Source organism: Vulpes lagopus, chromosome 23 (assembly GCF_018345385.1).
Source record: "Vulpes lagopus strain Blue_001 chromosome 23, ASM1834538v1, whole genome shotgun sequence".
In the NCBI taxonomy this organism is placed as follows: Eukaryota; Metazoa; Chordata; class Mammalia; order Carnivora; family Canidae; genus Vulpes; species Vulpes lagopus.
The window spans coordinates 55575975-55718159 of NC_054846.1; the positions used below are offsets into that span (position 1 = coordinate 55575975).

The following is a 142185-nucleotide window of genomic DNA, read 5'->3' on the forward strand; positions in this document are numbered from 1 at the left end:
GACGTTCAGACCCAAAGCAGCAGGATACAGGACAGCGGCCGTCCTACGGGATGCTGGGAAACGACACTATGGCATGTGTGGAGTAGGGGCACCTGGGTGGCTCAGTCTGCCTTCAGCTCAGGTCAGGATCCCAGGGACCTGGGTCGGGGCCCCCTGCCTCGCAGGAGGGTCTTCTCCTTCTGGCCCCCCACCCCCTTGCCTGTGCTTCAAATAAATAAATAAATAATAATAAATAAATAAATATTAAAAAATGTATGGAATAAGTTACGGTGGGGGGGTTAGTGAATCAGAGAGGATGCAGAGCCACCTTGGGGGGTGTGGGAGCCCTGTGAGGCCCTGAGTGCTGCCCACAGGTTGCTGTGCTTTGTAGCCTGAGTTAGGCGAGAAAGATAGGGGGAGGGGGAGCCCAGGGCCCGACAGCGGCGCAGATGGGTGGGAGGCACAGGGTCACCACCGCACAGAAGCCAAAGCCAGCGAGTGTTTACTGGGCCGTGGCCGTTGCCAAAACACAGGCGCGCTAAGGAAGTGGGGTGACCTCTGAGAGAGCAGGTCTTTGACAGTCTTTGAAAGCAAGAGCAGGCTGAACTCCTTAGGTCCTCAGCCCCACCCCCGCCCCAGCTGGAGGCCAGGACAGACGCAGGAGCCCCCCCCCACCCCGCCCCCGCACCCCCTGCTGCTGCAGAAACAGCAATTTGAGCAGTTCCCCCCCCCCCCCCCCCCCCCCCCCCCCCCCCGCCACCCCGGGATCCAACAGGTGGAGGCCCCACCACAAAGCAGGTCATAACCCAGCAGGTACACACGGTGCAATCCGCGTGCGTCTACATGACACTTGCACATGATCTGTATGTGCTGCGCTGCTTTTATAGAATTATTCCAAAATCTTAAACGTGGATTATTTGTTATTAAACAAGTTCTTTTTTTTTTTTTTCCTAGAATAGTCCCCATTTACACAGACCTGCGGGCATCACTAGAGACAATATGCAGCCCAGAGAGGTTGAGTGAACCCAGGATAGAGCAGGACTGTCTCAGGGCCTCGGCAGCAGAAGCAGCATCAGCCCCCGGGGAGCGGGGAGCGGGGAGCAGGGGGGCTGAACCGGCCTGAGGCCTCCCCGCAAGGAGCAGACCCCAGGCAGGAGGAGCAACGAGCCCTCCCTGCACTTGTCTCTCCAAGCAGGTTTTTGGCCCAGTGCGGCTGGGAAGTGAGCACCCCCCACTCCACATGCGACTCCCAACCCGCAGGGAAAGCCAGTCCGGGAGGTTCTCAGAGAGAAGCTGGCAAAGGCGGGGGGACCAGCCGGCCGCGGCACTCTCAGAGGCACGGGCGCGAACCCCAGCCGCAAGTTGGGGGGTGGCTCTGGAGTGTGGGTCACACACGCAGCCCCCCACCTACACAAAAGCAGGGAGCGCCCCTGCAGCCCAAGCCTTCACAGCTGCTGGTTGGTTTGCTGCGACCTCAAAGCGTCTCCTGGAGGCTCTCCGTGCCCCTAAGGCGCCTGCTGAAGCCCAAACCCCGCCCGGTCGCCGGGTGCACTTACATACCACCTTCCATCCATGAGCCACGGCTCTGTTGGGAACACCGGCTCCCTAAGTCCCGGCGACACGCGTCAGTGTCCTCGCCTCCATCCCGGACTCAGACGCACTTGGACACGTGGGCAGTTAGGTGGCCCATCAACAGCTACAACCCAAGACAACATCCCCGCGAGCCCCCCCAGCCTCCCTGCCTCCCTGCCTCCCCTGGCCCCTGCGAGCCCCTCGCTGGCCTGGCCTGGCCTGGGTCGCGCGCACACACCGCGTCTCCCTGGTGCCGGAGGTGGCCTCCTGCTTCCTGCTCTGGCTTTGGCAGCTGGCCCAGGGCAGCGCGACTAGCCACAGGCGCCTCAGTCTGTGTGAGCGGGAGGCTTGGCTCTCTGGGCCCGGGGTGCGTGTCCAGCCGTCACTCTCCCGGGCGCCCCGTGGAGGGGCTGAGGACCCGTACCTTCACAGGTGACGGCACCGCGCCCCGGCCGCCCAGCTGCCGTGCGTGTCCTGGGATGAGCGCTGGGGTCCGAGCTGGGAAGCAGGGCGGGGGCGGCGGGGCGAGCCCCTCGGGTGCGGCCGGGCCTCGGGGAGCGGGCTGCAGACGTGCTCTGGGGCCTTTGGTCCCCGCCGGGCCGGCGGCAGCGAGGACACCCGAGCTCCTTACCAGGAGCCCCGGCACACGCGTCACGGCCACCAGCTCTTTCAGGCCCTCGGTGTTACCACTAATGACCTCACGCTCAGCCGAGCCAAGTGACCTAGAGGAGCCACAACATCCCGGGGCTACTTGCCCGCGTCACAGACTCTCATGGATTTAGTCACTTAAAGCAACAGAAGTCCACCCCGTCACAGATTCGGGGGGCGGAGGCCCACAGCCAGGACCCCCGGCGACCCGGGCTGTCCGGGGGGCTGTGCTGCCTGCGGAAGGTCCTGAGAGAATTTGTCCCTTGCATCTTCCAGCTGGTGGCAGCTGCTGCGCTTCTGGGCTTCAGGCCACCTGCTCAGCGTGGCCCCCCGAGCTCGCCGCCGGTCTCTGTGTCACACCACCTCCTGCGCGGGACGGCCAGGACATCACACGTGGCTCCCACTCGGTGACCCAGCATGACCTCGGCATCTCAAGGTCCTTCGAGTAGGCATTTCTGCGAAGTCCTCCTGCTGCTACCTGGCGCCACCCCCCGGGAGTGCAGGGAGCCGGGGGCACACGACCCGGGGCCCAGTCCAGCCCGTGAGGCCCCCCAGGAGGTAGAGCCCCCAGGTTTCCCTGCACAGGGTGAAGCGGGTTCCGGAGCCTCACAAGTAAGAGCGCAGGCTCGGGCCGACTAGCCAGGAGTCGAAGGCCAGTCCCACCACCTGCTCCCGCGGGACCACAAGCCACGCGCCAGACCGCAGGATGCAGGACACGCGGAGCGGGAGATTCATGAGTGGAGGCTTCGTGGGGTGTCAGAGCCAGGGGAGCAAGTGGGGTTCTTTCTGTTAAAGCTGGAGCTGGACCCGACTTGGCAGACAGAGGTCAGTGAGCAAGCACCAGGCTTCTAAGGACAAAGAAATACGAAAATGGGAAGAAAAGGAAATTCTACTGCAGAGCCGAGGGAAGTCAGTGCTGAGCAAAAGTGGTAGAACTTTCAAAACCATGAAGTCCTGCTGGAACTTGCCATGCCAAGGGTTTCTGCTCTTCGAAAGTGGACAGTGTGACCTTTCTCCAGGACAAGTGGGGACCTGGGTCCCCAAAAGGTGTATTTTTGTCAATAGATATTCCTGCCATGTTGTTATGAATAGGATTCATCTGGGAATTACACTCTGATGGGCCTCTTGAGGTTAAAGTGATTCCAATTTCAAGACCTATAGCAAAAAAATAAAAAATAAAGAACACAGTAAATCAAGAGTTTGGAGCACAGAGAATAAACTAAGAAAAAGAGGCATAAAATAGTAGGAAGAGAACCGTAGAGGGGGAACAAGAACACTTGAATCTGGGTGTTTGTTATTGGTATGCTTGAGAGATGACCTGCATGCTGGCTCGCCTCTTGGACTCTGAGCAAAATAAATGTGATTTGACTGTGTTCCACTTGTTTTAGCTGGGACAGGGCAACATGCACTATGCTTCCAAACGTTGTCGTATATTATGATGCGTTCGCTTGCTGTAGTCCCTCCAATTAGGCTTTTTAGTTCAATCTACTGAGATTCTTTGCAGATATGACACGGGTCTCTCCATTAGGGTAGAAACTGTGAAACAGGAATGTAATAGATTTTGCCATTTTTAGGAAAAAGAAAGGCCGTAAACGACTTAAATGTCAACCAGTAGGGGGAAGAAGCATAGCTTTACATCCACTGCCATAAAAAGACATACAGCCAAGTTAAAATTCACAGAACAACACATACAACTGGATCCTATCTGAATGACAAAGATAAATCCTCTGACAACCGGACAGACGGAGGTATGTGGATCCATTAACAATCGTGGAGGACGTACACCCAATTATTAACAGCAGTTAATTCCTGGGCAAAGAGCAGAATTAGGTTGGGGAAAAAGAAGGGAAAAGCCAATTTCCCTTTATAGTCTATGTGCTTTTGTGTTTGCATTTTTATAAGGAGCATGTTTTTGTACATTACTTGTTTACTCTTTTAAGCAATAAAAGACAAAGTATTTATTTTAATGGAAATATTTCATTAATATTCGGGGGTTTAGCTGGAAATATTACCTGTGGGGTAACAAATGGTAAATGTGTGGCTTCTTCTGATCTTTGTTAACGAACCTGACACGCTCTCAGCCTTGACTCTGTATTAAAGGAACGGAAGTGCACGAGGTGAGGGAGGCCAGAGGGAGAGCAGCCCTGCAGAGGACCAGGTAGGTGAGGATAAGGTAAGGGGAGGACCAGGTAGGGGAGGACCAGGTAGGGGAGGACCAGGTAGGGGAAGACCAGGTAAGGGAGGACCAGGAAGGGGAGGACCAGGTAGGGGGGGACCAGGTAAGGGAGGGTCAAGTAGGGGAGGAGAAGGTAAGGGAGTACCAGGTAGGGGAGGACCAGGTAGGGAAGAGGTAGGTGCAGGAAACTGAGGGAGAGGGTGACTGGGGGAGGCCCCGGGGCAGAGGAGGGCGCCGCAGCCTGAGGGGTCCCACCTGCCTTCCTCCACCCCCCCTACACTTCCCAGCCCCTCGCCTGCACCCAGCCAGGACAAGCAGCTGGCATTCAGCCTCAGGCGAGTGCAAACAAGTCCTCTTCTCCAGGGACGTCAGACAGTTCGTGGTGGGGCCTAAGGTTTTGGGTCCTCAGCTTGACGGCCTCCAGGAAAGTCCTCATCCTGGCGGGCGGTCGGGTGCCCTCAGACTCAAAATGAGTCCTGCCCTGCCCCCACCTGGCCTCACGCCCAGAGCCCCCAGTCAGACTTCTCACTGGGGTCTACAGAACCCAGCTCATGGACCTTCTTTCTGAAATACGACGAGACACACAAATGTCGTTGAGATATTAGCAGATCCAGAAACTTGAGAGGGACCAAGACAAACTCTGGTGGAATCAAACATAATCATGGAATAAAGGAAAACTTGGCTCAAAGAGATTTAACAAAGATTTTATAAAACCAGAAGAGGATGGAGCACCTGGGTGGCTCCGTGGTTGGGCGTCTGCCTTTGGCTCAGGTCATGATCCCCGGGTCCTGGGATCGAGTCCCACATCAGGCTCCCTTCTCCCTCCGCCTGTGTCTCTGCCTCTCTCTCTGTCTCTCATGAATAAAAAAGTAAAATCTTAGAAAAACAAAAACAGGTCCAAGTCCCTGCTCTGCTGTGTCAGGTATACTTGGACCCAAGCTCAAGCTTGCAAATAAACCCTCATGCACTTGCAAAAACAAAACAAAACAAAACAAAACAAAACAAAACAAAACAAAACAAAACAAAACAAAACAGAGAAGGTGTTGATTTGAAAAACAAATCAGAAAAATGATTAGAGATTTAAAATGCAACAGCTAAAATAAAATGTTCCAAATTAAAATCATAAGATAACATAAAGGAGATCTTCCAGAGAATTAAGATAAAGAGAGGAAATGTGAAAGAACAGATAAAATGCAGAAGTCCAATGTTAACCAAATGGAATCCCAGAAGGAAATAGAGAAAAGGTGGGAGTGAGAGGGGAGGGCTGAATGAAGCCCAGCCCCTTCCGCATCCTAGCGTTACCTGTTTCCCAGGGGGGCCTCTTGGATCACCATCAGTCCCATCAAGACTGGGGGATGGTATATTCAGGAAGGGGACTTGAGGGAAGCCAAAAATGACAAATGTCTACTACTTTCTTTTCTTTTTTTAAAAAAAAGATTTTATTTATTTGAGAAAGAGAGAGAGGTCAAGAGAGGACATGAGCAGGTTGGGTGGGGGGAAGGAGAGGGAGAAGCAGACTCCCCACTGAGCAGGAAGGCCGTCATGGGGCTTGATCCCAGGACTGCAGGATTATGACCTGAGCCGAAGGCAGATGCTTAACCGACTGAGCCACCGAGGCGGCCCTCTACTACTTTCTTAATGTGGCCCTAATAGCACCAAGGAAGCCAGGACATGGTCTTTGTTCATGTGGACACTTGGGCCCAAAGGATAACTCATTTGACTCATCCAGAGAAATGCTAAAATTAGGACAGGGTGAGCAGAGCCCTGAGATTATCACTAATGACATTCCTCCGGGCAAACATCAGTCCACCGTTTGGATCTGATTATTCAATTGCTTATAATCTCACTCACCTCCCCAGGCTTCAGCTCGTTTCTCCATCTTGTTTATAAGGATGTCATGACTTTTTGCAACACGTTGGTCTCCAGAGTGTAGCAGGCACCCCCAGGTGAGTGCCTGGCTAGTAAACACCCTGCCTTTTCTAGGAACGGGACTATGGGAATCCCAGCAGCCGTGTCTGTATTATGAGATTCTGGTGCCCAACCAACTAGTCATGACTGACTAACCCAACAGTAGATTTCTGATCAATTTAGAACAATCAGATTTTCTATTCTAGAAAGCTGAATATTGGTCCAGTAAGGGATTCTAGAGAGAGTCATTAGGCTCCAACCTACAAAGCAGGGCCACAAAATCCTATATATTGAAAAAGGGTAAAAAAAAAAAAATCAAGAAAGCCACAAATGAGTAAGTATAAGACAAAAGGCACAAAAATATATTTGTCAAGAACCAAGAATTATGATAGAGGCAAAGGTAGATTCACTGCAGACCTTCAGATCTCAACTGAAGAAGCTGAATCCATTAAAGACAGGTTTTAGGAAGCAGTCAAGACAGGGAGAGACGCGGGCATGGTAAGGACTCTTAGGGAAGGAGTAGCTCAGGTGGCATTTTGTTCAGGAAAACATAGGAAGGCCAATGTGGAGACCATAGTAATCAAGGTAAAAGCCAGCCAAAATACGAACAAAATATCGTGATCCAAAATTTGCATCTGAGGCCCCCTGGCTGGCTCAGTACAGTATGTGACTCCTGATCTTGAGATTGTAGGTTCGAGCCCCACGCTGGGTGTAGAGATTACTTAAAAATAAAATCTTAGGGATCCCTGGGTGGCGCAGCGGTTTGGCGCCTGCCTTTGGCCCGGGGCGCGATCCTGGAGACCCGGGATCGAGTCCCACATCAGGCTCCCAGTGCATGGAGCCTGCTTCTCCCTCCGCCTGTGTCTCTGCCTCTCTCTCTCTGTGACTATCATAAGTAAATAAAAATTAAAAAAAAAAATCTTAAAAAAAAAAAGATGGCATCTGAAAGACACGCTGCAACACACACTTGGAGAGGACCCCTGCATGATCAGGAAGGTGAGACGGGCACTTAGCTTTCTGTACTTTTATGTAATATTCCTGAAACAGTTTTTTTAAAAAGGTCTTTTACCTACTTAACTCCCCTATTTTCCAGGTGATGTCTATGTTGCTTTCCTGGCCACTCCCAGTAATATTAAGCTACTTGAAACGTATTTCCCTGTTTGTTCTCCACCTTACAAGCTGTTATACTTAAAAAAAAAAAATTTACTTATTTGACAGAGAGAGATTGAGCACAAGCCAGGGGAGCAGCAGGCAGTGGGAGGGGGAGAAGCAGGCTCCTGGCTCAGCAGGGAGCCCGATGTGGGGCTCGATCCCAGGCCCCGGAATCATGACCTGAGCCCAAGGCAGACAGACTCAATCAGCTGAGTGAGCCAGGAGCCCCTGAGCTGTCCTACTTCTGTTTTGGAACTGAGGTCGCGCAGGCCCAGCTCTACCCAGACTCTGCCATTTACAAATACATGACCCTTGGCAATTTTCTTAACTCTGTGAGCTTCGTTTTCCTGATGCAGAATTATTAAACACAAGCAAACATGGGGAGTTCACGGCATCGGGCCTGGGACATAGTAAGTACACCCTACACCATAGCTCTCGTCTACCATTTTCACTATTGTTTTTTTTTTTTTTTTTATTTTTTATTTTTTTATGATAGTCACACACAGAGAGAGAGGCAGAGACATAGGCAGAGGGAGAAGCAGACTCCATGCACCGGGAGCCCGACGTGGGATTCGATCCCGGGTCTCCAGGATCGCGCCCTGGGCCAAAGGCAGGCGCTAAATCGCTGCGCCACCCAGGGATCCCCACTATTGTTCTTTTTAATCACACTCACGTGTTGGCACTACCGTAAAGACACCAACAACGGGACTCGGATGTGTTCAACGGATTCTTTTGTTACAAACAGGAGTTGGACATTTTTATGACCTCAAAATCACACTTAAAACTTTTAGCTCTGAACTTCTTGAAGGACAGAAGTTACATTTGTCTCTAGCATCAAATATACGTGGCTCTCAACCCGCAAGAGGCAGACAGCAAACTTGTGTCAGAGCTCCTACTACTGGAGTGAAAGCAGATTTACTTAATGGTGACGGGTGAAAGTCCCCAAGAGAAATGTCCATTTGCAGGTCTCATTAGCGGCCTTATACCAGACAGTGAGGGCGGTTTTGTCTGTTGTATGTTTTATACCTCATCGAGAGAGAAAATTTTCCAACCCAAAGAAGAGTGAAGGTTAAAAGTCTATCACTGAAGCCTTAGGGAGTCTCATCCCCAAATCATGTCCATTAGTCCAATCAACCACCCTTTTCTGGAAGTTTGCCACATAGAAACAGCAGAAGCACCCTCTGAAAACAGCCCACCTACATGGGAAGCAACTTGGAATCACTGTTTCAACTATTACAAAGAAGTATCTTGGTTTATGTGTACAATGGAATATTCCTCAGCCATTAGAAATGACAAATACCCACCATTTGCTTCGACGTGGATGGAACTGGAGGGTATTATGCTGAGTGAAGTAAGTCAGTCAGAGAAGGACAAACGTTATATGGTCTCATTCATTTGGGGAATATAAAAAATAGTGAAAGGGAATAAAGGGGAAAGGAGAAAAAATAAGTGAGAAATATGAGACAGGGAGACAGAACATAAGAGACTCCTAACTCTGGGACACGAACTAGTGGGGGGGTGGAAGGGGAGGTGGGAGGGGGGTGGGGGTGACTGGGTGACGGGCACTGAGGGGGGCACTTGACGGGATGAGCAGTGGGTGTTATTCTGTACGTTGGCAAATTGAACACCAATAAAAAATAATTTTTTAAAAAATATCTTTCACATGTCACACAATTAGCATAGAAAAATGAAGCAGTGGGTGAGGAGTCTGCTTAAAATTTTCTCTCTCAAGGTGCCTGGGTGGCTCAGTTAGTTGAGCGTCCAAGTCTTGATCTCATCTCAGGTCTTGATCTCGAGGTCATGGGTTCAAGTCCTGCACTGGGCTCCACACTGGGCAGGGGGCCTACTTAAGAAAAAATCAGAACAAGAGAACTGGGTTATTGATTTTGTGAGGGTCCACCATTCTGAGCATTATTAGGCCTGTCTAGGAATTCAGCAAGGCACGGTGTGCTCCATGCCAAAGCTCTCACTGGAGATAACCCAGTTATAACCCAAGCTTCCTTGACCCCCCAGAATAAGAGCACAGATTGGGAAGTTTCTACATTAGATGGATTCTCTTGTATCCCTACTTAAAAAGGAAAACATCGATGCCAGATATAGTGAAGGTTGACCGATAAAAAGATAAATTCATGACTCTAAAGGTCCATTTTTGCTCCTCTACCCTCTTTTATGTAATAATTATAGATGTTTCTTGAACTACGCTGCACACTTTGCTTCCCCAAATAAATTCCACCTGTGAGGTCCAAGTCCCTGCTCCGCTGGTCGGGTATACTTGGACCACCCCCCCCCCCCAAAAAAAAAATTCCACCTGTGAATGGCTCCTCACTCCATGCCCAAGTTCTAATCTGCCCTTCAGGATGACCTGTCCTATTGATTTCGGACTTACCTGGCAAGCCTTCTCAGTCACGGAAGCCAAATCCTTGCATAAATTTCTTACTATATGTATCATTTGCTTCTGGTTCTCTTCCCCTGGCTCAATTATTCTGACCGATACAGACGCTGGTGCCAGAAGTGGTTCTAGAGAAACGGAATCTTAAAGATGAATTTTCCAAACTGATTCTCGGTTTTCTGGGATTGGTTCCCTGATCTCATTAAAGACAATATTGACTCTATTTCTAGCGGTAAAGAGGACACTAGTAGTCCATGACAAGACATGTGCAAAATATCATCATTTGATAGGAAATCATTAGGAAATCGAATACCTGGAGAAAGTGAGATTCTAGGTGACCACGTATCTGTTACATTAGACATTTCAGTGGAACTAAGGAGTCTAATGAGATTGGCTGCTTGTCCGAGCTGCGTGGAGAATGCCAAGAGGGCTTCTGATTCCCAGCTTCAGCATCACATTGACCTGAAAGGGAAATCTGCCCTGGGATGAGCCCTCCTCTCCTGTAGCCTAGTGGCTCTTACTGCAAGGGGCGGAACTACGATGCAAATGGGCTCTTGACCTAAAAGTGTTTTCCGTTAAGGGGAGAGCACCGATTGGGAATGGGATTCTGAAAATTGCAAGGGGGACGTGAAACCGGGGACACGGAATCTCTCAATTCCCCCAGGTCCTCTTGGCCGGTAGAATCAGCTCTTTGACTCTTGCCTGAGATTAGCCCTTCTTTTCCAGAACTAGTTGTCTTATGAGGCACTGTTGACTGTCCTCAGCATCTGCTCCTCTCCGTACTTCTGGGAGACTGTAACTCGAGGTCAGTCCCAGCAGGCTCCAAAGGGTGAGTCACACAGTGTAACCCATGCATCAAAAGATGCCCTAGTACACCGACAGGTCTGCATGATTTTTTCCTATTAATAGAGATGTAAAATATGGGTCATATGTGAGAACAGACCTTAAGGGTGTGAGATGATGGTAGAAAGAATACAAAGTTGGATCCAGCTGACTATATTGGTATGAGTCTACTAAGCAGAGATTCTGAATTCAAAGTTTTAACTTAAGGGGGTTAGAAAAGGATCTAATAGTTTGGCTGGTCAACTGTACCATGGATCCAAAGGTTTCAACTACACCAAATGAAGCTGAAACTTGCCTTGGCACACTGTAAAGAATGCCCTGGTGTATAGTATAAAGGAAAGTATCCAAAAGCTAAGAGATACTGTTTTCTTCCCTTCCTTATCCTCTTATCTCTAACATAAGATATACTAATAAATTAACTTTAGATCACAGAATTTTTTTTAAAGTATTATTTTAAAAAATATTTTATTTATTCATGAGAAACACACACACACACACACACACACACACACACACACACACACAGAGGCAGAGACACAGGCAGAGGGAGAAACTGGCTCCATGCAGGGAGCCCAACGTGGGACTCAATCCTGGGTCTCCAGGATCAGGCCCCGGGCCAAAGGTGGCACTAAACTGCTGAGCCACCGGGCTGCAGATCACAGAATTTAATGTTCTTGCATGCTCTCCTGGAGTAAGAGCAAACTTTGGGTTGTATAAAAGGCAATTGTATTGATGAGGGACAGGAGCAGGAAAACGTTTACCCTTAGCCCAGAAGGCTGACCTAAAGCCTGCATAGTTTTTTGATAAGAATCAAATACATGCTGGTTGCTACATTCTTTAAAGGGTATCATGATTGCCTCACCAATAGTTAATATCAAACTGAATGATGTGTGTGGTGTCTAAATGGGATGTCTGTCCTGATTGGACGGGGACCCCCAAATGTGGGGTGATGATTGGGGGGAAGCCAGTGGTGCAGGTGGTGAAAGAATTCACCTGAGATAGAACAAAGGAGATAGAAGTTTACTGAAGGCACCACAAGGGGGCAGCGTGCGGGAGAGGAGAGAGGAAAGGAGAGGAAGGGAGAGGAGGGGAGGGGAGGGGAGGGGAGGGGAGGGGAGGGGAGGGGAGGGGAGGAGAGGCAATGGAAGGCGAGAAGGGTCTGGTGAAGTATGGAATTCTCTCTTTTTGGGTAACTGTGCCTGATTGTAAGTAGCCCACTGGTCAGTGAGGGCCTACGGATATTTTGATATGGGTCACCTTACGGACCTGTCTGTATTCAGCCGGGGGGTCACTGTGGGCCCTCTGCACATTCCATCACTCAAGCCCGTTTGCCTAAACGCAGCCTCTACAATATGCACCCGATGAATCTTGCAAGAGTAGTTTTCTGAGCAGTAATTCAAGGAAATTGGAAGAAATTTTTATAATCTGATACTCCCTGCATGTCCCACTTCCCTTTGATTACTAAGTATATAACCACCAGCCTCACATAGCAAAAAGTGCAGCTATAGGTCATGTCCCCACGCTACTTAAAAAAACTTACTAAGCTGCACTATAAGCATCTCAAGAATTCTTTTTTTTTTTCCCAAGAATTCTTTCTTGACCGTGCACTAGAAGGCTCCACATCAGTATCATGTTAGGCAGAAGTAACTTTGTTATTGCCTTTATTTGAGATTAAGCATAGCTTGAGGTGTATAAGGGTAGCAAGCTAACAAGGGGGTAGACCATGCTCTGTGTGTCCATTGACTAAGCTACAATCCCTAGTTATTCAGATATGAATCTGGGTATTGCTATGAAGGTGTTTCATAGATGTGATAAAGACCATAATCAGGTTTCTGACCTATAAAGAGCTTGGAGATCATCACTTCCATCCTTACAAGAGCTGAAGAAACTGAAAAAGCAACGACTTTCTTGGGCTGGTTGGAGAATTGAGTTTGAGGGACAAATTGCCACCCTAAAAGCTGGAGAGATATGCAAATAAAGAGAATCATGTAATGATCTGTTTACGTTGAGCAGAAACCTCTGAAGCCATAAACAGAACACTTATATGATAATTCTGGATGCTGGAAGCTGTATGGGTGAGTGTGAAAGTGAGAAACTCCTGGGATTGAAGTCTTGGTGAGGAGGGAGAGGGACACGTTTTTATGTGTATTCATTCCAAAGACTCCTACCAGGTTCTCAAGGTTAAGAACCAAGAAAAAAAGATCATAGATCTGGCAGGAGGAGAGGAAAAAATAACCATCTTGAAATCCACCCAGATCATTCTCTATAACAAAACCTACTCTCTACAGGAAAAGCCTTTCCAGAGTCTTTTCTACCTAGAAGGAAGGACATTTATCTAACTCCTGCCCTCTCTAGCCTTCCTGTCTCACAGAAGAGAGTTAGGGGGCAAATAAAAGCCAAGAAACACTTGGGAAGGTGACAGCCCAGGAATATAGTCCTGCCACTAAAAGACTGAAATGTAATCAAAAGATTAAAGAATGTTTCCCCTTCCCCACACCTTCTCACCAGTACAACACGGTTACAGCTGAAAGAACAAGGTATAGGCTCTATTAAGGAGATGTTCTCTGGGAAATTAATGGCAGAGGTAAAACAGAGGAGTTTGGACAACAGAGGAGTTTGAAGCTTCTGGCACCCACAACTACAGTGAACAATAACCACAGCCCAACTCCTAACCTGATTAATATAAAGCCTCACATTAAAGACCTCTTACTGGGACACTGGGTGGCTCAGCGGTTGAGCATCTGCCTTTGGCTCAGGACGTGATCCCACGGTCCCAGGATCGAGTCCCACATTGGGCTCCCTGCAGGGGAGTATTTCAGTGAAATACTAAAAGCCTTCTCCCTAAGATAAGCAACTAGACAAGGAGCATCCAAATTGAAAAGAAGCAAAGCTATCTCTACTAACAATGACATGGTCCTATACATAGGAAATCCTAAAGAATCCACAAGGAAGCTACCATTGCTAACAGACAAATTCAGCAAAATTACAGGGTACAAAAATCAGTTATGTTTCTATACACTAGTAATAAATAATATGAAAAGGAAATTTAAAAAGTAATCCCATTTATAGTAGAATCTGAAAGAAAAATATCTGGGTTTAAATTTAACCAAGGAGATAGAAGACATACACTGAATAAAACATGGCTGAAAGGAATTAAAGAAAACCTAAATAAATGGGAAGACAACTTGTGTTCATGGATAGGGACACTAACTGTTGTTAAAATGTCAACACTACCCAAACCTCTCTACAAATTCAGCACAATCCTTATTCAAAATTCCAACAAAGTTGGAAAACTCATACTTCATACTCATACTGGTTTCAAAACTTACAAGGCTACAGTACCCAAAACAGGGTTGTACTGGCATAGACCTAAGACATGTAGATCAATGGAATAGAATTGAGAGCCCCAAAATAAACCCATACATCCTATTCAACCCATGTGCCAGGTTCATTCAGTGGGGGAAAGAATAGTCCCTTCAATAGATGGTGCCAGGACAACTAGATATCCACATGCAAAATAATGTTAGACTCCTACCTCATACTATATACAAAAACTAACTGAAAATGGATCAACAAGCTAAATATAAGAGCTAAAACCATAAAATACTTGGAAGAAAACATAGGGGTAAATCTTTATGACCTTAGATTTGGCAATGGATTTGTAGAGACACCAAGCACACAAACAGTAACAAAAAATAGATAATCTAAACATCAAAATTAAAAACGTTTGGACAAAGATCATATGATTTCACTTACACATGGAATCAAACAAAACAAATGAACAAACACTCTTGAATACAGAAAACTGGTGGTTGCCAGAGGACAGGTGGGTGAGTGAAAGGGCAAAACAGATAAAGAGGTAAAGACCTCCAGGTATAAAATACATAAGTCATGGAAATGAAAAGTAGGGAATACAGTCAATAATATTGTAATAATGTAGGGTAGGAGATGGTGACCACACTTATGGTGAACACTGAATAATATATGGAACCATCAAATCAGTATGTTGTACATCTGAACCCAACACAACATTGTATCTTATATTTCTAGAAAAAAAATAAATCTGTGCATCAAGGACATTATCAGGAAAGTAAAAAGACAAAAGAAAGAAAGTAAAAACAATCTACAGTCTGGGAGGAAATTTTTGCTAATCACCTGATATGCAGAAGATATAAAGAACTCCAACAAAAAGACAACTCAATTTGAAATGAGCAAAGGTATTGAACAGACATCTCTCCAAATCTATAAAAATGGTCAATATGCAAATGAAGATGTTCAACATCATCAGTCATTAGGCAACTGCATATCAAAACTACAAGATGAAAAAGAAAAACCCTACAAGATGAAAAAAACCCCACAAGATGCCACTACTAGGATAGCTGTAGTAATTACACAAAAACAAAAAACAAGCATTGGCAAGGATGTGGAGAAATTGTTGAATCATGTACATTGCTGGTGGGAATGGAAACTGGTGTAGCCAGTTACCATTGTGGAAAATGGTTTGGCTCTTCCTCAAAAGGCTAAATATAAAATTACCATAGGACCCAACAATTCCACTCCTTGGTATTTAACCAAAGGAAATAAAAGAGGGGCTCCAACATAAACTCATATGTTGATGTTCTGAAACTGCATTTTCACAATGGCCAGAAGATAAAACACAAGTACCTACCAACAAATGGATAAATGAAAATGTAGTATATATATAAAATGTAGTACTATTCAACCATAAAAAGGAATGAAGTTCTGATATATGATACAACTTGAAAAAAATGTGCCAAGTGAAATAAGTTGGAGACAAAAGGACAAATATGATTCCACTCATATAAAATACCTAGAATAAGCAAACCTGTAGAGACAGAAAGTAGATTACGGCTTACCAGGGGATAGGGGAGGAATGGTAAGTAACTGCCTAATAGCTACCAAACTTTTATTTGGGGTGATGAAAGTTTTATTTATTTTTTATTTTTTTATAAATTTATTTTTTATTGATGTTCAATTTGCCAACATATAGAATAACACCCAGTGCTCATCCCATCAAGTGCCCCCCTCAGTGTCCGTCACCCAGTCACCCCCACCCCCCACCCACCTCCCCTTCCACCACCCCTAGTTCGTGTGATGAAAGTTTTAGAAATAGTGGCAATGAATGCCACTGTGAATATATGCCCCTAAATTATACACTTAAAAATGGTTAAAATGGCAAATTTTGTTATGCATATTTTACCACAATTTATCATAACATACCAAAGGTGCAGTGTAACTGGGTGGATTGTAGGATAAATCAATTTTATCTCAAAAAATATTTAAAAATTATCAGGACCTGTGCATCCACTTGGAAAGTGTTTTTATTTCCCAGGTTGAAGACCACGGCCGTAGCACAGTCACCAAAGGAATGCAGGAACACTCAGGCTAGAGACGTAGTATCACATAGCTACCATTCTGCAAAGCACGTTGGAGGGCAACAATTCTGCCCATTGCTCAAAGATCACAACTACAGTAATGAGTATCCTAACCTACAAAATAAACACTCTAGAATGAAAAGCATGCATTAGTTATAGAATAGAGGTCCTCTATTTCTGACTGAAGAGTAGGCCAGAACAAGACTTTTCACCACAATAAAAAATTATCATTAATTCCTTGGTGAAGAAAAAATTGGAAAGTGGTTCCTGAATCTACTATATTATTTTTTAGCTGTATTTATCTGTGCATATGTAAACTCCATTTATCATTTATGGAGAGTATGATTAACTCAACAAAATATTATCTCCATAAAGTCCCAAAGTAAAGGACCTTATGAGACACAGGAAGAACTCTAAAACATATTGTAAGCAGTGGCATATGATCCTATTTAAATACAAAAACTGTGAGGTCCTAATTCCAAGGCAGACAGAGTTAAGTACACACCTGCCTCTCCCACTGAATGTAACTTTAAATCCTAGACAAAACGCATGGATTGGATCCTCAAAACTCTAAAATATAAATGGTAGTAGCAGACAAATTAGGAAAGCAGACCTATGTTCTAATTTCCACAGAACTGGCAACGACTTTATAATTCTTCAGTTACTACACAGCTTGGACCCAAAGGCAGCCAGAAACACAGAAGTATGTTCTGAAGGAGCCAAGAGAAACCCTCCCTTCCTGACTTAAGAGTGGGAAAGAGGGCTCCTGAAGATCAGAGAGTGGGTCACAGCTCCACCCCCCCCTTCTTCTTTTCTTACTTCTTCACCATTCCAGGTCCCAGATGATATACCACAGCAACCGTATCTGGTAAGGCACTTAAATCTCAGAGGATTCAGAGTGAATAGATCCCTTCTCTTTGACCAAAAGAGCTATGATCCCAAGAGTGTGGGCAAATCTCCATTGATTTTCTTCCTTCCGTCTCGTTACCTTCTCACCACAGATGCAGTCACAGGAAGTGTACAGCAGAAGGAAGAAACTAAAGTCTCAGCTCTTTAGATGAAGGACTGGGAAGGGAGTCTCCAAGGAGCCAGAAAGTGTCAAGGACTCTATAAAAAGTAGCAAGATGAAGAGTGTGATCCCACAGTTGTTTGAATTATTCAATTATACCTCTGAGCTGTACATACAATGGGTCTGACCCTATATAATATAGTACAAGTTCTGAGAAGTGAGCTACCGGGAAGAACCATTGTCCAGGTCTAATTTACCACTGAGTAGTACACATGCAGCAGTGATCCAAGTAGTACTGCAATCACTTAGAAACTGAACTGATACTGGAACCTTAGGTCATGGAAGCACATCAAAACATGCAGCCTGAACCTAACTTGGCTGACTATTATCCTTAGTTACCCAGAGATTCATACACAATATCTGAAAGGTCAAAGATGAAATCCAAAATTATTTAGCATACAAAGAACTAAGAAAATTTCAACTCCACAATCAACAAAAACCAATCATGACGTGACACAAATTTTAGAATAACCGGAGAAAGATGTTAAGGCAGCTATTATAACCAGACACTAAATGTGAACATTTCTGAAGCAAATGGAAAGATAGTTTCAGAAAAAGGAATATAAAGAAAGACCAAATGGCAATTTTAGGAATAAAAAATACAAAAATAAAAAATTCACTGGATGAACTCAGAATGGAGATAAAAGGGGTCAGTGAACTTGAGATAGGTCAATAGAAACCATCCAATATGAACAGAAGAGGGGTTAAAAAAATAACTGAGGAGAGGCCCTCCTCAGTGGGAGATAATACCAAACCGTCTAACATCATTGGAGTCTGAGTCAGAGAGGAGAAAGGAGGTGGAACAACAAAAATATCTGAATAGCTGAAAATTTTATGTAGTTGTGGAAAGATATGTACTTATACATTCAAGAACCTCAGAAAACCCCAAATGAAAAAGTCAAAGAAAGCTCACCCAAACATATCATAATCAAATTAATAAAAAGGACAAAGATTCCTGAAAGCAGCCAGAGAAAATGTTTCATAGGGATGAAAAAATTATTTGAATGGCTGCATATTTCTCATCAAAAGTCACGGAGGTCAGAAGGAAGTGGGAATTTTTAATGTGTTGTAAGAAAAGAAATGTCAACCTAGAATTTTATATCCTCTAAAAATATCTTTCATGTATTAAAGTAAAATAAAGACATTTTCATATGAAGGCAAACTATGAGAATTAGAAATCAGCAGATCAGCTCTAAAAGACATGTTAAAAGTAGTTTTCCAGGTGGGAAGGATATGATACCAATGGAAACTCAGAACAGCAGGTGTTAAGAAAGAGCAACAGAAATAACAAATATCCAGATATATGTAATGGACTGTTTTCCTCTTGAGCTCTTAAAAATATGTACAATAGTCATAAACAAAATATACAACATCATCCAAAGGGGTTTTATAATTTATAAGACAACTATAAAGGGATGTAAATGGTGATAAGATACCTACATTCCACTTGAATTGGTAAAATACTGATTTTAAGTATACTGTAAAAGTTTAAGTACATTTAGGGTAATCCCTTAAAAAAAAGTAAAACACTAGACAAAGAGATACAGTAAAAAACCACAACAGATAAAATACTAAAAAAAATGCTCAAGAAATCCAAAAGAGGGCAGGAAAAGAGAAATGGAAAAATGTAGAAGAGAAATCATACAGAAAATAATAAAATGGCAGTTCTAATCCAATATATAAATGCACATAGTCTAAATAAACCAAGTAAAATATTGAGATTATCAGAAAAATTAAGGCATGGATCACTATATGCTCTCCGTAAGAAAGTCATTTCTAATGTAATGACAAAGATAGGTTAAAAGTAAAATGACAGATGGGATGCCTGGGTGGCTCAGCTGGGTCAACTAGCTGCCTTCCACTGAGGTGAAGCGAGTCTGCCTCTCTCTCTCTCTCCCTTTGCCCTGCTCCCTGCTTGGGCTTTCTCAAATAAATAAATAAAATCTTAAGAAAATAAAATATAAAAGACTTACCATATAAAAACTAATCAAAAGAAAATAATCCTAGATATTTATGTACCAAACAACAGAGCTTCAAAAACCAACAGTCCTAAAAAAGGAAGAATAGATCCATTATTAAAGCTGGAGATTTCAACATTGCTTTTTCAGTAATGACACCGGTAGAAAATCAGCAAAGATAGAACTGAACAATACCAGGAGAATCCAAACTCTTTTCAAGTATACATGGAACACTTGGCAAACAGACCAGATCTTATCTCCTAACAAACTCTAACATTTTAAAAGAACTGAAATCATACAAAATATGTTTTGATGATGAATCTGAAAATCAACAACTGCAAAATAACTAGAAAAGCCTCCAAAAGTTTAGAAATGGAAGAAATATCAAAGAATATTAGAAAAAATTCTGAATTGAACAATAAAAATATAACAATACTTGTGTGACAACTTATAGCATTAAATGCTTTTGTTAGGGCAGCCCCGGTTGTGCAGCGGTTTAGTGCCGGCCTGCAGCCCAGGGTGTGATCCTGGGGACCCGGGATCAAGTCCCACATCGGACTCCCTGCGTGGAGCCTGCTTCTCCCTCTGCCTCTGTCTCCGCCTCTCTCTCTCTCTCTCTCTCTGTCTCTCATGAATAAATAAAATATTTTTTAAAAAATGCTTTTGTTAGAAAAGTCTCAAATCAACAATCTATGATTCCACCATAAGAAACCAGAAAAAGAGGAAAAAAATAAACAAAGCAAGCAAAAGGGAGGAAATCATAAAAAGTAAAAATTATTGAAACTTTACTGCTAGCTGTTTCTTTAAAAAAGAACACAATTAAGAAACTCTAGTTTAGGGCAGCCTGGGTGTCTCAGCAGTTTAGCGCCGCCTTCAGCCTAGGGCATGATCCTGGGGTCATGGGATTGAGTCCCACGTTGGGCTCCCTGCATGGAGCCTGCTTCTCCCTCTGCCTGTGTCTCTGCCTCTTTCTCTCTCTGTGTCTCTTGTGAATAAATAAATAAAATCTTTAAAAAAAAAAGAGACTCTAGTTTAGACAAAAAGCCCCATGATTGGTGTCAGAAATGAAGGAAAAGGGGCGCCTTGGGTGGCTCAGTCAGTTGGGTGTCTGCCCAGCGTCCTGGGATCCAGTCACCGCGATGGGCTCTCTGCTCAGCAGGGGGTCTGCTTCTCCCCCGCCCCTCTCCCTGCTCTCTATCTCTCAAATAAATAAAATGGTTTTTAAAAAAAGATGACTATCGCTGATCCCCAAAACATAGAGACTACCACAAGGAATTTTACACATAAAAATTCCATAACTTCGATGAAATTGACCAAACTACCAAAATTCCAAAGAGAAAACTGAAATTATTCAATATCGATTAAGTAAATATAATTCCTAGTAAAATCCTTTTGAAATACACATCTAGGCCGTGATGACTTCAATGCCAACTTCTACCAAACATTTAAAGAATAATATTAAGTCTATACAATTTCTTCAAGAAAGTAGAAAAAGATGAAATATTTTTCAAATCATTATATGAAGCCAGGATCATCTAATTACAAAACCAGATAAAAATACAAAAACACTAGGTTCAATATACCTTAGGAACATAGGCATGAAAATCCTCAGTAAAATCTTAATTCAAGTTGAATTAATCAGTATATAAAAATAATAATACAATACAACCAAGTAACATTTATATCAGAAATCCAAGGCTGGCTTCAATAATCAAAAATCAGTCAATGTGACCTACCATATTAACATTCTAAAGGAGAAAAAAAAATCATCAATTTACCTGAAAAAACCATCTGACAAAATTCAACAAATGTTCATAATAAAAATTCCCGGCTAATCAGAAGGGATTTTCCTCAGTTTAATAAGAGGTATTCTACAACACAAAAACCTATAGTTAATTAACATCATACTTAACGGCGTAAGACTGTTTCCCCCACGACTGGAATCAAGGCAAGGATCTTCCTCTTCTCAACATCCTTTTTCAACATTGTATTAAGGTCCTCACCAGTGCAGTAAGGTAAAAAAATAAAAACATTAGGGAGAGGGGCAGACATTCTCTCAACAATAAGAGGATAAAAGATTCCTTAATAATAAAGGAAGATTTTGACAGTGGTAGAAAGAATTATTCTAGTCCAGCCTAGAGCCTCTCTTATGTCTCATACGTTTCATTCCAGAGAGTTTGCTTTATATGTTAGGATTCTCATCACTATAGTTGTAATCTTTGAGCAATGAACACTACTAATAAAATAAGTGGATTAAAATAGCACAAAAGAGTAACTAGAAAAAATTAAATAGGTGTACATGTATATAGATCTCCAAATGTAAAATACAAGCCTTATAATAACAGTAGTCAAAGATGAGAAAAAAAACAGCTAAACATAAAAAGTTTAAAAATTCTATCTGGAGGGGCACCTGGGTGGCGGTTAGTTAAGCATCTGCCTTCGGCTCAGGTCATGATCCCAGGGTCCTGGAATGGGGACCTGGCGTGAGGAGGTCAGTGAGGAGTCTGCTTCTCCCTCTGACACTCCCTCCCACTTATATTCTCTCTCTCAAATAAATAAAATTAAAAAAAAAATCAATCTAGAGAATATTTTGTATGCAGAATCAAACAAATCTGATTAATACTTTCATATGAGGTTTGCAAAGGACTTAATTTCTCCAAATTTAAAGGATAAACATATGCAGGTTGAAAGTAAAAATGAGATTACTTATTATTAATTATTTAATAATTATTACTAAGACATTTTTAGTCAGAATTAGAGAATCAAATGCAATTTGATTTGTGAAAAGTCAAACACTTTTCAATATGAATTCTTAGAAAAAAACACGTTACTTTTAGGAAACACCACAGATGTCCTGACATGTTTTTTTTTTTTAATATTTATTTATTCATGACAGAGAGAGAGAGACAGAGAGAGAGAGAGGCAGAGACACAGCAGAGGGAGAAGCAGGCTCCATGCAGGGAGCCCGAAGTGGGACTCAATCCTGGGAACCAGGATCACGCCCTGGGCTGAAGGTGGCGCTAAACCACTGAGCCACCCAGGGATCCCCGAGCTTTATTTTTTAAAGTACTTTTGAAACTTCAAGAAATGTGAATTTACTCTGGCTACATTTTTAAGTCATTTGTAATTTTACATTTTTTCATGATATAAATTGTCTCAAGATGTTTGATCATTTCAACTGTTACAGAAGAAATAATTTGCAGTGTTGCCTTACTTTTAATTTTACATACCTTACATTGAACATAACCAAAGCCTTCTCTGCCCATGTTCATGTTTAAAAAAAAAAAAAAAATCAAATCTCAGAAACTTAAGTGCCTCCCCCAAAACTTTTTGGAATATAGGATTGGGTAGGGAGGTAAACACATATTTGTATAGTTTAGCCTAACAACTCCCAAATAACTTTTACTTAATTTTGTTCACATTTAAGAATGAACTTATTTTCAACAGACCTAATCTAATTATGGAACCATTTAATAAGGGCATTGTGAATAGTCATATCATTTATAGGTATTAGAGCAGAACAAATTTTGGATTATGTAATTAAATTACCATAACTATGCTCTTAGGACATCTGCTCAGAAGAGAGTTAAGTTTAACACCAATGAATGACAGGTAATATACTCCAAGACCATTACAACATTCTTCAACAAATTCAGCTTTATAATGAGATAGCTTATAAACATATCAGAGAATATTTTTAGACAAACTTCCTGTTTCCCTGTTATATCACAAACAGGGGAAACCTAATTTGCCCCTCTGCCAAGGAACTTTTTCAATAAGCCAACAATTTAACATCATGAGCATCTGAAATAAATTACTTCTTTAAATGGCAAGCTCCAGCCTAGTCACCAGTCTCCTTCCTTATTGTATCCATGATTATTTTAACATGACTTTCCTCTAAGGGTCTTCAGATTGAATGATTAAGATTTTATTCACAGAGACACACACACACACAGAGAGGCAGAGAGAGAAGCAGGCTCCTGGGACTCCAGGATCACGCCCTGGGCTGAAGGCAGGCTCTAAACCACTGAGCCACCCAGGGATCCCTTTTTATACATTTTTAAAGATTTTATCCATTACTCATGAGACACACTCACACACATACACACACACAGGCAGAGGGAGAAGCAGGCTCCATGCAGGGAGCCCAATGTGGGACTCGATCCCAGGACTCCAGGATCAGGCCCTGGGTTGAAGGCAGCGCTAAACCACTGAGCGACCCGGGCTGCCCAATATTCTTTTAAAAAGATGCCTATTCCATAAGCTGTTCTTCCTTTTTCTGAGGACATATTCAAATCATTTTTAGATGTTCATTACTTTTATATTTTCTTGTCAAAACGAAGATAGTGTTCTTGTATTTCAAAGATCAAATCACATTTGCATGCTTAGGAATAAACTTTGTTACTGGGCTTTAAAACGCACAGAAGACAATTTAGTAGTACCTACAGGTCAATACTGGGGTTGTAAAGAAATTCTTAGAAAAATTCTACTTCCTACCTAGAGTACCCTTTAAGCTCCCTCTGCTGGCTACCATTTAAATAAAGTAGGAAAAAATGATAATCTTTTTTTAAAATTTTTATTTATTTGAGAGAGAGAGAGAGAGAGAGAGAGAGAGGCAGAGACAGAGGGAGAAGCAGGCTCCATGCAGGGAGCCCGATGTGGTACTCGATCCCGGGTCTCCAGGATCACACCCTGGGCTGAAGGGGGTGCTAAACCTCTGAGCAACCCAGGCTGCACCCCCCCTTTTAAGATTTAATTAATTTATTTGACAAAGCGAGATTTCAAAGCACAGAGGGAGGGTGAGAGGGAGAAGCAGACTCCTCGCTGAGCAGAGCCTGATGAGGTACTTGATCCCAGGACCCCGAAATAATGACCTGAGCAGAAGGCAGACACTCAACCTACTGAGCCATCCAGGTGACCCATTTTTTTCTTTTGAGAAGTGATGGGAGAGCAGGATAAGGCTGAGAGCACTACTGATACTGAAAGGAAAATTCTATTAAGGCTAAATCTAACTGATGGCTACCTTCCCTAATAAGTAAGGCTTCTGAACTTTTTTTTTTTCTGGACTTTCAATCAGATTCGGACACTGGGGTGGGGATCAAGGGTACCTAAAATAAGGGAAGTTACTGTCAAGTTTGAATATTAAATTGATATGCCAAAATGCAAAAGCATTTAGTATAAAATAAATCAACTATAAAGTTACCATTTATCACTAGAAAAAATTAAGAATTTAAATATATTTCATAAACTTCATAGAACAAAAACTTATACCACAGTATTAATCTATTGGTTTCAATATTAAGGTTTATTTATTTTTTTCCAGAGTGAGGTTAAGTAACAATTTAAATAATTATCAGGATGTATAAATGAACATCCATTCAGATAAAACATTACTACTTAAAAGTGGCTATCTAAGAAATATTTTGTATGTAATAAATATATTTTATGTTTAGGTTAACAGGCACCATCTTGAGAGCAGAAAAGGTATTTTAAACCAATAAATAAATTACATTCAAGAAAACAAGATGTTTATATCTGAAGTATGATATATCCCCTTAAATGTTTTTCTTCATATAGCACCCAAACTTCCCAAATGTCTAGAAAGTATCTCCCAAAATATAACTCATACCTTAAGTCATAAAAATAAAGGCCAAGAAAAAAATCAATTTAAGACAAAATTTACGGTTTATATTCTTAATTCCCCATTCAATAAAATATCAATAGCCAATTTATTAAAAGTAAATGAACTGTATATATGCAATCTGTTAGTGCTGAAAATCTGAAATATAATATTCTTAAAAGTCACTCTTTCTCAAAGTACTTAAAATATTGCATCTCTGGTGGCAAACCTGAAAACTATCAAGCATTTTATTTCCCTCGTTTTCATTCTTCCACTCCCACCTCTACACCTTTATCCTTTAACAGCCATCCATTGTTTTTTATTTTTTTTTGTTTTTGGTAAATATATTTACTTATATCCCAAACAAAAAACACTGACAACACTCCTTGGTAAACAAGGAAATCCCAGAACAGTCCCAGCCTACAGCTTTGCTACCAAAGTGTGGCACAGGCTAAATGACAGGGGAAAACAAAAACAAAAACAAAAACAATCAATGGCCCTTATTGATGCAGTCAGCATGCTCCTGAGAGTCCTCAACTGTTTGAGAGTTTGCTGATGTAATCCTGAAGACAGTTGCAACACACTTGCAGACAAGTATCAGAGAATAAGTCTTTGATTGATAATTTTTCTATTTATTTCTGCCAAGGCGACTGAAAACACGAAAGCCTTTTCATCAGAGAGGTTAGCATAGATGTCAATTTCCTTTTCCTGTTTCTCTGTTAAAAGAAAAAGAGAAAGCTAATGTAAATGAGGTAATTAAAAAAAATACATGAAGCTTTCAATTATTTCTTTAGATGATAATATACATAATACTAACAACATACATGAAATGTTATATAGTATCATCCTACTAAAACTAAAATTTTTTCAAAATTACATAAAGGAGTTACTGAAATGCCATGAACTAAATGGAAACTATATATGTGTGTGTGTGTGTGTGTGTGTGTGTGTGTGTGTGTATATATATATATATATATATATACAGTCTATAATATCTACATAATTTCTGTAAGTCTCAAATATTTCTTTCTCTTCACTAGGATGAGTGAGCTCACTGTCTCAAATTTTCTCACCGTAAAGATGGTCCCCTCAACCCCCCTACCAATATGCCTTTATGAATATATTAACTTCCTTACCTTAGCCCTGCTAAACAAAATAAGAATAACCAACATTTAATCCTATTTTTTCCCCTCCTGATTACAAATGTAATCCAAGTTCATGGTAGAAAATTGAAAAGTACAGAAAAACAAAAAAGGATAAAAAACCACCTATACTATGTTATAAGCCAGCAGAAATCACAATAAATATCTTTGTGCACAATCTGCCAAATTCTTTTTTTTTTCTTGCCAATTTCTTTTTTTTTGGGGGGGGGTTCTTCTATGATTGTACTTTTGTCTGTTTTGTTTTGACTTTTTAATCAAAGTTAAACACATATCTAAGTAGAGTCAAATTGTAATACAGAAGTCCTCCCCCCGCCAACACCTCTCACTCCCCAAATGCAACTACTTTTTCTCAGTTGTTTCTTCTTGTTTTTACCTCTCTAAGCAACATTTTTATGTGATGCTATTTCTTGGTTTTAGGCATTAATTGACCTCCCACCACAGAAAGCTATAATTTTATTGTTTTCTATTTCTTACCCCCTAATATACTCTTCCTATCTCATCTTCCCATTACGTTATATCACAATTTTGGTGAGATCAATATTCAATGTTTACATTATTCCGACTATGTAAATGATTTCACTTTTCCTGCATTGTTTTTTCCCTGAAGAGATTTTTTTCATCTGTTTAGTTTTCATTACTAATTGAACCCAAACTCTCTCCACGTTGCATAGATCTTTCAGAATGCTTACACATACTAGGTATTACATCTATTTTATCTTCTTGAAATCTCTCCAAGTCGTCTGCTCCAACCTAAAATGGTTGCTTTCTAGACCTGCTACACAATTATCACTGAGATTGCTCTTCAACATCATGCTGGATATAAACATCTTTCTCTTGAGTTGAACCCTGTGTCCAGGATCTCAGAATACTTCTTTTTGGTTTACTTCTTTTCATGCCATGTATCTTGCAGTAGTTTCCTGAGAAAGGGAGTATAGGTAGCAAATTTTTTGAGACCCTGAATGTTAGTTAGAAAGTGTCTTTACCTTCATGCTAACGCATAGTATGATTGACTAAGATTCATGGAGATCCGAGTATGAAGGCAAAAAATTATCTTCCAACTAATGGTGCCACGTTTTTAAAAAAAAAAGCCAATAATTTTTTTTCACAGTTATTTTAAAAATTATTGCTAAATTCACATACAGTGAATACACACATCTTAATGTACAATTGGATGAGTTCTGACAAAATATACATGTGTATAACCCACACCACAATCAAGATACAGGAAATTCCTCATGCTTCTTTTCAGTCAGTACCTCTCCACCTCACCAGCAACTACTGTTCTATCACCACAGAGTCATTTGCCTGTTCATGGATTTCATATAAATGGCATCATATAGCATCAACTGTTTTGTGTCTAGCTTCTTTCATTCAGTATGTTTTTAAAATTCATTGATGCTGTTCATATATAAGTAGTGTGTTCCTGGGTGGATAGTATTTCACTGCATTAATTCCAAGTACCACTTTGATTCTTTTCTAGCTCTTTTTCCCCTGAGCCCTTGAAGGAGTTTTCCTTTAATCAAAAAGATAGGATTTGTGATGATATGCTTTGGCATAATCTCTACTTTTAAACATCCACTGGTCTCAGAATTTGGTGGGCCATTTCAATGTGGAAACTCAATGTCCTTCAGGTTTGGAAAATTTTCTTGAATTATTTCATCGATGACATCCTTCTCCTCCATCTTCTCAGTTCTTTTTTTTAGAACATCAATAATTTATAGATGTTGAACCTTAAACTGGTCCTTTAAATTTCTTATCTTTCCCATTCTATTCTTTCATCTCTTTTCCCTTTCCTTTTTTTTTTTTTTTTTTTTTGAGAGAGAGAGAGAGAGAGAGAAAATACAATCCTAAGCAGGCTCCCACACTCAAAGCAGAGCCCCACATGCGGCTCAATCTCACAACCCTGAGATCATGACCTGAGCTGAAATCAAGAGTTGGACGCATTTTAACCAACTGAGTCACCCAGGCATCCCTTTCATCTCTTTTTTATTTCTCTACATTCTGGTACAACTGATTCTTTCAATAAACCTGTTAGTGTTTCATTTCTGCAAATCTTTATAAACACACTTTTTTTTTTAGATTTGTATTTTAAAGTTCATTTTCTAGGTATTTTGACAGCTGCCTTTCCATTTAAATATCTTCTTATTCTCGTTTCATGACTATAATATCTTCTCTTGCTAAAAACATTAATGACAGTTTTAAGTTTTTCTTTTTCCTGCAAAAATCTGTTTTATCCAAGTTATTGTTTTTTCCTGTTAATTTGGTCTTAGCCTTTCATAGAGATACTTTCATCTATATATCTGGGTAATTCTTGATAATATGCTCATATTTAAGAATGGGATCCAAAAAGCTGATTAGTTCATATACATCTGTGGAGCTTGACTGTGATCACCAATTTAGGATGATCTGACTGGGCCATTTGTCTGTGAAATCCCTAATGAAAATACCTTTATTTTAGGCCCTTTCTCTTAGGTGTTCTAGATTTCCTAGAGAAGATACTGCTAATCTCCTACCTGGATGATCCAAACCTAACCACAGAATTCGGTATTTATCAACTCTAATTTTCACATAACCTTCCTGATCTCTGTATAGTAGCCCTGCCCTTAATGACACCTGGGGTTCTCTAAATCAGAGTTGTCTCATCTTTTTGAAAGGATACATTTGGAAGGAGGGAAAATGAGGTAAACAGCCATTAAAAAACAGACTTCCAAACACTCTCATTTTTTAGCCTCATCTTCATTTCTACACCTCCAAATATAATTGACACAAAAATTCCTGATCTTAAGGCAGTTGTATAATAAAAATCTGCTTCTTTTTTAGTTTTCCCCAAAGGGGCTAACAATTCAGGTTTCATGGGTCTACCAAAGCAGTTATCGCTTTCTAGAATTCTGCTGCTTTTCCCGTTCCTTGCTCTTGTGGAATTTGGTCCTTTTTATTTTTATTTTTTTTGAATTTGGTCCTTTTAAAAAAAATCCTTTTACTATAATATTACTAGGATTTGAAGATGATGGAGAGCTAGGTATTGTTATTCGATCTACCAACATTAACTTGATCTCTACATAAATCTTGTATGTTCATTAATAAGATTTCCAGAATTGCCCACTATATTTTAATCTAAATGTCATTCCTAGTATTTAAAATAATTTAAATCTAGTATTTAAAATAATCATAGTTCCCCCTCACATAAAATGAAAATTTATCTTAACCCAACCAAAAATTTTTAAGTTTAATGGTTTGTTTTTATGATTGTATAAAAATATGCTATCTAGATGTCTAAAAAGCTTTCCTTTCCATTCTTTCTTCTTTCTCTTCTTTTTTAAAATATAGAATACAAAGTCAATTAAAAATGTGTTTTTAGACACTCCTTATTTAAGGTAAAGCTTGCTTCAAAGTTTCCAAGTACCTTATGAGCAAGGAATCAATAAAAACTGAATTAAAGCAAACAGCTACTTAACAGTAAAAAGCATATGAAAGAAGTCTAGATATGTAAAAATACAGAAGATTTCAAAAGTTCCTGTTTCTTATCCATATTATATTTAGAGAACATGGTCTGCCTCAAGGGTTGGTAAAATACAGCCCAAGGTCAAATCTGGCCTGCCACCTGTTTTTATAAAGTCTTACTGGAATACAGCCAATGCCCATTCATTTACATATTGTCTCTGGCTGCTCTCCAGCTACAATGACAGAGCAGAGTAGCTACAACAGAAGACTGTATGGCCCACAAAACCTAAAATATTTATTATCTGGCTCTTTATAGAAAAAGTGTGCTGACTTCTTCCCCACCCCGCCCCCATAGCTTACATGAAAAGATTCCAGTTTTACAAAAATTGCCTTGAACATCTTCCTGTTTGTATTAAAAATAAATCAAGAGCATATCCTACTCTAGAAATAGCTTAAAACTTTCTATAATAAGCTGAAAATATCAGACAAAAAAAATTTATAGCCAACTAGTTTAAGTTAACATGAATAAAAAGTTCAGACCTGCACACCCAGATTCCTAGCACAATTATCTAGATTTCATTTCCCCAACTAAAAGACTTGTCATTATCTGTTTTCTCATCTCCTCTCACTCACCACCAGAAGCATTCCTTCTCCATTCTTTGGGTTATATTCCCTTTACTTCAACTGAAAAGAATGTTCTGTTTTCTGGGCCAAGCAGTATTTCTCTGTTGTTTGTTTTTTTTCTGTTGATTTTTCTTTGCCTGGTTTCCCTTCTGAAACAGTTTTTAGTTTCTTTGCCTGGTTTCCCTTCTGATCATCCCATGTTAAAAAACACATTTAAGTTTAGAAAAAAATTTAAACTCTCTGGAAGAGCAGCATAAGAGAAGGAGAAAGAAAATGCAGTAAAATTATCCAAGGAATTAAGGCGTATCTAAGTTTTCTTCAAAGAAAACAGTCAAATATGATATAAGCCTTATTCCTTTATCCATACAATACTAAGAAACCATTAACTCTGAAAAAGCTAAGGACAGCTATACTAGTTAAGTTATTTTCCCTAACAGTCATAATTTTATTCAAATAAAAGCATACAAGGCAGAGAGAAATGGTAAACAGATAAAAAAATTCTCAATGTCTAAAATAGGAGAAATTTATACTTATGCTTGAATATTTAAAACTGAATGCCTGAAAAATCAAAGCATAACCCACCAACAAGAAACTATGCATTTCACTGAAGATGAAGTTATTTTGATAGAGGTTTTTAAGTAATTATAAAGAGCAACTATCACTTTTTTCCATTAATTACAGGCTTGGAAGTCTCGATTTCAAAAGATATTCATTCATGGCCATAAAGGGGTTCATTATCCTAGTCTAGTCTCCCTACTCTTGTATCATCTTTGAAATCTTCCATGATAAAAGGTTTTTTAGAAGATGTATAAAAAGAGAAGCTGAAGTTTTAGTTAATGGTTAAAAACAAGTTTTGGCAGACATACCACTTATCAGAAGAAAGGAGAAAATCTGTAAGGAGAAATACAAATATATTTTGGACCAAGAAAAATTTACATAAAAAACTGCCTCAAAGTAAGGAAGACACAACAGCAATTTAAAAATTCATACTGAAGAATACTTTCAATAGTAAATTTTTAAAATTCATAGTGCAACAGTTTGAAATAAGTCTAACAAAACTCAGATTTATCTTTAAAAACAAAAAACAACCATTTTAACAGGCTTCTCTATAATACAAATTATTATATCTGAACTCTAATATCAGTTTATAGCAAGGTGAATTTTACCTAATTGAGCCGTTAGCTTTAGAATTCAATTCTGTGTTTTTTGTTGTTGTTGTTGTTTTTGATTTTAAAACAAGCATCTACCCTGGAGGAAATGTTTTCAAACTAAAATATGAGTTGTGATTTTAAGTCCAAGAGCTCAATGCCTACCAAACACTTTCTTCACTACTACCTAATTAAAGTCTAGAAAAATTTAATACTTGAAAAACAAAACTGCTTGGATTTATTCATACCTCTTTCTTCCTCATGTTTTTTGGCAGATGCAGTTTTAGGTCTTCCTCTTCCTCGTCTGATATGATCTGAATGGCTGTTACTTCGAGACCTCTTTCTGTTTTCTAAATCCTTATTTACTGTAGAATTTATCTTCTCTCGCCTAACTCTCTCTGTTCGCCTCCTCTTGGCCTCATGCTTGTTTTCTGTATGGATGAATAAAAGTGATATATTTTAGGGCTTAGCAAGAACTGTTTGCCCAAGTTCTCATTGTCTTCTTTTTCTTTCTAAATAGCACTAGAGTTTGCTGCCTGGCATATTTTATAAAACTACAACCGTAACATCCTTGTTCCTCACACCCACACAGGAAAAAAAGAAATTCAACAGAATTCAGATCCAAATTAACTCAGGAGGTAGGAAGAATTGTAACAGAAGACCAGTTTCTTTATTTGGCACCTTTATTTTCAGCCCCTACATGTTCACACAATTTCACAGCAATCTTTCTGCCTTTTTCCTTCTCTCCTTCCAAGCTAAAAATGGTAAAGTATTAGCAAAGGAAAAAAAAATTCCATTCCTTTTTGCCCCCTACTCAAAATACAGACTGAAATACATCAAATATACGGAAGCAAAACTGACTTTAGCCATAATACATTAAGGTTACCAATAAAAAGCAAACAGAAAACATCCACAGAAAATATAAAAACACTAGGGAAGTAATAAGTAGTTTGCACTTTAGCCACAGATGAGGTCATTTCTGACATTCTCCAAGCATGCAGATCTCTAAATGAACAGCAAAAGGGGGAACTTTACTCAACATGGTGATTTAATTAATGCAATAAGCCATCCTTCTACTCCAAACAATTCAAAATGCTGGAGAAGGCCAAAAAAAAAAAAAAAAACAAAACAAAAAAAAAAACCCAAAAAACAAAAAACAAACTTGCTTTAATATATACCTGAACTCAAAAGCAACAAAGAGAATTCCCCAAATGCCTAAAACCACAATGATAAAGGGCCAAAACATATAAAATTCATATCCCAAGAAGAGACCAATTTAAAAAACTTATAAGTATGCTTAATAAGATAGTGTAAAACTAAAAACAAACAAACAAACAAAAACTGTTTAAGTAAAATGGTAATGGTTATTTCCAAACATCATACCCCCAGAGAAGTAGTTAAATCTAATCTCAGACATATACCTGATGATGCAAGAACACTTAAGTATTCAAGATTGCAGGGAAGTTATCAAAGACAACCAGGGTCTTGTTAAAGGACTCAAGGGGTAACTTGAAAAGGCTCCCACTGACCAACGTAGGACAATTTGGGCATCAATACAAACAGTAACTGTAATAACAAACTGGAACATCAAATATACTTAAAACTACAAGTACGTGACACTAAATTTTAAAAATACAAGCAAAAACTAAGGAACTCCCTATTTTGAAAACTTAAATAGAATAGAAAGAACAAAGCATTTATCCTGCCTTTTCTATTCCAATTTTACTATTCACTCAGTAACCGAAGTACAGATAAAGAGAGGTTTGTCATTTAAGAATTACTGTGGCTAAAAAATGAAGAATGATAAAATTAAAGTATTACAACTTTCTTTCTTTTTTAAAAAAGATTTTACTTATTTATTTGAGAGACAGAGAGCACGAGTGGGGGAGCAGGGCAGAGGGAAAGGGAGAAGCAGACTCCTTGCTGAGCAGGGAGTGTGACCTGGGCTTGATCCCAGGACCCCAGGATCATGACCTGGGCTGAAGGTAGATGCTTAACCGACTGAGCCACCCAGGCGCCCCTATACTTTTCTTTACTTACACTGTCTTTGCAAAATTTTGGTATTAGGATATTAGCTTCATAAAACAAATTTGGAAGTGTTCCCTTCATTAGCTTGCATTAATTCTTTAAAGGTTTGGTAGATTTTTCTAGTGAAACCATCTGGAGAAACCTGGAGATTTCTTTTTTGGCTTTTTAAAATTATGAATTCAATTTCCTTGATAGTTGTAGTGCTGTTCAATGACCTATTTCATATTAGGTCAGTTAACAGATATAGTCATAGGTTACAGAGCCTTTGTGAGAGGGCACCTCATTGGTCCTGAAAGGCTTTCCTGTTTGGTGGCAGTGGCAGCAAGTGGCTCCTGGTGCACCAGGTATCACCATTTTCAACAAAAATGAACTAAAGGATATAAGTGCTAAACAGAAATAGCTGTTAATATTACAAAAACAGAGACAAGAAGATTTTATATGCCACCTGACAATACCTACCTGTTAGGTAGTCTTATCAAGAAAATCAAATCCTATCAAACTTTTGAATCCAAATGACAATTTACAAGAAAAATAAGTCACTAGAGGAGTGCATTCTCCTACATTCCTACACCACGAAAAGCCAAATAGGACATCCAGATGTACACGTGATAGCTTCTTTAACACAATTGGCAAGGAAAAAAAAAAGAAAGAAAACAATAGGTAAAAGAGAGCTAAAAAAGATATTGCCCATATGTACTGTGAAGATCTTAAAACTTAAAAAAAAAAGTTTTTATGAGAAACCTGAAAATTTCAGCACCAGTTGGGTATTTTTTTTTAAAGATTTTATTTACTTACTTGACAGAGTGAGCGAGCACAAACATGGGGAGCAGTAGGAAGGAGAAACAGGCACGGGGAGAGGGAGAAGCAGGCTTCCCACTGAGCAGAGATCCCAATACAGGGTTCATTCCCAGGACCCTGGGATCATGACTGACCAGAAGGCAGACGCTTAACTGAGCCACTCAGGCGCCCCACCAGTTGGGTATTTAATATTAAGGAATTATTAATTTTAATTGTGCTTATATTTTTAATGGGCTGTCTTTCAGAAACATACATAACTGAAATTATATGAGATTTGCTTAAAAAAATATGCAAGGGAAGGAAATAGACATGGGCGTGAATGGGGCCAGGTTTGGCCATTTTCCTTCTACTCTTGTGTATGCTTAGAATTTCTCAAAAAAAGAAAAGGTTTAAAGGAATAGGTAAAGCTTTTTATAGTATGCCTTTTAAAGTTCAACAATGAATTTAAGTTTGTTCCTCCAGCTACCCACCCATCTCTGCAAACTTCTATTAGCCAAACTTCTCCAAAAAGAGCTCTCTGTACTTTCTGCCTTCAGTTTCTACCTCCCATTCAATCCACTTCAATATAGCTGCCCACTCAATGAAACTGATCAAGAAGGACAAAAATTTGTTATCAAATCTAACAGCACCTCCCTTTAATCACCCAAATACCAGCTCTCAAAAATCCAACAAAGAGGACTACTCTTTTTCTTAACGTATTCTTCACTTGATTTTTCAGGCTTCCAGTTTTCCCATCTTACCGTCATTCCTCTCTAGCTCCTTTGCTGTCTTCTCTCTCAAGTACTTTCTCATCTTTAATATTAAAGCCCTAGGACTCTGACCTGAGCTCTCTTCTCTGAGAGATAATCCATAGACCTAAAACATTACACTCTGTTGTTTATGATGGTTCCAAATTTTATACTTTCTACTAGACCTCTTCCCAAAGCTCCAGACTGCCTGACAGTTTCACTCCAATTTCTTACAAGTATTTCAAATGTACTAAAAAATTACTCTTGATGTTCCCTCCCGCAAAGCTTCACTGCACCACCCGTTTGCAAAAGCCAAATGATTTGTAGTTATCTGTGACCCAGGCTGCTGCTTCTTCTATCATCACAAACATCCACAGGTACTCCTTGCAAAATATATCCATAATTTCTTCATCTCTCTACCTCTATGGGCAGCATCCAAACTGAATATATTTCCTTCAGAGCTGCCAAAATTATCTTTCAAAAAATTCATCTGTATAGCTTCTTTTCTAAAATCTTTCATTAGCTTTTTATTGTATTTAAAAATAAAGCCGAATTTCCTAACCAAAGACTACAGTGCCTATAAGATCTGAATTTGCCTTTCTCCAATCTTCTCTCCTACTACAACACTTTGTTCACTACGCCCCAGACATGCCTTCCTTTCAATAAACAAGTTCCTTCCTCAAGGGTCTGCATTTGTTAATCCTTCTGCCTAGAGCTCTCATCCCAAAACTCTGAATGAGACTACTTATTTACTTAAAATGTTTATAAGTTACCCACCTCTGAGTCTCACAGCCCAAATTTCTTTTTATAATCTACCTTTATAATCTGTTATTTACTTATATGCTCAATCCTCCATTAGAATATAAACTCTGAAAATTGGGATGCCTCTGTCTCACAGAATCTAGAACATTACCTACACATATTAAGTGGTACTGAATAAATAAAATCAGACTGAGCACATGCATCTGCTTCCTCCTTTCTGGAAAATCCCACTGAAATGAGAATAAACATAGGTAAAAGGTAAAGAGAAAAAGGAAAGTAAATCTCTCGTGATGGAAACAAAGAAAGGATGCTATCAATCATCCAGAATTTCAGCAAACCAGCAAGCTCACAGGTTCTTTTTTTTTTTTTTAATTTAATTTAATTTAATTTTATTTTTTTTAAGCTCACAGGTTCTGATTAAGAAACCAGAAGAGGGGGCACCAGGGTGGCTCTGTTAGTGGAGCCTCCAACTCTTGATTTCAGCACAGGTCATGGTTTCAGCGTTGTGGGACTCAGTCCAGTGTCAGGCTCCAGGCTCAGCAGGGAGTCAGCTTGAGATTCTCTCTCTGCCCCTCTCCCTGCTCATACTCTTTCTCTAAAATAAATCTAAAGAGAAGAAGGAGAAGAAGAAGAAGAAGAAAAGAAGAAAAAACAACTAGAAATAGAAGACACTACAATCCAAAACACAAAATGTGGCTCCTATCGAAGGGAGAGCTGTTCTTTGTGAAAATACTTCAGAACAGGACAAAAACTACAGTAAGGGAGGGCAGGCCACAGAGTGATCATCAGAATATCTACAGAACTACAGCAGAACAACTGACATAAGGAAGTGAAACTCTCAGGAACCAAGTAATGTTCAAAGGAACTATGAACCTTCAAAACATAGAAGATACAAACAAATAAATGGCAGCTCCTCATAAAAATGAAATCCTATTAGGAATTTCACATTTTCTCCCAGGATGAAGGTATCCCAATTTTGGCAATCATGGAATTCAACACTGCTTCCCAGCTCATGTAATTTACACCCCAAAGCCTGCCAATAAGCTCTATGGTCAAAATAGACCCTTAAAACAGTGTAGGATAGTAATGCAAGTTATCTACACTGATAATGATAAATCAAATCCTCCATTTATAAATATCAATAGGCAATTAAGGATTACCAGCAATTTAAGGAAAATAAAAAGTATAACAGAGAAGGAAGAAGATAAAACAGAAAAAGGCAGTTCATGGGCAGCCCCGGTGGTGCAGCGGTTTGGCGCCGCCTGCAGCCCGGGGTGTGATCCTGGAGACCCTGGATCGAGTCCCACATCGGGCTCTCTGCATGGAGCCTGCTTCTCCCTCTGCCTGTGTCTCTGCCTCTCATTCTCTATCTGTGTCTCTATAAATAAATAAATAAAATCTTAAAAAAAAAAAAAAAAAAGAAAAAGGCAGTTCAAGAAACAAGAAAAAAACAGCGGTGCCTCACTGGCTCAGTTGGTTTAGTATATGACTCTTGGTTTTAACTCAGGTCATAATCTCAGGGTCGTGGGATCCAGCCCCATGTTGAGCTCGGTGCTCAGTGAGGAGTCTGCCTGTCTGTCTTCCTCTGCTCCCGACCCCCTGAAATAATTAAGGAAATCTTAAAAAAAAAAAAAAAAGAACCAAGAAAAAATAATCTTAAAACATTCTAATGTATACCTTCAGAAGATCTGATTAGACTTTATGTCATTAAGATTCTTTTGCAAAAACAGAAAGCTCAATCCTAAAATTCATACAGACTCCAAGCAATCTGAAATAGCGAAAAGAATCCTGAAAAACAATGTCAGAAGTTGCACATTTCCTGATTTCAAAACTCACTACAAAACTACAATAATCAAATAAGTGTAGTACTGACAGATATATAGACCAACAGAATAAAATAGAGAGCCCAGAAATAAATCCTTGAATCTATGGTCAAATGATTTTCAAAAACAGTGCCAAGATGATTCAAGGAGAAAAAGATAATATTTTCAACAAGTTGTATTGGGAAAACTGGATATCCATACACACACACACACACACACACACACACACACACACACCAACAAAAAAAAAGTAGCTGGACCCTTATTTTATACCTTATATGAAAATTAATTCAAAATGGATCGAAGACCTAAATATTACAGCTAAAATTATAAAATGCTTAGAACAAAAAGGAGAGAAAAACTTCATAGCATTGGACTTAGCAATGATTTCTTGGATATCACAATGAAAGTATAGGAAACAAAACAAAAAACTGACAACCTGGATTTTATTTTTATTTTTTTTAAAGATTTTTATTTATTTATTCATGAGAGACAGAGAGAGAGAGAGGGGGGCAGAGACACAGGCAGAGGAGAAGCAGGCTCCGTGCAGGGATCCTGACGTGGGGACTCGACCCCTGGTCTCCAGGATCACGTCCTGAGCAGAAGGCAGTGCTAAACCCCTGAGCCACCCGGGCTGCCCAGCAACTTGGATTTTAACAAAATAAAAAAACTTTTGTGCACCAAAGGACAGTATCAACAGAATAAAAATGGCAATTCATGGAATGGGATAAAATATTTGTAAACATTTATCAGATAAGGGATTAATATCCAGAACAAAAAGAACTTCTAAGAACTCAGTAAAAACTCAATTCAAAAATGAGCAAAGAACTTGAATAGACATTTCGCCAAAGATGACAGGCAAATGAAAAGATATTCAACATCACTAATCATTAGAGAAATACAAATCAAAACCACAAGTTAGCACTTCATACTGATTAGAATGGCTCTTATCAAAAGCTTTGCTCTTATCAAAAGCACATAAAGTAAGTGTTGATGAGGATGTGGGGAAATTGGAAACTCTGGGTATTGCTACTGCTAACATAAAATGGTGCAGCTGCTTTGGAAAACGATATGGCATTACCACAGTCATAGAGATACCATATGATCCAGCAATTCTACTTCTGGGCATATATATGATAGAAATGAAAGCAGGAAATCAAATAGATATTTGAACAACTATGTTCATAGCTGTATTAGTTACAAAAGCAAAAAGGTGAAAGCCAATTCAAGTGCATGAGTAAACAAAATGTGGCATGTGCATAAGGTGAAATATTAGAGAGGAAATTCTGACACATGCTATAACATGGATGAAGTCTAAAAACATTATGTTAAGTGAAACAAGCCAGACACAAAAAGATAAATATAGTGTGATTCTAAATAGGCAGTAACTACACTAGTCTTTCACAGGTACAGAAAGAACAGAGGTTGCCTTGGGGCAGTGGGGAAGGGGAATGGAGAATTATTGTTCAATGGGTACAGCATTTCAGTTTGGGAAGATGAAAACTGTCCTGGCGTTTAATAGTGGTAATGGTTTTGAGTACACAACATGAATGTACTTAATACCACTGAGGTGTACATTTAAGATGATTAAAATAGTGATTTTATGTTATGTATAATTTACAATAAAAAATATGAAAAAGTAAGAGTCAATGATAAAGAAGAAATTAGAAAACAGAATGAACTGCTCAAAATTTTTTTTTTATTTTTTAAATTTTTTAAAAATTTTTTATTTATTTATGATAGTCACACACACAGAGAGAGAGAGAGAGAGAGAGAGAGAGGCAGAGACATAGGCAGAGGGAGAAGCAGGCTCCATGCACTGGGAGCCCGACGTGGGATTCGATCCTAGGTCTCCAGGATCGCGCCCTGGGTCAAAGGCAGGCGCCAAACCGCTGCGCCACCCAGGGATCCCTGAACTGCTCAAAATTAAAGTGCAGGAGACAAGCTAAATAATGGACACATCTGAAAGACAGATTTATAGCTCTAAAAGAGAAATCAATGAAATTTCCTGGAACACCAAAAAAACAGAGAATAGGTGACAGGAAGTGAAGAGAAATGAAGGAAAGATCCCAGAAATCTAATACTCACCCATGACATAATTACTAATTATCTACCCAGTATTCATTCTCCCCCCTCTTAAAAGCACAGAATGTTCTGATCAAGAGGGCAATGGGCCCAGCTGAAATATATACATTCAAAGACTCTCCTGCAGATGATGTGGCCATGGAATTTTGTTCTGGCCAATAAGTAAGTGGAATTGGGTAAGGCTTCCAGAACAATTTTTTTTTTTTAAAGGGGCAATCACAGCTGGCGTGTCCCTTTGTCCCTCTGTCCTTCTCTCTTCTTCCTACTTGGAATGCTTATGGAGTACCTGGAGGTACAAGAGCTACCTTGTAACAATGAGGATGAAAGTTACATCTCAGAACAAAAGAAAAAAGAACCCAGGTCTTTGATGGTATCATTGAATCACTAGTGCTGTAAAGCCAACTTCATCTTTCTTCACTAAACAGTGAAAAAAACCCCACCGCAGTGTCAGTCTCAGTAGATGGTAATCCTGATATATCATCCAACAAGTATGCAATATGCCAGGAAGAAGAGAAAAGAAAATGGGGTAAAAAAAAGAATCATAGGTAAAAACAGCTCTACACTGAAGATTTGAGCCCTCAGATGGAAAGGAAAATGATAATGACATTCAAATGTGAGTACAGGGGCTCCTGGGTGGCTCAGTCAGTTAAGCTCAGATCATGATCTCAGGGTTGTGAGATCCAGCCCCACAATGGGCTCCATGCTCAGCTCAGAGTCTGTTTGGGATTACTTCTCTTCCAACCCCTCTGTCCCTCCCATTACTTGCATTAGTGCACACATACTCTCTAAAATAAGTAAATAAATGTGAGTACAAAGTAAAGGCCTTCCACAATTGAAAACAGGAAATGTACCAACAGATATTTCTATGAAAAAAAATTTTTCAGGTCTGAAACAACTTTCTGGAAAATTTATTTCAAAAACAAAAACATACAAGTTAGAAACAAAATGGCACACAAGAAAAATAGGCTTATCCTAAGAGTACAAAGGAAAGAAATCTTAGTATGACAGCTATGCAGCAGACCTAAAATCAGTCTTAATTAGAAGAAATCAGAAGATTCTACAAAAAAAGTCTTAAAAATGAATATAGTCATCATTATATAAACTATATGATTAAGAACCCAAATGTACAGGCACAGAGGTAAATATAGGCATGCATTTTTCCACCAAAGACAAAATAAAAACTTAAAGCCATGTCCTATACGTGAATGTACAGCAATTTTAAGTGATTAGCACATAAGAAACAATGTTTTCTGAAATAACAAAACCAATGTCACTGTCAAGTAATTAAGAATTGAGGATCACTAACTACTGAATTAGTAACATTCAATCACTGGGTTTATAAAGGTACTAGCAATTGGCAATAGTCATTTCACTTTTTTTTTTAAACAGGTTTTTTTTTTTTTTTTTTTTTAAGATTTTATGTATTTATTCATGAGAGACACAGAGAGAGGAAGAGACCCAGGAAGAGGGAGAAGCAGGCTCCATGTGGGGAGCCCAATGTGGGACTTGATCCTGGGACCCCAGGATCACAACCTGTCAACCAAAGGCAGACGTTTAACCGCTGAGCTGCACATCGGGCTTCCTGCATGGAGCCTGCTTCTCCCTCTGCCTGTGTGTCTGCCTCTCTCTCTGTGTCTCTTATGAATAAATAAAATCTTAAAAAAATTACTTCAAATTGAGTTTAAGGCTTAGTTTTTTTCCTTTTTTAAAAAAGACTTTACTTCAGCACACCTGAGAAAGAGAGAGAGAGACAGAGAGAGAGAGAAAGCATGAGCATGGGGGAGAGGGACAAGCAGGCTCCCTGCTGAGCCAGAAGCCCAACGTGAGGCTTGATCTCAGTACCTTGGGATCATGACCTGGGCCTAAGGCAGACATATAACCGACTGAGCCACCCAGAGGCCCCTGAAAGACTTAATTTCAAGGTTATTTTTTAAACTCTAAAGCAATCACTGACTTTAGAAATAAGGTCCTACATGAACAAGATGGTTAATTTCTAAAAATTTATCTTCATTTAATACTGGCCCCCCAAAAAGAGTAAAAGAAACACATACCTAACAAATGAGGACATTAGTTAGGAAGGTTGTCAAAGAATTATTAATTGCCCTGAGATTCTATGGACTCATACAAAGCACTGAGCATTTTTTAACACAGATTTACTTATAACACTCATCTCTTCCCCTCATCAACATGAAAAAACTTGTAAAAATCCTTTAATTTCCATAATAAATTTTTAAATGTATTTTCAGCTAGATAAATTTTTTTTTTAAGATTTTATTTATTCACGATAGACATAGAGAGAGAGAGGCAGAGACACAGGCAGAGGGAGAAGCAGGCTCCATGCAGGGAGCCCAATGCGGAACTCGATTCTGGGACTCCAGGATCGCACCCTGGGCCAAAGGCAGGCGCCAAACCACTGAGCCACCCAGGGATCCCCTAGATAAAATTCTATACAAGTCTAGTGTCCTCCCTCCCTCCCTATTTCTACTGTGTTAGGAAGATATACAGATTAGTATATTTGAAAAAATGTGAGTTCTGAGCAATTCAAGCTTAGGTAAATCTGACTTGACAGATTATTTTCCTCCTACGTGTCACAAAGTTACAAAAGAAATTTCAACCCACTGAAATTTAAAATTATCTTTTATAGCTTTGATTTCACTTTTAAAATAAGTGCAACTTGAACTTCACAGATGGCTCTTTCTTGTTTCAAATGTTTAATTATGTAAGTAAAAGTCTTCCTTAATTCCTCCCTTGTTATTCAGTGATCTATCCATTTATGTATCACATGTAGAAATCACTTTGTGGGGTCTAAAAAGCAAATGAAAAATTGAACCATATGATACAGTAATTCTACTGCTGGATATTTATCCAAAGAAAACAAAAATACTAACTTGAAAAGATATGTGCACCCTCATGCTCACTGCAGCATTATTTACAACAGCCAAGATATGGAACCAACCTAAGTGTCCACTGATGGATGAATGGATGAAGATAACGTGGAATTTTATTCAGCTGTAATACAGAATGAAATCTTGCCATTTTTGACAACTTGGATGGACCTCGAGGGCACTATGCTAAGTGATATATCAGAGAGAGAACGATAAATACCGTATGATCTCACCTATATGCAGAATCTTAAAAAACAAATCTGAGCTTGTAAGTAACAGACAGATTGGTGGTTGCCAGAGGTGAGAGTTGGGGGGCAAGGGGGTCCAAAAGTACAAACTTCTCTAAGTTTCTATACTACAAATAAGTCATGATGGTGTAACATAAGCATGGTGACTATAGTTAATAATACTGTATTGCATATTTGAAAGTTGCTAAGAGTAAATTTTAAAAGTTCTCATTACAAGAAAAAAATTTTTGTACAAAAAACGAGTTCATGCAAGTATTGTTTTATACTTTTTCCCTATATTAACTTTGTTTTAGAGATTTTTCCAAGTCAGTACATACAATCTAATTAATTAGCACATACTGTTGTTCCCTAAAAGATGTACCCCACTTAACCATTCCGCTACTGATGATATTTGGGCTAAAACTTTCTATTATAAACAGTGTTGCTTATAAATCTAATATATATCTCATTGTGTATTAAAAACAACTATATCTTCAGGATGCATACCCACTGATAAAAATGTCTAGATCCTAAGTCATGTGCATTTAAAACTTGTTAACAACTACAGTCAGACTATCCTACCAAAAGGTTGAGATGATGTACAACTAGTATGAGACTTTGGATGCTGCCAGACTCAGGAAAGCACCTGGAGGGGATCCCTGGGTGGCGCAGCAGTTTGGCGCCTGCCTTTGGCCCAGGGCGCGATTCTGGAGATCTGGGATCGAATCCCACGTCGGGCTCCCGGTGCATGGAGCCTGCTTCTCCCTCTGCCTGTGTCTCTGCCTCTCTCTCTCTCTCTCTCTCTCTCTGTGACTATCATAAATAAATAAAAATTTAAAAAAAAAAAAAAAAGGAAAGCACCTGGAAATCCTTGACAGCTTTGTCAGGATGTGGGTAAAAAGAATGGCATTTTATTTCAACTGCATTTTCTTGATTATTAGCGAAGTTCATTATCTTTCCAGATATATATTATTCATTTTCATTTTTTTTCTTTATGAATTCTCTAATTAAAACTGGAATGTTCCTGGATCCCACTGACCATGCCATGTTCATCAAGTACTTTTATGTACTCTTCTCTATCTCCCACATACTACAAACTATCCAAGGCAAATCTTACTTTTAAGAAATTTAATTGTAGAAATGAATATACTAAACTTGTTTACATTAGCCATTTTCATCTGCACTTCAATCCTTTATCTAAGGCTTCTACTATAAGCCTGTATTATACTCAAGTAAATAGCAGCTGCTCACAGAGGTTAATTAACTTGTTAGATAGTGACAAAACTGGAATCTAAGTCTGAAGCCAAGGTTTCCACCCCCCATTATCTGTACTATACCAACTGTTCTCTAGGCTTCAACATTCTTAACCCTCCCCTCCTTTGGTTTCTATGGCATAATCTACTCCTGATGTTCCTCCACCCTTTTAAACTATTTTTTCTGTTTCTTTTGCTGGTTCCTCTTCCTCCTCCAGGGAATTTCTAGGCTTTAATGTCTCATCTTTACTTCAAGGTTAGAGGGCTACTCTTATTAAACAACAGAACCTTAGAAAATTCCAAATGTAAAATAATGATGAACTGCTTCTTACTCATCACCATGACTTATGTAACACTACTCTCCACTGGTGATTCTCCTACAACTGACATGTACATGTGCAACTTCTCAGTTGGCCTGAACTCCCTAATAACCTCCAGCCGTTAAGATCGGTGTTTGCCAGAGTTCAGTCGCTAAACTTCCCCTTCCTACCCTATGGACCCTCTGGGACAAGCTCATCCATTTCTCGTCAACTACCATCTATTCCCTGATGGCTCAAAAGATTTATCTCCAGTTGAGGCTGTTTCCTGAGCTTTAGACTATATGTCTAACTGGGGGGAAAAAACTCACATGGATATTTCATAACCATATCCAAAACTTAATTCATCTTTCCCTCAAAATTTGTCCTCCTTGGGGATCCCTGGGTGGCTCAGCAGTTTGGCGCCTGCCTTTGGCCCAGGGCGCGATCCTGGAGTCCTGGGATCGAGTGCCATGTCGGGCTCCCGCCACAGGGTCTGCTTCTCCCTCTGCCTGTGTCTCTGCCTCTCTCTCTATCATGAATAAATAAATCTTTAAAAAAAATCTGTCCTCCTTTTTATATTCCCTTTCTAATTAACCCAAGTCACTGGAAGTAACTCTAAAATTCTTCCCTCTGGTTGAAGTGATCCTGATTCCTTAATACTTGCAGCATCTGTCCCTTCTTTCTGTCCTTGTTGGGTTTCTTCTTTACCTCATTTCTCACCTGAACCACTGGCATATGGAGGGAGCTTGAAAATATTTGTTGGATATAAAATAACAATATCCAACAATAACTTGTCCCACTAGGGCACAGACCATGTCTTACTCATTTTGGAGACCCGGAACTGAGTTGACACACCACCCCAGATATCTACTGAATCAATCATTCCAGGGTTCCATACCTGAATCAAACTCTGAGGAAATAAGAACCAGGGACCCATTTTTAAAAGCTCTCTGGATGATTTCTATATAGCTAATCCAGCAAAGCCTTTATTATCTTGATAAAAGAGAGCAAATTCAAACAAAGGCAGAGATGGGACTGAATGACTTATTACCTCTATAGAGATCTAGAATAAACAGAACTCCCAGATATAAACAATTCTTGAATCACCTGCTACTATAACCTAAGCAGTAACTCAGCATTCTCACTCAGTTAACATACTGCCCTGTATCCCCACAATCTACTCCCCAGACAGCAGCCAAAATGGTATTTCTAAAAGGCAAATCAGAGCACGCTACCTTCCCTTCACTCCATCCCACGCCCTAGGAATAGTTTCTCCTCATAGTTTAAGAACAAAATAAAAAAAGCTTTACTCTGGTTTACGAAGTCCTACACAATCTGGCCTCTGCCTATCCCTCTGGTCTCATCTCCCACACTCCCCTGTTCTTACTGTCTACACTGCAACCACACAGGACTTTTTGTTCCTAAAATATACCAAACTTTTTCCAGCCCTAAAATTTCTGCATTTGCTATTTCATCTGCCAAGAATGTTCTCTTTGATTTCATCATGGCTAGCCCCTTTGTTCCAATTCAGCCTCAGTTTAAATGTCCCTCTCAGAGGGGCCTTCTCCAATCACTCAACCAAAAGTAGCCTTTTAGTCACATGCTAGGACAACAATCTATTTTAATCTATCATTTAATTTTAATTTATCATTTGTCAAAAGCTTGTATTCTCCCTGTATTTATTCACTGTCTATCTCATGCCTACAAGAATGTAAGCTCCACAACAGCAGTGAACCTGCCCTGACAGTAGATTCGTTCATTACTTTATACCCAAGTCTTAGAACAGTTCCTGGCATACAGCTGGTACTCAAAATTTATCTGTAATCAATCTACTCTTTTTAAAAAAAATTTTTTTTTTTTAATTTTTTATTTATTTATGATAGTCACAGAGAGAGAGAGAGAGGCAGAGACACAGGCGGAGGGAGAAGCAGGCTCCATGCCCCGGGAGCCTGATGTGGGATTCGATCCCGGGTCTCCAGGATCGCGCCCTGGGCCAAGGGCAGGCGCCAAACCGCTGCGCCACCCAGGGATCCCTCAATCTACTCTTATTTGGAGATCACCCCACTGTTATGATTTTATCCGAGGATAAATAACAAAATTTCATCTTTTTGAACTTCAAAATTCAATCCATTGAATAAAGCCAATTTGACTACATTAATGAGAAAGTGTAATTCCAGTAAAATTATTTTTCAGATATTCTAAACCAGAGAATTATAAAAAGTAACTAGTGTCTAAAAATTACATTCACATCAAAATCAAGTTATATTTTTCCAGATACTAATTCAAAAAAAAATCTAAGTTGTTATAAATTTTACTAGCACTGAGGAGGATAAAACCCAACGTCCATCAACCAGTGAACAGGTAAACAAAACACTGCCAAGCAGTAAAAAGAATTCTTACCGATGTACATAATGATACAGCTCAATCTTACATTACGCTCAGTGAAAGAAGTCGGGCAAAAAAAAAAGTACATACTGTATGATTCTGTTCATACATAAAGTAGTAGAAATAGTGACAGAAAGCACATCAGTGGTTATCTGGGGTTGAGGGGTAGCAAGGAGAGAATAATAAAGAAAAACTACAAAACTTCATGGGAATGATGGACATTGTTCATTATCTTGATTGTGGTGACTAGTGTAATCACAGGACAAAACTTATCAAACTATACACTTTATATATGTGCAACTTATTGTCAATTATACCTCAAACTATTTTTTAATTTTTAAAAATTAGATTATGCCCTTGCTTAAAACCCTTCAATGTCTCTCCATCCTCCAATAATAGAAAACAGAAAATTTGCTATAAGATTTATCAGCATTATAAGGGAGTTAACATTTAAATGGAATGAAGAGCGAACTAATGTCATAAGCTTATTTCCAACAGCTAATAAAAACCAGACATACTTCAATAGGTTTTAATTTTTAACTTCAACAGATATAAATAATATATTCACAAAAATTAATCTTACATTTCTACATCAAAAAGCTAAATCTGTGATAAACTCTCACAATTACCTGTAGAAGGTGGTGATTTCTCTGGGTGTTTTGCATTTAAAAGTTTTCTGCTAATAAATATGTAACCACAGGGACACGATTTACATGCAACAGGAACCTGTACAAAAATAAAAAAATTATATTACTATTTTTCTATTAGACTTCTCAATGTTTATGTAGTCTCCTGAACTGAATCATAGATTTATTTAAGGAAGTTGGAGTCATAAATTTATTTAGGAATCATGGATTTATTTAAACCTGCCTCCTTACCAACAAATTGAGACTGGTGGTGTGTCCAATACATCTTCACATTCTCCTAATGCTTTACAATACCATGTATATAGAAAATGCATGAAAAATGTGCTGATGGGAGTGACCAACATAAAACCATAACAGAATCAGACCAAGGGAAAATACATGGGGGAAAAAAGGTAGTATTTCCTAAAATATGTTTGACGGCAATTTATGTAAACCAACTGGAAAAGGGAACATGGCTGGGAATTAAAGTAATCCCAGCACAAGAATGAGGGCCCAACTCTAATAGTGAGAATGGAAATGGAGAAAGATAGATGCGCCAGACATTTCAAAAGGGGAAAATACTTCCATTATTCCATTTCATTAGAGAATGAAAATACTAATTTGAAAAGATATATGCACCTTTATGCTTATTGCTGCATTATTTACAATAGCCAAGAAAAGGAAGTAACCCTAGTGTCCATCCACAGACAAATGTATGAAGATGTGATATACATCTCAGGTGTGTATCCACTGAAGTTAGGACGACATGTATGGACGTAGAGATTATGCTAAGGGAAGTAAGTCAGAGAAAGACAAGTATCAATAGATTTCACTTATATGTGAAACCTAAAAAACAAAACTAATGAACAAACAAAAGAAGAAACAAAGCCATAAATACAGAGAACAAACTGATGGCCTCCTGGGGGGTAAGGGAATGGGCAAAACGGGTAAAGGCGAGTAGGAGGTACAAGTTCCCAATTATAGAACAAGTAAGTCATGGAGTTGAAAGCACAGGGAATACAGTCTATGGTACTAGAATAATAGCCTTGTATGGGGACAGATGGCAGCCACATTTATGGTGAGCCTACAGGGCTGTCAAAACACCACCTTGTACACCCTGAACTAATGTTAACATTGTAGGCCAAATATACTTGTCTTAAAATTTTTTTAAAAGGGAAAGTACTGAAAATGGCTCCCGTACTAGTATGAGAGGGCAAGATGCCAATTACCACTGATAAAAAAGAACAGTTTAAAATTACTTTGAGGGCCAAAAGCATACCATAAACCAAAGCGAATGTAGGAGAAGGTAGGAATCAAGATCTAGCATCTTTTAGTTTCAGCTCCAGAAAGGACATTGGATAAAACACTCAAGCTCGGGGATCCCTGGGTGGCTCAGCGGTTTAGCGCCTGCCTTTGGCCTGGGGCGTGATCCTGGAGTCCCGGGATCGAGTCCCGTGTTGGGCTCCTGGCATGGAGTCTGCTTCTCCCTCCTCCTGTGTCTCTGCCTCTCTCTGTGTCTATCATGAATAAGTAAATAAACCTTAAAAAAAAAAAAAAACTCAAGCTCTTCAAACTTCTGTTTCTACATGTGTAAATTACAACTGCCTCCTTTCCCTATTTCAAGTCTACAATGATTTTTCAAAAGCTAAATGTCATTAAAAATCATTTTTAAAATGTCTGATTTCTCCACAATCATTTCACTAATATTAACTGTAAAAATCCTTGAAATCACAACATGTTCACCAAAAACCAGAAATTAATCTCAACCAAAAGCACTCACAGAATATTTTATGATCAGAAAATTGCAATTTGCTTTTGTAAGATAAATTCCATTTGCCCATTGTTCTGCTTGTGTAAAAGTTTAGTTACAATTATAAAGCTTTTTATCCAGGGACGCCTGGATGGCTCAGTCAGTTAAGTGGATGACTCTTGATTTTGGCTTAGGTCATGATCTCGGGATCCTGATTTGAGCCCCAAGCAGGGCTCCATGATTAGTGGGGAGTTTGCTTGAGGATTTTCTCCCTCTCTCCCTGCCCCCACTTGAGTGCGCTCTTTTTTTTTTAAGATTTTTAAAAATTTATTCATGAGACACACAGAGAGAGAGAGAGAGAGAGAGAGAGAGAGAGAGAGGCAGAGACACAGGCAGAAGGAGAAGCAGGCTCCATGCAGGGAGCCTGACGTGGGATTCGATCCTGGGTCTCCAGGACCATGCCCTGGGCTGCAGACGGCACTAAACCTCTGAGCCACCAGGGCTGCCCAAGTGTGCTCTCTCTTTAAAATAAATATACACACACCCCCCAAAAAAATAAATAAAGCTTGCTTTCTCTGTGTAAAGAATGCTTCATAGTCTGAAATATAAATACTTGATCTAATTAAGCTAAATTAGTATTTTGGGTGAATTTTCTTTGCATAAAAGTACTAAACAAATGATCTCTAGTTTGCAGGTAAGAAAAATAACATTGAATCCTATAAAAATAGTCAAACTCCAGATAGGCCAAATAGCATGCTTAGCATTAAGAATGTGATGAGATTCTTTCAAGCCAGGACAGAAAATGAAACGTTACATTTTCTAATACTGTAAAACGCATCCAAAAGAGGTTATTTTAAAAATTTCACATCTTCATAGAAACTAAACTCAAAGGTACTGACTCATTTCCTTTACACTTACATCATTAAGGACGTTCACTGTAATATAAATTGTTTTAAATTAATGTTATCCAAGAAACACAGAAACATGATGTCCTTATTCAAAAGCTCCTTTGCCACTTGGCAAGCATTTTCTTCCAGCTACTAAAACTGGATTTTAAAATTTAAAGTTAGGTCTCTATCTTATATGCAAGAAAAATATTATCAACACATATCCTGAATTAGGAGAGGGCTGCACTTAGATGAGACATGTACATATGACTTTGGCATGAAAGAATGCACAAACACTAACTGATAGGCTGATTTTCACTCCTTAATGAGTCTTCTATGATCAAGAAACATTTATGCGCCTGAGCTAAGTCACCCTAAAATCCCTTTTAAAATGGAAAGCTCCTTTTCCCAACCCCAACCCTGAAAAAATACAACCAACCACCACCACAACCCAAATCCTAGTAAAAGAATTCTTACATAAGGTGGACTTCAATAATATTAATCTCTTTACAGTATAATTTGCTTTTCAAACAAAAATTCTATGTTTCCTTCAAATTTTAGTTGTAATACCAAAGATGATACTAACGAAAATTCTTTTTTTTAATGTTTATTTTTTTATTTTTTTATTTATGATAGTCACAGAGAGAGAGAGAGAGAGAGAGAGAGAGAGAGAGAGAGACAGGCAGAGGGAGAAGCAGGCTCCATGCACCAGAAGCCCGACGTGGGATTCGATCCCAGGTCTCCAGGATCGCGCCCTGGGCCAAAGGCAGGCGCCAAACCGCTGCGCCACCCAGGGATCCCACTAATGAAAATTCTAATGCTATACTCTTAGGGTTTTAAAATAGAAAAAAACCCAAATTTTTGTTTATTGATGACTTCTTGTTTATTAATTTATCCCTCGAAAGTGCATTTGGGTTATTTATATGTTTACAATAAATCACGTAAAAACAAGTAAAACGCTAAAAAAAAAAAAAGTGCAAAATACATCCTGGTCCTATATTGTTTGATCTTACAAAGTTCAAAATAACCACATTATAGAGAACTCATTTACATTCTTTGGTGCTAAGAGAATCAAAGTGACCTACAGTGGACACGTTTTGCTACATAACACATAAAATTTCCTATAAATAGGAAAAAAATAGCTGCTCTAATAAAAAATTAAAAAACAGACACATACACAAAAGATACCAGACAACTAACAAGAATCTTTAATGTGGCTACATACAAAATGGTTCAGTAATGTGAGCTACTGGATGTGAAATCTCTCGAAAATGAAAAGTACTGTGGTTTAGATGTTTCAGAACGGTATTTTCAATGGAGGCCCCGTAAAGGGGATGTTATAAAACAACTGAAATCTAGGCCTTGTTTGCTGATCTCTGAACCTGTTTTTAAACCTACACACACACGGACACAGAACATAGGTAAATCTATTTAAGTGGCACAGTCTTCACAAACTTTGAAGAATTTACATATTCTTTTATGTTTATAAAGTATACCAAAATTCTATTCTAATATTCATCAAAGACTTAGAATAACATTAATCTCATGACGTTTAAAAAACAGCTTTCTGGATTATATTTTTTTTTCTCATTTATAACTATAAGAAGCTTGTACTGCCTAATAATTAGCTAAAATTAATCTTTTAAAAAAATAAAATCTTTTATTTCCTTCAGTCCAGTAACTTTCAGTGAAGCAATTTCAAGAATTATCAGAAGTTTTATTTAGTCCTCATGTATACTTTCTTCTCTCAAATACTCACAATAAATAAAAAACAAAACCAACATTTAAAATTATGTAGTAGCTCCCCATGGACTCAACTGTGTCCCCCACTAAATCCAGATGTTGAAGCCCTGACTCCCAATCTCAAGGTACTTGGGAGGTGAGAGGGTCAGGTTTAAAGTCATGAGGGTGGGGCCCTCACGGTGGATTAGCGGCCTTCTAAGGGAACCAGAGAGTTCTCTCTGCTACAACTCCAACTTCCAGGCTCCAGAACCGCGAGAAAATAGTCTGAGCCACTTAACCTCTGGTTTTTGGTTATAGCAGCTGGGGGCAAGGGGCCACGGTGTCCTTGATAACGAGATGAACGTGTGCTTCCAAATTAAATGTCCAGTACATCTTGTTGAATGATTACCGGGATGCCCAACAAGCTTATTGTCCTCCCCCCCCCTTTTAAGATTGATTTTCTTCTTTTTTTTTCTTTCTTTTCTTTCTTTTTCTTTTCTTTCTTCTCTTTCTTTCTTTCTTTCTTTCTTTTTCTTTCCTTCTTTCTTTCTTTCCTTCCTTCCTTCCTTTCTTTCTTTCTTTCTTTCTTTCTTCTTTTTCCCTCCCTCCCTCCCTCCTCTCTCTCTCTCTCTCTCTCTCTCTCAGACATAGAGAGAGAGAGGCAGAGACACAGGCAGAGGGAGAAGCAGGTTCCATGCAGGGAGCCCGACGCGGGACTCGATTCTGTGACTCCTTTTCTTTTTTAAAGATATTAAAAACAGGTTATTTTTCTCAAAAGAGTACGTTATGCCAAGTAAAATAAGGTCAAGATTTGCAGTAACTTGTGCCCTACAGAAACTGGAACGCGTGAACCTGCTCCTGGAGCACAGTTAATTGGAACAAATGGAAATGACTTAAATATGGATATGATCTCCTGCCAAAGGGACTTCAATCACAAAACCCAATTCTGCCAGAATTTAACGACTCTAAGTGGCAAACTCAGTTTCAACGGCAAGAACGCCGTCTTCACTCTACTTGGAGGGACACGGAGGAGTCGCCTTTAGCCGCGTAAGCCCGGAGGGTCCGGGAACCGTGTTCTCCTAGCGCCCCCCCCCCGCCCGCAAAGGCGTCTGGGTAAGGCGGCAGCACGCGCCCTCAGGCTCGCTCAGCCCGCGAGGTCGCCCTTAACGAACCGACACCAGCCCGTCGGTTCTAAATTAAAAAAAGAAAGAAAGAAAGAAAAAAGGGATCCCTGGGTGGCGCAGCGGTTTGGCGCCTGCCTTTGGCCCAGGGCGCGATCCTGGAGACCCGCAATCGAATCCCACTTCGGGCTCCCGGTGCATGGAGCCTGCTTCTCCCTCTCTGCCTGTGTCTCTGCCTCTCTGTGTGTGACTATCATAAATAAATAAAAATTTTAAAAATAAAATACAATATTATTAAAAAAAAAGTCTCTAGCCATTTCAAATTACTCCTGATTTAGAAAAAAAATTTAAAAAAAATTTTTTTGAAGAAAAGGGGAGGAGGGAGGTAGTCATTTTGAAAAAAATTCTCTGAGAAAAGCAGGAAAAGAAAAAAATCACCCCGAGCCCCGCGCGCGCGGGCGTGAAATCGGGGCCTCGGGGCGGTTCTCCCCGAGTTCGCGCCCGACTGGCCGCGGGCTGAGGGAACGTCCATTATTCCCGCAAAGCGGGACGCGCGCCTCACGCCAAGAGACGGTTTAAAAACCAGGTTTTTAAAATCACAGCCGTGACGCTAATTCTGTGTGGAAACGAGTCATTCAGGGCTCATGGAGCTACACGTCGGTGACTAAACAGACCTCAAAGCACAGAAACGCCCGGTTCTGAGGCGGCGGCGGCGGTCACGTCCCACGGACCCAGCGCGGGGGCTCGCGGCCGCCGCCGTCAGGAACGGAAGGAATATTTCGTGAGGAAAAAAATGTCCAAATTTGGCCAAACTTGAAGGCGCGGCGACCGCGGCGCGTTTGTCACACGGACGCCGCACCCGGCCCGGGAACAAAGCGGCCGCCGGGCTCCCGGGCGGAGGGCGCGGCCGTGCTCGGCTCCGGGCCCGGTCACCGGGCGACCCCCCGTGACCCCCGCGCCCCCGCCGCCAGGTGGGCACCGGCCGGACCGCGCCCCCGTGACCCCCCCTGACTCCCGCGCCCCGGGCCGCCCCCGCCAGGCCCCCACCTGCTGGTCGCACTCGGGGCACGACTTGGTGGCCATCTTCACTTTCTTGGCTCGACTCGCAGACATGCTCCCCTCCTGCAAGGCGGCGGCGGCGGCGGCGGCGGCGGCCCGGGCTCCTCCCCTCCGGCCTCCGCGGCCCAGCCTCCACCCGCCCGCTCCCCGCGGCCCGGACCGAGGCTCAGGCGGGGGCGCGCGCGTGCGCGGAGCCTGCGTGCCGGGGGGGCGGGGCGCGGCGTGGGCCTGCGCAGCCACGCCCCCTCCCGGCCGGCGGACGGCGCGGGGGCGGGGCCTGGGCGGGGCGCGGCCGGAACGAGCGTAGGGCCGGACCAACGAACGCGCGGGTGGGCGGGGCGAGGCGCTGGACGCGCCCCCGGGGGCGGGGCCTAGCGACGGGGTGGGCGGGTCAGCGCCGAGCGCAGGTGGGGGCCTGGCCTGGACCTCCTAGCGTGCGGAGGTGAGCGGCTCGGGCCCGACGGGATGGGCGGACACCTGCCCGGGCTCGGCGCCGAGACCTGGGTCCGCCGTGAAGTCCGTACTCACTAGGCGAGTGTGGCCCGTGGCCGGACTAGATTACAGCAGAGCTGGGCTGCTGACGGCAGTAAATTGGTGGACTGTTTGGAATTTTATATCAAAATGTACAATCCTCTTGGCCTTTGACCTAGCCTTATCACCTAGCACTCTGCCCCTAAGAATCGGTGGAAGAGGTATTTTCCACCTGTACTCAAATCCATTTGTGCAAAGATGCTGCACACACCTAGCACCCCTGCCCCTAAGAATCACTGGAAAAGGTATTTTCCACCTGTACTCAAATCCATTTGTGCAAAGATGCTGCACTCACCCAGTGCCTCTACCCCTTAGAATCACTGGAAAAGGTATTTTCCACCTGTACTCAAATCCATTTGTGCAAAGATGCTGCACTCACCCAGCGCCTCTGCCCCTAAGAATCACTGGAAAAGGTATTTTCCACCTGTACTCAAATCCATTTGTGCAAAGATGCTGCACTTTGTGGCACTGCTTTTCAGAGCAAAATCAGAAACAGCCCAGGTGTCCCAACAACAAACTGCTTGAGCAAATTAAGGTGTGCATACAATATCGCCGCAGAGCAATGTGAAGGGATACAGTGATCCCCCACATGGTGTTCATTGGAAAACCTTACGATTGCGCAAAAATATGAGCATATATTTGTACTTGCATATGCATTAAGACACTGGAGACAAGGAACTGCGGGACAAGGACAGGAGGGAGACTTATTTTTCATTCATATCCTATTGTAGTATTTGATTTTTCTACTACGTCAACCTAGTGTGGCCTTTCACCCATAAAGGGAAAAGGATTTGAACACGACTGTCGAGGTACCAAGTAAGCCAGGTGACCCGCTGTTGAGGGAATTAGTCCTAGAAAGCTTTCTGGAAAAGTCACTGAAGCTGAATCCCCAAGGATGTCAAGGGGAGGTCTCATCAAAAGTGAAGACCTACCAGGCAGACGGCACTGTGTGGTCAGCAATTTGGTGTTGGGGGAACGCCAGGTCCAGGGCAAAGAATTAAGGCTGGGGAGGTGGGCCATATCCAGTTATGCAGGGTCTTTGCTACCACCGGGAGAAGTTCAGATTTCATCTTGAGGGCAATGGGGCTATAAGGGTTTTAGGTTGCAGAGTAATAGGATTCGATTTGAATTTGAGAATGATTGGTCTAGCAAGATGCCCCAGGTATCAGACATGAGGAAAGAAAGGTCAGTGAAGGAGAGGGGAGAGATTAAAAAAATACATATGGAGGCCATAACGTAAGGCCTCATAGTAAAACTTGAGGATCAGGGATATTTTCAGGATGACTCTGAAGTTTCTATGCAAGGACCGGAGGAAGAGGAGTAGCCGTGGAACACAGTGCTACCATTTTCTGAGAATGACATAGGGCACAAATCTGCAATCCAGGCCCTGAGGAGTTTTCTGAGAGTTTCATTTGAGTAGGTCCTTTTTCTGGAAATCTCCTCAAAAGGCCACTTGGCTGGGGTCGGCGATAGGTCGGGAGAGGTCTTTAACTTAATGGTTAAGGAGACTGAGAGTTGGCTGACGAACTCCACCTGGGTTCCCCCCTTCTCTCTGGCTGCCTTCTAGCTAACAGGGCTCTTGTGGCATTATCTCTGGCCAATGACATATAAACCAGGCTGCTGGGTGGGATTTTTAGGAAGGGTTCTGAGTTCCTGGTAAAAATGAACAGATTCATGTCCTTTGCCTTTCACACTGTTTCTTACTCTCTGTGGAGCATGAACGTGAGACCCTGAAGGTACAGAAGCCACCTTCTGACAGGAGACCAGGAGGAGGTTATCTATTGTTTTTTTTTTTTTTGAGGTTATCTATTGTTATGTAACAAATGACTTCACAACTTGGTGGCTTAAAACAACAAAGATTTATTACCTCGGTTTCTGTGGGCCAGGAATCCAGGTGTGGTTCTGCAATCTCCTCTGATGCTCAGCTAGGGGGGGAAATCTCTTTCTAAGCTCACTCTGGATCGTTGGCAGGCCTCTCTGTCCCTCATCACCTCGTCTCTTAACAACATGGCAACTGTGGGGGGCCTCACAATATGGCATTTTGGCTTTCCCCAGAAAAAAGAATGAGAAAGGATGTGCATGACAGAAGCCACATTCTTTTTATAACTTAATCTCAGGGGCACCCGGGTGGTTCAGTGAGTGAGCGTCTGCCTTCGGCCCAGGGCGTGACCCCGGGGTCTTGGGATCGAGTCCCACGTCAGGTTCCCTGCGTGGAGCCTGCTTCTCCCTCTGCCTGTGTCTCTGCCTGTCTCTCTGGGTCTCTCATGAATAAATAAAATCTTAAAAAACATTTTATGGCTTAATCTCAGAAGTGGCATCCCATTACTTCTGTTTTCTATTAGATGCTAGGGCCGCCTAAGTGGCTCAGGCAGCTGAGCGACCAACTCTTGAGTATGGTTTAGGTCATGATCTCAGGGTTCTGGGATCGAGCTCCAGGTCCCAGCTCCATGCTCAGTGGGTAGTCTGCTTGAACATTTCCGTCTCTCTCTCCCTCTGCCCCTACTCACCCCCTTGCATGCACACGCGAGCTCTCTCTCTCAAATAAATGAATCTTACTTAAAAAAAAAAAAAAAAGCTAGTCACTAAGTCCAGCCCACACTCAATGAGAGGAGAGCACACAAGGGCAAGAATACCAAGAAGCAGGCTGCCTACCTCAGATGCCACACATGGAACCATGATCAATCCACTAAGGATGAACAAAAAGCTAGAAAGCACCTGGGACTTACTGCATCATTAAGTACCTACCCCAGTCATGGCCTGTCTCCCTAGATTCCTTATAACGTAAAAGAGGGAAAACAGCTCAAAATGAGATACAGCCCCACCCCCATGAGAATAGATAAAAATACCATCAGATGTTAGTGAAGGGGGGGCGTATAAAATGGTGCAATCACTTTGGAAAAAGGCCTAGGAAAACTAAATATACACATAGCCTGTGACCCAGTATTTCCAATCTTAGGTATCCGTCCAAGAGAAATGAAAATATATGTCCACAAAAAGACTTATGCAAGAATATTCATAATAGCTTTATTTATAATAGGCTCAAACTGTGGGGAAAAAACACACAAATGTATCAAACAGGTAAACAGATAAATTGTTATATTCATTTCATGGAATACTAATAAGCTTTTAAAAGGAATAAAATGTTGATACAGCACAATGAATTAATTTAAGAACATTATGCTTAGTAGAAGAAGTCTTACACAAAAGAGCACACACTGTACAATTCCATTTATGTTAGTTCTAGAACAGGCAAAACGATTCCATGGTAGAAAAAAATCAGAGCAGTGTTTGCTTCCAGCAGGTAAGAGTAGGGATAAAATGAAAAGGTATGAGAGAACTTTCTGGGCTGATAGTAATAGTCTGCACCTTCAGAGGTGTTTGTGTTACACAAATGTTTGCATTTATCAAAACATACAGTCAAGATTTGGGCATTCATCAAATTTCAATTTATAAGAACAAGAACTGTAAGCCAACACGGAACTCTAGGTAATGACATGGCTGCTGAAGCACTTAGGGTGAAATGAGCTAATATCTGCTACTTTGTATTGAAATGCACTTAAAAAAAAGGATAGCTACAGGAGTAGGGAAGTGATAAAGTCTAGTAAAATGTCAATGGTATGCTTTAGGCAGTTGGCATACAGGTGTTCACTGTAAAATTCAGGTATTTTTTATGTTTGAAAATTTTAATAAATTACAGTAAAGAAAACCTACTTAGGTTTTCAATTATTTGCTATCAACATATTCCCGACTTATACTGATACCAAAACAAGGGCTTTCTACAAAGTGGCTGAGACTGGCTCTAACACTTATTCATTCATTTAACATTTACTAGGTACCTACCATGTGCTGGATTTTGCGGTCTTCAGGGGGTATAATCTTGGGAACCAAAAACTCCCTGCACGCCTGGGTGGCTCAGTGGTTCAGCATCTGCCTTCAGCTCAGGTTGTGACCCGAGGGTCCTGGGATCGAGTCCCCCACTGGGCTCCCCATAGGGAGCCTGCTTCTCCCTCTGCCTGTGTCTCTCATGAATAAATAAATAAAATCTTAAAAAAATCTCTGCTATTGTGAATTTTATAATCTAGTAGAGAAGAGGACACATATGATCACACAAACATGTAACAACTGTGATCACAGTTACGAAGGAACCATACTGGGGCCCTAAGGCCCCTGACAAGGGGACCTGACCTATAGTGGGGTGGGGTAATCATGTAAGACATCCTGCAGGAAATGTGTGTGATGGGGAGAGCTAATGAGGTGAAGAGCCGTGGTAGCACGGACGGAGTAGCTGGAGTCAAAGGAAGTGAATGGAGGCTACTGTGGCCAAAGCACCAACAGAAAGAGGAAGAGAGCCCACCATCCTGACAGGTCCCGGAAGGGTCCGCTTTCCCCTGGCTTCTCTCCCACTTCACCTGAGGTCTGTCATGCGGGGGCTGTAGATGCTCTAGGCTCACTGTAAGCAAGGAGACCAGGCAGGAGCTTCTTTAGTAACGGCCACTATGGACATAATAAACCAAACATCAAAACCACTTTTTTAAATGTTTTTCTTTGTTGTTGTTGTTTTTAAGTAAACCCCCCACAACACGGGGCTCTAACCTGTGACCCCCAGATCAAGAGTTGCATGTTTCACTAAGCCAGGTGCCCTCCAATGTCACTTCTTACTCCCCTGTAATCAGGACCCAAGCTACCTCAGGAATGGGGAGATGGGACGTAGCAACCTCCACCTCCACTCCTTCCCTTCTTTTGACAACCAACCAAGGAAGTTTCGAAAGCTTTCTTTTCTGGGAAAGGAAAATAAGAGCAGTAGGACACTTGGCAGCCCTTTGTGTGTATAAAATTTCTTATTTTTCGGGGATCCCTGGGTGGCTCAGCGGTTTAGCGCCTGCGTTTGGCCCAGGGCGCGATCCTGGAGTCCCCTGTTGGGTTCCCGGCATGGAGCCTGCTTCTTCCTCCTCCCGTGTTTCTGCCTCTCTGTCTATCATAAATAAATAAATCTTTAAAAAATTTTTTCTCTTCTTGGAAATCTAATATAGCTCCTAAATAGTTATGAATTTTAAGCTATAGTTTCTACTTTTCCAAAGCAATGGAGCTATGATCATCATGATTCCATGTTGATGCTGTTGACAACATTTATATTTCACATTTTCAAAAAGGAATGATTTTTAAAAAGATACAAATAATTGCCATGGGGCGCCTGGCTGGCTCAGACAGTGGAGTGAGCAACTCTTGATCTCAGGTTGTTAATTCAAGGCCCGTGTTGGGTGTAGAGATTACTTAAAAGTAAAATCTTAGGGACGCCTGGGTGGCTCAGTGCTTAAGTGTCTGCCTTCAGCCCAGGGCATGATCCTGGAGACCGAGGATCGAGTCCCACGTCGGGCTCCCTGCATGCAGCCTGCTTCTTCCTCTGCCTGTCTCTTTGTGTGTCTCATGAATAAGGAAAATTGTTAAAAAAAAAAAAAAAAAAAGGAAAAAAAGAAAAATCGTTAAAAAAAAAAAAGTCAAAGTAAAGACAAAGAAAATGAGAAGTCTCATCTTTGTCCTGAAAGGGAGCTTTTCTTTGGTTCCTGTGGGACCAATGATACACTGGGGCGGGGGGCACTTACTGCAGAAAAGCCACAGGCTCAGAGTGACTGAACAAGTCAGCCTCCTTACAGCTGCGTACCTCCGGACGGTCCAGGCCATGCACCAGCCTTCACTGAGACTGAACTCAGCCATGTGGCTGGCCCCGCACACAGAGGGGCCTCCAAGGTGTCCCCTACACCTGACTTTGCCTTTTCTGCTTCTACTTTTCATGGTATTAAATAATATTTATTGGGCAGCTACTCTGTGCCTGTGCTTTATATGAACTGTCCTTCTTCCTCCCCAAGCCCTGCAAGGTGGTTTCATGAACTTTATCTTAGTTAAGTAAAGGAAGGCTCGGGGAGGGGGTATCAGTCAGCAATCTTTCTTTTGCTAACATGGAAAGCCAAGCTCTGCAAAAACGGCTTACGCAGAAAGGGTAATGACTGCCTCACATGAACCAAATGCACTAATGGTTCGGGCCCAGCTCGGTCACAGGAGCCACAGGATCTGCCGTTCTCACTGCTGCTCAAGTCTGCCCCCTTGTTGGGCCTGGTGAGGGGGACTGCTGGGAGAGCTCACGGCCCGTAGCTGCTCCTTTCCCTGTCCTGCCACAGGTCACTGCTGCTTCTTGGAAGAAACCACCCATCAGGCTGACCTGGGCCATCCACTGACTGCGTCAGGCCAGCACGCCGTCCGGCCCTGGGGGTCTGACAGGGGTCTGAAAACTGCGGGAAGGGTGGGTGGTCATGAGGCAGCTCCTCCCCACCAGGGACAGACCAGGGAACTCAGGCCACTGCCCCTCTCCAAGGCCATCAGGCCTACCCCGGGCCTTTCTCCTGCTCCTTCCCGCACGTCTGGTTGTAGCCTCGTTCCCGTATAATCGGAGCTCAGTGTTGGCCCTCGCTCTCTGGATGAGGCAGCCGTCGGGCAGGAGCCGCAGAAACAGTGCTGAGAGCCCCTGACGACCCGGGGACAGGGCAGGAAGGCGAGCAGATGACCCCAAGCAGGCTGGGTGGCCAGGCCCTCTGCTCACGAAGCCCACGTTGCAGCACCAGGCTGCCTCTGTCCAAAGGAAGGGACGTCTCTTCAGACACGCATCCCATGGTCTTTCATTCTTCAGCCACAGTCAATTCTGCTTTAGGACATTTCTGTCCATCTTTCCCTCCATTCCTCCCCCGGGTCTCTCCCTCCAGTTAAGATCCATCCAGGACGTCCTTGGCGCCCTGAGCTCCTAGGATTCCTCGGCCCTCCTTCACAGAACAGCCGTCGCGGATGGTCAGGAGGAGAGGGATGGGAAGAGGAGCATCCCAGGGTCTCTACCCCAACCTAATCCCCGGATGCCATGAGGAATAACTGCCAGCGAGCTACAGAATCATAAAGAGGCCACTAATTATGGTCTCCGGTAGGTCACTGACATTTAAAAAAAAAAAAAAACAATCAGCATGGGAATCACATGAAAGAAGGGACCGGCGCCGGGCGACAGAACAGGGATCATCCTCCAAAAGCACCACTGTGCCCCATCTCCTGTGTACACGGCTTTTGGTATTAGAGACATGCTTTCATTTCTTTATTTAAAAAGTATTTTCCGAGAGCCTGAGAGCTTTTGACGAAGTTGCTCGTCTCCCTGAAGCCCGCTACAGCCCCCTACCCAGATCTTCGCATGGCTGAGCCCTAAGCATCGTTCACACACACATACACTCTGGGTAGATCCTCATTCCTCCAGGGAAGAAGCCCGAAACTCAGGGGCAGCTCGTAATTTTCCAGAACCTTAGGTACCTGTAGGTCTTCATGTTCCGCCAGAGTCTGGGAAGCTATTAAGTTGAGAAATATGAAAGTGGCTTTACGTAAAAATGAAAATGTTGTATTTTTCAGAAAAAGAAGTTTTATTCGAGCAAAATACGCAGTTAGTACTCACTACTTTCCCCCAACAATAAATTTCTCCAAATATTACATATTTATAAAATTCAGCATTGTTAAAATTTATTCAAATCCTTCAATTACTGTTGTCTATTGGAGAATGTTCTGTTTCTTGGAGTTCCAAATGGTAAAAGAGGTAGTAATCTGTTGAAAAAAGGTCAGGTGAGTGTGATGGATTTGGCAAAAGACCTTGGCCCAATGCAGTTACTCCCATTGGTGGTCTGGGGTTTCAGTGGTCAAATGATGGAAAAGTACAGGTCCCTCCATACCTGCTCACCAATGCAGCGCTTTTAGACCCATTTTTGACAAATAGTTTCAACTTCTTGACAAAAAGATGCTACTATTAGTTTTGTCTGAGTCAAAAGCAATGAAATACTCTCTTGGTGGACCACCATAGAGTTACCAGAACCTTTTTTTGATTGCAGTGATGGTTTTAACACGTTTGGAAACTACATCAACATCCAACCATTGTCCAGACCACTATCATTTTTTTTTGGTCAAAGCTTAAGATTTCTCCAAAATAGGTCTCTGCTCTTTCAAATCCCAAGGTAAGAGCACACCTGTAATTATCTCCGTTTATGATCATCCGTCAGTTGGTGTTACCTACCCACTTGTCCAACTTTTTCACCTTTCCTATTGCAGCCAGGTGTCGAGAAATTGTTGTAGCAGAAACTCCTAAGTCTGCCGCAAGGCCTCGAATTGCTGTTTTGGGGTTAGCTTCCACCATGGCTCTCAGTTGATCTTCATTTAAAACAGATTTGGGTCTCCCTCGAGGCTCATTTTTCAGACTCAGATCCCCAGAACGAAATTTTTCAAACCACCACCGGATAGTCCTCTCACTAACAGAGCCTTTTCCAAAGACAGAATTGATGTTTCTACTTGCTGTGGCTGCACTATGTCCTAGTTTAAATTCATATAAAAATAGTATTCGCAAATCTTTCAAAGACGGGGCACTGTTCACTTCTGTGGAGGAAACAAACAATAAAGACTCAGCCATCAAAGGCCATAATATCATCAGGAATACTACACAACGCAACTGAAAATAGACCTAACATCAAGTTAATCAATCATGATCAATCAAGCTTTGACTTGTCAAATCTCAGCAATTTCATCTGGAGGATGCATGTTTTTTTTTTTTAATATTTTTTTTTAATTTTTATTTATTTATGATAGTCACAGAGAGAGAGAGAGGCAGAGACACAGGCGGAGTGAGAAGCAGGCTCCATGCACCGGGAGCCCGACGTGGGATTCGATCCCGGGTCTCCAGGATCGCGCCCTGGGCCAAAGGCAGGCGCCAAACCGCTGCGCCACCCAGGGATCCTGAGGATGCATGTTTTTATCGCTGTTCTCCTGCCAACAGCTTCCAGCAGGCAGATGACTGTAAGTAGGAATACAATTTCCAGTAATCTGATAAGCACTGCCATGAAAGAAATGCTTTTGAACTAAAATAGGAGTTGTGCTCTTACGTCTAGGAACTTAATGCCTGCCACACAGTATTTCCAGTGCTATCAGATTAAGGTCTCAGATCCATCTAATGCTTGGGGGAAAAAATCCTCCCATAATGGGTTGATAAATAATTGCTTCCAATGTTTTCTGACAAAAGTATTTGTAGATCTTCCTCTTCCCTGCTTCATATGATCTGAATGACTGCCACTTCACAAGTTCTTTATGTTTTCTAGATCCTTATTTACTATGGAATTTTTCTTATTTTGCTTATTTCACTTTCTTGGGCTTCATAGTTAATTTTGGTGTAAATGAATAAAAATGATATTTCAGATATATGAAAGAACTGTTTTCCATTCTCCCCTGGTAGTCACGTATTCTAAATGGTACTAGGATCCACTGGCCACTAGACTTTTTAAAACTAAGACCCCACATACACATGCCCTAAACCTACCAAAGGGGTAGAGAAAGAAAAAAAAAGAGGGGGAGAGAGAGATTGACTCAGCAGAATTCAAATCTAGACAATGTTTGGGAGAAATCTTGGGGTATGAAGAGGGGAGTTCTTCTTTTCAGCAGCTTTAATTCCAGTCCCTTACAAGTACATATTCCTCCAATAGTAACTTTTCTCCCTTTTTCTTCCCCTATGCTTCCAAGATGGTAAAGTGGAAAGGGAAAAGGTTTCTATTCCTTTCTACCATCACTTGAGTTCTAAATTATTTCAAATAAGTTGATGTCTTCCATTACAAAAGCAGAAAAAAATTCTGACCTCAATCACAATATATTGTTACCAAAAAACAAACAAAAATACATATTGCAACTGTAAGATAAATCCCTGGAAAGTGAGTAGCTTTATTTTAGACCCTAATACCCTGAGAGCAATTATCCTATTGTTCATAAATGGAATAGGAATAGGGGAGAGAGGTTTCCCATCAATATAGTAGATTTAATTAATGCAAGGAGCCACCTCTTCCACTTCAAATGTGCTAGTTGAGATATAAGTGAAAATCAAAACTTGTTTTAGTACAAAGCTAAGTCCAAAAGCAAAAGAGAATTTCCCAAATGCAAGAAAGTGAGAAAAGCTAAAAAACAAAAACAAAAACAAAACCAAACAAACAAAAAAAACAAACCACAGTGGTGAAGGGACACATGAATAGAATTCGTATCTCAAAATACAAATAATGGAACAATCTGAAAGAGACATTATAAGACAAGTTAAAAAAAGACATTTTAAATCATGCCTTTAATGTTCAAAGAGAAAACAGAAATAGATTTCAATAAACAAGAACAGATCATTGTACAAAAAAACAAACACCTCCCACATACTTGTCACATCTCCTTTGTTTCCTCTAATCTCTGAGAATGCCTTGGTCTTCCCTTATTTTCCATGCCCTTGACCTTATCAAATATACCTTGTCTGGGTATGGCTGATGTTTCCTGATGACTGGACTAAGGTTATACATTTTTGGCAAGAATACACAGACATGACGTATCCTTTCTAGTGCATGGTATCATGGGTTTCAAGATGTGCATACGCTTTATTATTGTGATGTTCACCTTGATCACCGACTAAGATAAATTCTGGCAAGTTTCATCCTAGTAAAGTTATCTTTCCCTTTGTGATTAATGACAATCCTGGGGGACCATACTTTGAATCTACCTAAATTTTACTTATCCTCACATTTTCACTAATTTTACAATCAATTGGTGGATCTTGTCTGCAACAATTAATACTGTTTTGCTAATTCTTATTTTCTATTTCCCTCAATCCATCCATCCTTCCACAGGTATTAACTGGAATTCTACTATAAGTGAGAAATGTTCATTTCTCATTTTATATCTGTATCAGTATGCACTCACGGATATTTACTTTATTATTCTATGGAATATAATCCAGTGATTTCATTATTTCTTTTGCTCAAAGTGCTCCAGCTTTGTCCATTTGAACCACCTTCTCCTTCTTCTTTTCTTCTTCTTCTTTTTTTTTTTTTAGTACTTTGTTATTACCTGGCACACATCAAGGTGTTCCAAGCACCTTTAGTATTTTCTGTGTCAGTCCTGGAATCAACCACTTCTCCAAGAAGTGGAGAATCATACTTAGAAATAAAAACCTGGATCCTACGTTTGTTCATTACTGCTGGGGTGTCATACCTTTTAGTCACTCTCAGTGGACACAGCTAGGAAATACATGCATAGTAACCCACCCATATACTGATATTTCAGATTCCAAACTGACCCAACAAAGTTCATTTTAGCCTTCTCCTTTCTGTATTTGTGAGAAACCCAGTTTTTGTTGTCTAAAACATATTTACTGATTTGTTCAGTTTAAGTGCACACATATGGCAATTTTGGAATTGCTAATTTATGCCCCTGTGACAAATATATTTACTGACTACATTACAGCATTAATCTGCAGTTCTTTTTTATCTTCACCATTACAGCATCCAATCAAGAGGTTATTTTCCAAAACAACTTGGAATAAAGTTTTCTTCCCCATCCCCTTTAATGTCACTCCTTCCTCATTCCTGATACACAGTTCCCATCTCCCCACTGTTTTGCACCCCTTTCCCACATACCCCCAGCAGGTTACCAATCACATCACTTTAGTTTCCAGTTTATCCTCCCAGTATTGATTTTATGCAAATGACTGATACACGTGAACTGTCTTGTATCTCTTTTTTTTTAATATTCATAATTTTCTGAGTCTTTTAAAAATTTTTTTTATTTATTCATGAGACACATAGAGAGGCAGAGACACAGGCAGAGGGAGAAGCAGGCCCCACACAGGGAGCCTGATGTGGGACTCGATCCCGGGACCCCAGGGCCACGCCCTGAGCCAAAGGGAGGCGTCCCTATCTCCTTCTTTATTGAACAAAAGTTCATACTACAGATACTCCTGTGCTTTACCTTTGTCACTTAACAGTATATTATCTGAGAAACACTGTATCAGTTGATACAAATCATTCTCATCCTTTTGGTTTTTTTTTTTTTTAATAGTTCCATTACTACACTAAATGGATACTTTGCTTTGTGTGGGCATTTAGACTGTTTCCAATACTTTGCAATTAATTGCATTACATTGCTGTAGTGAATTTCTTGTGCATATGTATTTTTGTATCGTTGGAGGTATATCTTAATGGTAAAAACCCAGAAATGGTCTTGCTGGGTCAAAAAGTAAATCGATACATACGTAGTATTTTTAGATATTGCCAAATTTCCCTTTGGAAGGGTTATGAATATTCATATTCGCACCAGCGATGTAGGAGTGCCCATTTCTCCACAGCTTTACCAACAAAGTATACTGTCATATTTAAAAATTTTTGCTCTTGGTAGGTATTATTTTAATTTGCAGTTCTCTAATTATGAGTGAACCTGAACTTTTTTCATATATTTCAGGACATTACTATGTCTTATTTTTTTTTGTGTGAGTTGTCTCTTCATATCGGATTCCCATTTTTATATCAGGTTTTTAGAACTTTGTCCCTGAAATATGTTGTTTTGTTTTGAAACCGTAAGTCTCACAACCACTATTTATTGCCAAGGTGAACTCTGATCTTCCTGAGGGACTTATCAATAGGATTTCTGGTAGCAAGTATGAGCACCAGAGGGAGCACCCAAGGGCCTCCAAACCTTTTGGACTCACTGAGATGGGGATCAATGACCCCCAGCAGGGTTTGGTCATATTGGATGAAGACATCTTAGCTCCTGCTTAGAAGCCTCATCCACGTATTTCTGGACCCCAGAGCTTTGAACAACTGTACTAATCTGGGCCATGTGACCACTACCCTTCACACAGACTCAGAGGTCTACTCCAGGAAATCATTCCTTGCTCAGAACCAGAACAGGTTCTAGTAGCTTGTACTGCAGTGTGCACTGCGAGATCATCTCTGGGGGCTGCCCATTCACCTGTATAAGACTGTTGCCCTGTCTGCAGTGCACCACACCTGGGGCCATCATTTTGTGTCTAAGGACCAGAATGCAGTGGGCCCTTGGACTGCATGGCCTGACAATGTAGACAAGAGACCTTCACCACGTGGTGTCACAACCAGAAAAGCTTTTATCCCTCATATGTTCTTTAAAGATTTTATTTATTTATTTATTTATTTATTTATTTATTTACATAGATAGAGAGCATGAGCAGGGGGAGAGGCAGAAGGAGAAGGAGAAGCAGACTCCTCACTGAGCAGGGAGCCTGATGTGGGGTTGGATCCCAGGACCCTGAGATCATGACCTAAGCCTAAGGCAGATGTTTAACCAGCTGAGCCCCCCAGGTGCCCCTGTCCCTCAGATTTTAAGAGCTGTTTAAATATAAAATATATTGTTCTTTTTATGTAGTATATATTGTGAATATTTTCTCCCAGTTTCTCTTTGACAAACTTTTATTTATGGCTTTTTTTTTTTGTTTCCAAGAATTTAGTGAAATTTATCTATCTTTTCCTTTTAATGCCTCTGTATTTTAAGTTACAGTTAGCAAGCCTTTTTCTACACCAAAATTACAGAGGAATTAACTCATGTGAGTGGCGAATATAAAGATGGCTCTTTTAATAATAGTGCAGGGACAAGTGGGTAGCTATTTAGGAAATGCTAAAAGTGGATCATTCACTGTTCCATGAAAAAAAAGTAGATCACTTTTCAAAAAAGTTTCCAAAAACTTTCCAAAGTTCAGCAAAGTTGTAGGGGACAAGAGCAAAAATCAGTTCTGCTTTTATACACCAGTGATGAATAATCTGAAAACTAGGAAAGCAATTCAACAGCTATCAAAAATAATAAAAATACTTAGGAATATATCTAACCAAGGAAGTAAGACTTTTATGCTGAAAACAGTGCTGAAAAAATTAAACAAGATCTAAATAAATGAAAACGCAATCATATTCATATGCAAGAAGACTTAACATTGTTAAGATGTCGATATTAGCCAAAGCAATCTAAAGATTCAACATAATCCTATCAAAAGTCTAACAGCCTTTTTTCCCACACGGAATTGCAAAGGGCCCTGAATAAGCAAAATAATCCTGAAAAAAAAAAAATAAAGTTAGAGAAATCACACTTCCTAACTTTGAAACTTACTACAAAGCCACAATGATTAAAATAATATGGTATGGGCATAAGAACAAACATAAAGACCAATGGAATAGAAATCCCAGAAATAAACCCTCACACATATGGTTAATTGATTTTCAATAATGGTGTCAAGACCATTTAGTGGGAAAGGATGGTTTCTCAACAAATAGTACTGGGGAAACTATATCCAAATGCAAAAGAATGAAGTTGGACCCTAACCCACACCACATACAAAAATTGATTAAAAAAATGGATCAGAGACCTAAAGATAAAAACTAAAATTACAAAAGTCTTAAAGAGAACATTGAGGAAAATCTTCATGGCATTGGAATTTGGCAATAATGTAACGAATATGACAACAAAAGTAAAAAAAATAGGTAAACTAAACTACATTAAAATTTAAAACTTCTAAAAAAAGATATTTAAAACTTCTGTGCAAAAGAAATAATTAATAGTGAAAAGGCAACCTACAGAATGGAATATTTAAAAACTGCCTATCTGATAAGGGGTAAATATCCAGAATATATAAAGAACTCCTACAACTCAACAACAAAATACAAATAGCCTAATTTTAAAATGAACAAAAGGACTTCAATATTTCTCCAATGAAAAATATACACATGGACAACAAGGATTTGAAAAGATGTTCAACATCATTAATCATTAGGGAAATGCAAATCAAAACCACAATGAGACATCAACTCACACCCATTAGGATGGCTACTAACAAGAGAAAATAACAAGTGTTAGCAAAGATACAGCAAAACTGGAATCCTTGGGCACAACTGGTAGGAATGGAAAATGGTGGAAGCCTCTATGGAAAACAACCATGTTGGTTTCTCAAAAAATTAAAAACAGGATTACCATATGATCCAATAATTCTACTTCTGGGAATATATCCAAAAGATCTGAAAACAGAGTCTCAAAGAGGTATTTATACACCTACATTCATAGCATCATTATTCACAATGGTCAAAGAGTGGAAACAACCCAAGTGCCCATCAGCCAATAAATGCATAAACAAAACATAGTAATTGCAGACAACAGACTATTATTCATCCTTGAAAAGAAAGGAAATTCTGACACATGCTATAACATACACGAACCATGAAGACATGATGCTAAGTAAAATAACCGGTCATAAAAAAACAAAAAACAAAAAACAAATACCGTACGATTCCACTTAAATGATGTACCTAGAATAGTCATATTCCTAGAGACAGAAACAGAGGTTAGCTGGAATGAGAGTTAAGGCTATAGAATTTCAGTTTTAGGAGATGAAAAAGTTCTGGAGACTGACAGCACAAAGACGTGAATCTACTTAATACTACTGAACTATATACCTGAAAATAGTTAAGATGGTAAATTTTATATTTTTGTATTTTACTGCAATTAATAAAAACCAAAGAAAAATTAGGTAAGTTTGACCTTATCAAAATTAAGAATTTTGTGCATCAAAGAACACTATCCAGAAAGTGAAAAGACAACCCACAGAATGGCAAAAAATACTTACAAATCATATTTCTGGTAAGGGATTAATACTGAAAATACATAATGAACTTCTACAGCTTACCCACCAACCAAAACAATGCAGTTAAAGATGGGCAAAGGAGTTGAATAGACATTTCTCCAAAGAAGATATACAAATGGGGGCCCTTGGGTGGCTCAGCAGTTGAGTGTCTGCTTTGGCTCAGGTCATGATCTCGGAGTCTCGGGATCGAGTCCTGTATGGTTCTCCCTGCATGGGGTCTGCTTCTCCCTCTGCCTGTGTCTCTGCCTCTCTATGTCTCTCATGAATAAACAAATAAAATCTTAAAAAAAAAAAAAAGATATACAGATGCCTATAAGCAAATGAAAAGATGCTTAACATGGTGTTTAGGGAAATGCATATCAAAACCCAGTAAGGTAAACAATTCACACCTACTTGGATGGTGATAATAATAAGAAAAAAACATTGGGGGCACCTACATGGCTCAGTCCATTACGCATCTGACTCTTGATTTCAGCTCAGGTCATGATCTCAGAGTCGTGAGATGGAGCCCCTCATCTGGCTCCCCAATGGGCATGGAGCCTGCTTCAGATTCTCTCTCTGCCCCCCCCAACCTCCCCTCACCCCTGCTCATGCACTTTCCTTCTCTCCAAAAAAAAGAGGGGGGAAGTCAACAAATTTTGGTAAGAATATGAATTATTGGAACCCCTGTAACAGCACAACCACTATGGAAAACAGTTTGGGATTTCCTCAAAAGGTTAAACACAGAACTACCATATGACCCAGCAATTCTACTCCGAGGTACCTATCCAAAAGAACTGAAACCAGGGATTTGAACAGGTATCTAGACACCAATGTTCATTACAACATCCTGTTGCCCATCAGAAGACTGAATTTAAAAATGTGGTATATACATAAAATGGTAATTATTCAGACATAAAAGGTAATGAAATTTTGATTTTTTTTTAAAATTTTATTTATTTATGATAGGCACACAGTGAGAGAGAGAGAGAGGCAGAGACATAGGCAGAGGGAGAAGCAGGCTCCATGCACCGGGAGCCTGACGTGGGATTCGATCCCGAGTCTCCAGGATCGCGCCCTGGGCCAAAGGCAGGCGCCAAACCGCTGCGCCACCCAGGGATCCTGGTAATGAAATTTTGATAAATGCTACAAATGGATAGACCTTGAAAACATTATGCTTCCTAAAATAAGCCAGACACAGAAGGATAAATACATGATTCCACTTATATATGAGGGGCCCAGAATAGGCACATTTTCGGAGATACAAAGCAGAGGTTGCCAGGGAATGCGGGGAGATGTACGGGGGCAGGGCAGTGGGGAAGAGGAAGAGATTGTTCAGTGGGTACAGAGTTATGTCCGGGATGGTAAAAAAAAAAGTTTTAAGTAAAATACCAGTGATGGATACACAGTATTGTGAATGTTTTTAATGCCACTGAATTAATTGTACACTTATTAATGGTTAAAATGATAAATATGTTACACATATTTTACCCCAATAAAAAAAATGAAAAGGTCCATTTTACCCTAGTGATCTATGTTAGTATGTTAGTTAGTATGTCATATACTAACTTCCCATATGAATTTGGGTCTAATTCTGCACTTTTTATTCTTTTCCACTGTTCTATTTATCCCTGCCAATGCCACAAGGTTTTAATTATACAGGATTCATTGTGTGTGTGTACATATATATATAATATATACATATATATTCTTTTAATTAAGCAAGCTCTGCGTACAATGTGGGGTTTGAACTCATGACCCTGAAATCAAGAGTTGCATGCTCTACAAATTGAGAGCACCCCAGAGGCTTTATAATCGATTTCATTTTTTTTTTCATAATATATTTTAATGACTGATAGGGTTATTCAACCCTTACAATTTCTCTTTTTAAGTATTTTCCTGGATATTTCTAAATCAGTTTTATTGGGACACCTGAGTGGCACAGTCAGTTAAGCATCTTGGTTTTGGTGCAGGTTATGCCCTCAGGATCCTAAAATTGAGCCCTGAGTCTGCTCTGTGCTCAGCACAGACTCTGCTGGAGATTCTCTCTCCCTCTCCTTCTGCCCCTCCTGCTCCTGCTCTCTTTCCCTCTCAAATAAACAAACCTTTAAAAATAATATAACCAGTATTATTGGGCTAGAACTCACATCCTGTACAATTTACCCATTTAAAATATAGATGGTGGCTTTTAGTACACTTGCCGGATTGTGAATCCAATTTTAGGACATTTCTCCACATCCAAAAGAAACTCTATACCCATTAACAGTTGTCTCCTATTCTTCCCCCTCCCTTTACCAGCCCTAAACCGTTAATCTATTTACAATCTATAAATTTGGGATCCCTGGGTGGCGCAGCGGTTTAGCGCCTGTCTTTGGCCCAGGGCGCGATCCTGGAGACCCAGGATCGAATCCCACATCGGGCTCCCGGTGCATGGAGCCTGCTTCTCCCTCTGCCTGTGTCTGCCTCTCTCTCTCTCTCTGTGTGACTATCATAAATAAATAAAATTTAAAAAATTTACAATCTATAAATTTGTCTATGTGGACATTTTCTATAATTGGAACCATAAAATATGTGATCTTTTGTGACTGGCTTCTTTCACATAGCACATTTCCAAGAGTGATTCATCCTGTAGCACATATCAATACTTCCTTTCTTTTTACTGTCAAATAATGTTCCATCGTATGGATATATGACATTTGTTTATCATCAGTTGATGGGTATCAGGACTGTTTCCACTTTTTAGCTATTATGACTAATGCTGCTAATAACATTCACATATAAATGTTTGTGCCCACTTCTGTCTTCAACTCTCCTGAGTTTATACCTAAGAGTGGAATCGCTAGATCATATTATAACTATATTTAACCATTTGAGAAACTGGCAGATGGTTTTCAAAGTGTCTGCGCTGTTTTACATTCCTAACAGCAGGGATACGGGTTTCAACTTTTCCATTTCCTTACCAATAATTGTTATTTTCTCTTATTACTGCATCTTAGTGATCTCATGATTTTGATTTACATTTCTCTAATGACTAATAATGTTGAACATCTTTTAGTGTACTTATTGGCCATTTATAGATCTTTTTTTGGACAAATTCCATTCATATCCTCTGCCCATTTTTAAAAATAGGTTATTTCTCTTTTTACTATTGAGGAGTAAGAGTTCTTTGTATATTAGGGATAGAAGTCCTTATCAGATATATGATTTGCAAAAAGTTTTTCCCATTTTGTGAGTTGTCTTTCTGCTTTCTTGATAATATCTGCAGCAAAATAAAAAAAGTTTTAAACTTTGCATAGCCCTATATACGTATGTGTGTATGTATGTCATTTGAGCTTTGGGTGTCATATTTAAGAAAACACTGCCTAACCCAAAGTAACTACGATTTACTGTTTTCATCTAGGAGTTTTATAGCTTTGTTAGCTCTTATAGTTAGGTTTATGAATTTTTAAAGATTTTATAAAAATGTATTAGAGATACAGAATCAGAGAGAGAGAGCACACAAGCCAGGGAGGAACAGAGGGAGAGGGACAAGCAGACTCCACGCTGAGCCTGATACAGGGTTTGATCTCAGAATCCTGAGATCATGACGTGAGTTGAAATCAAGAACTGGATGCTTAACCAACTGAGCCACCGAGGCGCCCCGTATTTTTAATTAATTTTTATGTATGTCGTGAGGTAGGGTCCCAACTTCATTCTTTTGCATATCTAGCATCATATCCCAATACCATTTGTTGAAAAGACTATTATTTCCCATTTAATTTCCTTAGGACCTTTACTAAAAGTCAATTGACAATTATTCTGGGTATTTTTGCATGTTTGTATTTCCACATGAACCCTAAAATCCGCTTGTCTAACTCAATGAAACAACTTGTTAGGATTTTTATTAAAATTGCATTGATTTAATAAATTAACTTGGGAGGATTAACATCTTTAGGATGTTGAATCATCATATTCAAGAGCAAGGGATGTTTTACCATTTCCTTAAATCTGCTTTAGTGTCTTTTAGGAGTGTTTTATTTTATTTTATTATTATTTTTTTTAATGTGTGAAACTTCAGAGAAGTTTTTTTTTTTTGTATATTTTTTCATTGGAGTTTGATTTGTCAACATATAGTATAACACCCAGTGCTCAGCCCATCAAGTGCCCCCTTCAGTGCCCATCACCCAGTCACTCCACCCCCCGCCCACCTCCCCTTCCCCTTGTTCCTTTCCCAGTTAGGAATCTCTCATGTTTTGTCACCTTCACTGGTATTTCCCACTGATATTTCCCCCTTTCCTCTATAATCCCTTTCACTATTTTTTATATTATCCGTATGAATGAAATCATATAATGATTTTCCTTCTCCATTTGACTTACTTCACACAGCATAATACCCTCCAGTTCCATCCACGTTGAAGCAAATGGTGGGTATTTGTCATTTCTGATGGCTGAGCCATACTCCATTGTATACAAAGACCACAGCTTCCTTATCCATCATCTGTCGATGGACACCGAGGCTCCTTCCACAGTTTGGCTTTTAGGAGTATTTTAAATTTGTTTTATGCCTTTCTTAATAAATTTATTCCTAAACATTTAATCCTTCATGTCGCTATTGTAAATGGGCTTTTCTCTAACATTATGTCCAGTTTAAGCTATTTCTATATATGAAAGCTGATTTTTGTATGTTAATTTTAAATCCTGATCCTTCACTGAATTCTTTTACTGTAGGAGTTAGTTTTATCATTGATTCTCTGGAGTCCAGTTACACTATGATCTGCAAATAGATACTGTTCTACTTGTTCTTTTTTTTTTAAGATTTTATTTATTCATGAGAGACACAGAGAGGGGGGCGGGCAGAGACAAGCAGGCTCCATGCAGGAAACCTGACGTGGGACTCAATCCCGGGTCTCCAGGATCATGCCCTGGGCTGAAGGTGGCACTAAACTGCTGAGCCACCCAGGCTGCCCTCTACTTATTCTTTACCCACTTTTATGTCTCTTATTTCTCTTATTTGTCTTGGCTAATTTACCTCTAACATAATGCTGAACGATAGTGAAGATAGTGAGGATGCTTGCCTTGTTCCTGACTTGAATGGAAATTCCTGTAGTGTTTCCCCATTTATATAAGATACTAGGGATGCCTGGGTAGCTCAGTGGCTGAGCATCTGCCTTTGGTTCAGGTCATGATCCTGGGGTCCTGGGATCGAGTCCCACGTTGGGCTCCCTGCATGGAGCCTGTTTCTCCCCCTGCCTGTGTCTCTGCCTCTCTGTGTCTCGAATGAATGAATGAATGAATGAATGAATGAATGGATAGCTATAAATAGCTTTATTTATAGATAGAATAAATAGCTTTAATGCTAAGATTTTATAGATAGAATAAATAGCTTTAATGCTAAGATATATACTTCATCAAATTAAAAAAGTATTCTTCAAATCCTATTTTCTTGAGTTTCTCTATCATGGATGGGTACTTAATTTTGTCAAAGGTTTTCTCAGTATCTACAGAAATTACCTTATTATTTTTTCTTTTTTTTTAATTTATTTTATTTTTTTTTTATTTTTTCTTTATATTTATTAACATGGTATATGATACTAATAGGTTTTCTTATATTATACCAATCCTGCATTCCTGGAATAAATCCTGCCTTAGAATCTCTGCCTCTTTTCTCTCTGCCTATAATTTGCTTTCCCTAGTTTTCATGTCTAGCCCCTTCAGCTATTCAGACCTTATAAAATATCTCCTCCTCAGAGATGCATTCCCTGGACCACTCAATCAAGAGTAGCCTTCCAGTTAACCTCTAGGGCAGTACCCTATTTTAATTTCCTACCTAGCACTTATCATGAGCTGGTATTTTTCCCCACATATCCCATATGCATATTCCTATGCGCACACCTTCAACCACTATGACGGTACTAAAGCTGTCTTAGAAGTAGATTACTGTATGCCCAAGATATATAGTACCTGGCATATGTTAGGCACTCAATAATTGTTTGTAATAAATCTTCTACCATTTTGGATTCACTACTGTTATGTGATTTTATTACAGGAAAAAACTAGGAGTAACAAAAACCCACCTCTGAATACACTTATGGTATAAATCTAGATTTCTCAACTTTAAAGAGAAAGCAAAAACTCAAACAAGGGTATGCCTGGGTGGCTCAGCAGTTTAGCGCCTGCATTTGGCTCAAGGCATGATCATGGAGTCCTGGGATCGAGTCCCGCATCGGGCTCCCTGCGTGGAGCCTGCTTCTCCCTCTGCCTGTGTCTCTGCCTCTCTCTCTGTGTCTCTCAGGAATAAATATATAAAATCTTTTAAAAAAAATAAAAATTCAAACAAAATTGAAGTGCACATTTTTTTAGATAGTCTAAATCAGCGAATCAAAAAAAATTACTAGTACTTTAAAAAACTAATACCGGGGGGCTCAGCGGTTTAGTGCTGCCTTCAGCCCATGGTGTGATCCTGGAGACCCGGGATCAAGACCCACGTCAGGCTCCCTACATGGAGCCTGCTCCCTTCTCTGCCTGTGTTTCTGCCTCTCTCTGTGTGTGTCTCTCATGAATAAATAAATAAAATCTTAAAAGAAAATCAATGTAAATGACTAATTGTGCCTAATAGAAACCAAAGACATACTTCAATAGACTTTAGTATTACAATTCTCCCAGCCAAAAAGAAAAGAAAAACCTCACAAAAATTAATTTTAACTTTATATAATGGAAACCATAAAAGACAGAAAAGTGATAAACTCTCTCAATTTCTCAATTACCTGTAAAAGGTGATGATTTCTCTGAGTGTTTTACTTTTAGAAGTTTCCTATTAATAAATACGTAACCACAGGGACAAGATTTACATGCAACAGGAACCTGGAGGGGGGGAAAAAGGAAAAAAAAATGTTACTATTTTACTATTTACTGAACTTCTAAAATGTTTATGTGGTCTCTTCAACTCAACAACAAGTTACTTGAAGGTAGAGATTATTTTAATTTAAACTCCACATCTTGGGCAGCCCTGGTGGCGCAGCGGTTTGGCGCCGCCTGCGGCCTGGGGTGTGATCCTGGAGACCCAGGGTTGAATCCCACGTCGGGCTCCCTGCATGGAGCCTGCTTCTCCCTCTGCCTGTGTCTCTGCCTCTCTCTCTCTGTGTCTATGAATAAATAAATAAAATCTTAAAAAAAAAAAATAAACTCCACATCTTCATAAAAACGATTTGAGATAGGAAATCATACCCCTCCCACTCTCCTAGTCCTTTACAGCGCCATGCATATGGTAAATATTTAATAACACTAATGTAAGCGGCTACAGGAAGTATGTCAAGTAAAAAACTATTTCCTAAAATGTCAGTCTCAGAATAGTTACAATGTGGGTTAGACTAGAAAAAAAGGTTAGGAAATTATTACATTAATCCCAGGATGAGAGGCTGTTGTCCTGTTCTGGGATGCTGGCAGGGGAATGCATCCCTCCCCGCCCCCCCCCAAAAAAACCAAACAATATATTTGACAGACATTTTAAAGGGAGAAAGAAATAAGTCTTGGACACAAATTCATTACTAATCATAAAATAGAACTAAAAACTTGTAATTTAGGGGATCCCTGGGTGGCTCGGTGGTTTAGCATCGCCTTCAGCCCCGGGCCTGATCTTGGGGTCCCGGGATCGAGTCTCATGTCGGGCTCCCTGCATGGAGCCTGCTTCTCCCTCTGCCTGTGTCTCTGCCTTTCTCTCTGTGTCTCTCATAAATGAGTAAATAAAATCTGTAAAAAATTAAAATAAAAACTTGTAATTTCTTTTTTAGCCCATCAGTTATTTCAGAGTACGTTGTTTAATTTCTACAAATTTTTGAAATTTCTAGTTTTCCTTTCTGTTGTTGATTTCCAACTTCATCCTGTTGTGGTTGCAAAAGATACTTTGAACGATATTGGTCTTAAAAAATGAACTTTGATTCTGACCTTATTCCATATACAAATATTTCAAGATGGACTGTAGACCTACATAAAACATTTTAAACTAGAAAACTTCTAGAAAATACTTAATAAAAAAATCTGCCTTCAAGAGTTTGAACATGAGAGAGGAAGAGGGCCAGGATCAATTACTGGAAAAGGATTATTTATTTACAATTGCCAGTTTGAGGGAGACTACAAAATAGGTGCTAGACATATGTTCTCCCAGGCTCCTGTAGAGGAAAGACCCGGAACAGATCTCATTTGCCTGGCAGGGTTCTGTTTTCTTTTCTAAGGTCTTTACTACCTGAAGTAGTCTGTGATCTTAACAGTTTTAAGTAAAAAAATGATTATGTCATTTACCAGCTTTATTAAGTTATAATTAACATACAATAAACTATACATATTTAAAACGTACTATTGGACAGGTTTTGACAACTGTGTATGCCCATGAAACTGTCACCACCATCAGGATAGTGAATATATCCATCATCCCTAAGTTTCCTCATACACCATGTAATCTACCCTCTTACCTCTCCTTAGCATCCCCTTCAATATCCCCAAGCAGCTACTGATCAGCTTTCTGAATTTTCTAGAGTTTTATATAAACGGAATCATAAATACATGCTTTTTTTGTTTAGCTTCTTTCCCTTAGCATAATTATTTTGAGATTTGTCCATGCTTTTGAATGTAATAAGCTCATTCCTTTTATTGCTGAATATTATTCCATGTAAAGATAAACCTCAGTGTATCTGTACATGTTGACTGTTTCCAGGCTTAAGCTATTACAAATAAAGCTCCTATGAACTTTCATGGAAAAGTCTTTATATATATATGTGTGTATACACACACACACACACACACACATTCTTTTTTCTTGAATAAATAGCTAAAAGTGGAAATGGCTGGATCATATGGTAGGTTTTTAAAAAAGAAAACTGCCAAACTATTTCCCAAAGTGGTTGTACCATTTTACATTCCCGCCAGCAGAGGATGAGACGTCCACTTCCTCCATATCCTTGTCAATACTCGGTATGTTCTTTTTAACTTTAGTTATTCCCATACGATCTCACTGTGGTAATACGCATGTCCCTAATGACTAATGATGTCGGGCATTTTTCTATGAGCTTATTTGCTGTTAAGTCTACTCTGGTCAAATGTCTATTCAAATTTTTGCCTTTTAATTGGTTTTTCTTTTATTATTAAGCTTTGAGAGCTCTTTACATATTCTGGATACAAGTCTTCTATTACATACATGCTTTGCAAAGCTTGTTATTGGTTCATGTCTTTCCTTTTTCTAAACAGTGATTTTCAAAGAACAGAAGTTTAATTTTGATTAAGTCCAATTTATCATTTTCTTCTTTTATGGGTCATGCTTTTGGTGTTGCAACACCAAACAAATGCCTAACTTAAGTTCACAAAGATTTTTTAGTATTTTCTAGAAGTTTCATAGTTTAAAATTTTCTATGTAGATCTACAGCCCTTCTTGAAATATTATTTGTATATGGCACAGGTAAGAATTAAAGTTCATTTTTAAAGAATTATTTATTTGAGAGAGAGAGAGAAAGCAGGGGGGAGGGGCAGAGGAAGAAGGAGAGAGAAACTTAAGCAGATTCTACACTCAGAGCAGAGCCTGACATGGGACTCGATTTCATGACCCCAAGATCATGACCTAAGCCAAAACCAAAAGTCAGATGCTTAAATGACTGTGCCACCCAGGTGCCTTAAGTTCATTTTTTAAGACAGTATATCATTCAAAGTATCTTCTCCAACCACAACAGGACCAAGTTAGAAATTAACATCAAAAAGGAAAACTAGAAAATTCAAAGCATTTTAGAAATTAAACAATATACTCTGAAATAACCAATGGATCAAAAAAAAACTCATAGGGATCCCTGGGTGGCTCAGCGGTTTAGTGCTTGCCTTTGGCCCAGGGCGCGATCCTGGAGTCCTGGGATCGAGTCCCACATCGGGCTCCCAGCATGGTGCCCGCTTCTCCCTCTGCCTGTGTCTCTGCCTCTCTCTCTTCTCTCTGTGACTATCATGAATAAATAAATAAAAAATCTTAAAAAAAAAGAACTCATAAGGAAAATTAGAAAATCTTAGAGATGAATGAAAAAAAATACAACCTACCAATCATAGGACATAGTGAAAGCGATGTTATGGAGGAAAGTTATATAGCTGTAAATGCTTACGTTAAGAAAGAAGAAAGATCTCAAATCAACAACCTAACTTTACAACTTAAGCAATTAGAAAAAGAAGAGCAAATGAAACCCAAGCCAGCATAAAGAAGGAAATAATAAAGATTAGAGATAAACAATATAGAGAATAGAGAAACAAAATCAATGAAACAAAAGTTGAGTTTTTTTTTTGAAAAGATGAACAAAACTGACAAGGCTTTTCCTAGAGACAAAAAAAAAAAAGAGAGAGAGATTTAATTACAGACATACCTCATTTTATTGCACTTTGCTTTGTGCAAAGTGCTTCACAGATACTCTAGGTTTTACATATTGAAGGTTTGTGGCAATACTTCATGGAGCCAGGCTATCAGCACCATTTTCCACCATTTCCAATCCACCATTTTCTCACTTCGTGTCTTTATCATATTATGGTAATTTTTGAAATACTTCTAACTCTTTCACTATTATCCTGTTATGGTGATCCATGATCTTTGATGTTAGTATTTTCATCATTTTGGACTGCCTATACAAGACCCATACAAGACCACAAAACTTAATTAATAAATGTGTGTATCCTGAATGCTCTACCAATTGGCCATTCCCCTATCTATGTCCCTTTCCTCAGGCCTCTCTGTACCCTAAGACATGGAAATATTGACATTAGGCCAGGTAATAACCCTACAGTGGCCTTTAAGTATTCAAGTTAAAGGAAAAAAGCACACATCTCTCATTTTAAATCCAAAGCTAGAAATGAGTAAGCTTAGTAGGAAAGCCATGTCAAAAGCTAAGAAAGGCCTCTTACACCAAAGAGTCAGCCAAATTATAAACACAAAGGAAAATTTCTTGAAGGAAATGGCTCACTCCAGTGAACACACGAATGATAAGAAGGTGAAACAGCCTTATAGTTAATTTGCAGAAAGTTTTAGGGGGCTGGAAAAAGATCAAACCAGCCACCACATTCCCTTAAGCCAAAGCCTAACTCAGGGCAAGGCCCTAATTCTATTCAATTCTATGAAGGCTGAGAGAGGTGAGGAAGTTGCAGAAGAAAAGTCTGGTTGCATGAAGTTGGTTTGTGAGGCTTAAGGAATGAAGCGGCCTCCATAACCTAACAGTGCAAAGTGAAGCAGCAAGTGCTGACAGAGAAGCTGCAATAAGTCACCCAGAAGACCCAGCTAAGATAACTAATGAAGGTGTCTACACTGAATAATAGAGTCTCAATGTAGATGAAACAGCCTTATATTTGAAGAAGATGCTACCTATGACTTTCACAGCTGGAGAGAAGTCAGTGCCTGGCCTCAAAGCTTCAAAGGACGGGCCGATTCTCTTGCAGGGGTTAATGCATCTGTGGCTTTAAGTTGAAGCCAAAGCTCATTTACCATTCCAAAGATCCTAGGGCTCCTAAGAATTATGCTAAATCTGCCTATGTTCTATTAATGGGAAAACAAAACCTAGATGATAGTACATCTGTTTACAACATGGCTTATTAAATATTTCAAGCCCACTATTAAGACCTACAGTGGAGAAACAAAGGTTCCTTTCAAAATGTCACTGTTCACGGCCATGGCTCCTGGTCATCCAAGAGCTCTGGCGAGGTACAATGAAGCTATGTTGTTTTCATACCTGCGAACACAACATCCATTCTGCAGTCTATGGATCAAGGAACCATTTTAAGTCTTCTTATTTAAGAAATACATTTTGTAAGGCTACAGATCCCTAAATAGTGATTCCTCTGATGAATCTACACAAAATAGATTGAAAATCTCCTGGAAAGAATTCAGCATTCTGCACACTATCAAGAATAGTCATGATTCAGGGGTCTCTGGATAGCTCACTCGGTTAAGCGTCTGCCTTTGGCTCAGGTCATGGTCCCAGGGTCTTGGGATTGAGCCCTCACCAGGCTCCCTGCTCAGTGGGGGAGTCTGCTTCTCCCTCTCTCTCCCCCTCTACCACTCCCCCCTGCTTGTGCTCTCCTGCAAGTGCTCTCTCTCAAATAATAAAATCTTAAAAAAAAAAAAAAAAAAGAACATTTGCGATTCCTGGGAAGAGGTAAAAATATCAACAGGAGTTTGGAAGAAGTTCATTCCAGACTTCATGGGTGACTCTGAGAGGTTCAGAAGTAAATACAAAATGTGACAGAGAACCAGAATCAGAAGTGGAGCCTGCAGATGGTCTGAATTGCTGCAATCTCATAATTTTAATGGATGGGGAGTTGCTTCTTATGGATGAGCAAAGAAAGTGGTTTCTCCAGATGGAATCTATCCTGGTGAAGATGCTGTGAAGACTGTTGAAATGACATCAAAGGATTTAGAATATTACATAAATTTAGTTGATAAAGGAACACAGTTTGAAAGGACTGACTCCAATTTTGAAACAAGTTTTACTGCGGGTGAATGCTAACAGTATTGCATGCTGCAGAGGAACTGGGAAAGGAAGAATCAATCAACGACGGCAAACTTCACTGCTCTCTTACGTCAAGAAATCGCGACAGTCACCCCAACCCTCAGCACCACTACCCCGATCAGTCAACAGCCGTCGACATCAAGGCAAAACCCTCCACAAGCAAAAAGATCACAACTCACTGAAGGCTCAGATGACAGCATTCTTCAGCAGTGAAGTATTTTTTAGTTACGGTATATACATTCTTCTGTTAGACACAAAGCTACTACTGCATACTGAATAGACTGATGGTGTAATACAGCTTTTATGTGCCCTGGAGAACCAGAAATTTCATTTGACTTGCTTTATTGCAATATTTACGTATTTCACATACTCTAGGGTGACCATAATTTTTTCACAGGGTTACATTAGTTTCAGGTGTACCACACAGTGATCCGACAATCCTATGCATGACTCGGTGCCCACCGTAAGTGTGCCCTTAATCCTGCTCACCTATTTCCCATCTCAACTGCCTCCCCTCCGGCAACCATCAGTTTGTTCTCTATAGTCTGTTTTTTGGTTTTTCTCTTTTCCTTCTTCATTTGTTTCTTAAATTCCACATGAGTGAAAGTATACAATATTTGTCTTACTCCAACTGACTTATTTTCCTTAGCATTACACTCCAGCTCCATTCATGCTGTTGCAAATGGCTAGATTTCATTCTTTTTTATGACTAATATCTCATTGTCTATATGTGCCACTTCTTTATCCATTCATTGACTGGTGGACACTTGGGCTGCTCCCACATCTTGGCCACTGTAAATACTACTGCAATAAGCACAGGGGTGCATGTACCTCTTCGAATTAGTGTTGGTTTTTTGGGGGGGGGGATTTTAAGGGTACTCAGTAGTGCAATCACTGGATCATAGGGTAGTTCCGTTTTTAAGTTTTGTTTTTTTTTTAAGATTTTTGAAAATTTATTCATGAGAGACACACGGAGGCAGAGACTTAGGCAGAGGGAGAAGCAGGCTCCCCATGGGGAGCCCAATGCAGGACTCGATCCCAGGACCCTGGGATCACGACCTGAGCCAAAGGCAGACGCTCAACCATGGAGCCACACAGGCATCCCCCATCTTTAAGTTTTTGAGGACCCTCCACACTGTTTTCCAAGTGGCTGTACCCATCTGAATTCCCACCAACAGTACACGAGGGTTCCCCTTTCTCCACATCCCCACCAACACTTGTTGTTTCTTGTTTTTTATTCTAGCCATTGCGACAGGTATGAGAGGATACCTCACTGTAGTTTTGATTTGCGTTCCTCTGATGATGAGTGATGTTGAGCATCTTTTCATGTGCCTGCCGGCTGGTCATCCAGATGTCTTCATTGGAGAAATGTGTTGTCTTCTACCCTCTTTTTAATTGAATTATTTGTTTTGGGGCTATTGAGTTGTATCAGTTCTTTATATATTTGGATACTAACCCTCTATCAGATATTTCATTTGCAAACATCTTTTCCCATTAAGTTATCTTATAGTTTTGTTGATTACTTCCTCTCCTATGCAGCTTTTAATTTTGATGTAGTCCCAATAGTTTATTTTTGCTTTTGTTTCCTCTGTCAGAAGACCTATCTAGAAAAATGCTGCTATGGCCAATGTCAGAGACATTACTGCTTGTGTGCTCTCTTCTAGGATCTTTATGGTTTCAGGCCTCCTATTTAGGTTATTCATCTATTTTGAGTTTTTGTGCAAGGTGTCAGAAAGTGGTCTGGTTTCATTCTTTTGCATGTAGCTGTCCCAACAGCTACTTGCTGAAGAGACTGCCTTTTTCCAACTGCATATTCTTGCCTCCAATGTTGAAGATTAATTGACCATATAATCGTCGGTTTGTTTCTGAGTTCTCTATTCTGTTCCATTGATCTGTGTCTATTTTTTTTAAAGATTTTATTTATTTATTCATGAGAGACACAGAGAGAGGCAGAGACACAGGCAGAGGGAGAAGCAGGCTCCATGCAGGGAGCCTGACGTGGGACTTGATCCCAGAACTCTGGGATCACACCCTGAGCTGAAGGCAGATGTTCAACTATTGAGCCACCCAGGCATCCCTGTGTCTATTTTGTGCCAGTATCATAATGTTTTGATTACTACAGCTTTGTAGTCTACCTTGAAATCTAGGATTGTGATACCTCACAGTTTTGTTCTTTTCAAGATTACTTTGGCTACTTGGTCTTTTGTGGTAGAACAAATTTTGGGAATGTTTTAGCTCTGAGAAATGCTCTTGGTATTTTGATAGGGACTGCATTAAATCTGTAGATGGCTTAAGGCAGGACAGACATTTTTACAATATTGGTTCTCAGTCCATGAGCATGGAATACCTTTCCATTTGTTTGTGTCACCTTCAATTTCTCTCATAACTGTTTTATAGTTTTCAGAGTACAGATCTTTTTTTTTAAAAAAGATTTATTTATTTATGATAGAGAGAGAGAGAGAGAGAGAGGCAGAGACACAGGAGGAGGGAGAAGCAGGCTCCATGCCGGGAGCCCGATGTGGGACTCGATCCTGGGACCCCAGGATTGTGCCCTGGGCCCAGCAGGCACTAAACCGCTGAGCCACCCAGAGATCCCCGAGAGTACAGATCTTTCACACTTCCTTAGTTAAGTTTATTCCTAGATATTTTATTATTTTGGCCATTGTAAACAGACTGTTTTCTTAATTTCACTGTTTCATTAATGTATAGGAATGCAACAGAAGGGCACCTGGGTGGCAGTCTTGGTGGCGCAGCAGTTTAGTGCCGCCTGCAGCCCCGGGGTGTGATCCTGGAGACCCGGGATCGAGTCCCACGTCGGGCTCCCTGCATGGAGCCTGCTCCTCCCTCTGCCTGTGTCTCTGCCTCTGTGTCTCTCGTGAATAAATAAACAAAAATCTTAAAAAAAAAAAAAAAAAACCTTCATGGGATTATGACATGTCAGTAAAGGATTAACCAAAGTCCTTCCAGAGAAAATAGACTTTTGGTGAAATTCGGCACTCCGGCCTAATCAGGTAATGTTACTAGACGGTATTGCTCGCGGTAAAAATGGCCCCTTATTGGCATCTGAGCGGGAATCCGGGCACCTGGTGAGGGGCCACAGCTTCAGGCTCCCCAAGTACAGGAAGTACAGGAAGTACAAGCGGGCCTTTCCCTGCAAAACCCTGGAGGCAGCGGCTTCCCTCCTGGGCTCCGCAAAGGGGCTTCTAGGCCGCGGGCAGTCTCCTTCTCACCACCGCGCTGCCCTCTGGGCCCACAGGGGGCGCCCGGGGAGTGAGCACCTGCGAGCGCGCGCACCTGCGAGCGCGCGCACCTGCGAGCGCGCGCACCTGCGAGCGCGCGCACCTGCGAGCGCGCGCACCTGCGAGCGCGCGCACCTGCGAGCGCGCGCACCTGCGAGCGCGCGCACCTGCGAGCGCGCGCACCTGCGAGCGCGCGCACCTGCGAGCGCGCGCACCTGCGAGCGCGCGCACCTGCGAGCGCGCGCACCTGCGAGCGCGCGCACCTGCGAGCGCGCGCACCTGCGAGCGCGCGAGGCTCTTCCGAGTCCACGCAGGTTTTCCAGCTGGGCCAGGGCTGGGCCTCGGGGGCTGGCTGAGCCCTGGACCGCGCGTGGACTTGGTTCATAAAGTAGACACTAAATGTTCAAGGTAAATTCACCTTTTTGAAGCCAGACAACGACCTACCATTCACAGAGGGGGAGCCTAGAGAAACTGCGCCTTCGGAGGACAAGCGCAGGTCACCGGGTCACGCGGGGCACCGCCGAGCGCGCTGAGGTCGCCCCCTCCCGGCCTCCAGCAGGTCACTGTGTCGTCGCGGCGGGAACAAAGCGGCCGCCGGGCTCCCGGGCGGAGGGCGCGGCCGTGCTCGGCCCCGGGCCCGGTCACCGGGCGACCCCCCGTGACCCCCGCGCCCCCGCCGCCAGGTGGGCACCGGCCGGACCGCGCCCCCGTGACCCCCCCTGACTCCCGCGCCCCGGGCCGCCCCCGCCCGGCCCCCACCTGCTGGTCGCACTCGGGGCACGACTTGGTGGCCATCTTCACTTTCTTGGCTCGACTCGCAGACATGCTCCCCTCCTGCAAGGCGGCGGCGGCCCGGGCTCCTCCCCTCCGGCCTCCGCGGCCCAGCCTCCACCCGCCCGCTCCCCGCGGCCCAGACCGTGGCTCAGGCGGGGGCGCGCGCGTGCGCGGAGCCTGCGTGCCGGGGGGGGCGGGGCGCGGCGTGGGCCTGCGCAGCCACGCCCCCTTCCGGCCGGCGGACGGCGCGGGGGCGGGGCCTGGGCGGGGCGCGGCCGGAACGAGCGTAGGGCCGGACCAACGAACGCGCGGGTGGGCGGGGCGAGGCGCTGGACGCGCCCCCGGGGGCGGGGCCTAGCGACGGGGTGGGCGGGTCAGCGCCGAGCGCAGGTGGGGGCCTGGCCTGGACCTCCTAGCGCGCGGAGGTGAGCGGCTCGGGCCCGACGGGATGGGCGGACACCTGCCCGGGCTCGGCGCCGAGACCTGGGTCCGCCGTGAAGTCCGATAGTCACCGAAGGCCGATTCTGCCGGACAAATGTGAACACCTGATGGGTTTCACACTGAACTGCTCAGAAAGGAAGGACACCAAAAAGGCTGGGAGCCTTGAAGGATGGAAGGAGGAGGGAAGACAAATGGAAAGAAAGGAGGAGGAAAAAGTTACTTACTGTTACAGCTAAAGTTGATTTTTTTTAGTTGCAGGATATGCAGACTACAATATGTTTTTTTTAAAAAAATAAAACAGTTTTAGGTTCCAAAAAATTAAGCAGAAGGTGCACAGATTTCCCACACAGAGGGCTTTCCCATGGTCAAAATCTGGCAACAGAATAATATACTTATTATGATCAGTGAACCCACATCCGCACACCATTGTCACCCAAAGCTCAGCTTACCTTCAGCTCATTCTTGGTGTCATACCTTCCACGGGTTTGGATAATGTGTAGAGATTTTAGAGATTTATAAGTGTCACCCAGAATAGTTTCACTGCCCATAAGAATCTCTCGTGTTCCGTTCTTCCCTCCTCCCCCTTCACCCTCAGCACCCACTGATGTTTTTTTTTTTTTTTCTGACTCCTTCATTTTTGCCTTTTCCAGAAGGTCATGTAGTTGGGATCCTCTAGTATGTAGATTTCTCAGATTGGCTCCTTTCACTGAGTAACATGCATGAAAGTTTGCATTGAAGTTTTCTCCATGTCCTTCCAGGGCTCCATAGCTCATTTCTTTTTCGTGCTTCATAATCATCCATCATCTGGATGCACCACAGTTTATTTTTCCCTTCACTCATTGAGGGACATCTTACCTGCTTCCGAGTTTTGGCAATTATGAATTAAGCTGATATAGACATCCACGTACAGATTTTTGTATGGACATACATTTTTAAGTCACTTGGGTAAATGCCAATAAGCACGATCACTGGATCACACACCCAGAGTGTGTTTAGTTTTGTAAGAAACTGCTGAATGGGGGCAGCCGGGTGGCTCAGTCGGTAAAGTATCTGCCTTTGGTTCAGGTTATGATCCCAGGGTCCTGGGGTCCAGGCCCATGTTGGCCTCCCTGCTCAGTGAAGGATCTGCTCTTCCTCTCCCTCTGCCCACCCACCCATTTGTGTGCTCACTCATGCTTGCTGTCTCTTTCTCTCTGTATCTCCCTCTTTCTCAAATAAAATCTTTTTAAAAACAAAAGATCCTGCCAAACTGCTTTCTGAAGTGGCTATACCATTTTGCATTCCCACCAGCAATGAGTAAGAGTTCTTGCTGCTGTACATCCTCACCAGCATTTGGGATCGTCAATGTCATGGAAGTTAGCTATTCTAACAGATGTTTAGAATTTCATTGGTTTTATTATATGGTCTCATTCATTTGGGGAATATATAAAATAGTGAAAGGGAATAGAGGGGAAAGGAGAAAAAATGAGTGCGAAATATCAGAAAGGGAGACAGAACCTGAAAGACTAACTAGGGGTGGTGGAAGGGGAGGAGGGCGGGGGGTGGGGGTGACTGGATGACAGGCACTGAGGGGGGCACTTGAGCAGATGAGCACTGGGTGTTATTCTATATGTTGGCAAATTGAACACCAATAAAAAATAAATTTATAAAAAAATTTCATTGGTTTAATTTGCATTTCCCTAATGACATATCAAGTGGCTTTAGGCTTCATTTGTTGTTCTTTTTCTAATATAATAATATAATAAAGACTACACCTAAAGGAGCGAGATTAGGTTGTTTATCAGAGATTTTTCCTGCTTCTTAAAGTAAGCCTGTGTTGCTATATACTTTCCTCCTGGAACTGCTTTTGTTGCATCCCAGACATTTGGACCATTGTATTTGTATTTTCATTTTCATTTATTTCCCCGGTTATTTTTTCCCATTTTTTCTTTGATTTCCTGGTTGACTCATTCATTGTTTAGTAGCATGTTGTTTAACCTCCATGTATTTATGGTCTTTCTTAATTTTTTCTTGTAGCTGGCTTCAAGTTTCATGGTGTCGTAGTTAGAAAAGATGCATGGAGTGATCTCAATCTTTTCGTATTTGTTGAAGCCTGATCTGTGACCCAGTATGTGATCTATTCTGGAAAACGTTACATGTGCACTTGAAAAGAACGTATATTCTGCTGTTTTAGGATGAAATGTTCTGAATATATCTGTTGAGTCCATCTGGTCCAGTGTGTCATTCAAAGTGTTTCCTTGTTGATTTTCTGTTTAGATTATCTGTTCATTGCTGTAAGTGGGATGTTAAAGTCCCTATTATTATTATCTTATTATCAATAAATTTATTTATGTTTGTTATCATCGTTTTATATATTTGGGTGTCCTCATGTTGGGTGCATAAATATATACATTTGTAAGATCTTCTTATGGGCTGTCCTTCTTATTATCACCTCTCACGGCAGTTTTTGTTTTAAAGTCTAGTTTGTCCGATATAAGTGTTGCTACTCTGGCTTTCTTTTGAGATCCATTTGTATGATTAATGTTTCTCCATCCCCTCACTTTCAATCTGCAGGTGTCTTTAGGTCTAAAATGAGTCTCTTTTAGGCAGCAAATAGGTGGGTCTTGGTTTTTTATCCATTCTGATGCTGTATGTCTTTTGAACGGAGTTTAGTCCATTTACATTCATTTTTCAAAAATATTTTATTCATTTATTCATGAGAGACACAGAGAGAGAGGCCGAGACACAGGCAGAGGGAGAAGCAGGCTCCATGCAGGGAGCCTGATGCGGGACTTGATCCCGGGTCTCCAGGATCACGACCTGGGCTGAAGGTGGCTCTAAACCGCTGAGCCACCTGGGCTGCCCATCCACCTACATTCAAAGTAATTATTGACAAATATGTATTTAGTGTCATTTTATTACTTGCTGTGTCATTGTTTCTCGAGATTTTCTCTGATCCTTTGTCTTTGTCACTTTTGATCTCCTTTACAGTCACACAGTCCCCTTTAATATTTCTTGCTGGCTTACTAACCACAAACTCCTTTAGTGTTTGTTTGTCTGGGAAACTCTTTATCTCTCCTTCTGTTCTGAATGATAACCTTGCTGAATATTCTCGGCTACAGATTTTTCTCACCCATATCGTGCCACTCCCTTGTTCTGGCTTGCCAAGTTTCTGTTGATCAAACTCTAGCTAGCCTTATTAGTTTTCTCTTGTAAGTTAAGGACTTCTTTTGTCTTGCTGCTTTTGAGATATTTTCTTTATCATTATATTTTGCAAATTTAATTACAATATGTCTTGGTGTCACTTTGATTTTGATGGGAGTTCTTTTTTTTTTTTTTAGGATTTTATTTATTTATTCATGAGACACACAGAGAGAGGCAAAGACACAGGCAGAGGGAGAAGCAGGCTCCCTGTGTGGAGCCCAATGCGGGACTCGATCCCAGGATCCTGGGGTTATGACCTGAGCCCAAGGCTGACTCTCAACCACTGAGCCACTCAGGTGCCCCTTGATGGGAGTTCTCTGTTCTTCCTTAATCTGGATGTCTGTTTCCTTCCCCACACTACGGAAGTTTTCAGCTATTATTTCCTCAAATAAATTTTCTGCTGCCTTTTCTCTCTCTTCTTCTCCTGGCACTCCTATAACATGAATGTTATTACATTTGATGGCATCACTGAGTTCTGAACGTCTATTCTCACGTTCCATAATTCTTTTTCTCTTTTGTTCAGCTTCATTTTTTCCATTATTTTGTCTTCTAAATCACTTATTCATTCTGTTCATTGCATCAAGCCTGTTTCCAATTTCAGTTATCGCCTTCTTCATTTCTGGATGATTCTTTTGAACTCTTTTATGCTTGTGGTAAGGGTTGCCCTGATTTCTTCCATTCTTTTCTCAAGCCCAGCAAGTATCCTATATGATGCTCTAAATTCTCTATCAGGCATGTTACTCATATCTATTTCATTTAGATCTCTGGCCTTATCTTGTTCTTTTATTTGTAATGAATGCCTCCGTCTTAGAATTTTGTCTAAGTCCCTGCTGCCTTCTGTGTGTCAGAAAGCCTGTTGTGTTACCTGCTCCTGAAAATAATGGCTTTATGAAGAAGAGGTCATACGGTGTCCCGGGCCTGGTGCTTCAGGGAGTGTGTCTGGTGTGTGCTCCATGCACTTTGCTGTTGTGTTTTGGCTTCTCTATCCTTCAGGCCATTTGTCTGCAGAGGATCTCCTGCCTGCAGTGGGGAGCATTTTGTCCTTGGCTAGAATGTGGCAAGTTGTAACTAAGTGTGCTATGGTCCGCTTGTTAAATGAGACCTCATACTACTTCCTCTAGAACTGAGGTCCTGCAGAACTCTCTGGTCAGAAGATATGTGTGGGCAGGGGTTCCTGCTGGCCTTCTGGATGCCTTTTACTGTTTTTCTTATCTAAATGCTGTAGTTGGGACTTCCAATACTACATTGGACAAAAGTGGCAGGAGCGAGCATCCTAGTCTTGTTCCTGATCTTAGAGGAAAAGCTTTCAACTTTTCACTTTTGAGTATGATGTCAGCTGTGGATTTGTCATATTGAGGTACACTTCTTCTATACTCACTTTTTTGGGAGTTTTCTTATCATAAATAGATGTTGAATTTTGCCCAGTGCTTTTCTGCATCTGTTGGATGATCATATGATCCATTTTTATGGTATGATTTTTATGTCCCTACTTGTTTTATTAATGTTTGAATCTCCTTAAGTTTTGGATGTTGAACTATCCTTGCATTCCTGCAACAAATCCCACTTGATCATGGTATGTGATGCTTTTAATGTATTGTTGAATTTTGTTTGCTAATATTTTGTTGAGAATTTTTGCATCAGTGTTCATCAAGAATATTTATCATATTTATTGATTTATGTATGCCTTTGTCTAGTTTAGGTGTCAGGGTAATGCTGGCCTCATGGAATGAGATTGGAAGCATTCCTTCCTCTTCAATTGTTTGGAATAGTTTGAGAAGAAAATATATAAACTGTTCTTTAAATGTTTGCTAAAATTCCCTTGTGAAGCAATCTGATCCTGGACTCTTGTTTTGGGTAGTTTTTTGATTACTGATTCAATTTCATTATTAGTAATCATTATGTCTGAATTTCCAAACTTCCTGATTCAGTCTTGGTAAATTGCACGTTTCAGGAAATTTATCCATTTCTTGTAGGTTGTCCAATTTGTTGGCATTGTGGCATAGTGGTCTTTTATGATCCTTTGTATTTTTGTGGCATTGGTTCTAACTTCCTCTCTTTCATTTCCAATTTTATTTATTTGGGCTCTCTCTTTTCTTCTTCTTCTTTTTTTTTTTTTTGAAGATTTGTTTATTTATTTTAGAGAAAGAGAGGGAGAGTGTATGTGAGCAGGGGGAGGGGCAGAGGGAGAGAGAGGGAGATAATCCTCAAGCAGACTCCCTGCAGAGCACAGAGCCAATCCCAGGATCAATCCCAGGAGCCACTCAGGTGCTCCTTTCTCTTCTTGATGAGTCTTGTGAAAAGTGTATCAATTTTAATTTTCTTTTTCAAAAAAACAGCTCTTGATTTCATTAATCTTTTCTATTATTTTTTGAAGCCTCTATTTCATTTATTTCTGTACTGATCTTTATTTCCTTTCCTCTACCAATTTGGGGCTTTATTTGTTACATACACTATCCCTCTCTTTGTCTAAAATAAATAAACAAATCTTCAAAAAAAAAGAAGAAGAAATTTTCCTTGAAGTATTCCCTGTTAGTTTCAAAGACAGGTTTTTTGCAGCTTATCTCTACTGTGTAGGATTTGTTTGGGGTCCCTGATTTGGAGCTTGAATCTCTCACTCCTCAGGGAAAAGGTCTATACATTTGAGGTTCCTTCTGACAGTAGAACACTGCACGTGGTGTGTGGTTTTTCCTGAGCATGACCACATCTCTGCCTCTTCTGTCCATCTCAGTGCCATCCCTTGTTGTGGAAGTTCTGTTCATCCACGTTCTAGGTTCTCTTTAGAAGCGATTATTCTGAGTATAGGTGTAGATTTGTTGTGTCCATGGGAGGAGGTTAGGTCAGGATCTTCCTAGGCTGCTATCTTAAAACCTCTCCTTATGTTTAACATTTGAAGGAATTGTCAAACTGTTTTTGCAAAATAGCTGCACTCTTTTTCTGTTGTCTCTTTAATCCAATAATCTTTCTCTAAAAATACTATTTTCAAAAGAAAAAAAGATTTTGTAACTGTATGATGACAGGTGCTAATTAGACATTGTGGTGATCATTTAGCAATGCATACATATACAAATCATTATACACCTGAAACTAATATAACGTTATATGTTAATTATGCCTTGTTGATTTTTTAAAAGTTATTTATTCATAGAGACACAGCTAGAGAGAGGCAGAGACACAGGCAGAGGGAGAAGCAGGCACCACGCAGGGAGCCCGATGTGGAACTCAATCCCGGGTCTCCAGGATCATGCCCTGGGCTGAAGGCGGCGATAAACCGCTGTGCCACCGGGGCTGCCCTGCTTTGTTGATTTTTTAAAAAAATTATTTTGTTTTGAATTTATTTCTTTGTGGTTTGTTTGTTTTAGTAATCTCTACCCCCAGTGTGATGCTAGGACTCAGGACCCCAAAATGAAGAGTCACACGCTGTACTGAATGAGCCAGCCAGATGCCCCTTCTTTGTGTTCTGTATGTAAATCCCATTAATTTTTTAACAGTTTTATTGTTTCTTTAGTCAGTATGCCTCCACAAGTAATACATTACAGTTCTAGCTCTTGATTGTTAATTTTGGCTTTTCTTGACAAAACCAAAAACAATAAAGTCTCTTTTGTCATATTAGGGTGAAAAATAATACATTTTCCTCTTCTGATTTAGCTAATAATATTAAACTACATATATTTTTTGAGACTTAATTAAAAACTTAAATGATTAGGAACTTAGGAGCAGCTTAACTGGGTAGTTCTGGCACAGACGCTGTCATGAGGAGGTTGCAATCAAGCTGTCAGCGAGGACTCAGCCATCTGAAGCCTTGGCTAGAGCTAGAGGGTATGCTTCCGGGATGACTCAGCCACATAGCTGCTGACAGGAAATCCTAGTCCCCGGTCTCATGGATCTCTCCACAGGGATGTTAGAGTGTCCTCATAACCTGTCACGGGATTCCCTCCAGATCACGTGATCTAAGAGACATAGCAAGGATAAGGTTGTGATTCCTTTCATGACTAAGTCTCAGAAATCCCAAACTATCATGTCTACTATGTTCTGTTCATTAGAAGTGAGCCAACAAGTCCAGTCCACACTCAAAGAGAAAGGAATTAAGCTCCCTTTCTTGAAGGGATGTGTATCAAAGAATCTGTGGACATCTTTTAAAGCTATCACGCTGGCTGATGGCAGGCACCCCATTCCTCACCATGGGGGCCTCTCAGTAGGACTGCTTGAGTGGCCTTATGACCTGGAAGCTGGACGTCCGCAGAGCAGGGGATCCAAGCAAGAACAAGACGCAATCCACAATGTCTCTTATGGCCTAGTTTCAGAAGTTACACTCTTTGTAACTCATTTCATTTCATAGAATGTCATTTCTGCAACGTGCTTCTGGTTGCACGGGTCAGCCCCGCTCAGTGGAGGCGGGTCTCAGGAAGGGCGTATGTTCCAGGAGGCAGGGATGGGTGGGGTCCATGCTGGGTGCTGGCTACCACGGGTACCCAAGGGAAGCAACAATTCACTCTACAAGGCCATTCATTCTCTTTATGTCACAAGGGAAGTGACATAAAAGTGGGCTTTTGGGGTCCCACTGACCCTAAGGGAAAAAATGAGAAAAACCAGGAGAGATCCTCTAGTCTATCCTTGACCTGACGGCAGAAGGAACGAACTGTGGCAGGTGCTGGAGGAGTCCCCTTTCCACTGGCCCTGATGCTATCTCTAATCTTGCTCACGATCTTTTATGCATGCTTCCAGAGCCCTGTAGGTGCCCTCCTCACCATAAGCAATTAGACCAGGCAGGAGCTTCTTTAATAACAGCTATTAAGTACTTGGTGAACTGAAATGGCTATTCAAAGCTACTTTTTGTTCTCTGTAATAATTAGGACATGAGCTTCCTCAGGGAGATGAGGAGCCTTGAGATGCAGCAGCCCCCACCTCTATGCCGTCATTGCTTTAACATTCAGAACACAGAGTCTCTACCAACGAGTCTTTTAAAGCTTTTACATTTTTGGTAGGAGAACAGAAGAAAAGCAGTGGGAAGCTCAGCAGATTTTTAAAATATAAAATTTCCCATTTCTCTCAGAAAATTGAAAATAGCTCTTGAGTTATAAATCAGAAGTCTTTGTTCTTTCTTGGTTTGCTTCCCCCCCCCCCCCGAAAGCTTTGGAATTACCACAATGCTACAAGTGTGGTCATGTTTATTCTTTTTATTTTGTTATAAACCTTGCATACTTCTCCAAAGGAATAGTTTGCAAACAACAATAACAAATAAAAATTCAAAGAACTGTCCAGGCCACGAAAAAGAGGATGAGAATCTTCATCTTTGGCCAGAAAGAAGACTTTCTTTTCCTCCTACATGGACAATAACGCGCTGGGTCAGGGACCACTCATTGCAGAGAAGCCCCAGGCTCACAGTAACTCAAGAGGCCAGTCCTCCGTTACAGCTGGATACCTGTGGACGGTCCAAGCCCGGCACCGGTCTTTGCCGAGCACTGGACTCAGCCCCCTGGCCAGCCCCGGACACAGAGGGGCTTCCAGAGATGTCCATTCCGTGCTTTGCCTCCTTTGCTTTGTCCTATTTACTGGGCAGCTACTCTGTGCCTGTGCTTTACGTTAATTGTCCCTCTTCCTCCTCAAACCCGGCAAGGTGGCTTCAGGAGCCTCATTTTACAGGTAAGTAAAATGAAGCTCAGGGAGTGAATTATCAGGAACCTTTCTTTTGCTGAAACAGGGATCCCAAGCTCTAAATGGCTTAGGCAAAGCGTATTTATTAGTTTACATAACCAAGAAAGCCAAGCATAGGATGGGCCTCAGGCACAGCTGGATCCATGTGCTCATGTGAACCACCAGGACCCTATTTCTCCCCTGACCCTTGTTCCCGTACTCCTGCCAAGCAGGCTCGTCCTTCTCGGTGTTAGGGAGATGGCTGAGGCAACCAGATACGCTCCGTTGCATTAAGTGTGGTAGCTGTGGAGGTGCTCCGTTCGGATCCCCCTTCCAAAAGAAGTTGTTATTCAAGTTCAAGGAGCACCAGTGGCTGGGCCTCCAGTTGTACCACCTTCAGGATCCGTGTCCTTCCACATCAACTACCAGCTGACGGCGGGACATGGCAAGGAGTGCTAGTCCCTGGTCAGCCCTGCACAGCGCATGACTCCTCTCGTGGTCAACGTTTGTTCCAGGGTTCCCTTCGGATTGGCTGAGAATGTCATCTGATTGTGTCCTGAGGCTCTCCCTGTATCTTTCCTGAGCATCACCTTCTGCCCTACACGTACCTGTGGTCTTCAGGAGTCAACTGACATCCCACATCTCATTAGCTCCCATCCCCACATGGGGAGACGTCGTTGCTTCACCAAGATCCCTTTGGATCCCTTTGAACTTTCAGCGTTCTCCTCTGACTCCGGCATCTACCGGCCACGTGCAGGCCGTGTTCTCAGAGCCCCAGGGTCAGCCCTTCACCCTACCTGAACACTCAGAAGGCCCAGGGCCTAGGTTACTTCCATGCTTCTTCCCCTTCCTTCCCACCTGACCGCCGAGGTGACTGGCAGGTGGAGAGTTTCAATGCCAAGGCTCTCTGCTTCCAGGCAGCCCCCCCGGAGCTCTCCTGCAGCATCAGGCTGAGGTGACCCCTGTAGGACTTTGCCTGGGGGCACACCTGGCCTGGCTCTCTCACCTCCACTGCCCTGCCTCTCCCACCTCACTTCCCATCTGCCCTTAATAAACTACTTACACGTGAATGCTCCTCTTAGCGTGCTTCTCAAGAACCCAACCAAGAACCGGTGGTTGGCACCCAGTAGCACGGGTCACGTGGCCTCTTCCATAGAACAAACCCTGCGGGGTTCTCTCCCTCTTCTTGCTCCATCAGACCTGAGTTGTTGCTTCCTGCGGCCATAACTGTGGCACGCTTCCCCAGGCCTTGACTGCTCCCTGGGCTCCTTCCCACACCTTTGTAACTGCCCCCAGTCCCTGCTTTGGAGTGCGCGACCTGCTTCTTGCCAAAACTCTGAATCATAAATCTCACCATTACAGGATTTATTTTTTAAATTTTCTATCATCTATCTATCTATCTATCTATCTATCTATCTATCTATCTATCACCTACCTACCTTCCTATCTACCTAGTTTGAAATGAGACTGAAGGTTAACATCGTGGAATGGTTGACCTTTCACCCTATCCAATCAATTATGCTCTGGGACGGCATCTGTAATAAGCTAAATGAGAGACAATATCACAAATCTGATTTTCAGGGACATCTGGGTGGCTCAGCAGTTGAGTGTCTGCCTTTGGCTCAGGGCTGATCCTGGGGTCCTGGGATCGAGTCCCGCATCAGGCTCCCTGCATGGAGCCTGCTTCTCCCTCTGCCTTTGTCTCTGCCTCTCTCTCTGTGTGTCTCATGAATAAATAAATAAAATATTTTTTTAAAAATCTGATTTTCAGGTTCTTCCTGACTTAAGGACAGAGCTTCCAATTGGCCCTCAAGAGCCTTCCAGCTGGAAAGAACCAGTAAACAACTTGCAAAAGGTGACCTCTGGCGCTAGATGGCAGCTGTGACCCGCCAGTGCTGGTGCTCACAGAAGCCAGGGACAGTCCCAGCTTCTGGCTCTGCAGGTCCAGCAAAAACCAGTTTGCCTGCCGAGCTGGCTCTTGAACCAGGGTTGTCCCTCATTCCTCCAAAACAGAGGCACGCCGTGATTTTCCAGCATGTTGGGTACCCGGGCTTCCGCGCCCCGCCAGAGCCTGGGAAGCTCTGTAGCGTCGCCCTACAGCAGCCCTCCCTCAGGGCATCTGTTCCCAGCCGCTGACACACTGATGCCAACCCAAGGGTCTGGACTCGGGGCAGAGGCTGCAGACCCCAAGGGCTCGGGGAAATCCCTCTCAGCAGAGGAACTGCGGGGTTTAGGCTGCCTCTGCCGCTAACTGACCTCCACGGTGGCTTCAGCTCACCTTTACCCACACCCTCTTTGGCTATATATATATATTTTTAAAGATGTATCTATTTACTTTAAAGACAGAGAGTGAGAGCCTGTGGGGTTTGGGGGCCAGAGGAAGAGAATCTCAAGCCGACTCCATGCTGAGCACAGAGTCCCGATGCAGGGCCTGATCCCATAACCCTGAGATCATGACCTGAGCCAAAACCAAGAGTCAGATGCTCCAGCAACCGACCTAGGTGCCCGCCCCCTCTGGCTTTAGCAAATGAGTGATATCAGTTAAAATCACTGTATTAATAGAGACCCTTTTAGTTGCAAGTAACCAAAACCCTGTGAGAATGAGCTTAAGCCAAATAGAAGGATGGGAGAATTGTTTAGCCAATAGCTGAGAACCATACATATGTGAATTTATAAAAATTTATTTATTTATTTGAGAGAGAGAGAGAGACAGAGAGAGCCTAAGAGGGGGAGAAGCAGAGGGAGAGGGAATCCCAAGCAGACTGCCCGCTTGGCACAGGGCTCAATCTCACAACCCTAAAAACCGAAATCAAGCTTTGGACACTCAACTGATTGAGCCACCAAGGTGCCCTTCTACATATGTGGATTTAGACACAACTGTATCCACGGGAGTTCTAGGCATGGCTGGATCCAGGTGCTGAAAAAAATCATCAGGAATCTATGAGTTTCCATCTATCTTTTCCCTTTTCTTTTGAACACAAACTCCTAAGTGGTGAAAGAAATGTGTCTTTCTTCATATTTTTGCTGAGACTCCCAGACTTGACCTAGGTTCACGTTCATCCCTAGACTAATCACATGATCACTAGTCAAATGCCCATTACCGGAGAAGGCATAGGTCAGAAGGGAAATGAGGAAGGCTTGGATTCCAAAGAAAAAGACTCAGGGCATTACCACCTGGAGAAGGACACAGGACGAGCCACGTCAACAGATGCCCAGTGATGACCAAGCAGGCTAGTTCCCTTTCTCCTCTGCCCCACTCCCTCACATATCTACTGACTCATTTAGTACACCTCAAAGTCTCTTACCAGAAAGCCTTTCCAATTTTCCCTCCACATACCTACGCAGGCAAAAGTCCTGTTTATTCAACCTCTGTGTCCTCGCACTGCACAGTCTCCTAACATCCTGTTGTTTTCCCTCAAAGCACTGATCAGTTCAAGATTGTATAGTACATGCAATTATTAGCCTTGTGTGCATCTTTCCACTAAATTACAATCTTTAAAGAAACAAGATTTTGGTGTCCCAAAAGCCTAGTAGAGTACAGTACAGTCACCGCAACAGTAGGTGCTCAGTAAATACGTATTCATCAATTCACTGCGGACTTACCTATTAGCCACAGGGGATAGTGAGTCTAGTCGGACATGGTCTCTGTCCGGCTTCTACATGAGTGAGGACGACAGACAAGTAAATCAGTGCTCACCGTCCAACTGCAACAGTTTCTCCAGGAATGGTGGGCTCAAGGGAGCCAAGAGGAGGAACATCTAGATCAGAAGGATCTAGGAAAGTTTTCCTGAAGAGTTAGGATGTTGACCTATTTTTAGAAAAATGAGAAAAATAAGCAAGATGAGTGAGAGGAGGAGGCCCTCAGAATTATGTTAGGAAACATGGAAGTGTAACATAGCCCGCTATTTCCTGGGAGAACTGATGGTCAGTTTCATTTCACTTAACTGTCTAGAACAGAGGTAACTAAATAAGAATTAGGCCTTTTCACTAAGACTATGTTTTTAAGGAAAAAAGAAAAGAAAAGAAAAGAAAAGGGGACAGTGCCTAAAGTAGAATTTTTTGGGAAAATAAAGTAGATTTTTTTTGGACAAGAAAACTAGCTTAAAAGGATAGGGAGAAGCTCTCTGATTATACCAGCAACTGGCAAGACAACTGGCACATAGTAGGCCCTCGATAAGTGTGCGAATGCCTGGATGAAAGTGATTCAAAATAAATAGGTTTTGCTTAAAAGGAAGAACATAGCCAGCCAAGGATACGGCTCATTAAGAATCCAAGCAGATTCCTAAAGGCACACAAAAGAGATAAAGGGCAAAAGAAATTACTTTAAAGCAGGAAGGTTTATGTAACACTGTGTGTGTAGAATAAAAAAAGTGCCCAGCTTCACATGCCATTTGCTGCCAGGATCTGAGATTGTTACTAAGAAAAGGGTGGGAGGAGGCTGTTGGGGGGAATCAGATGCCAGGCCAAGACACAGGCCCAGAAAACTCAACATTTGGGGCTTGAAAAGGAGGCCTGGAACACAAGCCTCTTTTGTTTTTCAGGCTTCTCTTAATTACTATGTTTGAGACGTGGGATTTATGAAAAAAGCACTATTCAAAAGGACAATTTACACTCTATTACAGAGAGAGTTCAGTCTCAGTCCCCGCTTTCCCCTCTGGTTGCAACCTGAGTCATTTGTGGCATGGCTGTGTGAAGCATGGAGGAGAGCTATAAATGGTTTTATAAATCAGCATGTTTCATCACAAACTGAAGCGGCTGCTGCTCCCAAGGCTGGCAGCAAAACCATGAATCAGAGTCTAAAGTTCTAGAACAATGTCTGTGAATCAAATCTCACAATGGGTTGTCCTTAATGGCATTCTCCAGCTATGACCTCACCCCAGGTCTCCTCCATGTAAACCACACCCCATCACGGGCACGTACGGAACCTGGAAGCTCTTCTGTCCATACTGAGATGGATGAGCCATCATCCATCTCCAGTTAAAGGGGTAACTTCCCATCACTTTATCTCATGCCCTTTATTCAATACTTGCTATGCAGACCATTTCCCCTACATTCTCCTCAGGATCATTAAGTCTCTCTCAGTCATGGCGAAGACTTTAGATCTTATCCCATACCAATCTCTGTTCCAAGTGTTTTATGCATATATAATCAAATTTATGTCATGACAATCTTAGGGGGGACATTGCTATCATCCCCCACTTTTCAGATGAGGAAGCTGAGGCCCAACGAGGTTTGGTAACTTGCCCAAGGTCACATAGCCCTTAAATGGCATAGCTACACCCATATTGGAACCAAGGTCATTAGGCTCCATACTCAACACTCTCAACTACTGTGATATGCTGCCTTGTAAGAGAGGGTGCCACCTAGCCAGGGAGCTAACCCTTGTAACATCTCCACTGTCAGCCATGCCTGGCCCCCCTCTACCTCCCCAGCTCCCAACCCCACCACCATTTGACATGTTCAGAAGAAGCTGCCAACTCTGACGAGCCATGAGCCAATGAGCCTATCAGTGTTACCCTGACCTCAGTTATTGGCTCGGGGCTGGGCCTGTGACTCTATCAGAGCCAGTGAATCATGATGGGACTTTTCCTGGGGCATCTGGGAGACGAAAGTCCTCTGTTCTTTACTGGTTTTGGTGAGGGGAGGATATGGGGAGAGGAGCTACCACAGCACTTTTACTGCTATGAAGGGAGGCCGCTGAGAAGGAGTCAACAAACAAAAAATGCAGAACAAAGAGAAGAACCTCCAGCACAGAACTACCAGGGCGTTGCCAAGAGGACACAGCGTTGGACTCATGCCATGCAATACAACGGGGGGGAGGGGAGGGCCTGAGGGTGGGTAGGGCATATTGCCATGACCTGATTGGAGCCCTAAATCCAACAACTCTCGAAGCACCAAATACCTCCATCCTGTTTGAGTCCATGAACCAAGGTATCCCTTTTTAAAAGCCAATACAAGTAGGGCTTTTTGCAACTTGAATCATAATGCACAATAATTCAAAACAAGCTCAACAAACCTTGTGATAGCAGAGCCAAACATCCCATTAGTTACCATGGTGGAACAGAAAGATTACTGATCAAGGGTGAAACCATGACTTAAGGCTCTCCCCACGCTAAAGAACAGAGAAAGAGCCAAATTTCTTAAATTCTCAACCATTCTCAAGAGTTACATTTTTGTAGAAACAATCCTCCCCAAATAGGTATTAATGGATTCACCTTCATAATTACATTTAACTTGATACCATGTTAAAATGACTTTAAATGCTCTCAGCAGGGCAGAAAGTCATGGACCAGAGATGGGGCAAGGTCAGCCAGGCATCAAAACATAGCCAGGGAATTTGGGCTGGTGAGGTGGTCAAAGAGGACTTTAGCCTTACACAACTCTCTATTAATCTCTTTGAAAGGAATGTATTTGTAAATCATTCATATAATTAAAAGTTAACTTTAAAATAGGGTTAAAGGAAAAAAAAATAAAATAGGGTTAAAGGAAAAGTCGTGTAATTGCATGATCATACTTTTTTGGGTAGTTTTATGGTTTTAGTAACACAAACATGATGCACACATACGCTGTCTATTCACTGTCTTCACTGCAGGGCCTGGCATTGGGCTTCGTGACTCCGATGGCCAGGTGGGCTTCTCTCTCCACAGTGACTCTGCAGTTCTCAGAGGAGACATTGTGGGCGATCTTTGCACAGTAAGACTTGTTGCACATCAGCAGCACTTCAAGCTCCTTGACACTGTGGACTAGGAGTTCCCAGAATCCACTGGGCAGCACCTGCTTTGTTTTCTTGTTGCTTTTGTAACCAATGTTGGGCATCAAGTTCTGGCCTTAAATCTTCTGTGTGCTGTATTGTCAATGCCTCTGGGTTTCCGCCTACTGCACTTAGCTTTGACATACGGGTCTGACTGGTGCTGGATGAACTTCCTGGTCCTTTCCTGAACGATCTTGGGCTTCACCAGAGGTCTGAGGCCAAGTAGGAGATGGCTGTCACCGCTACAGGCAGCGCCGAGGAAGAGCTACCATACTTGTTGTTTAAATAGTGAATCCCCTGAAGTGAAATGTTATATAAAATACATAGGGAACATTTGTTGTGTTTCTCTTCTTTGGTATAGAATTAAAAAATATGATAGCTTGCTTCTTGGGAACCACCTTCTCCTGTTCACACTTAACCTTGGTTCAGATACGTGGTCTTTTTTTTTTTTTTTTAAGATTTTATTTATTTGAGATAAAGAATGAATACAAACAGAGGGAGCAGCAGACTCCCCACTGAGCAGGCGGCCCAATGGGGGGCTCAATACGAGGACCCGGGGATCATGACCTGAGCCAAAGGCGGATGCCTAACTGACTGAGCCACCCGGGAGCCCCAGCAGACACATGGTCTTGATGAAAATATAGTAATTTGATTCCTGAGCCATCCTGGCTCTTTTTCTCTCCATGACAATTCTGGAAAGAGATAGCAGTGGCATAGTTTTTTAATCTCCCTGAATCCTCTTTCCATCCATCCATCCAACAAACAAACAAATAAAAAATCAGAGTAACTAGATGCTAAATCCAAAAACAACAATGGACAACATCGATCGACAACAAAGTCAGATGATGGCGAATCCCCACAAAATTCAGAAATACAAGAGAGTGAGGACAGCCGGTAGCACCCCTGTAGGACCCGCATTATATTTACATTTATACAGGAGGACACAGGGGGAGGAAACAGGGCAACTAATGGGCCGGATAATTGTATTCGCAGAAGGCAGGGCGAACTAATGCGAACCAGGCAGTTGAAGTGGCGGTTGGCTCCAGTAGTGGGGGAGTACAAGGGGTCTCTGAGAAGGCCTGATGAGGCTGGAATAGTTTAAGCAACATGGGGTCATAAAGCTAAGTGACCAAGTTGCCCTCAACAAAACTGATGAAAAATATAAGCTAGTGTTTTAAAACTGGCTAAGAGATACTTCAAAAGATTTAAGATATCAAAGATGAACACGAATTAGAACTAGAAAAAGACTGTGATTAAGTGACAAAACCTAGGGGAGATCAAGAATAAATAATTTCGTTCAGAAATAAAGCTAAACTAGAAACAAAACAAAACAAGAGTGAATACATACTATGGATATTTGAGAAATAGAAGGTGAAACAAGAATGGTTTTTAAATTCCGAATAAAAAAAGAAAAAGAATTTGAGAGAAAGTGTACATATTGAAGCCATGTAAATAAGATATGTTACATTAAGAGTAACTGCAAATGAAAACAAAACCAACAGAACCTGATGAATAGTAAAAATTATAATTCAAGAAAACTTTCCTAAAATAAAGATTTGAAACAAGGCACCCGGGTGGCTCAGTTGGTGAAGTGTCCAACTCTTGATTTTGGCTCAGATCATGATCTCGGGGGTTGTGAGATCAGGGGTTGTGAGATCTCAGGGGGTTGTGGACCCCTCATCGGGCTCCATACTGGGAGGCATGGGGTCTGCTTAAGATTCTCTCTCTCTCTCTCTCTCCCTCTCCCTCCACCTCCTCCAAAATAAAAAATAAATAAATAAATAAAGATTTGAAACGACATTTTGAAAAGGTATACCTTAAAACTGGAAATATTGACCCAGAAAGACAAATACTAAGACATATTCTAAACTTTAAAGGAAAAAGAATAAAATTGGCCCCTTTTGTAACTAGGCCAAAGATCCAAGTGAATTATAATGGAAAGAAAATTAGATTTTCATTAGACTTTCAATAGCATTTCTTTATGGTGGAGAAAACAGAGTCACATATTTAAGATATCCAGGAAAGAAAATGTGAGCCAAAGATTTTGTATCCAACTGAGTATAAAGGGTAAGGAAACAACCAACCTGCTATCGGCACATGGAAACTCAGGGAATCTTGCTTAGAATTGTGGTCACTTTGAAAAAGGGTTGGTTGTGATTGAGATGAAACATATGGATTCCTTCCAAGGTGGCCAGCACAGGTCTACCTTTTGTCATAAGTGGTGGCTATGTATGTTTGGTGTAGTTTTCTGTATATGTATTTTATTTTCTAATAAAAAGCTTACAAACAACAAATATAAAATTTTAGACGATTATACTTAGAGAAATTTGAGTATGGACCAAAGACGATATTATGAAACTACTGTTAAATATTTAGGTATGATATAATGGCATTGCAGCTGTATAGTAGAATGCTCTTATTTTTTAGAGATGCCTGCTAAAGAATTTACTGTAATTTTACTTTTAAAATGTTTTATCAAAAAAAAATCAAATTCCCAGTCACGTTTTGTTATTTTAATTTCTTCTTTTTAAAGTTTTCCTTGTTAGGGTGAGGAGGAGCAGAGGGAGAGAGAGACTCTTAAGGAGAGTCTGTGTTCAGCACAGAGTCCAATGCGGGGCTCGAGCTCAGGATCCGGAGGTCACGACTTGGGCGAAATCAAGCGTCAGACACTTCGCTGACTCAGCCGCCCAGGTGCCCCATTGGCTTCTAGCTGAGGTATAATACTTACAATATTATGCATTATATACAGATGTTAAGTCTTACGGTGAAATGAGTTTTGACAAATGCCATTTTTCTATCAAAATACAGAATATTTTCCCCAGAAAATTTCCTCCTGCCTCTTCCAAGTTAATCTCCTCTCCAGCACCTCCCTGAGGGAACCACTCTTTTGATGATCTCCCTCACCACAGATTAGTTTTACTTGATGTAACACTTCATATAATGGAGTTATATAATACATAATCTCTAGACACACTTCTTTTATATCTTAATATCCCCGAAATTAGAATGTATCTTAGAAATTGGTGGTGCTTAAACAATTAATGGCAGTGTTTTCTCTTTTCTTATTGTTATATAAAATAATGGGGCCTCTTACAATCAATGGCATCTTTGATTTGATGAAGTATTTATATCTAAATGAAGTAAATATGGCAAAAATGTAACAGTCATTGAATCTAGTTGGTGGGTATATGGGTGTCTTACTTTTCTATGAGTTTGAACATTTTTATATAAAAAAATTTACTAAATACATAAATAAATTAAAGGATATCACAATTGTTGTACCCTGCATTGGCCTTTTATCCTCCTTAATTAAAATGACCCTTAAAAATGGAATCATCTGGAGCCTTTCTTGACCTCTGTGAAACCCCGACCATAGTAGGGACCTGGGTCCTCTGGACTAGCACAAGATCATCCAGTCTTTGTAGGATTTGCTTTTTTCTCAGATATATTATTTTTCTATGCTCTATTTCCCCGAACTTTTCAAAAGCGAAGAGCTTCTGTCCTCTGGGTCCTGATGCCGTAAGAATGAGGAGCTCTGCACTTGGGATCACAGCATCTAATCAAGTGTCAAATCCCACAAGCTGAGTGACTGAGTCTGAGGCAAGAAAGAAAACCTGGGGCCCAGAACCAGCACGTGGCAGCTGGAAGGTCAAGGTGTTAGTTCTTTAAGTATAGACTCCCAGTTCCTCCTTGTGAATAGTCATGAATCCATGCTAACAGGTACATAAAGATGTAACTCTGACATTAAAAACAAAGTGTGGGGAGATGGAGCTGTAAAGCAGTGCGGTTCTTATATGTGATTGAAGCTAAGTTGGTATTGATTTAAAGTAGACTGCTATGGGGCGCCTGGCTGGCTCTGTCATTAGAGCGTGAGACTCTTGATCTCAAGGTTGTGAGTTCAAGTCCCACACTGGGCGTAGAGATTACTTAAAATAGACTGTTTTAACATTAGGTTGTTACATGTAATCCCCATGGAAACCAGAAAGAAATTATCTATAGAATATGCACAAAAGTAAATAAGGAGACAATCAAACCAGGTCACTATGAAAGTTGACTAAACACAAGGGAAGGCAGTGATAGTGGAGGTGAAGGACAAAAATAATCTACAAGACAAACAGAAAACAAATAACAAAATGCCAATAGTAAGTCCTTTCTTATCAGTAATTCTGCTATTGTAAATGGGCTAAACTCTCAATCAAAAGTCATAGATAGGGGCACCTCGGTGGCTCAGCAGTTGAGCATCTTCCTTTAGCTCAGGCCATGACCCCGGGGTCCTGGGATCGAGTCCCACATTGGCTCCTGCAGGAAGCCTGCTTCTCCCTCTGCCTGTGTCTCTGCCTCTCTCTGTGTCTCTCATGAATAAATAAATAGAATATTTTTTTAAGTCATAGATTGACTTGAAACTAATATAACACTGTATATTAATTATACTTGAATTTAAAAAAAAACCACATAGGTTGGGAGAATGGCTTAAAAAACCCAGGATTCATCTATATGCTATTGTGACATAGTACAATTCATATTTGGTGCAACATCCACTCATGATAAAAACCCTCTGCAAAACCGGTCCAGAGGGAACATATTTCAACATAATAAAGGCCTTATCTGAAAAACCACAGCTAACATCATACTCAGTGAAAAACTGAGAGCTTTTCCCCTAAGGTCAGAAACAAGACAAAGATGTTCATTCTCACCACTTTTATTCAATATAATACTAGAAGTCCTAGCCATAGCAATTAGGAAACATACAGAAAAAAAAAAAAAAAAAAAGATGTCCAAATTGGTAAGAAAGAAGTAAAACCCTCACTATTTGCAGATGGCATGATAGTCTATGTAGGAAAATCTAAAAGACTCCACCAAAAAACAAAACTAGAACTGATAAATGAATTCAGTAAAATTGAAGGATACAAAAATCAACGTACAGAAATCTGTTGCATTTTCATATATAGTACTCATGAAGCAGCAGAAAGTGAAATTAAGAAAACAACACATTTACAATTGCACCAAAACCAATAAAGTATGTAGGAATAAGCTTAACCAAAGAGGTGAAAGACCTGTGCTCTGAAAATTAGGAGACACTAATAAAAGAAATTCAAGGGATCCCTGGGTGGCGCAGCGGTTTGGCGCCTGCCTTTGGCCCAGGGCGCGATCCTGGAGACCCGGGATCGAATCCCACATCGGGCTCCCGGTGCATGGAGCCTGCTTCTCCTTCCGCCTGTGTCTCTGCCTCTCTCTCTCTCTCTGTGACTATCATAAATAAAAAATAAATAAATAAATAAATAAAATAAAATAAAATAAAATAAAAGAAATTCAAGATGATGCTAAGAAATGGAAAGACATTCTATGCTCATGAGTTGGAAGAACAAATATCGTTAAAATGTCTATACTACCCAAACCAATCTACATACTTAATGCAGTCCCTATCAAAATACCAATATCCTTTTTTCACAGAACTAGAACAAACCATCTTAAAATATAGATGGAACCACAAGAGAGCAAATAGCCAAAGCCATCTTGAAAAAGAAAAATAAAAGTAGAGGTATCATAATTCTAGAGTTCAAGTTATATTACAAAGTGGTAGTAATGGAAACCTTATGGTACTGGCACAAAAACAGACACACGGATCAGTGGAATAGAACAGAAAACCCAGAAATAAACCCACAGTTATATGGTCAATTAATCTTTGACAAAGGAGGAGAGAATATACAATGAGAAAAAGACATTCAAGAAAGGTGTTCAGAAAACTGGACAGCCACAAGCAAAAGAAACTTGACCACTTTCTCTCGCCACACACAAAAATAAACTCAAAATACATCAAAGGCCTAAATGTGAGACCTGAAATCCGAGAAGACAGCGCAGGCAGTTAATGTCTCTGACGTGGGCCATAACAACATTTTTCTAGATATATCTCCTGAGGCAAGGGAACCAAAAGCAGAAATAAGCTAGTGGGACTACATCAACATAAAAGCTTCTGCACAGCACAGGAGACAATCAACAAAATCAAAAGGCAACCTACAGAATCAGAGGATATACTTGCAAATGACATCTGATAAAGGGTTAGTAGCCAAAATACGTAAAGAACCGACACAACTCAACACCCAAAAACCAAATAATACAATTTACAAATGGGCAGAAGATGTAAATAGACATTGCTCCAAAGAAGACATCCAGATAGGGGATCCTGGGGGAGCTCAGCGGTTTAGCATGATCCTGGAGACCCGGGATCGAGTCCTCCATCGGGCTCCCTGCAGGGAGCCTGCTTCTCCCTCTGCCTGGGTCTCTGCCTCTCTCTCTCTCTGTGTCTCTCATAAAAAGATAAATAAAATATTTTTTTAAAAAAAAGACGTCCAAATGGCCAACAGGCACACGGAGGGATGCTCAGCGTCACTCATTGTCAGGGAAATGCAGAGCAGAACGACAGCACCATGTCACCTTACACCTATGGGAACGGCTAGAATCAAAGACAGAAGAGACCACGAGTGTTTATGAACATGTGGAGGAAAAAAGGAACCCTCTAGTCAGTGGATGTGCAAACAGTGCAGCCACTCTGGGACACAGTATGAATGCTCCTCACAAAGTTAAAAATAGAACTACTAGGTATTTACTCCCCAAGTGCAAAACCACACACACACCCCTGTGTGTTGCGGCCGTACCGACCACGGCCAAACCCGGGAAGCGGCCCAAAGTGTCCGTCGACAGACGAATGGATAAAGAAGATGTGGTGTCGATGTAAAGGAATAGTATTCAGCCGTTGGAAACACAATCTTGCCATTTGCAAAGACATGGCCGGAGCCTGAGAGTGTGATGGATGTGGAAGGCGCAGTGACAGAAAGACAAATACCACCCGATTTTGCTCTTGTGTGGAATTTAAGAAACAAACCAAATGAGCAAAGGAAAAAAAAAGGAGAGAGAGAAAAACCAAGGAACAGACTCTTAACTGTAGAGAACCAACTGATGGCCACCCAAGGGCAGGCGGGTGAAATAGGTGATGGGGATTAAAGAGACACTTATCACAATGCAAAAAAAAAAAAAAAAAAGTGAAATAAAATGATAGAACAAAATGTTGTTGGTCTTTGTTCCCAGTTCCTGGCACGAGCTCCAAAACTTCTGGAGCAGCCTGAGTACTAGGAGGGGCTTCCGTCATTCCTGGGGAGTCCCCGCGAGCACAGGGGGGTTCATGCTGACGGGCGCCTGCGGGAGCCTTGGTGGCGGTGGCAGTGGCGTGGCGGTGGCGGTGGCGGCAAGGGAAGGGCTCAAGGCTGGGACTTTCAGCCCCGCCTGGCGAACTCCAGGGAACTGAGTCAGATACTCCAGGGAACTGAGTCCAACGGTTAAGGACGTCAGCAGTCCAGCCGCCCGATGAAGCCTTGATCAGAAGGAGGCCTGGCGAGCTGGCGGGCGCGGGGGGGCCGCTCGGGCAGCCCTGGCCGTGGCCCCCACCCACAGCCTCCCACGCGTCCCCTCCGCGGCGCTGCTCCTGTGTCGTGTCCTTTACAAGACTGTCATCCCGAGGGCAGTGCTTTCCTGAGCTCTGGGAGTCCTTCTAGAGAACGGCTGAGCCTGAGTGACACACGGGGTTGTGGGGCCCGGGATTTGTAGCCATCGGGGCACAAGTGCAGGTAGCCTGGGGACTCTGCTTGTGACCAGTGGCACACGGGGGCAGCTCTGTGGGACCGAGCCTTTAACCTCCTAGGTCCCAAGTTCTAGTTCAGCTCTTGATCCTCACAGGTCGCCCCGTCCCTCGGAACCCCAGTATTGCCATCCCTGCCGTGGGGAACCCGATGGTGCACGTGTCACCGTGTTGCTCTGGGTGTGTCCGAGACGACGCAGCAAAGCGCCTGACATGCTAAAATTGCTTAATAGATATCAGCAGGAATGTAAACGAAGCTTTGTGCCAGGCCCCCTGGGGCTAACCCCGGCCTACGAGAGACAGATAAACGCACAGATAAGGCTCTAGGTAAACATCTGTTCTATTTCCTCAAGTGGAAAAACAAGAAGCACATTTGCTTCCCTAACACAGACGGGTCTGAAGAATGCACAAGAACCAGCATTTAAAAGCTAAAGGAAGAAACGAGAACTACAAAGCATAAGGCTCGGCATAGATATTCTTTATCTCCTACGTTCCTGGATCCTGAACCTATTTAGCAAGCCTCTCCAGGTGAAGGATTCTGTGGCTTCGTGAAGAAAATATCTGGCAAAAGTTGGAGAGGAAACCAGCTGGAAAAAAAATTTTTTTAAAGATTTATTTATTTATTTATGATAGACACAGAGACAGAGAGAGGGGCAGAGACACAGGCAGAGGAGAGGGAGAAGCAGGCTCCATGCAGGGAGCCCGATGCGGGACTCGATCCCGGGACTCCAGGATCGCGCCCTGGGCCAAAGGCAGGCGCCAAACCGCTGAGCTCCCCCGGCCCCCCCACCCCCGGCTGGGAATATTGATTGCAACTGTTGCTTAATATTTAGTCTGTGTTTTAAGGGGCGAAGTGGCTGCAGCCACCGAGTTGGCTGTTGAGGATTCTCTATGTTGGTCCCTTGGACGGTTTCTAAATTCCTTCCCGAAGGTCTGTGACCGAAGGAGTAGAGCCAGGGGTTCATACCCCTGTAGGACCAGGAAGCAAGAAACCAAGGAATGTGGACCCACGAAGAGTCCGGGTGAGAGGGGCTGCATGAGTGCCCGAAGCGGGTACTGGCTCCTTGTCCCCTTGTCCCACACCCTTTCCTGCCCTCAGCTCCAGCACCCCCTGCGCTTGGCTGGGCCCGTCGCTAGGACCACGCGCTGCCCCTGCCTTGAAACGCCGTCGAGGCAACGCCGCAGTGTAAGCGCCGCTTCTGGAAATGTCTCTGCTCGGTTTCCGTCTCTGTGGGCCACCCTTGCTTCGCCCCTGCAGTTGCCTGGTCTGCTTGGATTTGGAGCCTTACGAGTTTATCTTTAACCCACTTCGCATGTCACTTGGAGAGCTGCACCCACGTGTGTGTCCCGGCTATCAGCTCAACTCAACCAATATTTGCTTCGTAGGGAGGCGATAATTTGCCTCAAATGGACTCAGAGCGGCTGGAATCTCAACAAAATTACCCCTAATTTTCTCCTAAAACCTGAAACCTGACTTACAAAAAAAAAGGGGGGGGGGGCCTCCGGTTAGAAAGGTAATCATGAAGGGCGAGGATGGGCACTGCCCGGTGTGCAGCTGAGAGAGGGCGGGAGGTGGAGAAGCCTTAGCGGCCGCCTCCCAGAAGCTCTCCGCAGCCTTCGGCTTTCTGAGACGTATATCGTTTCCCTTTACACATTTTCTGGCGCTATATGGGAAATCCTTGTGGTTATTTTTTATTACGATAAAATATGCATAATACAAAATTCACTATTTTGACCATTTTTAAGTGTACGGCCCAGTGGCATCAGGCACATTTACGTTCTTGCGTAACCATCACCACCATCCAGCTCCAGAACGTTCTTGTCATCTCGTACTGGAACTCTATACCCATTAAACAACACCTTCCCACTCGACCTTTCCGCCAGCCCTTGGGAACTCCTGCTTCTATAAATTTACCTATTCTGTGTGCCCTTTATGGACGTGGAATCACAATATTTGTTCTTTCTTGCCTGCATAATGGGCCTTTGTCCTTTCCACTTAGCATTGTCCCATCTTTACGTTTCACTTCTGTGCAGCACAGTCAGGATTTCCTTCCTTTTAGAGATCGGAGAACGTCCCATTACAGGTTGTTTACCCACGCATTCGTCCGTCAAGGGACGTCTGGGTTGTTTCCACCTTTTGGCAATTGTGAATGATGCTTCTTTGAACATCGGTGTACAAATACCCGCTCAAGTCCCTGCCTTCAATTCCTCTGTGTATACAGTTCCCTAGAATGTGGTCATGCTGCTTTTGCTTTTTTAAAAACTTAGAAAAAAAGAAAAAAAGAAAAGAAAGATCAGTCACCAATAAGCCCACCACACGAAGATAACCACCATTAGCAACGGAGTGTTTGGTCTTTCAGACTTTCTAATCTACCCTAATATCCAAAGGAAAAGAAACTTTAAAAATATCAATTTAGCGATCCCTAGGGGGCTCAGCGGTTGAGCGTCTGCGTTCGGCTCAAGTCGTGAGCCCGGGGTCCCAGGATCGAGTCCCGCGTCAGGCTCCCTGCATGGAGTCTGCTTCTCCCTCTGCCTGTGTCTCTGCCTCTCTCTCTATCATGAATAAATAAATAAAATCTTAAAAAAAAAGTAAAAATATCAATTTAGGGGCACCTGGCCGGCTCGCCAACAACTACCCAGCCCTGAGGAAATCTGTACGGGAATACTGCGCCATGTTGCCCAAAACTGGTGTCCGTCGCTACGGTGGCAATAAATACTGAACTGGGCCCAACACATGGGAAACGCGTCAGAGTATGCGCTCCGGCTGTCATTGATCCAGAGGATTCTAATATTATCAGAAGCATGCCAGAACAGACCGGTGGAAGTCAATCCCGCAAAATTTTTCTTTAATAACACCGGCCAGACCTTGTTTTATTTATTTATTTATTTATTTATTTACTTATTTATTTATCTATTTACTTATGATAGTCACACACACAGAGAGAGAGAGAGAGAGGCAGAGACATAGGCAGAGGGAGAAGCAGGCTCCAGGCACCGGGAGCCTGACGTGGGATTCGATCCTGGGTCTCCAGGATCGTGCCCTGGGCCAAAGGCAGGCATTAAACTGCTGTGCCACCCAGTGATCCCTAGACCTTGTTTTAAAAATACTGTTATATGTTAAAAAATAAAAATAAAAAATAAAAGTACTGTCATATATAATTTTATTATAATTTATATTTATGATATTTATATTATAGATAATATTTATAATATGATGTATCATATATAAATATTTGTATTTATAATTATATATTATTTCTTTCTCTCTGTCTGAGCAACCCTTTGAGGGAGGCACTGTCGTCACCTCACTGACAGGTAAGGAAACTGAGGCACAGCGAGCAGAGGTTGCAACCGTGCCCGCGAGGGAGCCAGGTGGCTGGAAGAGGAGACTGAAGGCCTTCAAGCTGGAGCCGGGGGCTCGGAAATCAGGGGGACGTGCAGGCAGTTGTGCAGATGAGGAGGCCGAGGTGAGGGTGGCCCTGGCTCAAGGTCGTGGGACACATTAGTGACAACCCTGGAAGCAGAGTCCGGAACTCCCACCTGTGCTCCTCCCCCTCGGGTGCTGCGAGCCTTGAGGGGTCCCTATGATCCTCCACTTCGCTGCACCTCGAGACCCAGCTGTGGGACGAGCGCTGGGCGGCGGTCAGGTGCCTGCGGACTCTTGGCCTCAGCCCAGGGCGCGACCTTGGGCGTCAGCTGGAGCCCATATCAGGCCCTGGGCTGGGCGTGGGCACTGATGAGGGGTCTCTCTCCCTCTGCCCCTCTCCCTGCTCACGCTCTCTCTTAAGAACCAAAACTTAAAAGAAAAACCCTGATGATAGAAGTCCCTGGGCAAGCCCAGCTCTAGAGCCCCGGAGCCCGCGTGTCGGACTCTGGCATCCGTGTTTTAGGCAAACACACGGGGGCTGCTGTGCGGAACCACTGCCCAGGCCGAGGCAGCTGATGGTCGAGGGCCCTGACCCCCACCGGGAGTGAGGGTTCCCTCAGGTCCTCCAGCCCCAGCTCCGGCACCCCGTGACCTCCCGGAGGACCTCGTGCCCCTTCCGTGGCCCCCAAGCCCGCCTGCTCTTTGTGGGACAGCATCCCGCTGTGGCCCCGCGCTGCACCCTCTGCACCCTCTGCACCCCCCGGGGCTGCCCGGGCTGCACCCCCTCCTGCTGCCCTGCACCCGCCACGGGAGCTCGGGCCTTCCGAAGTCCACCTGACTCGCTCCACCCAGGCTGTGGGACAGGTGCGCAGGGCACGGTGCTCACTAGGTTCCGGGGTGCAGGAGAGCCCAGGCCGGCAGCGCCACTGCCCCCCCCACGCGCCCCCAGCTCTCTGCCCCAGTCCACCCTCCGCAGCAGGACTGTAAGCGCCAGTACCACGCCGTGGCCCATCCCCGAAGCTGCCAGAGACTCCTGGTTGCTCTGTGGGTACAACCCGGAATTGCACACTCGGGTGGAGGCCGCCGGTCCTAACTGCTCACCCCTCTGACTCTGGCCTCCCAGCCCGGCCCCTCCTGCCCAAGGCCGCCCTGCTGTCACCCCAGAGCCTGGCCTGCACCTGGGGGCCCCATCCCCGACACCGAGCCCCTGTGAGGCGTCCCCTCCTGCCCAAGGCCTGTGCCAGCCCCGGGCCAGGCCTGCGGGGTGAGGGCACCCAGGGCAGGGCCGCCGGGAGGGCGAGGCTGAGGGTGAGTTCTCCTGGCTCGCTGACTGCATGGCCCCCCGCCCACTGGGGCTGCGCCCCTCACCCTGCTCGTCGCCTCCCGGCAGTTCCCGGGCTGTCTTTGCCAGGAAACCTTCCCTCAGATGGCTGGGCCATCATGCAACTCTGTCCTCCCGCCCGACAGCGTAGCCACAGCTCGCGTGGGCTTATCTAGGGGGGTCTGCCTTGCCTGAGCACTTGTGTGGAGGCGGGGAACCTGTGCGACTCCCTGCGGCCCAGAGCCCACGCCGGCCCCGGACACGCAGGGGGTGCTGGGTCAAAAGTCGCTAAGGAACGACTCCGGGCACCGCGTTCTGCAAGCAGGTGACTCCCTGCTGTGCGGGGCAGCAAGGGGTTCTGTGCTCCTGCAGCTCTCGTCCAGCACACAGGCGGGACTGTCGTGACTGTTCCATCAGGTGTTATTTGCAATATTTAGAGGCCAGCTCCTGCCCCCTCCCCAGTCTGGTCTAGAGGGCAAGATGTGGGCAAAGTTCGCACTGTCACCACCATCATCACCTCCGTAGCTACCACCCCAAAGCCCTCCTGGGCTCAGCGCGTTGCAATGCCTGTGCAAATCCCCAAACCCCGAGAGCCACATGAGCCTGGTCCCTGCGTGTATGGGCTGCAGCACGGGCTTGGAAATCAGTCCCTGCTCTGCACCTGACTGTGCCCCGTGAACATGTCGCTTGGTGTCCCTGAGCTTCGTCTGTAAGATGGGGATGACGCCTGCCTATTTCACTTCATTGAGGTCTATCAGGTTCAAATGCGGTGATGAGTATGAAAGCGCTTCGTGAACCGAAAAGTGTGGCTCAGAGGAAAGAAAGGGAGCTTCCTTCTCACACAACCATGACAGATTGGCAAAGGACATAATTGAGACATTAACTTGTTTCCTAAATGATGACGTGAGAGCCCACGTGGATGCACTGCGTGCTAGGCATTGTTTTTCCCAGTTTTGCAAACGGATTTGTGCTCACCTCTCTCTACCCATCTACCCTCCCAGCTCCCCAGCCCCTTCTGATCACGGGTGGAGAGGACAGGAAGCGACAGGAAGCATGACCCTTTGGCAAGGGTAGGGGTGTTGCTCCACGACTGGGTAGAGTAGGTGAGAACATGGTGTTGAAGGCAGCGGGGTCCTTAGAGAAGCCAAACTCCCTTGGGGGGGGGGGATCCTTTACCTGGAGACTACGTCCCTGTCCACTGGGACAGAAGCCAGGAAGGAGGCAGCATAGATCTAGATGCTGGGGGCGGAACCATTGATGAGGAGCCCGAATAAGTTTCCTTTGTGGGAAAGCCAGTTTCCTAACACAGGAATATTCAGAGACATCTTTCGTTTCTGCTTCTCTCTCCATCCCCTCTTCCCCTTTATTGGCAATCAATGTATTTAATCCAAGCGCATGGCGTTCGTTCTTTTGACAAGGATGTGTAAGAGTGACCCACAGCACCAGGTTCCAAACTCTTGGCTTTTTTAACGGTCACCTCCCCGAACTATCATCAGAGACAGTGAGATGAGTGCGTGACCCCACTTTACAGATGGGAAAACTTAGCTTACAAACGCTCAGTAACATGCTCAGAGTCAGCCAAGAGGTGAGTGATTACATGCATCTCCATTCAAACCCAGATTTTCTAGCACCTCCTCCCCTACGCTGTTGTGTTTTTTAGGTGCCCCCCTGCCCCTTACTTTCACAAATCTAATGTGGAGTGTGTGTGTTCCTTGGGGTGAGGGAGCTTTGGGCTGCTTTTCTGCCTAAAAAACACCTAGATGCAGAATTTCCAAGACGAGAAGGGAGCTCAGGGGTCACCTCATTCCATGTACTATGCAGATAGAGAGCCTGAGGCCCAGACAGGGGGTGCTCTCTGGTTTCTGGCGCTGGCTCTTGCCCCGAGCTCGCTCTGCGGGACCCAGGTGCCCCTGCCTACCTGGGAACACCTTTGCCAAGAGTAATAATGGTCGCTCTATGCTGAGCGCTCATTCTTCAACGACTATGCAGCAGCGCCTACCTGTGTGCCGCGAAGCCTTGGAGGGAAGCAGGACCTCCTGCAGCTTCGGCCGGGCGTGGGAGGGGGACCGCAGGCCCGCAGGCGTGCCAGGGGGACCATGCCAGCGGCTTGCAGGGGCGTCGGCAGGGGGTGCAGGTGCGCAGGGGCTGCAGGCACGCCTGGCACCTGCGGGCCCGGGATGATGAAACCCGGGGCGAGGACTGCACCATCCCGGCCCGCGGCCTCGCAGCTGTGCGGGCGGGGCTTGCGCACGCGCTGCGCCCCCGGGGGGGACCCCGCGAGGAGCTCGGAGCTCTGGGGCGCTGCAAGGACCCCGCCCCGCCCCCCGCAGAGGCCCCGCCCCCGCCGCGGCCCCGCCCCCGCCCGCGCGCGGACTGCGCTCCCGCCTCCCGCCCCGCCCCTCGGGGGGCCGACGCGGGGCCCCCTGGGACTTGTAGTCCCGCGCGCGCCCCGCCTGGGCGCCGGCAGCCGCCGCGGAACTACCGGTCCCAGCAGCCCGTGCGCGGGGGCGGGCCCGCCGGCGGGGGGCGTGCGGCGCAGGGGGCCGGGCGGGGCGGGCGCCGGGCGCTGAAATGCGGCTGCGGGCGCGGGGCCCCGGGCGGCTGCGCTAGCGGGGCGCGGACTCGGGCGGCGGCGGCGGCGGCGGGGCCCGGCGGGCGCGACCGACGCTCCTCTCTCGCGGCCCGACTCCCCGCGGACGCGATGCAGCGGGCGGCGGCCCTGGTCGGGCGGCGCTGCGGCCCCGGGGCCCCGGTCCCGTGGGGTCGGCGTCGGAGCAGCGCGGCCGCGGGGGCCTCGGCGCTGCAGGTGCGGCCGGCGCGGGGCCGGCGCGAGCGCATCCTGACGCCCGAGTCCATGAACCCGCAGGTGAAGGCGGTGGAGTACGCGGTGCGGGGGCCCATCGTGCTCAAGGCCGGCGAGATCGAGCTGGAGCTGCAGCGGGTGAGCGCGGGGGCCTGCTCGGGGGCGCGGGGGGGCGGCGGGGCCCCTGCTCGGTGGGGGCGCGGGGGTCACGGGGGGCAGCCACTGGACACGGCCCAGGTCCCCTGCTCGGTGGGGGCGCGGGGGTGTGTGTGTTCCTTGGGGTGAGGGAGCTTTGGGCTGCTTTTCTGCCTAAAAAACACCTAGATGCAGCCACTGGGTGCAGGGGGTTCCCCTGCTCGGTGGGGTCACGGGGGACAACCGCTGGGCGCAGGGGTCCCCTGCTCAGCATGCTCGCCTGGGTCCTGGGGGTCGCGGGGTTGCAGAGGGACAGCTGCTGGGCACGGCCGGGGGCCCCTGCTAAACTTGCTCGCAGAGGTCACAGGGTGACAGGTGCAGCCGCTGGGCATGGTCTCAGTCCCCTGCTCGGTGGGGTCACAGGGGGCACGGGGGAGCAGCTGCTGGGCGTGGGGGTTCCCTGCTCAGCGTGCTCACAGGGGTTGCAGGGTGCAGCCGCTGGGCACAGCCAGGGTACCCCGCTCGGCGTGCTCACCTCCACCCCAGGTCGCCCACAGCTTGTGTCCCTCCTCCCACCCTGCCCCCGCTGCCCCTCGCTGCCCTCCCGCTGCCCTCCCGCTGCCCTCCCACTGCCCCCCACACTGGCACAGAGCAAGGGCTGCGCACACGGCTCACTTGTTGAGCTGAATTCCTGACTTATGATGCCCAGTGGTGCCAGGAGGCTGCCTGTGGGGACTGGGACCGGGAGGCCGCCCGCCTGCAGCCCCGAGAGTGATGGGGGGGTGGGAGAAGGTGCAGGGGGGGAGAGGGGGTGCTGGGGAGGGGTGTGCCGGGCGGCAGGGACAAGACTCTGGCACCCTGGTGTGTTGGCACCAAAGCTTTCTTCCTGGACGTCTTGGGTCGCCTGCGGGTTGCCTGCGGGTTGTGAGTCCAGGTGGGGAGCAGGCCTGTCCCGGGCGCCTGCTGGAGCCTTGCTCCACCACCGCATTTGTCTGAGGGTTGGCTCATTCCCGGGGCTGCTCCAGGTCCTGAGCCTCTGGGGCCCTGCAGGGATGGCGCGGGTCGCCCCTTGGCTGGCTGGCTGGCATCTTGGCTTTAGTGGGCAGTTGTGTGTAAAAGTGGCCACATGGTCAGGAGTGATCTCTCCCTTCCCACAACCAAGGTCACTGGGGGTGTGTGTGTGTAAGAAATGCCCCTGAGGATATGCATTCTGACCTGAGTGGAATTTAGAAGGCCGAGTCAAGAGCAATATAAAAAAAAAAAAGTAAACACTCGGAAGATTCGCAAGATCTGATGAAACAGCTGCTTGCTCAAGACGGCTCCAGCCTAGGATGCGGGCGGGGGAGGGCTCCTGGGTTTGCTCTCAGCTGCGCTGGAACTGGAGGGCTCCGGGGCCGGGTGATCGCCGTGTTCCTTGAACGCGAGGGAAGCCGCGAGCTGAACAGTCCAGTCCTTGCCCGGGGTCTTGCCTCCAAGTCCTTGTAGGACTTGCCCGGCTCGCAGAGGCACGGCGGCTTCCCGGGCGTCCCTGGCCTGCCGTGCGCCAGGGACAGAGCTCCAGGGACAGAGCGCGGGAGCTGGCCGCTGTGCTCTGTTGCGCATCCGGCCCACGGGCTTGCCTGTCCTTGCAACAAGTCTCCCTGTTCAAACAAAGCTGAGATTCAGTTGTTCCCGGCTTATCAGGTTACCTGATTCCTCCGGTTTCCAAGCGGCTAAGGGTTAGGAAAGAGAAAATTCCCGGGATTCAGTCTGCCTCTTGCTGAATAGCAGCTTGGGTGTGGACTCGGGAGGAATGAGGACGATTAGGACAGAAGGGTGTCCTGTCTTGGGCTCCGGGAGGCCGGCTTCCAGTCTGTCTCTGGGCAGAGCCTCTCCTCCACCGGTTCTTTAAGGACGGTGGGGTGTTTCAGGGGGGCAGCAGAGAGAGCTGGGGGGGGCCCCCGTAGGTGGGTGCAGGGCTGTGAGCAGAGTGGGGGGAGCAGAGCCAGGGGTGGGGGGCAGCAGAGAGAGCTGGGGGGGGCCCCGTAGGTGGGAGCAGGGCTGCGAGCAGAGGGGGTGGGGGGAGCTGAAGGGGGAGCAGAGAGGGAGGAGGGAGAGCAGAGGGGGTGGGGGAGCAGATGGGGGGGAGCTGAGAAGGGGGAGCAGAGGGGGGAGCAGAGAGGGCAGGAGGGGAAGGCGAAGAGCGCTGCGGCGGGGCTCGGAGGTCATGGGACATGCATGAGACGGAATTGGTGGAGGAGCCTCAGGCGCTCAGGGGTCCCAGGGGTCCCAGGGCTTCTGGTGCGAGGTGGGGAACCGTGAGGGGTCTGCAGCGGGGCGGGCTGTGAGTGAGGAGGACACACAGCCCGTGGTGTGAGCCGGCAGCGCCTGTGACTCCCGGCAGCGCCTGTGACTCCCGTGGCCCCAAGTCCACCTGCCGGCCCGGTGCCTCCATCCCAGCTCTTCCCTCCGTCTCACTCTGTCCACTTGCTCCAGCCAGCAGCATCGGGGGGCCACCGTTTTGGGGGGCAGCCCCTCTGCACCCGGCTGGCGTGCGCAGTGCCCCCCCGGGAGAGCTGCATTTTCCCCTATTTTTCCCTTTTCTGGCTCGGCCCTGCACAGCTTCACGCTCCCACCTCTGAACTGCGGCGGCCGGACCGGACCACTGTCATGAGGGCCTGAGTGGGGGCGTCGGGGGGGGGTCAGGGCCCGCAGGGGGTGCGGTGACGGTCGCCCTGACCGCACGGGGACACACCTTGCCCGCGCGCTGCCCCTGCAGCCGCCCCGGCCCGTGCCCGGCGCCCTTACGCCTAGTGCTCTGCAAACAGTGCACGCTGTGGGGCGGCCGCGGCTGCTGCTGTTTGGCTTGGCGGCGGCGGCCCGTCCCTGGCCCGGTCCAGGGTCCTCGGGTCCACGGGAGGCCGGCCCAGCGTGAAAGGGGCCATTCTCGGCAGCCAGTGGGGCCGCCCTGGCCCGCCCTGAGGCTCCAGGGGAGAAGCCGTCAGCTCTGCAGGCCACGGGGCGCGAGCAGCCGGAGCAGTGAGCCCTACAGGAGCCTTGAGGCCTCTGGGTTCCTCCTCCACCCACTGCTTTTTTCCTTTGTGGCGGGAGGGGAGGACGGCGGCACACGTGGAGGCAGAGCCGTGGCTTCACATCTGTTTGTAAAGTCCGCAGGGTTGGGGCAAAACGTTCCTAAACAGGGGAGAAACTGGTGGCGAGTGTCACACGAGTGTGCACTGCGTCTACACTGGTAGAGTGGGCGGCGCCGTGCAGCCCGGGGTTAGGCCAAGGGCTGAGACTGGGAGGCTCTCTCTCCAGGCCCAAGGGGTGGGACCTCCCCGGTCAGTTTCTTTAGAGCTCAGGGGCCCCCTTATATTTTTTATTTTTTAGTTATTTTTTATTTTTAAAGATTTTATTTATTCCTGAGAGACGCAGAGACACAGGCAGAGGGAGAAGCAGGGAGCCCGACGCAGGACTCGATCCCGGGACCCCGGGGTCACGCCCTGAGCCCAAGGCAGGTGCTCAACCACCGAGCCCCCCGGGGATCCCCTCAGAGGCCACCACGCACCTGCATCCTGGGCTTTGCCTTACGAGCGAGAGCACCTTGGCCACAGTCTATCCCTCTGCAAGATGGGCCAGGTGATGCCTCCTAAAGACTGGTTGGAGGTGTTAGCGAGGCTGCTTTGCAGGCAGCGGAGGCCAGTTGTGCCCTGAAGAGCCCTTTTCCCTCTCTGGGGCTCGGAGCGCATTCTTTGGGGTTCGCCCCGTCTTGCCGCCGCGCAGGACCCTACTGGGGGCTCAGCAGCTCTCCGTGCGTCTCGGTCTCCACGGGTGACCCTCCTTCAGAGCCCCAGAGATCAGCGGCCTGCACCCCCTGCCCCGTGTTAGTAGTGAGGACTCAGCCCTTGCAGCTCCGCCGACCGCTTGGTCCTGGGCAGCTCTAGCGCCCGCCGTGCTCCCTCCAGCTCCGCTTGTCTTTCCACCACGGTTGGGGCCAGACCCTGTGCTGAGCCTCAGTTTCCCCAGCTGTGAGATGTGCCTGTGCGCAGGGACCGTGGGGGCTGGCTGGTGTCTGGTGTCTGTCCTGGGGGCTCCCTGTAGCACCTGCCGCCTGCCCCGGTCCGGTCCATCACCCAGGTCCATCGCCCAGGGCTCTCCATGCGGTGCGCCCGGTGTGGGGCTCGCTGGGCCGTCCCCTCCCTGTGCCCCCTTGCGGTTCTCCACCAGCCCGGGCTCTGAAGGATCACGGTGTCTCCAGGCTTGCTCGTCCTGTTGCCCGGCCTGGGCGACCCATAAGTGTTCGTAGAATGGGAGGGAGGCTCTCTGGGAACGGGCGGTCCCACGAGATGATAGAAGCCGTCCCTCGCTCAAGGAGCTGCCTTTGTCCCTGGACTCTTGTGGTGCTGCTGGAGCCTGAGCCGGGGAGCACCGTGGTCGTCGTGCTCCTCTTCCCTGCGGACGCCCTCGAACGTCCGCCGTCCCTCCAGCCTGGAGGCCTGTTCCCTGACCCTCACTAGGCTGGACAGGGGCAGGAGCTCCCCTGGGTAGGACCTCATCTCCCGGCCCCACAGGGAGGCAGCTCGGGGTGGATGGACGCGGGCGGGCCACCTGGATGTGCACCGGGGGTGTGAGCGTGAGCTGGGTGACGGCCTGCTGGCCTCTGAGCCCCGGGCTGAGGCGGGGCCACCACCGGGTGACCCGGGCCTGGTGATCCCATCCCCCATCCCATGTGGACCTCGAGTGCCCAGACCCCAGAGGTGGCCCTGAACAGCGTCCTGCCCTGCTGCCCAGTCCAGGGAGCCAGTTCCCGCCGCCCCGGCTCATGCGTTGCAGCAGCGTTGGGGGCCTGCGGGTGCCCAGGCCCAAGGGAAGGGGCGCTCCGTGTTCCCAGGCCCCTTGTCAGTAGGCGCAGTGTTGGCGGGCAGTGCGGGGCCACCCAGGGCCCTGCTCCAGGCCAGTCCCCCCTGTAGCGGCCTGCGCAGGGTCCCTGGTGCTGGCCCGGGCAGGCTTTATGTGGACCCGAGAGTGGGCTGTGCTCATTCCACGGGGCCAGGCCCAGAGCGCTGCGGCGGCTCATACGCTGGCGGGGGGCGGGGGGGGCGGGGGCGGGTGCTGGTGCCAGACGGCTCAGGCCTGGCCTTGGCACACAGGGCCTGAGTCCCTCCCCCAGCCCGAGCCCGCTCTCACCCCATCCTCCTCCTGGAGCAGAGGGTGGCCCCGTGGGCCGCGGCCTCAGGACCCTTGGGCTCCTTCTCCCCAAAGCCTGGACCCCCTCATCCTGAGCAGCCCTGGGGAGCGCCACAGAAGGGGCGGGAGGGTCTCCAAGACCTGCGCCCCACACGCTTTTGGGGCCAGCTCCCGGCCTGGGCCTTCTCTCCGGGGGCGTCTGGGGGCATCCATGAGGCTCACAACGTGTGTGCCGCTGCTTTTCGTCCCCCTAAGGTCACTATTTTTTACTTAAAGTGTAGGTCACTGATTTTAAAAACAGGAAGTTTCCTGAAGGTGCTTTTATTCACACAGGGCGGAGGGGGGGGAAGGAAAACAGAGAAGGAGGCGCTTGACTCTGGGAAACTAAGTGGGGGCTGCTGGCAGGGGGCCGGGGGCTGGGGCATGAGGGAGGGTGCAGGGGGGCGCTGAGCCCTGTGTTACGCGGCGGGTGAACCACTTAACTCCCCCCGAAACCAATAATAGGGTTTCTGTTAACGACATTGCTTAAATTAAAAAAATGTTTAAAAAGACGTGGAGTCATGGAATCGTCCCTTTGAAATCCGAATCCAGCATGCCCTTGGGAGAGGGAGATTGGCAGGCCCTCCTCGCCCTCCACCGGCCCTAGCCTTCCTCCTCCTCCTCCTCCTCTGTGACCTCCCCGCCTCATCCTCGTCCTCTGCCCCCGCTTTGTAAGGTGATGATGCCTGTGCCCGCCCGGAGGTCCTGACCTGCTCCTGGCGGCTGATTCCATGGAGCTCCCGGCGTCGGCAGGTCCCACATCCTCCGCCCGGGATGAGGTCCTTCAGTCCCCACCCCCCCGGGTGGTCTCCAAGTCCCTCCTCTCTGGGACCCTCTTCCTGTGCTGGACACATTGCCCAGGCCGCGGCCATGAGTCTTTCTGTCCCTGATGCTTTAAAAAAAAAAAAAAAGTGACAATCAGGCCACATTGCTGTGCGAAGCCAAGCTGCAGGGCAGCAACCAGAGGTCCCTGCTGCGGGGTCTTCTGGGGGGACGGTGGCCTGGCTGCCGGCTGGAGCCAAGCTCCGGGGCGGGTTGCGGGTGCCCCCTGTCCCCATGCCCAGCGTCTCGCGGCCTCTGCTGCTGACCCCTGCCTCCTTCTGGTCGCTTTGCTGCGGGGCCCCATGTTGAGGTGTCCCCGCCAGGCCGCGTCGGTGGACCCTGGACATGCGACGGCCTCGGGGTGCCCGGTAGCCCGGGAGAGCTCTCGCAGCCTCCCTACGAAGTGGGGGGCGGTGAGACCAGTGGTTAGGGACGGGGTAGGGGGGGGGGGCTTGGCTGGCTTCAAACCCGGGTGCCCGTGTTGAGTTATGTGACCTCGGGCGGGTTGTCAGCCCTTTGAAGCCTCATTGTCCTCATTTGTAAAGTGAGGCCGATGCTGGCTCTTCACGGGGCCGTGGTTAAGGTGAAACGGGGCCGGCCGCGTCCAGGGCTTGGCGCTATGCCTGACGCTGGGTAAGACTCAAAATAGGGGTGTTTATTAATATCTCACGGGGCCGGCGTGGCCTCTGGCATCCAGGATCGAGGGCCTGACCACCTGTTGCCTCCTCTCTGCTCAGGGTATCAAGAAACCGTTCACCGAGGTCATCCGCGCCAACATCGGGGACGCCCAGGCCATGGGCCAGCAGCCTATAACCTTCCTCCGACAGGTAAGTGGGCGCTCGGGGGCAGAGGCTGCTGGGGGGGTGCGGACCGAGGCTGCCGGGGCTCCTCCCGTCCCTGCCTCCCTCTCCCCCTCCCCGTGAGCAGCCCCCGTGGGCCACAGCAGGCACCGTCGGGGTGGCCCCCCTCCAGTGCCGGGGTGTCTCCTGGCCGCCGCCTCCCCTTCCAGAGTCCTCTAGGAAACTGGGCTCATGGGGGGCTGCCCTCGGGGACGCGCTGCCTTCCCACGGCCCGGGGTCTTGGCTCCTGAGTGCGCAGCTTGGTCGAGGGCATCAGAGAGGCCGTCTGGACGGTGGAGGCCCGGCGGGCGGGGAGGTGGTCGGGCGCCCCGCCGCAAGACGCCCCGAGGTTGAGCGTGGACTCTGCCCCTGCCAACGGGGTGGCCCGGAGCACTGCCTTCGGGGATGGCTAGGGCCTTGGTGCCGCGGTGAGTGTGATGCTCCCACCAGGGTGGCATGTTGACCCCGCTTGCTCCGGGGTCTCAGGACGCAGGTTTTGACATTTCAGTTAGAGCACCAGCCGAGAGGATGTGGACGTGGGTGGGATTGTGGGTTGAGGGGAGAAGGCGGGTGCGGGTGTGCGGGGAGAGCGCAGGGGCTCCCGGGCCGGGCCTGGACGCCACTGCGGGAAGGAGGCCTCCGGGGGGCCGAGACAGACGAAGCCCTGACGTGGCCAGGGTTCACAGGGCAGCTGCGGGAAGCACCAGTGTGGACGGGCCGCCCTGCCCTACTCCCTGCGTGGGGGTCGCGGGGGTGCCGGGGCCCGCTTTGCTCCGGGAGTCCACCCGGGATCTGGGGAAGGGAACCTGGGCCGGTGCTGGCCGGGGCATGTGCACCGGGCCCCCCTTGTGTGGCCACTGCTGCCAACCAGCTGCCCGTGGACGCAGCCGCCCCAGACCAGGCCGGGGACCACACGGAGCAGCTGCGCCAGGGGAGGTGAGGGACCTGGCTGTCCTGGAACCCCCTGCGGCTGGGGGGGCACATCCCCACCACGTGCTCCGGGCACGAAGAGGCCAATGTGGCCCCTGTGCAGCTGTGCCCTGGCTGCCGCAGACCTGGGCTCTCCCACCTGTGGGGCTCCCGCCGCCTTCCCCAGCTGGTCCTCAGAGCGGCTGGGTGAGGGGGGTGCAGGCCGGGTCACTGACCTCCGAGGAGCAAGGAGAGTGAGGCCCTCACCTCCCCTCCCCTCCCCTCCTTCTTCCCCTCTCCTCTCTCTCCCTCCCCACTCCCTCCCGTGCTCCTGGGGCAGCTCTTCACCTGCCAGCCTGGGCTTGCCCTTCGAGCTGGGGTTACTGGCACTTTTGCAAACATTTCCTTGCTTAATCCTCTTAATTTGTGAGGCGAGGGTGATTGTGTCGTAGGGAAAGGAAAGCTGACCCGGCTTGGCTTTTGGTTCTGGCTGCAGAAAGGGGATGATGGAGAGAAAAGGAGCAGGGCGCCAGGGCGGGGGCGGGGGCGGGGGTGGGGGGCCCTGCAGGTTAGGAAGGGGTCGGGCTCCCGGCCCCCACCCTGCTCAGGGGGCCCCGGACCTGTGGCTTGGGGTGGGTGTGCGAGCCGCTGTCCTCGGAGGAGTGGGGGCCAGGGACTGCGGGCCGCCCTCATGCTCCCTGGCTCCTCCCTGGCAGCCCCCTTGGGGTCCCGAGTCGGGGCTGAGGCACCCCCCCCAGCATCCCTCCCCGCCCTCCCACAGCTCTCAGGGCCGAGCCTCAGGGGGCAGGCCTGCTGGCACAGGCCCCCTTCACGCCCCTGCGGGCACCCCGGGGTGGGGGTGCCAGGGCCCAGCCGCGCCTCTGTTCCCCCAGGTGATGGCACTGTGCACCTACCCCAACCTGCTGGACAGCCCCAGCTTCCCAGAAGATGCTAAGAAACGAGCCCGGAGGATCCTACAGGCTTGTGGCGGGAACAGCCTGGGTGAGGCCCCCTGAGCAGCGGGTCCCAGCGGGTCCCAGCGGGCGGGATTGGGTGTGGGCTGGGCCCTGGCTCTGCCCTGGCCCCAAGGGGGTTACCCTGTGAGCGAGCGAGTGTGTGACTGTGTGACCGGACGGGACAGGTAGGGGCAGCCCCTCCCTCCTCACTGCAGGCTCTGGGAACCCGGAGCTGAGCACCCAGGGGGAGGCCACAGCTGCAGGGGCTTGGGCTTCACCCCCGGGGGCCGGCCCCAGCGACTGAGGCTTTGGTCAGGGCAGGGGGTCTTCGGGCCTTGATTTTTCTTTTGTTTTTTTTAAGACTGATATTTAGAAATTTTTTATATTTATGTACGTATGTATGTATTTTTAAGATTAATCTAGAGGGAGAGAGAGAATCCTCCCGGCTCCCCCCCCACAGAGCCTGATGCGGCTCGACCCCAGGACCCCAGATCACAACCTGAGCGGAAATCCAGAGTCAGGGGCTTAACCTGTCCCCCCAATGCCCCCGAGGGGGTTTGACCTGGTGACTGGCCTCAGGGACAGGCCCTGTGAAGGGCCGTGGGTGGCTTTGTGCAGGCCCCTCGCTCGCCCTGCTGTCACCCCACAGCAGGAGTCGGGGTGGGGTGGGGGGAGCTGGGAGGGGCCTGGGCCGCCTGGGGGATCCTCCCTTCCCACTATGCTGCAGCCTTTGGGCCTCTTTGCTGGAAGCCCATGTGCAGCCATCTGCCTCCTTACGGAGGGAGCACCCCATGGAGGGAGTGAGTGGAGCACCCCAGGAGGAAGCAAGTGGAGCACCGCATGGAGGGAGTGTGCCCAGCCCAGGAGCACCCCAGGAGGGAGCGCGCCCAGCCCAGGAGCACCCCAGGAGAGCGAGTCCTGCCCTGGAGCACCCCACGGAGGGAGCGGGCCCAGCCCCGGAGCTCCCCACAGAGGGAGCCAGTGGAGCACCCCAGGAGGGAGTGAGTGGAGCACCGCATGGAGGGAGCGTGCCCAGCCCAGGAGCACCCCAGGAGGGGAGCAAGTCCTGCCCCAGAGTACCCCATGGAGGGAGCACATTCTGCTCCAGGAGCACCCCAGGAGGGAGCATGCCCAGCCCTGGAGCACCTCAGGAGGGAGCACATGCCCCAGGAGCACCCCAGGAGGGAGCAGGCCCAGCCCCAGAGCACCCCAGGAGAGAGCAAGTCCTACCCCAGAACACCCAGGGAGTAAAAAAAACCAACACCCAGGGAGGGAGCACATCCTGCCCCAGGAGCACCCCAGGAGGGAGCACATCCTGCCCTAGGAGCACCCCAGGATGGAGTACGCCCAGCCCCAGAGCACCCCAGGAGAGCGAGTCCTGCCCTGGAGCACCCCACGGAGGGAGCGGGCCCAGCCCCGGAGCTCCCCACAGAGGGAGCCAGTGGAGCACCCCAGGAGGGAGTGAGTGGAGCACCGCATGGAGGGAGCGTGCCCAGCCCAGGAGGGAGCCAGTGGAGCACCCCAGGAGGGAGTGAGTGGAGCACCGCATGGAGGGAGCGTGCCCAGCCCAGGAGCTCCCCAGGAGGGAGCACATCCTGACCCAGGAGCATCCCAGGATGGAGCACGCCCAGCCCTGGAGCACCCCAGGAGGGAGCACATCCTGCCCCACAGCACCCCAGGAGGGAACCTGCCCAGCTCCGGAGCTCCCCTCGGAGAACAGCCCTGGAATTTGGCCCCTGAAGGATATGGAGATGATCTTCTCTGGTCTTTGCTGCTGAGATGGATTTCCAGCCTCACGGCCTCGCTCTTTGTTCTCTCCTGTTCTTTGCCTTGTTTACTTTTGCGCTGTCCCTTTGCCCAGAGCCAAGCGGGGGTCCAGCTTTCCTCACAGCAGGAAAAACAGTTGCTCTTGGGTTTTCTAGGACATGTGCCTGAGTGTTCTGGAGTGTGAAGAGGGATTCTTGAGGCTTGCTCAGCACAGGAGCAGCTACCTTTGGCCTCTGCCCCTCCCCTGCCTTTTCCAGTCTTCCTGGGGAACAAGGGCCCTGTGCTCGCCTCTGTCCCTCTGTCTGAGTCTGGTCGCTGTCCTTCATGGTGTCTCTGTCAGGCGGGGGCCGGCTGCCCTTGCTTTCCTCCCGCTGGACTGGGCAGGGTGCCAGCACGCCGTTGGGTGAGCCAGCCTCGGGCTCGCCCTCTCCCTCATCCTCTGCCCCACACCAGGCACTTCTGAGAGTCCTGTGGCTGTGGGCTAGGCTCCTGGGGCTGCAGGGGGAGGCGGGAGGCAGGAGGCGGGAGGAGGCGGCTCACCCTCTGACCCCGCTGCCTGCCTCCTGCGGTGTCTGGGGGAGGGAGAGGGCCCTTTGTTCAGCCTTGGAAGCTTCTTGGAGTTTTTGCAGCTCTGTGTGCAAGGGCTGTTGGGCAGGAGCTTGGGAGGCTGCGTTCACGTGAGTCCCCCGCCTGGGGTGTTGTAGCAAGAGGAGGGTTGGTCTCGGGGTTTTGGGGACCTGCCCTTAGCTCTGTGTGGGGACCTTACGAGGGCAGGTGGGGTGCACACCCCTGGCCTCTCCTCCTCTACACTCACCTCCTGGCCTTTTCAAGGAGGCTAAGCCCGAGGCTGGTGTGGAGAAGCCCTGCCCTGGGGTCGCCCTCCCCCCCCCCCACCATTGCAGGGGTAGGGCAGGGACCTCCTGGGGCAGGCGCCTGTCACCTGGGCCTACCTGCCCATAGACATAAAGGGAACATGCCCAGGGCTATCCTGACCCAGCTCGGGATTGTTAACTATGTACACAGGTCTTAGAGCGCATCTGGACATGTTTTAATCGTGCCCTTTGGAATCACTTTTTAAAAAAAGATTTATTTGAGAAAGAGCCAAGTTGGGGGGAGCGGCAGAGGGCGAAGGAGGGAATCTCGTGCGGACTCCCTGCTGGAGCTGGACGTGGGCCTCAGTCTCATGACCCTGAGACCATGACCTGAGCCAAAATCAGACTCTGATGCTCAACCAGCTGAGCCATCGGGCGCCCCTAAAATCGCTTTTTCGTAGAGTTTTCTTATTTTCTGTTTGATGCATGATTCAGTTCTCAGGTTGTATCTTGGATTTTAGGATTAAGGTGGACTCCAGACATCCAGGGAGGTGCAGACCCTTATCTGCCCCCCTCCCCCGCCCCAGCACTGCTCTAGGTGCTGGTGGACCAGGTGGGGGTGTTTTCAGGCTCACGAAGTTCACTCTCAGATTTGGGAGAAACAAATATCAAGAAGAATTCACGCAAAAAGTAATCTCTAGTTTTCATGAGTTATTGGAGAAAAAGACAGCTGTGGGGCTCTAACAAGGGACTCTGTTGAGGGAGGGTTTAAGGAGCAAATAAGATTCAAATTCATGTGGACGGTGAGTCCTAGAGAACCTGCAGGTGCGTGCCAGGCTGAGATGTGTGCGTGCAAAGGCCCTGTGGTCTGAGAACAGAGTGTCATCAAGGGAAGAGGTCCAGACGGGGCTGGGAAGTCTGGCAGTGCCTGTGATGCCAGTCTGTCGGCCATGGGCTCCGGTTGCCATCCGTCGGGGGCAGTGGGGCCAAGCCGGGGGTAGAGACATGCAGAGGAAATGGGTGATGGCGCCTCCCTCAGGGAGCTTAGGGCCAATGGGGAGGCCGGGCTTCACGTGCATACAAGGGGCTGGAGGGTCGCTGCGGTTGGCGGGGGTGGGGTGGCAGGCGGGGCAGGGTCCTGTGAGGACCCCACACAGACCAGTCGGGCTCCGGCGTGGTCTGGGGTGTAGCAGAAAAGCCAGAGGCAAGAGGGTAAGGACGTGGGTGAGCTGGAGGCAGGAAGCGGGGAGGCCTGGCTGCTGGTGGGGGCGGGGGAGGATGGCCAGGCCTGGGGGCGCAGGCAAGCACCCTGGACTAGGCCTCTCCAGTGCTGTGGGCGCCTCCCCACTGTTCTAATCCCCAAAGTATTCCAGACGCATTAGAATATGCGCGAGGTTCCTGCTGCCTGCCCTTCATCCTTGGGGGATCGGCCAGCCTGCCTCAAGGTTGGCTGATCCTGAGGCCCAGAGCCCCATCCCGCTCCTGGTGGTGGTTTTGCAGGAGCCTTGGAAGGAATAGGCTGGGTCTCCCTAAACCTGGTGTAAAGTTCAAGGGGCGTAAAAGGCCACAGAGTGAAAAGCCTGCCTCCCCCGTGACCCCTAGCCGCCCATCCACATTCAGCTCACCAGCTTGGGACTCCGACCAGGTTGGGCGCTTGCACAAGCACCTATTTTTTAAATTCTTTCCAAAAACAGTGGCCTGACAGTAAAAAAAACCAAAAATCCTACAATAAGAAACCCCAAACCCTCTTTATTGAGGTATAAAACGAATGAGTAGTTTTTGCACGGCGTACGCCTGCGCGGCCCTCACGCAGGTCAGGACACCGACGTTTCCAGGGCTGCCGAAGGCTCTTCGTGTGCCTCCAGGTTGCTTGGAGCTCGTGCGGGCCGAGGCGGTAGCGACCCAGTGGGCCCAGCGGCCTCGCTCCACAGGTTGTAGGACGTGTATGGATCCCGGGAGGGTGGAGGAAAATAGGTCTGGGCACATCCGACTGATGGGGAGCCAGGGCCTGGACTGAAGCTCGACACGCAGTAGCTGCTCCGGGAGTATCGACAGACGAGCGGGTGGGGGGTAGGTGGGTAGATGCACAGAGGTGCCGACGGCGGAGGGGCTGGTGGACGAGCGGATGGATGGATGGATGGACGGACGGATGGACGGGTGAGGGGATGGAGAGGCAGGTGTGTGGGTGGACGGGTGGGTTGTGGATGTGCCCCCGGTCGGTGGTGGCCACGATTCTATAGCCTCGAGTCCTGGGAGTGGGGTCCCAGGGCCTCCTCGGCCCCACCCTGGGGGTTATTTGGGGTTACCACCTCTGTAGAGCCAGCTGCCCCGCCCCTGGTCACAGTCCTGCCTGCTGTCTTCCAGGGTCCTACAGTGCCAGCCAGGGCGTCAACTGCATCCGCGAGGACGTGGCCGCCTACGTCACCAGGAGGGACGGCGGGGTGCCCGCGGACCCGGACAACATTTACCTGACCACTGGAGCCAGCGACGGCATTTCTGTACGTGTGGTGGTGGCTGTGACCCTTTGTTCACCCGTGTGTTACGGCTAAGGTGTGAGCCTGCCGGCAGGGACCCACTGGGAGGAGGGCTGCCTGGGCCCTGGGTCCTGCAGGGTCTCAGTGGCCACAGGGGGGGTTCAGGTCCCTGTCTTAGGACCGGCGTCCACTGAAGAAGTTGAAGGCGGAGGGAGGGCAGGTGGTGCGGGAGTAATTGGGTTTGTGTGAAGCTGTGGCCTTGGCGGGGAGGGGGCGTGATATGGGGGAGCCTTCAGGAGATGAGGGGGGCCAGGGTGGCAGGGGCTCACAGGTGCTGGGTCTGCGGCCCTGGCTCCCGGCACTGTGCGGCCCTCCCTCTCGCGGCCTCACCTGCCCCTTGACCTCTGAGGCTCCTGTTGGTGATATGTGTGGGTGCCTGGTTGCTCGGCACCCTTCAGGGTCCAGCAGGTCAGCCTGTGCGCGGGGAGGCTGCGGTGGGGTCAGCCCCGCCTCTGCCTCTGTGCTAGGCTGTCGGGGCCTCCCCTAGTTCCCGGGGAGGCCCGGGGACGGCCGAGGGCCTGGAGCAGCCAAGGGAGGAGCCGCTGGGCTCTGGTGAGGAGGATCCGGTGTGGAGCTGCTTGCAACAGGGCCTCCTGCGGCCAGGGGCCTGCGAGCGAGCTGGCAGCCCCTGCAGAGCGGGGTTTGCAGGCAGCGTCCCCTGGGTTCCCAGGTGTCACAGTGCGGGGACAGCGGGTTGGAACACCACCTGGTGGTAGTCGGCGGGGACTTCATCCTGATTCAAGGATCCTTTGGGGAGTCTGTCCCTCTGTCCAGCAGAGGTGGGGGGGCCTGGGCATCACCAACCAGACCGGCCCCACCATCCCCTGTCGTCCCCCGCCGGGACTTGGGAACGAGCTTAGAGGCCAACACGGGGCCCCCGGGGGCTGCTGCTCTAAGACACCCTCTTGAGAAAGTATGAGCCGCGAGTCCTTGAACGGCTGTGCTGACAACCTTGACCATCTGCTCTCCCGTCTTCTCGGAGCAGACCTGGCTGTGCAGGTGGAGCGAGTGAACCTGGGGAAGCCAGGCAGCTCCCGGGGTGCGGGGGCTGCAGCGAAGGCAGGCAGGGGTGGCTGGTGACTGCCGGGGCTAGGGCCACCCGGGGGCGGGGAGTGGCGGCGTCCCCCGGAGATGTGACCTCTGTGTTGCAGACGTGACCTCTGTGTTGCAGACGATCCTGAAGATCCTGGTGTCCGGGGGCGGCAAGTCGCGGACGGGCGTGCTGATCCCCATCCCACAGTACCCCCTCTACTCGGCCGTCATCTCCGAGCTCGACGCCATCCAGGTGAACTACTACCTGGACGAGGAGAACTGCTGGGCCCTCGACGTGAACGAGCTCCGGCGGGCCGTGCAGGAGGCCAAGGACCACTGTAACCCCAAGGTGCTGTGCATCATCAACCCCGGGAACCCCACAGGTGTGTGCTCTGCTTTGTCAGCTTCTGGGGGGCGGGGGGCGGGGCAGCTGGGGTTCCGCAGCCTGGACCTAAGGACTTAAATAATGGGCTGTTCTCTTGGCTCCCAGCGTCCCGATCCAGCTGCAGGTTTGCTAAGACAAAGCCATAAAGTTGGCCGCAGGCCACACTAAGAGGTGGACAAATGCAAGCATTTATTTATTTATTTTTTTGGAGAGGGTTACAGTATTATTTTTTTTTAAAGACTATTTATTTATTCATGAGAGACACAGAGAGAGGCAGAGACAGAGGCAGAGGGAGAAGCAGGCTCCATGCAGGGAGCCCTGGGCTGAAGGCAGCGCCAAACCGCTGAGCCACCCAGGGCCCCCCAGGTTACATTATTATTAAGATCACTTTTTTTTTCTTGCCTTTGCAAGGAGTCCCCTTGAGCTTGCTTCCGCACAGCCCGTAATCATAGGCCTCGTTTTACCTTGACTTCTGGTTCTTTGACCCAGTTTTCAGAACGCCGGTGCATGCGTTTCTGTTTTTCTTGGCCTTGGCGTCCCTGGGTACCCTGAGACCCGAGGAGGAAATACCAGGTCAGGAACAACTGCAAACAAACTGAACAAAACCGTCTCTGAGAGCTGAAAGGCACTCTTAATTTTACATATTTTTCTTTAAAAAAAAACAAAAACAAAAACAAAACAACCACAAGAACAGACGCACAGCTCTGCCTGCTTCCCTGTTTCTGGGCCGCTGGCTTCATTTGCCCTGGTGGTGTGCAGATGCGGGAACAAGGGCTCCTCTCTCCTCCTTTGTGGGAGGAGTCGGATCAGGGCCAAGCGCCTCTGAGTCGATTGTGGGATCTGCTTCCTTGGAACATCACCGAGGCTTCAGGCAGGGAAAGCACCACTTGAATTCCTGAGTGCGGGTGCGGGGTTGGGGGGGCTTCCTGGGAGTGGGGACGGGGTGGGGGGGGAGGAAAATAACCGCCAGCTCTGGGGGTGTGCGGGTTGCACGTTAGCATCACAAAGAGAGCTTTTAAAACTGCCGCAGGCCGGCTGCGAGCCAGACTCCGGGGCAGGGCCCAGGCATCAGTATTCCTTGCGCACAGGACCGCGGTTCTCAGACTCTCACTTGTTAAAAAAACAAACTGCCTGGCCCCACTGCAGGGTCCCCTGGTGTAAATTAGGGTGGGGGGTCGGGGGGCTTCCAGGTGATGCCCCTGCTGCTGGTCCCAGCTTGGCGCAGCCGGTCCTACGTGTGGGAAGTGCTGGGAAATGCTCCCTGCACGTAGCTCCTGCTCAGGGACCCATGACTTCCTGGCTGGGCCTTAGTGGGAAGAAACCTTGCGTCAGAGAGTATTTTAGGCAAAGGGGTCACGTGCGTGTATGCAATGTGAGTGGTTTTTAAAGAGTGACTTTACTATGTGCGGAGGAGGCTGGCCTTGCGCTCTGGGGCCTGAGTGTGTGCGTGTGGACCTCGGTGGGCTCTTGGAGGCGGGCTCTTGGAGGCGCAGGGGATGGGAGGAGGAGGAGCCCACCTGTGATGGCCCCGTACCTTGTCCGGAGCTCGCGCCAGGCCACTTGGGATGAACGGTGTCCAGATGGATTGGGACAGTCAGTGGGACCCCCCGGGATGGTGAGCGGGGGCGGGGGGGGCCTGGGGAGGGTGAAGGGGGACTCCCAGGGACGTGAGCAGGGACCCCTGGGGAGGGTGAAGGGGGACTCCTGGGGTTGGTGAACAGGGACTCCTGGGGTGGATGAATGGGGACTCCTGGGGACAGTGAGTGGGGACCCCTGGGGATGGTGAGCAGGGACCCTTGGGGAGGGTGAAGGGGGACTCCTGGGGTCGGTGAACAGGGATTCCTGGGGAGGATGAATGGGGACTCCTGGGGACAGTGAGTGGGGACCCCTGGGGATGGTGAGCGGGGACCCCTGGGGAGGGTGAAGGGGGACTCCTGGGGTCGGTGAACAGGGATTCCTGGGGAGGATGAATGGGGACTCCTGGGGACAGTGAGTGGGGACCCCTGGGGATGGTGAGCGGGGACCCCTGGGGAGGATGAGCAGGGACCCCCAGGGACGGTGAGTGGGGACCCCCGGGGACGGTGAGCAGGGACCCCTGGGGACGGTGAGCCAGGGACCCCCGGGGACGGTGAGCGGGGACCTCCGGGGAAGATGAGTGGGGACCCCCGGGGATGGTGAGCGGGATCCCTGGGTTTTCAGGCAGACCCCCGGCTCGGGCCGCAGGTGTGGGTCACAGGCTGAAGTCTGGGGGTAAGCAGTTGTCGTCGGGGACCCGGTCCATTCCCCAGGCCTGGTCGGACCCCTCTGGCTGTCACCTGCCCACTGAGCAGCCTCAGCCCAGAGCTTCGCCCCGAGTTTTAACGAAGACCCCAGGCCAGACTCCCCTCCACCTGAGTCGGGTCACTGCCTGTCCCCGAGCCGGTCCCGTCCCCAGGCTTCTGGCCAGATCCCTGTTGCCGGGCCTGCTGGATGCAGAGGGGCCGTGTCCCCGTACAACAACTGCCTGTCACTGGGGAAGGACGGTCGCCAAGTGGCGGGTTTTCTCAACGGGTTGTGGGACAGTTGTGCTGCGAGGCCCCAGAGGCCCTCCTTGTGTGGCCACTGCCGTGGGGGGTCCCCTGCTGGGTACAGCTGGGCGCCCCTCCCTGTGCAGCCCCCCGGGTGCTGCTGCGCCTGCTGGCTCCGGGATCGCTGCCCCCGCCCTTAGGGCTGCACGGTGCAGCCCGTTCCCTCGGGGCTGCAGGCCTGTGAGGCCCCGTCCTTCCCTGCCCCTCCTCGCCCTCCCGGGGCACCCGCCGCCCTCGGTGCGCAGACCTAACAGGGTGTCTGTGGGGCCCGGGCGAGCGCTGTAGGGCCTGCAGGCAGCTCGACCTGTGGGGAGAGCGGAGTCCTGGCTTCAGGGGTAGCTGGTGAGCCGCACGGCCCCCGCCCAGCCCCTTGGCATGCATGCCCCCGAGCAGTCCCCGGTGCTGTGGGGTGTGGACCGGCGCGCGGAGTTTACCATCCTGCCCTCAGGACTCGGTCCTCTGACACAGACAGTCCCACGTCCGCACACATACCTCGTAACAGTAACAAGACAGCAGCTGGGTGTGGAAGGCTCCTCAGTCCACGCGCCCGGCTCCCCGCACTCGGGGCCCCGGAGGCTGGCTGCACCCCCCCAGGGCAGGGCAGCTGCAGTGGGAGCCCAGGGCCCGTGGGGACACAGGGCGCCGCGTGGTCGGGGGTCTCACCTAGGGACCCCTGGGACGGCATCGCAAGCGGCCTTCTAGTTTTGTTGGGGATTTTCCAGGTCAGGTGCAAAGCAGGAAGTGCATAGAGGACGTCATCCACTTTGCCTGGGAAGAGAAGCTCTTTCTCCTGGCGGATGAGGTGAGATGGGGCTAGGCCCCCTGGGGAGCGATGGGAGGGGGCCAGGCACCAGCCTGTGACCCAGAGAACCTTCCAGGTGTCGGAGGAGGGGTCCTGACCCGGCCTGAGGTCACGACCTATGACACGGTGACCCAAATCCTCCCTATATGGGTTTGGATTCTTGCTCACGAATTTCAGGAGGTTAATGCAAACCTCTTCTTTCTTTCTTTCTTTCTTTCTTTCTTTCTTTCTTTCTTTCTTTCTTTCTTTCTTTCTTCCTTTCTTTCCTTACTTTTGAGATCTTTTCTTTAAATTCAATTTGCCAACACACGATGACACCCTATCGAGTGGTTACAAATTTCAGGAGGTTAATGCAAACCACTTATTTGTTAATTTATTAATTAGTCAACTTATTTATTTAATTTTATTTATTTAGTATTTTATTTATTTATTTATTTAAATTTTTATTTATTTATGATAGTTACACAGAGAGAGAGAGAGAGGCAGAATCACAGGCAGAGGGAGAAGCAGGCTCCATGCACCGGGAGTCCGACGTGGGATTCGATCCCGGGTCTCCAGGATCGCGCCCTGGGCCAAAGGCAGGCGCTAAACCGCTGCGCCACCCAGGGTCCCCCTATTTATTTATTTAGAGATCTTTTCTTTAAATTCAATTTGCCAACACACAATAACACCCCATCGAGTGCCCTCACGGAGCCCGTCAGGCGACCCAAACCACGGTGCAGGGGTGGCCGGGTGGCAGGCCTCCAGGTGATCCCGGCCAAGGCGGAGTCTGGCTTGTCACTGGGCAGCGGCAGCTGCCTGGCTCGGGGCTGCGGGGCAGTCGGGGTGACTGTCCCCGTCCTGTCCCCGTCTGTCCCCCCAGGTCTACCAGGACAACGTGTACTCTCCAGACTGCAGATTCCACTCCTTCAAGAAGGTGCTCTACGAGATGGGGCCCGAGTACTCAAGCAACGTGGAGCTTGCGTCCTTCCACTCTACCTCCAAGGGCTACATGGGCGAGTACGTTGGCCTCCACTCCCTCCCGCGGCCCCGCCCCTCAGCCCTGCCTGCCATGGGCCTGCTGCGTGGGGAACACGGGCCCGTCTCAGGGGGCCTGTGCGTGAGCTCAGCCCTGGTGCAGGGGCGCCCGTGCGGTGAGGTCCTGCCGGGGCCCCGGGCTCCCCACGCTTCCTGCCGGCGCCCACACTGCTGCCCTGGTACTGAACCCTGAGGGGCCCGGGAGGGGAGCTGGGTGGACAGGTGCCAGGAGGCGGTGGGCCGCGGTGGGGGCGTCTCAGAGCCCGGGGCCGGGGCTGCCCCTGCCACCCCGTGGTGGTTGTCGCACAAGGTGACCCGCTCGGGGTCTAAGCCCGGTCTTGGCACTGAGGGTACGGCAGTGGGTGACGCACGGTGCTTCCGGCCCTGGCCGCTATGTTCTAGCGAAGACAGAGGCGTAGACAAATGGGGAGAATCACGTGTCGGGGGGCATGCGCAGAGGGGAAGTGGGAATGCGGGGGTGGGGGAGGGTGTCCAGGAGGAGGTACCTGTGCAAAGCCCTGGGCGCGGCTGGAGTGTGCAGGGGAAGCAGGGGAAGCGGGGCTGGAAACCAGTGAGCGGTGGAAGGCGGAAGGTGGCCGGTCGCTTGGGCCCCCTGGGTTGGAGTTTACTCTCCCTGGAGCAGGAGAGGAGCTGTGGGGGGTGAGCGCAGGAGTGGGTTGCAGTGGACCCCGTGGTACTACACGCTGCCTGGCTGCCCAGTGGTAGGGCCAGAACGGAGACGGGGCGGGGAGGATGGGGACCCTGGGGAGGTTGGGGACCCCGGGAGGAGGACGGGGACAGCTTCCAGGGCGTCTGGGTGGCCACCCCGCCCTTAGTCGAGGGCCCTCTGACTGCTGGTCCCCTCCCTTCTCTCTGCAGGTGTGGCTACAGAGGAGGCTACATGGAGGTGATCAACCTGCACCCTGAGATCAAGGGTCAGCTGGTGAAGCTGCTCTCCGTGCGGCTGTGCCCCCCGGTGTCCGGGCAGGCTGCCATGGACATCGTCGTGAACCCGCCTGTGCCCGGGGAGGAGTCCTACGAGCAGTTCCACAGGGTGAGTCGCCGTGTCCCGGGTGCCCGGCGCCACGGCTACACCAAGCTCTCGGGGTTCATGCCGCGCTCAGGGTCACCAACGGGCTGCGGGGTGCTCGCGGGCCCTCCTGGCGCCTGGGCCGCCCCCGGGGCTGGTGTGGGGCGGGCGGGGCGGGCAGGCACCCTGAGTGGAGGCCTCCGTGCCATGGGCTCCAACATGGAGTGGAGGACGAGCTGGCCGGGTCCCAGGCCGAGGCGTTAGCGGTGGCCTTGCAGCTCCCACGGTCCCTCCGCCCCTTTGAGCTGCGTGGTCGACAGCCCGTTAACCAGTCAGAACAAGGACCTACAGGTTGTGTCCCCGCAGAGTCCGTCCCGGACTGCTCCAGGCTCAGGGGTTTGGAGCTGCAGTAAGACGCACGGACGTAAAATTTATTTGCCATCTTAGCCGTGGTAAACCAAGCAGCCTGGTGCGTGAGTGCGTCCACGCCATGGCGCGACGGCAGCGCCACCGTCCCCAGCAGCCTGTCGCGGTACACGCGGTGAGCACGCCGCCCGCTGGCCCGTCCTCCCCGCCGCTCGCTGACCCCCGATCGCGTCCCGCGGCTGTGACGGGGCTGCTGTGGCTGCTGCTCCACGCGGAGCTGTGCAGGGCGTTTCACACGGCGTCCTGCCTCGAGGCGCCTTTGCACCCGCTCCCCGTCCAAGGCTGAGCGACGCTCCGTGTGCGCGTGGGCCACGTGTCACTGACCCCGAGGCCGCAGCCCCCGGCCCGGCCGACGTCCTGGGCTGACACGTGCTCGCCTCACAGCCGGTCGCCGACACGCTTGCTTGTGTCACGTGCCCCACGCGTAGCACGCGGACCCAGCGCCCCCAAGGACGTGGCGGGCCGACTCCTGGAAGCTTGTTCTAGGGCGTTCCGTCCATCCGGGGCCAAGTGCGCTCAGATGGTAGGGCCGGGGCTTTGTCATCTGGGGAAGGATGTCCTGTGGGGCGGCAGAGGCGCCGCCTGGGGCTCCATGCTCGTGTCGCCCGTGTGGCCACCCCGAGGCTCAGGGAGCCTGTCCTGTGTCCCCGCAGGAGAAGGAGTCAGTGCTGGGTAACCTGGCGGCGAAGGCCAAGCTGACAGAGGACCTGTTCAACCAGGTCCCAGGGATTCACTGCAACCCCCTGCAGGGTGCCATGTACGCCTTCCCTCGGATCTTCATCCCTGGCCGAGCCGTGGAGGCCGCACAGGTCGGGCCTGGGGTAGGCGGGGCACAGAGGGGATCACAGGAGGGGGTGCCCGGGCGAGCGTGTGGACCCGGGCTCTGGGCACTGGTGCTCATGGGGGCGGTGGGTGTCCTGCATGTGACCGACAACCTGAGAGCCAGGAAGTGGTGGCCGCCTGGGTGGGGGCTTCTCGACCCATGGGCAAGGACGTGACACCCCGACACCGCCCAGGGTCTCCTTAGAGTGCAGGGGCCGGGAGGGCCTGGGGTCATGTGCAGGCCGTGCGCTGAGGATGGAGGGCCTGGGTGCTGCTCCTGAGGGTGCTGTCCCCTCCTGGGGCTCCTCCAGGTGCTGTACCCCCTGGTGCTCCTCAGGGTGCTGCCCCCATGCCCCCCCACCATGTCCTCAATCCCTGGTGACTATTCAGCATGTGGCTCAGTCCCTGGTGCTGGAGCCAGGATGCGATTCGCGGGCGCCACAGGCTGTGTAGACCGGGTGGGGGGTGCACAGACCCCGAGGCGCCGTTCCCCGCAGGCCCCCCGAGCAGACCCCGGGCTGAGTGCTGGGCGCTGGGGGGACCCCCACCGAGGTTTGCTGAGCTCCTGCCGGGTGAGGGTCACCACGGGAGACTGAGCCGTGGGCGAGGAGCGGCGGTTCCACAGCCAGGCCACCCCATCGTGGCTGTTGGGGCCCGGTCCCTGTGGGGGGGGGGGGGCAGGACCTGGCCGTGGAAAGAGCTGCCGCCTGGGCCGCAGGCTCCGAGTTTGCAGTGGCGAGTGCGCGGGAGCCTGGCCGGGCCCTGAGCCGTGTCCGCCCACAGGCGCACAAGATGGCCCCCGACATGTTCTACTGCATGAAGCTCCTGGAGGAGACCGGCATCTGCGTGGTGCCCGGCAGTGGCTTCGGGCAGAGGGAAGGCACCTACCACTTCAGGTACCCCTGCCGCCTTGCACGGCCCCGGCACCTCCAGAGCCCGAGGGCTCGGCCCTGTCGTCCCTGCAGCAGGGCCCGGGGCCGCGGGGGCCGTGGGGGGCGACGCGCACGGCCCATCACGAGCCGTCTGAATGTTCCCAATGGGTGCCTCAGTTTCCCTGCCCTCCCCCGACCCCACGTGCAGCGCCCAGCAGCTCATCCAGAGTCTGCGAGAGGCCATGCAGTGGGTCCCACATACTGACGTGCATGACCCCGGGGGTGCGGACCCTGCGGGGCGGTTGCTGGCGCTGAGCGAGGGGCCAGGGTCTCCGCGCAGGGCGGCGTCCTGGGCTTAGCCTGGAGCCCAGCCTGACCCTGGCCGCGGGCCCAGCGGGCAGGTGCGTCTGCGGCCTAGTCGCTCGTGTAGGGTCGGCCTCCCAGCGTTCTTGGTTCTCCTTGGCAGCTCGTGGGCGGCCTTCCCGGGGGAGCTCCTGGCCCTGCCAGGGTCGTTACCCCATGACCTGGGATGCCCCAGGAGGGCAGCTGAGCCCGGAGGTTCTCCCGCCAAGGGATTTGGAGACCACCCCCCCCCCCCCCCCCCGCCCACTGCAGGAGGAGCCGCTGGCTCTGCACCCGCGGGAAACAGCAAGTCCGGCCACAGAGGAAGGGTCTACACAGCTTAGAGCTGGACGGGCTTCCCGGCGGCGGCGGCCCTGTGCTGCCCGTCCTGTTGCCTCCGGGCGTGTCCATGGGGGATGGGGGGTGGGTGGGGGGTTAAGCCTGGGTTCCCGCGTCCCGTTGCGGGCGCCGTGTGCGCAGCTTTAGGCCACGCTGTTCCCGGACAGGATGACCATCCTTCCCCCGGTGGAGAAGCTGAAGACGGTCCTGCAGAAGGTGAAGGACTTCCACATGACGTTCCTGGACAAGTACGCCTGAGGACCGCTGGCCTCGGCCTCCCTCTGGGTGCCCGGCCGCCCCGCGCTAGACTCTCCGCCCCGGCGACCCGGCCTCAGGCCTCACAGAGGTCACCAGTCGCTCTCGTTGTCATTTTGCCCCAAGAGACTTCTTTCCTTGTGCCTTGATGTCGGGAGCTCTTCTCTTCTGAGCGATGTGATGGGGGGTGACTCAGAAGTCCTGGGTATTTTTTTTCTTTCTTTTTTGAAGCAACCAAAGTAGAGGGGACTTGCTCAGCACAGGTGGCCAGTGTTCTCTGAATCATCGCTGCTTTCGGGGAGGTTCTTTGGGGTCTAGAACAGCCAGGGTGTGTAGGGGGAGAGGTTTCCGATCCGAAGACACGAGCAGGTGTCGGGAAACGTGTGACGACCGACCGTGGCCAGGGTTGGGATCCTAACCTCACCTCCGTGATCTGTGAAATAAAACCCTCAGCGGTGTGAACATGTGGTTCTTCCGAACAGGAGAGCCTCGGGGTCGCTGGAGGCGCAGGAGGGTCACCGCTCCCGCCTGCAGGCGCGTGGCCTGGGTCTCAGGCCAGGGTAGTGGCGGCCGCGGCAGGCGGCGTCGGACGGGGTGCCAGGCGGGCCTGTGACAGGTACTGGTGGCTACGGTCGAGGCGAGGGGTCCCGCAGGGGTGGGGGGTGGGAGCCAGACTGTAGGTGAAGCAGGCCCGCGGGAGCCCGTCGCGGGCAGGGAGGCTCCGCGCACCTCAGGGTGAAGCTGGAGGTCATGAGGGCTTCGGGGCGGAGCGTCCTCTTGGGCACGTGCAGGCGGGGCCCCGTGCGAGGGCTCCGGGCCTTGGGGGCGCAGGGTGCGCCCAGCAGTCTCCCCAAAGCGCGGAGGGCCCCTGCCTGCGGGTGCCCAGCCTCGTGGGCCAGCGGCCCGTCTCCCCCGAGGGCTCCCCGAGCCTGCGTACAGCGGCCCGGGGTGTCATTGGGGGCAAGGAGGCCCTGCAGGTGCCCGGTGGACGAGGGCCGTCCTCCATGACCGTCCCCTCCGCGGTGCCCGCTGTCCACGTGGATCCAGCCCATCGCCAGCTCGTGGGGGGTCCGAGTGCCCGGCGGCCTGGCCGCTGCGCCAGGTGCACATAGGTGGACTCAACATCCGTGGAGACACTTGAGCT

At 46.3% G+C, this 142185-nt stretch overlaps 2 protein-coding genes and 1 long non-coding RNA gene across 4 annotated transcripts; 1 reads left to right on the forward strand and 2 right to left on the reverse strand.

Annotated features, from left to right (window-relative positions):
- Window positions 1-24756: 24756 nt before the first annotated feature.
- Window positions 24757-53700, reverse strand: C23H16orf87 (chromosome 23 C16orf87 homolog). Of its 2 annotated transcripts, XM_041739121.1 has the most exons (4): window positions 53513-53694; window positions 46989-47085; window positions 31335-31517; window positions 24757-25426 (listed from the first exon to the last, which is right to left on the reverse strand). In XM_041739121.1, the coding sequence occupies exons 1-4, from the start codon at window positions 53576-53578 to the stop codon at window positions 25308-25310; spliced, it is 465 nt and encodes a 154-aa protein (XP_041595055.1). In that variant the 5' UTR covers window positions 53579-53694; the 3' UTR covers window positions 24757-25307. The 2 variants fall into 2 exon arrangements, with proteins under 2 accessions (XP_041595055.1, XP_041595056.1); XM_041739122.1 differs by lacking the exon at window positions 31335-31517 and having other exon boundaries at window positions 53513-53700.
- Window positions 53701-61476: 7776 nt separating this feature from the next.
- LOC121481509 lies at window positions 61477-86227 on the reverse strand. The gene is made up of 3 exons (XR_005985307.1): window positions 86032-86227; window positions 76286-76382; window positions 61477-62494 (listed from the first exon to the last, which is right to left on the reverse strand). It is a non-coding gene; the product is annotated as an uncharacterized LOC121481509 (long non-coding RNA).
- A 30732-nt stretch (window positions 86228-116959) lies between these two features.
- GPT2 (glutamic--pyruvic transaminase 2) lies at window positions 116960-141499 on the forward strand. Its single transcript, XM_041738348.1, has 11 exons — window positions 116960-117311; window positions 124073-124162; window positions 125977-126085; window positions 130983-131116; window positions 132324-132567; window positions 135859-135938; window positions 136801-136937; window positions 137835-138009; window positions 139065-139220; window positions 140017-140129; window positions 140954-141499. The coding sequence occupies exons 1-11, from the start codon at window positions 117072-117074 to the stop codon at window positions 141042-141044; spliced, it is 1569 nt and encodes a 522-aa protein (XP_041594282.1). The 5' UTR covers window positions 116960-117071; the 3' UTR covers window positions 141045-141499.
- Window positions 141500-142185: the final 686 nt, after the last annotated feature.

Bases quoted from the DNA above. Each gene is read 5' to 3' on its own strand.
- C23H16orf87 (XM_041739121.1), bottom strand. From the start codon at position 53,578: ATGTCTGCGAGTCGAGCCAAGAAAGTGAAGATGGCCACCAAGTCGTGC. The intron at 47,086-53,512 runs GTGGGGGCCTGG...ATTTTTGTACAG, and splicing joins GCCCCGAGTGCGACCAGCAG to GTTCCTGTTGCATGTAAATC. The intron at 25,427-31,334 runs GTATGAATAAAT...TTCTTTTAACAG, and splicing joins AAAACATGAGGAAGAAAGAG to AGAAACAGGAAAAGGAAATT.
- GPT2 (XM_041738348.1), top strand. From the start codon at position 117,072: ATGCAGCGGGCGGCGGCCCTGGTCGGGCGGCGCTGCGGCCCCGGGGCC. The intron at 131,117-132,323 runs GTACGTGTGGTG...TCTGTGTTGCAG, and splicing joins GAGCCAGCGACGGCATTTCT to ACGATCCTGAAGATCCTGGT. The intron at 132,568-135,858 runs GTGTGTGCTCTG...GGGATTTTCCAG, and splicing joins CAACCCCGGGAACCCCACAG to GTCAGGTGCAAAGCAGGAAG.